The sequence below is a fragment of the Chanos chanos genome, chromosome 14, assembly GCF_902362185.1.
Source record: "Chanos chanos chromosome 14, fChaCha1.1, whole genome shotgun sequence".
Lineage (NCBI taxonomy): Eukaryota > Metazoa > Chordata > Actinopteri > Gonorynchiformes > Chanidae > Chanos > Chanos chanos.
The window spans coordinates 11,998,159-12,142,337 of NC_044508.1; the positions used below are offsets into that span (position 1 = coordinate 11,998,159).

The window sequence follows — 144,179 nt, forward strand, 5'->3', positions numbered from 1 at the left end:
ATTTCAATTTTTCAGCTATTTATTTATCATAAATGCTTGTGTGTTGCATGTCTTCATGATCATATACATTCACTGAAAAGATGAAAGAAACGGCAGGGTCATACCATATATCGACAGAATGTCTTTGAGAGTTAATAACTTTTTTTTGTGAAGTGAGCTATGAGGATAAAAGTGATGCGCCTTTTTGATCCATGAGCTTACAAGCTTTTCACTACAGTTGAGATACGTCTTGTACTGTATTCTGACTCTGGGTAATAAATACACTAGAGTTAAAAGTTGACGAATAACCCCGGTCTCCCATAATTCTCTGAAAAGTGACATGCTTTTAATAATTCTGAAATTGATTGTATTGTTCTCATATGTCTGTTTCAAGAATATCATCTGTCGCTAGGATAACGACTGGCCATTCCTCGATCTCACGGCCGTGTTTGCGAGCTTTTAAAATATCATCTGTCGCAACTCTTGACGACTCTTTTCAGTTTTTTTTCGGGGCGGTAAGAAAGCCGACATTGTCTTCTGCTTTCTGGTTTGAGTGGTTCTGTTACGCACGTGAACCTTGTTAGTTATTCATTTGATATTACCATATTTTGGTGACACATGGGCTACAGTTAATATGTGATAATGAATAGAAACTCGCCCAACTTTTGCCTGCTGTCATTGTCGCTGTTGTGTTTTCAGCCTGCTGTTAATGTGAGATAACCATTCGCACTCGCAGTCATTCAAACACGACAGTGTCATCTCCGTTACCTGTAAAAAAAAAAAGTCTGTGAGGTAACAGTCTGTTTAAGACACCAACCAGCAATTCAGCACCACAGATTCTTTCAGTTAGCACTAACGGCTGATTTAAAACTCTGTTAAAAGTTCTAGCAGAATTTTACATATGAAAATTGGAAAACCAGATATGCTTGTTCCGGCGTCTTTCTGGAAAAGTTCTAGCTCTAGTACAAGAAAAGCTACTGAGAGAGAGAGAGAGAGAGAGAGAGAGAGAGAGAGAGAGACTGGGGCCATAGTAAAGGTCAGTTAAATCCTAGATCACAGAGCTAGAGATATGGCAACGTCAAGTAGGGAAAGCTTCGTGTCTGCATACTATGTCATTAACATTCATTACAGCTGTATAAGCTCTGGTAATTACAAGCGCACAAGCTGGTCGAAAACGTAGTTTACACTGCTGGTAATTTGATTTGCATCTACGCTAATAACTTCTTTTGTGCGTGCTTATGCGGCGTGGCAGAATACAAGTGCAGTTTGGCTGCGGGCTGTACGAGAAAATAGGAGGAAGAGAAAAAATGAAACGTGTGTGGTTGGGGAAGAAACAATACTTCTCTTAAAAAGCAAATTCCCTCTCCACGCATACACACTGAAACAGAATGGTCAGCACTGTCAACATGGTCAAATCTGAGGTGAAACACTATTATTATTCAGACGCAAAACTGCAAATTTTGTGATGCAATAAGAAAAGCTAAAAACGGCCAGTTGTTTTTACAAGCTAATATCCCTCCATAAGAAACACAGGCTACTGTCTTTGACAATAAATAATTTCTACTAATAAGAAGAAGGTAGCTTCGTAAAATGAAGGACGGCGTCAAAACTGTGCGTCTCTTTTTCATGGGCTGTTGTCCTCTACATTAACTAAAGCTCTACAACGACTGAATGCGTATCCATGTGTATTTGTTGGCAGTCACATTTTAGTGAGCCAAACATAAATCTGGAATAAAACCTACGCGTTCCGGTCACAACAATAAAGATTTCTATCATGTACCTCTCACTTTCCGAAAAGTATTAATGAAGTCAAGGTGAAGTGTGGCAGTTTAGCAACACACTAGTCCAGAGAAAGGCGGCTCATTGTCTTACGAGGAAAAAAAAATTTTGTTTGGAGAAACGCGCGGCGGTAATATTTTGCTGTGAGGAAAGCAAGCGAAGGCCATCCGATGATAGCCGCATTGAAATATACTTTGCTTGGTCTTCTACGGCGAGACCCGTAGTCTGCGATGTTGTTGTCTTAGGCATTGCCCTTTGCTGCCGTCCAGCTCCGTTTTCGCTAAAGCAAGGTTATGTGGATCCGAACAAAAAGAACCACATCACCACAGCACGTCGGCGTGAGCTTTGGTATCCATGAGAAAGCTGTCAGTTTTAAACATTGTTAAAGTGAACCATAAAAGCAGAGTTCTTTTATAGTAAAAGAATGGATTGTATGCAATGCAATCCTTCCATACAAATCTTGGGTTATATGGTGAGTCCTACGATTTCGAATGTTACTGGGGAAAGGCAAGGCGTTTATGACTGCACACTCAAATCCTAGGAAACTCATCTCCGGTCAAAAACTGAGAAGTTGTAACTGGGAGGTTTTGGTGGTGGATAACTTTGAGTAAGACTGAAGGTGTGTGTGTGTGTGTGTGTGTGTGTGCTTTCATAGCCCATTATCACACTTTCAGTCAGGGCCTGATTAAGCATGCTTCAGTTGCCAGGCCGATGGTCAAAATAAGTGTAGAAACAAGCTAGTAAGAAGAATACACTCTTTCAATTTGGAAACAGGCAAGAAGAATATCAAACTGTGCACATTTGGCTGCCTGTGGGGATTTTGAAGCATCAGTTCGTGCTGTTACATGATTCTCATACAGACATTAACCAGTCTGCTTGTGGGTTTATGCCGCTTAATTGCTCTGTTTTGTCAAAAACGGAAAAGCTATTATGACTTTATTGTCAAGGGATAATGAATGAGTGGTCTCAGTATGAATTTGACACTTTTTTTTCTCTCTATCACTTCCTGGCAGAATCAGCTCTGAATGATTAAGATCTCACTTATCAGCTCCACACTAACCAGGTAAGGTAAGCCTTAATGTGAAACTATTCTGAACTATATCCTTTTTTCTGTGCGTGTGTGTGTGTAATGTTTGTTTGTAAGTGTTTGAAATGCCTCGGGGGTGTTTTCTGAAACCTGTTTAACACTGACAATACTTGGAAGTGTTTATTTGTACCTTTAGACTCAAGGTCAAATAAGATGGAGAGGAAGAAGCAGAACACAACAATGAAAAGATGCGTTTTATACTTTTATAAATGCACAATAGGCCGTGTTAAAAAGAGCTCAAAAGCAGACAATACAAGGAAAGAGGAAAAAAAGGATGCAACAAATTAAATCGAAACTTTTTAAGAAATGCATTGTGAGCTTAAGGCAAGAGAACACAAATATGTTTTGTGCCTTCGGTGAAAGGAATTTCAGCTATTACCAAGGAGTGATCTTCTGCTCTAAGAAAATTACAGCAGAAGAAGAGGATATTGGTGGGCCATTAGTAAGGCAACCATTACACTGGCTTCTAGAGACTTCAGTGAAGCTGAACATTGTTTTGACTCCTGTGTAAAGGTTCCACTGTCTCCACAACGATCTCATTGTCCTCTCTTTCATCTTATACTCCTTAACCTTGATGCGTATGGGGATCAAAACGATTGACTTCCTTTGTAAACTTTTACCAAAGGCAGGACATTTCAGCAACTCCAGAGATCCTCTGTGAATCTCATTAACTTTGCATGTGAGTTTTTTTCCCCTTTCTAACACAAGACATTTCCGACATCCTTTCTTCAAAAGTACATGCTCATAATTTAGAATGATGATGCCTGTATTGGAGATGATCAGATTTACACCTATCTCTCCTGTAAAACCAAATGACCAATTTAAGCAACACTCTAATGCAACAATAAAAATGGTCATTAGAATGACAAATACTACAAAAAATGATTGATCTCAGTTTCAGAGTTTAGTGGAAACCACTGAAGGTATACTCCATGGCATGTATTTTAAGGCGTGTGGGTATCAAGCTCTGATGTCAACCTTGGAGGCCGCATGGTTTTCTGTGGGCATTCTGCCCTCTGGCATGCTAAAACACCCCACCCCCCCACCCCCTGGCCTCACTGATCCGCCAACTGTGTCGGGGGGGGTTCCTGGCATGCAAAGGTTCCAGTCTTGCAGCTGGCATTGCCAGGAGACAGCGGGCATTACCACACCCACCCACCACCAAGCCTCTGTACCAGTGTCAGATCCATTGTCACTGTACACTGGTGTGGATGTAATGATGTAATGATTCGATTTTTCAGGCCAAAGCCTACATTGCTCTACAGGTTATGGATGACATCCCAACACAGGAAGTTCCTGTGTCCGCTACAGACAGAGTAGCATGTGGGGGGGTTGATGTCTTTCAGTTCACATACAAGGTGTTGCTGGTTTTAGTTACTGCTTACAAGAAATGTAGGATCAAAATCAGGTGTTCTCATAACCAGTTATGTTTGCACAGTGTACAGCGCCAACACATGGGGGTGAACTTTGAGACACTGTGCCCCCACATTATGCATATGAACAAGTTGATAATTATACATGTTTCCATATAACTTATACATATACAAACACAGTAGTTAAATATCTTTGGTTCTGATTAATACTCTGGTTCTGGTTTCAGGGGTATAGATCGATTTTCACAACACCATAATCCACACATAAAGCACACATTTAAAAAGTTTTTTTGTACAAATGCCAAAAGTTCAAATAAAAGCTAACATCAGGCCAAGTGTTCATAGAGTGAAAGGCATAGAGAGTATTTATGTATCGGTGTGTAAGATAACATTAGTCTACAACTAGGTGTCCCTCAGAAATTTGAGGAACTTCAAAACTCAAGCTATAGCTGAAGTAAACTAGCTTAAGTGATCACCATAAACAGTCTTTCATCACGATTATGAATGTCTACATGGTTGAAATCCTTATGGCTGAAAATATGTTTCTGCAGAGCCGACATACCATGTTGAGCACACAGTTCTCCTGGTCAGATCTGTGCTGGCTGGCTAGTTACTTAATAAATTATGTGAGCAGCTAAAAAGCCCACAGCTGAATTGCAAAAAATGCAACAACTAAATGTTACCAATGGCATTTTTGGGTTTGTTCCCTGATATCTTACTCCCTAACTGAAAATGCTGAAAAACTCTTGCTGAAAATACACGTGCGGTGTTGGTAAAGCTGTTGACGTGTAAATCACTGTGCGGCTGTATGAAAAAAAAAAAAAAAACCCTTTGAGATGATCACTGTATTTTATGACATATCATGACACCCTGTTGTGGTTTATTTTCATAACACTACATAGCCTGGTGTGGTTTATTCTGTATAAGGAAGATCTGATAAAAATTGAAACCAAGTTCAGACTTCAGTTTGCATTTTTTTTCCCCCTTTTCTTTTCTTTTTTTTTTTTTTTTTGGTTTCTCAGCTTTTCTGGCATTAATTCCAAAGGTCCTAAAGATAAAAAAAAAGTAGGTGATTTAGGGGGTCACTTCCTCCCTTTTCTCTCTCTCTCCTGGTGGAATGGTCTGTGAGGTCTGTGGTGTATAATCCCTGCAGGTAAAGAGGTGTTGCGCTTGGAGGGGTACTCAACGAAGCGAGGAAGAGAAAACTCCACACAGGAACCAAACCCTGGGCACTGGGTTGTCAAGGTGACCTCACACACACAAACACAAACACGTGCACACACAGACACACATGCTCACACACACACACACACAAACATGCGCACACACACGCGCGCACACACACACGCGCGCACACACACACGCACACACACACACACATACACACACACAATGTCCGCACAAATACACGACAGACACTTCCAGTTTGTCTTTTAGTATTCTAGGAACATTCAGTTCTTATATAATATTAAAGGGAACCAAGGTATTAGTGCTTATTTCGGGCTTTAGTTTCAAGAACGGCCTCTCTGATGGATAAGACACAACATGCTCAACCTCTGTCTCTAAAGGGATTTTGCTGAAGGAGGTTCCTGTCTGTGTCTGTCTCTTTCTCTCTACTTCATTTATGTCTGTTGAAAACAACACTGTAGGAGGAATGGCTGCAGGCTTCACACAGTTTTTTTATCTGCAGGAGGCTAAACACAGAGACAGACATGAATCCGCCAAACTCACAACACAAACAAAAAAAAAATGACTCCCCTCACCCCCTCAGCGTTACGGCCAACATACTCGGGGGGTCGGCTGAGGCCGCGCCACTGAAATCCGCGCTGCTAATAAAAATTTTCTTGTGTTTTCCTCATTATATAATTTCTCTCATCAAATGTCAAAGGATTTACAGCCTTGTTTAGATTTCGACCTGAAGCCCTAGATTACTCTATTCATCTTCCTGCTTGTTTGGTGATAACTGAAAAATGGCAGTGAAACATTAAATGTTGCTCAGGCATTGTTTTAGAGATTTTCTTTGCCTGAGGAAACCCAGGCAGACGCCACAGTGGCTGCACCTCATTCTCCTGCCTGCTTCCTGATCTCCTCAAACAAGATGTGCAGGCGTCATTCCGAAGTGTCTCTAGAATTGTTTTCAGGGTAAACTTTGACCCAAATGAGCATGATTCAGTTGGTCACCGTTGGCTTTAGAGGATAATGGGAGTACGACGGTCTCGATGGACAGAGGAGGTCAAAGGTCATTGTTACCGTGCCCTGAGGAGCAGGACTCCCCCCTACACCCACCCGTCCACAAAACAAACACATTTAGTGTGATACATTGTGAGGCAGAGTCAAATCACTTAACCGTGTCCATCATTTCTGAACAGGCTGCCCCGGCTCCCCAGCGTCCTACATTTCAATCTTCTAGCTGTGGTTTTCCACTATTAAGATTGGGTGTTGTTGATAAAAGGCAGAGACTATACTTATGGGAAGACCACGCTGCTGGTTTTGTTAGCACTGTCATGCTTCGTGATTTGTGTTCTCATGCTTTTTGCCAACAAGACTGAGCAACATTGTTCTGCAAACACAAAAAAAGAAACTCTGCTTCAGTAGCAGACTAAGATGATACAAGATAACACATTCCTGTGTGCATATCAGTCTTGTGTGTGTGTGCGTGTGTGTGTGTGTGTGTGTGCGTGTGTGTTTAGAGTTACTACACTGGCCTAACTCATACCTCTTAATACAAAACAATATCATGTAAGTTTCCTGCACTTTTCATTCTTAGATCTGTATCTGTTGTCCTTGTTCATTGCTACCATGGTTACCCAAACTCAAGTTTGGCAATGATCGTTAAGTCAGCAGATCCTACATTAAAATGAGCATCTCAAAATCAGGCCTCAGATTTTATAATCTCAATGAGAGAAATGTGAGTGGGTTTGTTGTGTGTGTGTGTGTGTGTGTGTGTGTTAAAAGCTAAATGGGTATTAATATCAAATCAGGGGATTGGTAGTGGATGCAGCGTAGCGCGAAATGCCCAATATGTGTGGTGTTGTGTGGGCACTAATGTAGGTTGACCTCTCCAACCCCACCACGTTACATTTGTGGACTCGTGATGAATTATAGAGGAACAGTGGTGGTGGGGGGGGGGAGGGGGGAGGGGGGGGGGGTCAAAGATAGATTCGTACGTTGCGTTGTTTGGAGAGGTCTCCCTCGCCAGTCACCCCGAAAAACACAACGGGAGAGAGCGAAGGATTTTGTGATCAATTATTTATCTCTCTGATCAGAGAGGAACCAAGACAATCTGCAGTCCAGCCTGATTTGGATGACAGAGTTGGATGGATCCCCGTGACTGCCATGTCATTAGTCCAACTCTGGAAGAGGTTCATTTGTAAGCTAACAATATGATGCTAATGACTGTGCTAACCAGTAGGAATAGCATGAATCGCATGTTATATATTTTATTTGGATAGTTGAGCTTTATATCAGAGGAAATTATTTAAATCTTGACCTTTATTAGAATTGACTCCTATAGTATATGGTGATTCTCTTCTTCATTTTGAGTATTTGTGTCTGTGTGTGTATGTGTGTTTCACATGCATTGTGACTTTTTAAAATATATAGTCCTTAACCTCATGATTCTGCAAAGATAAATGAAAATGTGTTTTTTTCTTTGTGTGTGTGTGTTTGTGTGTGTGCGTGTGTGCGCGTGCGCGTGCATGTGTGTGTGTGTGTTTGTATGTGTAAGTCTTTTGTTTGTAAGTTTCTGTGTTATCCTGCCTAACACTGTGTCTTTTGATTCACTTATATTTTATTTTCTCAGAGTGGCTTGATTGGGTTACTTCAAATGAGTATAAAGAGAAGGGAAGAGTAGATAATAACATACATTACACATATCATACTGCTGATGCTTGTACAAATATGATGTGTGTGTGTGTGTGTTTGTGTGTGTTTGTGCGCGTGCATGCGCGTGTGTGAGTGTGTGTGTGTGTGTGTTTGTGTGTGTGAGAGAGTGTGAGTGTGTGTGTGTGTGTGTGTGTGTGTGTGTGTGTGAGTGTGCGTACGCGCATGCGTGTGTTAGCGCGTATGTGCCGCATCTGTGCATGCATCTCTGGCCTTTTGATTTACTGTCATTCTTATTTACTAAGATTCAATCAAAGTCAGATAATGCTGTAGATCAAACATGTCTAGACCTAAATGTATACTCTGGTGTCTCATTTCACCCTTAAACGCGTATAGAGCCCCAAACAGGGCTTATCGCCTGGTCTCATCATGATTGTCTTCCTTTCTGTCAGTCCCTCGGGCTCTGCATGTTAGCACAGGAGGTTACCTCAGACAGGGAAACACCCATTCCCTCTAGTGGAACATGAGAAAGACTGAACCACCATTTCTCACAACCACTTAATAACTAATGATTTTAGATATTGAAATTGATGGAAATCCTTAAGTAACATAAAGTTTTCCCTTTCAGGTGCTCAGATGTCCATTACTCTTCCTGTCAGTATTTGTAGCGAAACTGTGGCTTTGTGGCTTTGTATGTATGCATGTATTTTTTTGTATTTGTATATGTATGGGTAGATACACGTGCATTTATGCTGTGCCTCATTTGTGAGAGATTTCTAGATGAATAACAAGCTAAGTGGTGTCAGAAAGCAGACATTAAAATCCTTGTTTCATCCTTACACAAGTAAAAACAAGCAGCATCCACTCTTGTGGTTTTGTCAAGTGAAGCAATTATCCAATTATTAAAATGTTTGCTACTGCACAGTTGGTTGTGGTGACTTTTCATTTTACACAATATTCACATTCGCAGAGCAACCAACGAGTAAAACCGAACATTTCTGAAACAGAGACAGATTTCTTTTTTGTCACAAGTTTTCAGAAAAACAATGCCAATATACATTGAAATGTTTAAAAGCGTGTCAAGAGCGGGCTCTGATGTTTTAATATGTTTGATCAATGACAGTCTTTTATTGATACCCTCCGGCCACACAACAAAGCTGAGAAGCTGAGCGGAGGAAGTCTTCACTAACACGCTAGAGATGAACCTCAAATATTCGTTTCTCTCTCTCTTTCTCTCTCTCTCCCTCTCTCTCTCTCTCTCTCACACACACACACACACACATAAACACATGCACACAGAAATACATAATATCACAAGAGAGTACAGACTAGTGTCTTGCTGTTATGAATTAATTTTTTTGTTTGGAGTGAAACATTGTAGATCCAGATCCAATTTGTGATTCAGTGACTTATTTTAACTGATCGGGTTGTGTTTCGGTAGCAATGTTAACATGCCAGTGTGTTATTTCTTATCAGCAAGACAGGAGTTCACATTCAATGAAATTGCCATTCACATCTTTTAAGTGAACTGAACCATACAATTTCTGAGTGTGTAGATTTTTTTTGAATAATTTGAATTTAAACTATTGAATTCACTCGTAATTTTCACCCTTCCTTTGACAGTACACACCTTGGCATATTTAAACACAATTTAATAGCTGATTTAATTTCTTTTTTTTCATACATAATTGCAGGTTATGAAGTGAATCATGGCATGTGCGCATGCGCACGCACGCACTCACACACACACACACACACACACAAAGAGAGATTTTATAGGGGAGAAGGAATACTTGCTCAGCCGATTGTGACTGCCAGAACATTGCCCTGTGGGGACGGGTGGAGAAACAAACAACTGGCTGAAAGAAACAGAGAGAAAGAGAAATCCAAGTTCATCTCTTTATTATCCGCTATTGTGAACAAGCATTCTTTCCTTCTATTCTCCCTCTCCCTTGCACTCTGCAAAAAAAAAAAAAAAAAAAAAACTGAATGAAGAAAATACTTTTTAAATCTGTCCCACTGTTCTGTTTTGAAAAAAAGAGGGAAAAAACAGTGCTGAATGCCAGTTCCACCTCCCCTTTTCACAAATTTCTCACTTCTTTGAAACAGTCAGACTAAACTTTCCTCATACTCTCCTTGTTCTCTGTTCTCCTCCTTCTTTTCCTGAAACAGTAAATAGAAACACAAGGACATAGAGAGCGAGGGGAAAGGCAGAAAAAGCAAAGGCCCCCGTGGGAGGATTTGCAGATGAAAATATTTGGCAATCAGGAATGAATCGAAACAGATAATAAATGTTTTGGAATCTGCGTACCCTACGGAACGCGTTCCCCACTCGTTATCTGATGCAACCATCGGGTGGCTCGCCTTTATCGGCGTTACAGCTGCCTTTCAGATGCGTCGCTGACAACAAAGCACAAATGCTTGGCTGCAGTGCCCTCTAGTGGCAGAGCAAGTTCTGTAACATCTGAGGTCAGAGAGGCCCCTTTCGGCTGTAACTCGTAAGAAGTTGTTTCCCGACAACTTCTCATATAGTTTTAACGATGTCTAATAACGCGCGTTTTTAAAAAATTCTTTAAATTTAAATAAGTCTAGAAATTTTCAACAACCAAATAAATTGTTTCTGTAGGTTACTGTCTATTCTGCTGGCTGTGGAATCGTAGTAGTATGAAGAAAGTAATGTAGAAATACTGATATCTAAGAAAAGGGAGATATTAGAAGTGTGCTAAAACGGCTATTTTCTAACTATTAAACAGATTTTTAGTGGCAGTGAGCGCATGCATTCATGAGAGATTAGGTGAAAGAGCGAATGAATCAGTGAGTCAGTGAGTCAGTGAGCATGACTTTAAAGTTCCTAGACTGGGTGTTTGTGGGCAAACAAATCTGACTCGCTGGATACGCGATGCGGGGTGGAGACGTACCGGAGCGGTCTCCCAGGGCTCTCTACATGTCGTGTCTGGATTCGGTGCCTTTGTCCAGTGCCTGCTCTTTTGAGCCTCCTCTCCCTGCTGGGGGACAGAGAAGAGAGGCGATAGGATTATGCCATGACTTGTGTTCTCCGATGATGAACAAGCCCTCGTTAGCGGGTACTTTAATGTGAGCAGAGATAGCGCTCTCATTAGACATAGTAATGACCACTTCAGAGTGTGTAGCTCTTCTAATTGTCCGTTTTGTTCCCTCAGAGGCCCAGAACTTGCATCTTTCTCGTGTTTGCCTACACTCTCTCTCTCTCTCTCTCTCTCTCTCTCTCTCTCTCTCTCTCTCTCTCTCTCTCTCTCTCTCTCTCTCTCTGACTGGCCCTCTGTCTGTCTCTCTCTGAAGTGCAGTCCATTTGCTGGATGACTATTTTGTTTATCTTTTCTCTCCACAGTGGCATGAATCAGTGGTTGATTTAATGCTTAAGCACTTGGATTACAAGGCTGCCCAGTCTTAATTGGACTAATTTGGGACCAGAGCATAACAATCAATCACAAGTTTAAAAAAAAAAAAGAAAAGAAAAGAAAAAACAGACACAAACAAACCAAATTTGATTTGGAATTTGTTGTGACATCGCTTGACTGTGAATCGACTTTGTTCTCATTTTGATAGAATTTTACACATGAAAGTTACTGTGTTTATCTCTCAACCTTTCAATTAACAAGCTCAAAATGTGAAATTTCACATTGGTCTCTGGATACTGAATAATCCCACTCCTCTTCCTTTTTTTGATAGGTGGATATTTTTTTTGGAAGTTACAAAATTCTGTATCATCTTGTAGAAATATAAATCCTGCATTTCACTTTGGTTTTCTCTTCCACTTTTCTCTTCTCTTCCAATGGATGCTCTACTCTAGCACTGTAGGCCACTCTATCAAACTTTTTAATTCTTACTTAGAACTATCTGTTCTGAAGAGGAAGGAAAAACAGAATTATATTTATATAAATAATGTGCGTATGTATAAATTTTGAAAAAAGACTCTTGAGCGAATTTGTCAGGGCCTAGTCTTTCAACAAGGAATAGAATCTTAAGACATGGACAGACACTCACAATGGTTTAAGGTTTTCCTTTTTTTTTTTTCCACGTCTTTTTTTAAACACTCTCTCTCCTTCTCTTGCCAGTCATCTTTGTCACTCTCACAAACACACAGTTTTATGACAAGAGCTCAAAAACTTAAATCAATTTTATACACCCTTTGAAATTCCTTTCGCTATGCCCATTATGCGAATTTGAAAAAGAATGAAAGGCAAATCGGAATTGTAACATCTGTCGCGCTGGGCTTTTTCCGTGCAGCCCCCCCCCCCACCACACCCCCCAAACACACACCCACCCCCCTCCCCCGCTATGCTTTCGTCACACACACAATGAACTATTGATCGATTCTAGTCCATTTAACGTTTCTGAAATAAATCTTTTTCTAAAAAAAATAGAATGAACCCCCCCCCCCCCCTCTCCAGATTTTATAGAGAGAGAGACAGAGAGAGAAAGAAAGGAGAGAGAGTCAGAGGACCCCCAGGCAAACAGACGTGTTAAAGACACAGGGAGAGGACGCAGGCAGCCAAAGCAGCGCCTAAGCCAGTGAGATGATTCATTTAAGCTCCTCTCTCCTCTCCCTAAGCGCTTTGCTCTTTGTGCTTTTGCTGGGGACGAGCCACTGGGACCAGATACAGTTGTGAAGCGCACTGGGACGCAGAACATCAAGTGTAGCAGCCATGCTCAGAACAGAGTTTGATGAGAAGCTAAAGAAACTTGAATGCCATTTTTTTTTTTGTAATAGTAATCCTGTCTAAGGCTCAGTTTCAAACAAATCTCTATGGCTCTGACTACTCTATATTGAACTCAGACAAATGGCCATTGTATATTAAAAAAAAAAAAAGGTTTCTATTGTCAGTATGGCTCTGCTTCTCCTTCCAGTAAGAAAATTTTCACTGTTTTATATAGCACTTTAAATATTTATTTTGTCAGTATTTTGTGACAATGTTACTGTGAGTTTTGGGGCAGTTTGATAGCATCAGGTTTCCATCTTTCCGATATAAATAAATAAATAAATAAATAAATAAATAAATACAAATCAGTGGCTGAGATCCTTAGCATCAGATCCCAGGATCTATTTCCACCAAAAATGGATTCATTTTACAATGTGATTTTGTGTGGCATCAGATGGCTACACAAGCTTGTAACATCAGAGCAATGTTTCTAAAGTGTGATTTGAATGTAGTAATGTATTATAGAAAATATATTAGAGAGAGAGGTTTTAAGGAAAGGCTGCTGAAGTGTGGACAGTCTCTTTGCAAGATTAAGAGGATTTCCTCATGAAGCACAGACAAATGTTACAACACTTTTACCTTTGGATACACTGAGGAGAAATGGACAGGCTAAAACCCTAATGAAACGCAAGCTCTGAAGAAATATTCATTGGTCTTTCAGAGGTTAAGTACGTACTTCAGATAACTTCACTAGACGTGTGGAAAGCCACTGGAAATATTTTACCGTCTAACCAATCTTGAATGGTTAGCCTCAAAATTTGGTCAAACCTCACTCTCATTCCAGTGGTTTTTCAGAGAGGACCAGGAGTACCATCAAAACAGATGGGTCCATCAATTTGTGTTACAGTTAAATTAGGAACATCTTCCTTGAAAATAGCTTAAACCAGACAATCCCGTCCAGTCAGAAAGGCTTGAACTCTAAGTCAGAGATCTCATTGAACATACTTACAGAACTGGGTGAATTTCTGAGCCCCTCGTCTAAAGAAGATCGTGACAAAATAACACATTTGAACAAGCGCAGCACGCTTGAAAACCTCCCGCTAGACACCCCTACCCCAGATACAAGCAAATCCCCCCTAATCCAGTAAAACTGTATTTAAGGGTTGACCATGAGGAAGCTAAGCATTAGAACCTATCATAGCCATCGCCCTGCTGTAGCACACATTGCTTCTTTGGAAAGTGCCAGAGGCCTTGTGGAGAGAAATTCTGGGGGGATCAGTGATCACCCCCCTGATCTCTACCCCCTCTTAAGGCAAGCCGGAAAAAAAATGGAGGTTGGCAGAGGATTATGGGAAGGCAGTAATTGTGGAGAGGTGGCGTAGTCAGAATGCTGTGATTCCACTGGATTAAGTCGAGGAGGGAGGCTAATCTGGGATTGGGAGGGAACACTTCGATGGGGTGAAGTTGTTCTGCAGCCCTTGAACCTATTGGACAAGCTTATATGACAAAGAGAGAGAGAGAGAGAGGGAGTGAGAGAGAGAGAGAGAGAGAGAGAGAGATGTATAATATACAATAATATATCAACTCCTATGACAAATGGCAGAATCTTGGTTTACGCGGCATATGAGTTGTAGCGATTGGAACTTCCAAACTGCTCAGGGCCCAAACCTGCCACCAACTGTGGCTTCTCATTTCACTCTGATCTCTTGCTAATTTCCACCTCTACAACCCTCCGTCGTTCTGGATAACCACTTTAACCAGGTTACAACAACAACAATAGCAAAAGTCAGTATCATCATATAAGCACTGCTATTGAACTGCTTGCCTTAAGAGAGATAGGGAGGGAGAGAGAAAGAGAGAGAGAGAGAGAAGGAGAGAAAGAGAGAGGTGATATGAACGGCCGTATCAGGTTAGCTTCGTCCCCTGCACAGGAGCACGAGTCTACTCGGGTTGTTTGTGGCTCCTTTGTCTCCCGGAGGGGAGGTGACCCCATGTCTGCGGCTTGTATCAGCAACCCAGCATTGTGCTCAAGGGGGGATTTAGCCTCTCAAAGCATCTCCCCTCTGCAGCTTTCCTCCGCAAACACTGCCGAGCGCCGTTTCCCCCCTTTTCTCTTCCGAAGACATTAATCTCTGCTTCTCCCCTTCTACATCTCATGGGCTCACATTGTCAAGCCGGCGCTAATGTCTGCCGCTCGTTCACTATATATACACATATATATGTATTTTTTTTGTGTCACAGAGAATCAGCGGACGGCATTGTTCCTGAATCATTGTAATATCTATTTAGAGTGGCAACAGCACTGACTGCCGATATTCAGTATTCACAGAGCATAAACCAGCCGTGAGACTTAGAAAAGCTGAGGGGGCTTATCCCTATATTCTTAAACTCTGTTCTTTTATGTGGGTCTTAAGCATTAAGGATAGGATTGTGAATAGCAATTGTTCGATTTCTGCAGTGACTGAGCGAGTGTGTATACGTGGGTGGGGGAGCTTTATTCCTTTTCAAAAATCCTCTCCTTTTTTCTCTCTCTCTTTTTTTTTTTTTTTTGCTCTTTCTCACTGTCTCTCCTCTGAGACTGTAAATATTAGCTGCGCTCTTAACTCTTAACGGTGTACGCGGAAGAGTAATGTGCTTTTAAGGATACATTATGTGGAAGATTTTCCACTGCATACAGTGGCGCTGAGAAATAAGAAAAGGCTATTTTATGGAGCCTGAAAACGAATTTGATGCGGTTGAGAAGAAAGAAGAAAAAATGATTTTGAAAAAAAAAAAAAAAAAAACACTGATAGAACTTTGTGGTACCAAGTCATCACCATACAATGAAAGAAAGCTCCCAAGAGGGTTGAGAGAATCGTAATTTTTTTTAAACTGCTAGTGTCCCATTTTTTGTGTCTTATTGCTATGTCTCAAATCCGTGCTTGGTCTTTCTTCAGATAGCATGTAGTGCTAATGCATTTCAAAGGCCTCTTTTCAAAGCACAATGGAACGGCTCTATAGAACTTTAGCTGTATCGCTGAAAAAAGTAGCTAAGCGTGAACAGAGTGGTAGCGCGCTAAGGCTAAGGGCTGCTGGAATGCCATTTTCACTGTTTTCATAACCTCTCTATATCTGATGTATAGGTCTTTTGTGCAAATAAAAGATTTTTATATTTACAATCTGGATGAAGCAAACAGATTTCAACAACTCTTACTATCATGTGATATTTTTCACATTCCATTTTATATCAACAACTTGAAAATGGCATCAAAGTAATCTGGATCTGACATATTCGTAATTTATTATTATTTTATCGTTTTTTGTATCTGCAAACAATGGTTCCTTCTTGTATGTGGAGAGTTGAATATTTAACACTGGCAGATTTGCTTTATATAGATAAAATGGTCATCTCATTTTCAAGTTGTTAACAATTAGAGTATCCACCAGTTTACTTGACTTTCTCCAGTGAACACATGCTGCCCAATGCTCACACACACATTCACACACATACACTGGAGATGATCATACGAGTATGTGTTACAGAGGTCCCTAAATAAAACTCATCGTGAATAAACAGAGACAGCCGTCGCCAGCGGCAACTGTTGTCAATACGCAGCCGTGCTGGGTTCTCTGCCCCGAGGCCTCAGTTAACAGGAAACAAATTGCTCCTTAATAGTCAGGGGAATAAATTGTGACCAGGAGGGTTTGTAATTCAGTCGACCGCCGCCACCCCCCCCCCCTCCCCCACCCATCTCCAGTCATGCGGGCAGAGGCTCTTTAATTGAGAGAGAGTGGATGAAGGTAATGGGACTGTGCAGTGTGGATATTGTGATCAGAAGTGACTCTGAAGTGATCAGGATGGAAATGAATGAGAGCCACTGGCTGTACATGACAGTCACTCTACAAGACTGCGCGCACTCCCTCCGCCTCTCTCTCTCTCTCTCTCTCTCTCTCTTCCTCTCTCTCACTCTTCCTCTCTCTCACTTGTTTAGTGAGGCAGACACATGCTCCTTGTCATTAGTGCTTAAGCCAGGTCTGCAGGTCGACTCAGGCGACATGCTCTCCATGGCCCAGCGGTTCAAAATGAGACCCCTCTTGATCTTGCCCGACTCCTTCCCATGTTCAGTTTTTGACCTATTCTGTTCATCCCTCAACAGCAGACACACATTTTAACCATTACTTTGTTCCTGTCGGTATATCAAAAGGTCATGGCTTTGAAATCACGGTCTGATTCTGATAACCCCACAGACACATAATGGTTGGCAGTCCGCACAATAGAACATTAAGATAGAAAATGCAGGTGAAACAAAGAGTTGATTCCAGCCTGAGAACAGAGATAATGAAAGTGCCCTTGGCCGATAAAAAAAAAACCTGGTTTCCAAAGTCTTTCCAGGCAGGGGTCCTCAAAGGGTCTGAGAAGAAATGCCTGTCTTTGTCTCTCTGCTCTGGGATATTTGCTGAGGCGTTTCATATGCAAAACATTGCATGATATCATTGGACATTCTCATTTGTCCTTGCCATATTTGTTATTAATCTTTGACCCCGGGTTGGCATGAGACAGAGCTGATTTGTATGGGGGGGGGAGCCGACGGGGAGGGTAGTCTCGTGGGGGGCAAGACCACGAAAAGACATTCTGGAAATAATATAATGGTATTACAAGCACCTTGCTAAAAACGTGTCATATAAATTATATTTTTACCAATGGGTATCAGGTATGCCTGATTGATCTTGACAGGCACCGGTCCTCGGTGAAATTCATACCGGCATATGAAAATGAGTAAGTAAGTAAATAAATAAATAAATAAATTGGGGGAGAAAAATCCTTTTTTTTTTTTTTTTCAGGCTTTAAGACTGCAACCCAATTGTGAAGCTCTTCTCTAATGCTCAAGTGGGCTGTTTCATTAGCGTGCGTTTGGCGGGACACAATGACACTGCAGCCGCCAAGGAGTAATACCCTCCTACAGCGACCATTACAAAAGGCATTAAGCACAGATTAAAACCCTATTATGGCGTATTTGCTTTGTCACCAATTTCTCTCTCAGACTCTCAACCCTATATTTGACCTCCTTTGGATTCATTGAAGAGAATGTGTCTTTTGATGGCTCTGTCTAAATGTTTCCTTGAATGAAATGTTCTAGAAAATGTTTCCATACTGTGAGGTCAGTTCATCTAAGGAGGATGTATTGTCATATTCTTTTTCTTTTTTTTTTTCTGAATTCATCAGCCCCCCCCCCCCCATCACCACCACCGCCCACCACCCACCCTCCTGACGTGTGCTCATGAATAATTTGTGAGGAACTTTAGCATTGGACCATTCAGTGCCTTATCACACACACGTTGTGAAAGGTGCTATTAAGTGTATATTTTGTTAGCGCGCCATCAGACAAAACATTTTTGTGTGAAATCATTATTTATACTCAGACAAGGACATCTAAGGACATGGTTAGCTTTGTATGCTCGTGTAATCTTTACTTTTTAGTAATTTCATGATAAAACACAATATCCAAATGTGAATTTCCAGTACAAACATTTCCAGTACAATGCATTGAATATAAATAGTTCACTTCCTTTTTTCTTGTCCTTTTTCCTTTTTTCTTTCTTTCTTTTTTTCTTTCTTTCTTTTTCTTTGATGTGCAAAGCCACGGTAGAATAGATAGAGGAGGAATTTAGTTTTGAAGGTGATTCTGCGTATTGAAGCTCCAACTTTTTTGCATGTTAAATTTATTAGAGCTCAGGTAGCCATACATCATCTATAGGTCCACTTATATTATCCACCCTGATGGTTTGGGGCCTGTCCTTTTTACATCAATAGAGGTACAATGTGCAAAGAGCAGTATAAGAAGTGAAAAATGGACCAATAGCCCTTTGGGCCAGAAAACAAGGTGAATAGAGTACAACTAGCACTAAAGCTAGACTTAAAAGAGGTGGAGTGGGGGGGGGCAGGGGGGGGGGGGGGGGGGGACAAAGCAAGGCCTGGAGACCTTGTTGGCAGAGATGAATTAGAGGACTGGAAATAGCCTTTTCCACCTTTCCTCAGATACAGGCGGTTACCACTCACACACACAGACACACACACATATGCATGCACACACCCAGACACACATACTGTCCACTCTCTGTCTGTCTCTCTCTCTGACTTTTTCTCCACTATCTCTCTTTCTAATTCCAAACATCCACAAAAATGAGAATGCATGAGAGAATGGAAGAGAAAGAAAGAAAGAAAGAAAGAAAGAAAGAAAGAAAAAAAAAAACTGTGGTATGTTCAAAGTGAGGCTCAGACCTCAGCTCACCAGCAAACCGTTTAGATTATCCGACTGCGTGACGCAAGTGAAAATAATATGCTTGACCCTTTTGTGTGTGCACTTTGAGAAGTTTGTTAGGGTGGAGAGCCCGGTAATAATTCACTGTAGCTCATGTATATTAAGTAGAAATTGGCTGGCTTTTATGATGAATTGCCAGGGTAACGCCGAGACACCTTTTTTGCATTTCAATGCGTGAGAGTGTCAGATTCTTATTTCATTACCAGCCGACACATTAGCTGATGGATTTTAATTTGCCCCCCCCCCCCTCCCCACTCCCTCTTTCTTTCCTTTTCACAGCCCAATATCCACTGAGACCAAGTCCGGATGGATAGAGTCTTAGTGAGAAAGAGCGAGGGAATGAGAGAGAGAGAGAGAGAGAGAGAGAGAAAATACCAATCAATGTCAAACACTTTCTACAGCAATTTTGGGGCCATCACTAAACAGGGGGAAAAAAAATCTATGTATGTGCACTTACATACCTTTGTGGTTTTTCCAGCAGACCATGAACGAGTGTAAAATGATATTATATAGATTGCTTGGTGTCTCTTTGCTGAGTGGACAGAAAAATCGAGGTTTAATTCATTTTCCGATAAAAATCTGGATATGGTTAAAACTAAGACATACTGAACAGAAAGATGATATTCTGCAGTTCAGCTAAATTCCCTACAGCGCTCCCTTCTCTCTCTCTCTCTCTCTCTCTCTCTCTCTTTTGTTTCTTTGTCTTATCACAATCTAAAAACAGTATGTGGTAATCTACAAACTCAGCAGTGGAATTTTTCTCAGCTGTTACATTTGAAGGTTGATGACAGAGCCAAAGAAAAGGTGCGACTATACAATTAATAAATGACTCTTGCCTTTCTCATTCCATTTAATTCTGTTTGTAGCAAATCCAGCTAATAATACATTAATGGAGGAAAAGATTAGAGAAGATGAAATGAAGTGCTCAGTAGTGATGGTGATTATACTCTTTGTAGTGCTCAATAGGTGCAGTTTGAATAAAATATGAGGCCAATGTGACACCTGAGTGAGTGAGAGACTCTTACCGACTACAAGATTTTGATAAAGTGAAACAGAAATATATCGTATGGGTCTACAATTTCTTTCACATTTTTATTATTAAAGTAATAACTGAGCAATTGTTTTTCCGTCACCGCAGCCCGGAAATATAATCTAATATGGTGACAGGAAGTATAACCTAATATGGGAAGTCTACTAAAAAACAAGCTGAAATGAAACGTTTGGTATATAGAAAGAATGCATACTACAGAGAATAAACTTCAAGAAGACACAAGCAGAAACCGGACAGAGGAACATGCCATGTAATAGGCAAGAATGTAGCGCGTACACTGTAAGCCTCTGTCTAGTAACTATAATAAATGTAATAAATGTATAATAAGTGATATTAAGTGGCATCTTGCTAATTTGTCCCTTGGCTGCCCTGTAACTGGTATCTAGCCAGACACTCTACAAGCATATATACTGTAGATTATTTAAATGAACAGAGCAATGTTAGATCTGAAGGTAAAAGGATCATCTATTTAAAAGTAACAAGGTCACCCATTTTCAAAAATGGTCAAATAAGAGCTTTTAGTTGATTGGAAACACATTGTTACACTCTCTAACTCTAAGCTGCCCTCTTGTCTGTTTCATATTTACATACATACAGATTTACTTTTATTAAACTACAGTACAGCCATTTGTACATTTTAAGGCCATTTTAAAGTTACCTTATTGAATTGAGGAGAGGCCAGGAGCTTGTGGCTAGCTCTGAGACAATGTGAGAGAAACACATCAAAACTAGCAGCCCTGCAGGACTATGTAAGCATCCCGTGGGGCCCTGTATGGGTTTAAAACCAGTAACCATCTGCATCCTCGTGTGAAGCCCAAATACACAAAGCCATTGTGGGTCCCAACAGATCAATATTCTCTTTAACAAGTGTAAGTACACCACACTCTATTTAGCAACAGTTCTAAAGTTACAGTGAGTTCATTTTTTCCCCCCGTAGCGTCACAAGTGGATTAGCTGGCATGGCTACCGTGTCATTCATCTTAAGCATAAGGCGCTAATTTGCAGGCTGTGGATGAATGGGAGCGATATGACCAGTGCTGGAGTGCATCGTTGGAGCTCATAATTCAACATTAATGACTACTTAAGATGAATTGAAAAGCCAAGCGTGACCCTTAATACAGAGTGAGTGAGGTAACAGGCAGTGAAGGATGGATGAGAGAGAAGACAGATTGTTGCAGTGGCTGAGCTGTTGAACGGAGAAACGGAGAGAGAGAGGGAGCAACAGAGGACAGGCAAAACTCTCTACAGTCCAGGCCAACCCCCCCCCCCCCCCCCCCCGTGTTTTCTGATGTCACATGGCTAATTAGCAGCCTAATTGGACATGCTCTGGCATTTACTTCACGTTTGTGGGGGCCACACGATTCAAAGACAATCTGTGGTGATTGAGAGATTAACCATATCCAGTAGGGGGCGGGGGGCAACACAGGACCTTTGCATAGCCAAGCCAGAGTGCTTAGTTAGGCCAAAGCCACTGGTTTGCATATCATTGGTATAAATGTATGAGGCCATGAACAGAGCATGTTCTGTCTGAACTAACACACGGTCAAGGACCACTGGGAACAACCCATTTTTATCCTAAACCAGCACAACTGCAGGGTTACAATAAATCAACTTGTTTTCTAATTACTAGGTTCTTGGTAAGTTGAATCAGGTTTAAGGGTGGCACAAAAACCAGCAGCCCAGTGAGTTGTGGAGACTGAAAATGGGAGACACGGATTTGAGGGATGATGTCTTTCACCCCCAGGTTAAGAACATATGACTGGTGACTGAATCTGTTGCAATTTGACATTTTACCATTCATTTCTTTATTGCAGAAATTGTGCCTCAGTCTACAAAAGAAACATCAGTAATGATGTAACTGCATAAAACTGAATCCAGCAATTACATTCACTGTAAATAAAATGATTCCATTTACATATATAAGCATTTTGCAAATCCAAATTAGTCTTGTATAATGCGGTGTTTGTGAACATTGCTCTTTGGGATTGGATGATGAAGATGAGTTTAGCATGAGACAGTGCAAGCCGCTCGGCGCTCTCTCCCCTGTCCTGTCCTCTCTTTCCCCCCCCCTCTCCATCAGCTCGAGATGCTCCTCCTTTCTCTCATTCTGTCTCTCATCTCATAGTATGTCATCCCCGGCTGGCCCATTGTCACTGCCTTAACCGTAGGCTAGCATAAAAGTAATTGGAAACTGACGCCAAGCAAAGCTCCAATTAACACAGCCGCCGAAAGTCCCCCATCCTGTGTAATCCGCAATAATGGCTCCATGTTCCATGGGGCGATAGGTCGCTCATGTTCAATGTTCACCTCACGACACTGAACTGTTCAGAGAAAAAAAACTCCCCGTTTGCAATAATTTCCATTGCTCTCCTTTTACTCCTCTCTCTCCCTCTCTCTCTCTCTCTCATTCCCTTGCTTTCTCTCTTTTCATTTCTACATATCGCTTGAAGTCATGGTGTCTGGCTGATGGAGAGCGTGGCATAATTGACTGCCGACAACTTTGCGACAGGGTTCTTAATTATTACCATGGGGCACGGTGACAGTCAGGCCTTGAGTTCAACACCATCGTCCAGAACACTTAAACAGTCACGTCTCCCTACTCTCAGCGTATTCAAATGCATTCTGTTCATCGCTGTCCAACTTCAGCGCTCTTACTGTGAGAGAAACAGAGTCCTCGCTAACATGAAGCCAAGGGTCAAGGAGATGTATTCTAGATCACTGATGGAGGCGGAACGGTGCACATTGTATTTTAATAGGAAGACTTGCTAGGTTGCTGCACTAACAACACCTTAATTGTGTGATCCAAATTTATGAGGCTTCACTAATTTCAGTTTAGGTTCTTTACAGTTTTATGTTCTGACTCTAGACCAAGGGTTTGGCAACGCCTTCCTGCGGAGACACAATTTATTTGTATTTGTGTTGAAGTATATTCTGAGATATTTCGGCTGGCTGAACCATGTGTGTTTGATTAGGGTATGTGAAAAAGTCTAAATACACTGCTATTCTAAGAGGGTATGAAGGACAGTCCTTGTTAAAGACACATACAGGTGGTGAGTAATAACACATTCATTACATGTGTAATAACATGTATAACTTTCCTATACAACCGTTTTGATATTTGCCAGAATAGAAGTAATCATTTCAAAAACTTCCAGCTCTATATTTATCAACACAACCATGCAAGGTTTCATTGTTAATATTGCTACAATTCCACTGCTACAAACTTTAAAAAAAATCATTTTATAAATATTACTATTAGTTCAACGACCACCAGCAATAATAACAGAACAATGGATATGATGACGCGGTGCCCGATGGTGACAGTGATGAAGAAAAGCTAATCTTATTCAGATTTATTCTCTTGCTCTGTGTGATTTAGAGAAGAAGCCCTGTGACAGAGGAAGAGGAGAGCTTTGGGCTGTCATCTTTATCGAGCTTTTTTTCCGCAGGAGGATACGGATGGGGGCGTGAAACAATCGGACAAAATGGCCCTAACATGCTTAGAGCCTCCTCTTTCTTTAATCGAAGCACACACACACTCAGTACAAAGAGAGACAGAATAAACTCGATTCTCCGCCGGTCTCCATAGCCACTGTTCCTCAACCGTCCCCATGCTGAAAATCAGCCGACACACAGGATTTAAACCAGCTCTTTCACTTTTTCCGCTCTCTCTCTTTCTCTTTCTCTCTCTCTTTCTCTGTTTCTCTCCTGTCTCTCTCTCTCTTCCCTGTTTACACCACATTTAGCCCAGTCATACACAAAGCTTGATACGCTAAAAAGTGCTACTTCATATTCTCTATCATCTGTCTGTTTGACTGTGAATTTGTACAACGTGTTTTTGATGGTTCCTGTCTGAGTCAAACATCTACAGGGTCCACCTAAGATGGATCGGGTCACAGAACTGAGAGATAGTTCGTCTGTGTTATTATACTTTACAGACTTTGTACTGAAATATCGAAATGTTTTGGTTTATTTGACATTAAGTAATGGGAATGATATGGTCATATCATATTTTCTTTGCTTGCTATATCTCATCTCCACCACAGCTGCAACAACTTTCCAATGAAAAAAAGGAGCTGAACATTCAAATAATGTAGACTGTCCAACTGTTACATGACCAATGGGACTAAGAAATGCAAGGGGCAAACCTGGGAAACCAGTGGGCATTTAAAGGTGGCCAACAGTGACCTGCCTGCCCTTGCTTTTAGTGTACCATTTAGAGGAAGAGGAGTATTCCTTTTGTCATCTTCCTCCTTATTCTGGAAACGATCAAACGCTCCTCTTCCCCCCTGGCCCACGGAGGCCTGGAACTAAGCCAGGCCTGAGAGGGAGAATAGCTACATTTTCTCTAATATTTCTTTCCATCTCTCTCTTTTTTTCCCTCTTCTTTCTCACCACTTTCCATAGATTAATTTTCCACCAAGCGCTGTCACTGCCCATACAGGGAAAACGAGGGGGAGAGAGAGAGAGAGAGAGAGAGAGGGAAGGAGAGAGGGAGTGAGTATAAAAGGCAGGGAGGGGAGAGATTGGGGCTATGGTGCAAAAGCCTTTTCTCAGTTTCCTTTTTTGCTTTGACAGATCATTTTCCATGCGGGGGTATCAGGGGGTCTGGCTTATAATTGGCATGCAGATTGCTACTGATGGCGTCCCGCTACAGAAGAAAAGAGCTGGCTAGTTAGAATAATGAGGCAGCCTTCCTGATGGATGGCCAGCAGAAGAGGTCATACAAAATGTTTCAGACACAATCCAAACCCCTCCTCCCTCCCATCTCCTACCCCTCACCCCCCCCCCCCACTACCTCCATGTATAGCCTTAACTATTTCTCCTATTTTTTCTCATGTTTTGTTATTCACCCTCTTCCTCTCTTTCCCTGTCGACTGGGACCAAGAGCCCAACGTTTCTTTCTTTCTTTCTTTCTTTCTTTCTTTCTTTCTCCACTCCATCCATTCCTCTATCCTTTACTCTCTTCTTTCCCGTCTTTCTTTTTCCATCATGTAATCTGTTTCTGCAGCCCGTGGGAGAGTGTTATTGAAAGAGGCAGGCAGTGGAAAAGGTGTAACAAACTGTGCAGTGTACACAGGGTGATGGCAATGTCACGCCTCATTAGGAACAGTTCCCCAGACGAGCTGCTGGCTTTTTAATTACAGTACTGGAATTAATTGTTGCCTTTCGATGGTTCTCAGTCCATCGGTTATCCCACAATCCACTTCTTCCACAACACGCCCAACAGATAAAGCTAAAATGCAGAGTGTTCCTGTACTTTCAATACTAGGGATGGGCATTATGAATTATAATTTTTTTTTCTCCTTTAATAAATAAAACCTTTTTCATTTTGTTACTTATAATGAAGCAGCACATGACATATTAACTTTTGTATATATTTTCTCTTTCTAAAGCTGATGGAGAAATTGATCTGGACCAGTAGTGTAGATACAACAAATGAAAGCGAGTGTACTATGGATGGAAGGGTTTTTCAGGTGAGTTTACGTAGGCAGAAATTTCACATCTGTGAACATAAAACATCTTAACTGTTGGCTTTTCTCTTTTTGAAAAGGCACGGCCAAATATGGTCAACATAACTCACTTAAATATTAATACTGTAATTCAGTGTAATTACTGCAACCCAAAATAGCAATTTTTTTTTCTTTTGCTGACAAAACACACATTTATGCACACACACTAAAACCTCAGACTGATTGTATAACCTGTTTGACTATCATCCATTCTGCCTGATGTAGCTTGCCCTTAATAATAATATGGTGTAAAAATCCCTTTAATTTTTGGAAAGAGAGTAAGAGGTTCCAGTTACAACACAGAAAGACTCTGAATCTTCAGATGAAAGAGTTGATAAGTGTCTCTTTGCTGTGCCTTAGGGATTAAGTCTTTAATATGTTGTCTATTCAGTCAATAACATTGGCGTGAGGATTTGGAAGGCCTACCTTTCACACACGGTAAAAGTTCTCAAATCTCTGTGTTAACCGCTCGCTCATTTTTGCGAGTAATTATTTTTTGAATGAAGGGCTTGCTTTTGGAATGCTGACACACCCTGTGATCTCCTCCAGTTTCTCTTGTGCTTAAACAAGAGCTTTTAAAAAAGCGGCTCCTTTTTTGGGCGCGTGGAGTCTCACTATTATACACCCATGCCATTGAACGGCTGTCAGTCTGGGCTGCAGCGTACACTGTAAAAGGATTTCAGATGTTTTCAACAGAAAATGAGTAGAAGTCATGATAGCCCAGTTGCAGGATTTTTTTTTTTTGAAGTGCACACACTGCATACTGAAAGAAAATTGTTTTATGTTTCGAACAAAGTTCATTACACTGAAGTGTTCCTCACAATATAGTCTCAAAAGGTTACACGCGTTTAAAACAAAATGATTACTCAAATGTTAAAGAGTAAACGTGTATCCCTATGGGCGTCTTTTCCTGCGATGGATGCGAGCGAGTGCGGTTATGTCAGAGGTCGTCTGTGGGGTGGTAACAGTGAGGTTCGGTAGTTAAAGCTTCAAACACAAAGACAGCTGTCACTCCCCCTCCTGCCCCCAACCCCCCCCTCCCCCCCGCCCCAAAAAAAACCTGCCTCTCTGCTGATCACCTTTAATCCCTGAAGCTATACAGATAATTAGGCCAGGCCTGCCATCTCTTCTGACAGTCTCTCCCTCCTTTTGATCAACCTCCAGCCAAAGGTACAGTCAACGTAGGAATTAGCATGAGACAGCTACACAGCGTCTGCTCTAATAAGGACTGATGGAAACACTGTTGCTGTGGCTTTCAAACTAAATATACCTCATGTTACAAATCCTTCAGAATGATAATAACTGCTTTTTACTACATCATAACACTTCTTTATGGATGGACCTTGGTTAGTGAGTTATCAGAAAAGCTTTATTACCACTTAATGCTTGTGGCATTTGAGAAGTCCCAGTGATTTGTGTTCTTCTGTCTTGTAAAGGAAATTGTCACTAATAATTTATGTGTTAATGTGCATTAATTACCCCCAAACATTTCGAGCCTGTGAGGTAATTAAAAGCTTGTGGTGAAGATAAGGACATTGTTATAAGGTCTATTGTTGTTTTGGTTTAAGGCCACAGTCTATTAGTTGAGTAGAACAATAATGTTGCCTCCTGACCGAGCAAAAGATGCACGTGAACACGGAATCCAGTGGTTTTTACAAAATAAGGTCTGTTTCGGCAAGTTTGGCTCAGAGGTGGCAGCCGTCCCAGTGGTTCCACCGCGGGCTTAATCTCTCCAGCAACCCCCCCCATCAACGGCAAACAGAAGGTGAACAAATTCACTGTCTCATCCTCATTCTTCCTGGCACGCCAAGGAGCTGTATACAGTACATAGCAGATCAAAGCCTTAATTGAAAAATAATTATAGGCACTTAATCACGCGAGGCGGCGGGCTAATTGAAGCGAAAACAAGGCTGCGAGTGAGGGGCCCTTCCGAATGGCGGCAGAAAGAGGATATTGTGCTAGTGGGAGCCTTTAATAAAACCTCCTCCTCAATCCGCCCATTGTCTCACAGATTAAATTGGAGAGGGGCTATTAGCGGAGTTAATTGGCTCTCTCATTTAGATGGGGCTTCGCTCAATGCATAACGGATGCTAGCCCCCACGGTCCTTGATGTGCATACTCTGTCACGCGTCCTGCCGGTCGCCGATTGGTTAATTGCTTGAGGATTGTCAAAGTTTGCGCCCATCCTTCAAACGGACGGGACGGATCTTGGCCGTGCAGAGGAGAGTCTCACGCCTCCCCGTATGCCAGTGGAGCGGGGCTGTGGTTGGTCTGATCCTCTGAGATGGGGAAAAAAAAACAAAACACAGTCTATAATGAGATAATAAGTTTGAGCATATTTGTCATTGAGAAAGTTTGTAATGGCACTCGTATTCAGCATTGAACTATAATGGTTATTTGAGGCTTGATGTTCCTGCAAGCTGATTAAACATCAGTTTCTGCATTGTTTCTACACAAATCATCCCGTCGTATTGCGAGTATATGTGGTAAATGATGGTGTTCAGGTAAACTGGGGTTAAGCTGATATTAGTCCACAAGGTGACTCCCTCACCTTTTATCAAAGCTTTGCCCCTGCCCAACACAAACAGACCTGATTCAGCAGATCGAAATCATAATTAACCCCTGACAAGTTTCATTTTCTTAGATTACAGCTGGAACGAAAAATTATCAAGGAGGAAAGCCTATTCAGAAGGGAAGTTGTCTTCACTTGCTCTGTATACTGATGTCATTCAGAATTGCATTGTTGTCAAGACAGTCATTCCAAAATTCACTCCTCAAAGGGTTAAATAAAGTCAACCCAGTGACCCTTACATCCTCTGCACAATAACCCTAGAGGTCATTGCATTAAATAAAGCTGTCTGTCACCGAGCTGGGGTCACAGTTATCTTCATGAACCCGAAACCTTTATCCATAAATACCCTCAGAGGTTAAATCCTAACTGTCAGAGCTTCTCCGGGCTCACATGTTCCCTACTCCGATCCAACATTTTATGCAATAATGTCCCTAGCTTTATTCCCAGTTTTGATTTATTTCAGTATTGCTTCTGTAGTGTTTGGATGAGTAAAATGTCAAATGCAGATTCAGATTTAATGTGGGCCTGGGGTTCATCTAAAGGGATTTTGTTTCTACTGACAGACAGCAGAGAGGAGCTGTACTGTGGCATTAAGCAACACCAATAGGGACAAGAGACAAAAATGAAAAAAAAGGGAAAAAAATCTCATTTTTGTCAATTGATGTTGTAAAAAAAATGTGTGTTACACCACGATAAACGCTAAAATAATAAAGACGAACAGAAACCAATAGAGCAGGACAAACAAAAACAAGGCTGAAATCCTTGTCTCAGGACTCTTGATGTGGTATTTTCATACAGTGTAACATGTGCAGAAATCTTTCCCCCATTCTCCTGTGAACAGCTCCCATTTTGCCCAGGTTCCTCTTGCACCAGTGGAGACAACATAAATAAGGCTTGTGTCTGCAGCAGGGGGCCTCTGGCAGTGAAAGCAAAACTGCTTTTATCAAGCTCTCTGCAATTTATTTTTTTCTCTACATTGCTCAGACTGTCAGTTGCCCATTCTGACCAGACTGTGTCCTCTAGTGGCCATTGAGAAACAGCACAGAATGTGTCATTAGCTGGACTGATTTGTGAACAAGAGCCTTTGGTAGGGCTGTGTGGATATCTATAGGTGAAAGGCTGTAAATGCTCCTATTTGTCACCATTTGCAGCTGTGGGCTTTCATCTTTCTCTGCAGCTCAATGTTCCCGGGCCTCTCTATCAGGGATTCTGTTAATGGAAGCCTAGAATAATTGGAGAGGCTGAGAAGATAGGATGAACTTAAAGGCCAAAAAACTTTTAGCTATCCCTCCCTACGGATGGAAACTCTTTCAGACCAGAGTGAAACACGGGCAACAGGGCATATGTGCCTACTGAAAGGGCTTTGTGGTAGGCGTGAAGCATGTTGCCAGGTGAAAAATAGGGAAATGCATGAATCAACGATTAATCTCAGTCTTCTACTGAATGCATGCTGATAAGTGCGTCAAGGTAACCTTACCATGTTGACACTGTTGAGAGATAAGAGGAGAGGAGGTAGCTATTATAGAAACATTACCAGATCCTGCTGGGTAGAACAGCACCTGTTTTTTTTTTAAACATTTTATTTACTGTGGCTGCTGAGTTCTAGGAATTTGATATATCAGCTTTAGTACCACAGCATATCACCCAAATCATATAAATAGAGTCTTTTACTCTAAACAAAACATATATGTGAATGTGTTTAGGCTTCTTTGAGGTGGGGCAGTTAAGAAATGAACAGTAGCAATAATTGCTGTTACAGATGTATGGCATCATGTTCTGTTCTTCATTGTAGTTCTAAGTTCACCATTCTAAAGACACTCTTTATGTTTGATTCCTTTGAATTCTGAATACTGGAATACGCAGTTTCATGGCCTGTATTTCTAGGTTGTGTATTTCTGTAATACAGTGACTAATGTAGTATCGGTCGAAGGCAAATTAGTTTCAGTTTACAATAATGCTATCAGTATTTACATTTGGTGACATTGATAAAAGCAATAACATTTTACTCAGGCTTAGAATTTCAAGAGTGTATCACAATGAAGAGCTGAAGTTAACATCAGGGTCCATTTTGAGGATGGAATTTAATCATACTCAATGTATATGACAGACAGTTAGGTATGGCAGCTGTTGCTGAGTGAGGAAAAAAATCAAACTCCTATCAGATTTTCTCATTTTGTAAGCAGACTACAGATGAAGAGTGGGATTCTTTTGATAGATTCAGTGAACAGCGAACAGTATTACCTGATTGACTGTATTTTATCTTGAAGACTGACTGCATTTAATTGTGAAGAGTATTTATTAAAGACATGGTGAAAGGAGTGACAAAAACTTGGATACTCTTAAGAATATTAATTTGTTGACAGTATTTGCTTACGACCACGCAGCTTCATTCACCACGTATGCATCAACACGGAAAGTCCTGTTTTTAAACGTGACCGTCTTATCTGAGTTTCGATAGCCGTCCAATGTCCCTAACAAGTCTCGTTAATTCAAAATAAATCCCACCCCTTGTTACCGTTACACTAGAGTTCCACCTCAGCTCCTGGTGACCAAAAGTGGGCAAGTTGAAAGTGATGTGGAGGTGTAACTGAAGCCTAGTTCAAACACACCAGACTCGAACAAAGAAAGACAAATAGCTGAGTGGCCGTCTAGCTGATTACAGTGTGAACAGACACAAGTGGGAAAGAAAGCTACAAAGCTACTGTGTTAAGTGTGCGCAAACTTTGGTTAGGAACCACTGAGGAACATTAGTGTAGCATCATGGCAGTGACTATGTGCCAGGTAATGGGATTCGTGTTGGGAGCACTGGGCCTAGCGGGGACCATTGCCGCCACTGCTATGGATATGTGGAGCACAGAGGACCTCTACGGCAACATAGTTACATCCGTCTACACTTACTCAGGCCTTTGGAGGTCTTGTGTAAGGCAAACTTCTGGATTCACAGAGTGCAGACCTTACTTCACCATTCTAGGACTGCCAGGTAGAGTACAGAGGCTACTGTAAATACTTGACTAGACTTTGAAGACTGACGCAATATCATAATGGACTGTTTGAAATAACAGATGTTGTGCTCTAATCAGTTCCATAAATAACTTACAATATTTCAGAATATGAATGCGTGGCCTTTTAAATGAAGCTCAACTGAGTAGCAAAGATATAAGGTTTGTTTGGCGTGAGCTGTTATATGCAAGGTAGACAATGTGCTAACCTGAGCAATCCACTGGAAAATTAATATACGTTAGACAAAACAGACACTTTAGTTAAACCTATCAAAAACAAATTACTTTTGTTTTTGATTTGTTTAATTACTTTGGATTTGTCAGCAAAAATGAAATGTTAATGAAATGAGAGAATAAAGAACCTGATGTCATTTTATGTACGTGTCAAAAACCAAAGAAAACAGCCTGAAATTGTGAATATTTTTGGATTTGTCAGCAGAATGAGATGTTAATGAAATAAGAGAGTAAAGAAGCCGATGTCATTTTATGTGAGTGTCAGTAACCAAAAGAAGACAGCCTCAAATGAGGTCAAGCCACACCCTAATTTTACGGAAGGAAAATTCGGAGTCTTTTACCGAAACTACAAGAGTGACGCATGAAAATTTTGAACAAATATTAGATAACGTTCGCTTCCTACTCATCATAGTGGCACACAATCACTAATCACACGGCATTTCGCATCAGAGCTGACACTGAGAAGTCAAGTGTATAACTGTTGAACAAGAGCTCCAAAATGGCTGCCACAATGTTTCAGCTGATAGGACTTTTGCTAGCAGGCATAGGGCAGTTCATGATAGCCTCTGCCACAGCTCTGAATATGTGGTGCATCGAAGACCGCTCTTTCACGGTCGTAACAAGCGTTTATAGTTATTCTGGACTCTGGTATTCATGTGTTGGGACAACATATGGTACCGAACAGTGTCGGCCATACTTTACTATTTTGGGACTGCCAGGTAGGTTGTGCAAAGATCATGAAAAGATACTGCGTTGGAAATTTGCAAAGAATTTCATTGCTAGAGACGTGTTGTGACTGAAGCGGCCAAAAAAATAAACGTAAACAGTTTGATTTGAGTTACAGCTTGATTTCAGTTGCGTGTTTCTTTTGTTTAAGTACCGCGCTTCTCCTTCCTTTGGGTGTGGTCTTAGATAAGATATGCTATTTGATTGTCATATAAAAAATTTTGACAGTAAAATTAGTGAACCCTTTTGATAAAGTGTACATTTGCTCCTCCGGCTGTTTTTCTCTCCTTTGTGTCATGAAAATGAAATGACTACTTATAGTGCCATTTAAGGCCTTTTAAGTACATCAAATGTGGTCAAATGAAATGTGGTCATATTCTTCAAATAAATACAGAATTATGACCGGTTGATCTAATTTATTTTTGCAAAAACAAGGAAAAAATCTGATTTGAAAGTAAAATGATTGTTGTTCATTCCAGACTTACGCACTAAGTAACCTATTCCCTCAGCCATACACATAGTATTTTCAAAATTTCAAAAGCAATATAATATAATATAATATAATATAATATAATATAATATAATATAATATAATTCTTTAACTTGCTTTAACATTCTCACATTTCTTTTTTGAATTTTGCCAGGTCTGTTCCAGGCTGTGAGAGCACTAATGATTGTGGGTGTCCTTTTTGGGGCAATTGGTGTCTTCATTGCCATATTTGCCCTCAAGTGCCTCAGAATGGGTAACATGGAGGACAGAGTAAAGGCAACCATGACACTGGCAGCTGGGGTCATGTTTATTCTTGCAGGTGTGGTGAACTGTCTTAAGTATGTCTACAAATCTTTGCAGTTACATTGAATTGTTTATTTGTAACCAAATAAATGATGTGTCTCCTCCAGGAATTTGTGCCGTTGCTGGAGTGTCTGTCTTTGCCAATTTGATTGTAACCAACTTTACGCTCACCACGTTCACCTCCTCTGATGCCGGAGTGTTTGCAGGAGGTTATGGTGCAGGAGGTTTTGGTGGTATTGCATCTGCACCTCTTACCCCAAGGTGAGATGTCACCGGTGACCCAACTGGTTGATTCACTCACAGCAATCTGATTTTAGCTAGTGTCAGATGTGCCTGTTGCTCTTAAACATACTGTATCTGCTCTATGTTACAGATACACTTTTGGCTCCGCCCTGTTTGTCGGCTGGGTGGGTGGGGGTGTTCTTGTTGTGGGAGGAATCATGATGTGCATGGCCTGCCGTGGTATGATGCCTGAGAGAGACCGGTAGGTTATGTCTTCGATATTCCACATATTATCACAATTAAACATTGTACATATTGAATGATTTTCCATCTACAGTAGATGGTAAATTCAGAATTGCTTCACTAACTCCAGTGTTTTCTTGTTTCCCATCACTGTGTAGCTATGCTGGCACAGCATATAAATCTGCAACCCACAGTGCCATCTACAGGTCAGAAGCCAAGTCAAGACCAAACTATGACGAGTCCTTCAAAGCCCACAGCATGGAAGGAAGACGCTCTAACCAGAAGTTTGACTACGTGTAATAGAAACCATGAATACACTGAGTGATACGAGGCAGCGCGTCTAGGCAGTTCTATACCTGTGTATCTGTTAAACTGTTAATGCACTAAAAGCACTGCAATAATTAGAAGTAGACAGACCAGTTTCAGAGTACCAGTTTGCAAAGTTCTTTTTCTTGTATTTTTATTATGGAATATGTAAAATTATGTAACATGTCATATCTGTACTACAGCAAAAATGTATTTTTTTTCACAAGGCTTTACTTACAACAATAGTAAATGTAAAACTGAGGGCTACTGTCTGTTACTAATGCTATACACCAATAACACAAACATTAGTTCCCAGCAAAATTCTAATTAACTGTAATTACTGTCTGTTACTTAATTGCATAATCATAACCTGTGCATCATTTCAAGGCCATTTACTATATATATTATATGAATAAAAATGTAATAAAAGTAACTGAATTGATTAAGGAAGACTATGTAAAACATATAATCACTTAAGAAAATATATCAATGCGTTTCTATAGTCAAAGCCACTTGAAAACATAGTTAATTTTCAGTTTCATGAAAAGTTGTAAATATTAAATTCATATTAAATTAGAAAACTGAATCCAGCATCTGAATGTAAAAACTATTGCTGTAATTTAGGAGGATTAAGTGGAAAAGTGCAGGAGTCATTTTAAATGATCTTTATTGCTATTCTAAGAGTTAATTTACATGACTCACGGGTGGTTCAACTATGCAATAAACATATTTTCAACCAACAGAAAGCCCTCACTGTGGTACATTTGGACTTCCTGCACGTCAGTCTTTGTTTGTACATGTATGTGTGTGCACTCTAAGAACTATGTGTTATTTTCCCTACACATGTATTGTGTCAAGGCTACCTTAACAGATTCTGTGTCAGTTCAGAAGTCTTTTAACAGATGCAAGTGTGATGTTACAGTAGAACTATCCAACACATAAAAAGGACTTACGCATTTGCTGTGTTGAAACTGACACAAAAATGTGTTGTCCTTGAGCACACTCAGCAAATGTATTGAACTTCTATACAATTTGTGACATTTTTGACATATCTCTTCTTAGAGTGTGTGTGTGTGTGTGTGTGCATGTGTGTGTGTGTGTGTGTTTCGCTGTGTTTGTGTGAGAGAAGCAGAGATATACAGACAAATGTATCATAAAGACCAAGTTTAGAATAAAGCTAGAGACACAACTCACATATTTCAGAGATATGTTAATGCCACAAACTGTGTGTTAGTGTAAATATGAGTGCATAGTACATGCCTGAGTGCTCATATTTCTGTGTCTGCATCTACACGGCTGCCATACTCTCACCACACTCCTGCTCGGCTGGCAGAGGAACTCCACACACTGGTGCCCGAGGTGCCTCCCACGTCCGAGCTCCCACGAACCCCTGCAGGATGAGGAGTGATCTCCTCTATGGATGACAGCTCCAGATCACTGTCTACATCTGAAAACTGGAAAAAATATTCACATATTTCATATTCAAATACAGTAAGATTCATGCACAAAAATATATTGATATTTAGGTCGTCGTTTTCTGCGATGGACAGGAGATCTGTCCAGGGTGTTTCCCTGCCTTTTGGCCGATGAATGCTGGGATAAGCTCGAGCACCCTCCGCGACCCTAATTAGGATAAGCAGCTTAGATAATGAGTGAGAGTGAGAGAGGTTGTTGTTTTGGTGTTGCTGTTTACCGCTAACTGTTTCACAATTTTGGTGGGTCGAGAAGAAAGACTAGTGGTTGGTGGTGGTAAAACTCCAGTCCCGTCCTGTGGCTTTGTCATTGGAGCACTGAGCTGTCGCTCCAAACTTCTTGTCAAGGACTGAACAACGGAACCTGAAATGGCATGAGTGTAGGGTATCAGCATTCTGCAGTGAATCTCTCTCATTATTTTATTCAAGAATAAAATAAGATAAAGTAAAATGTTTGTTAAAAAAATTCATTACAATAATAAACAACTGCTAATTCATTTGTCCTCTATGTGGCAGTATTGTAAATTGTAATCTTGTAGGAGTTCTTCTGTAAATTTTGTGATACAAGCATTTGCGATGAGACAGTAAACCATCCCATCTCAGGGCCCATCACTAGCTCCCTGATGTACCGTGTGTGCTGAGAGTCTGACGGGGTCTGGAGGACAGCAACCCCTCTGACAGATCACTATCTGACCAGTCCTCCATGGGCTCAGGGACAGGCGTGCTCCCAGCTCCTGACTGGATGACACGTACAGTGGGTGGCGGTTTGCTTCTGGAGCTGTTCATGTAAACACTGTCCTCAACTGACTCCTCCTCAGAGCTGAAGGGAGGAGTGCTGCGAGAGAGAGAAAGAAGGAAAGAAAGAAAGAAAGAAAGAAAGAAAGAAAGAAAGAAAGAAAGAAAGAAAGAAAGAAAGAGGTCACACACATTAGACCCACACTGATAAGCTGAGGGAACATTGACGGATGGCGCTGCACTTGACATGCCATACTACTCAGTCTTATCGTAATAAATGGGACAGATCTAACAATGCTGGCTGAATGGTGAAACAATTTCTATGAGAATATTTGTGCTTCAGCTTGAGTGTGTGTGTGTGTGTGTGTGTGTGTGTGAGACAGGATGTTTAAGATGTATTGTACTGCGGCACCTGTAGCAAGGGTAGCATATACAAAAGTTCAGTAAGAACACTCAAGAACAAGAGGCAAATTCCATTCTTCTCTACCTGTGTATAGAGCCAATTGCATGCCACAATGCAGAGCTCAAACACATACAGTGTGAGTATGAGTGTGTGTGTGTTAGTGTGTGTGTGTGTGTGTGTTAGCAAATACCTTTTCTTCTTTGCCTCTATCCTCTGGATCTGGGCGGGTATTTTAGAACGTGGGGTAGGCTGTGGAGCTTGCTGGCTCTTCACATTTTGGGGCGAGGGTTTTGTGTTACTTTGACTTGACTTTAGGCTCTTCTGTTGCACACCATTCAAGTGCTTTTTCTTTCCTGACCAGAGAGAGCAGGGAGTACATAAAGTAGAAGACTCCACATGACAGAAAGAGAACTACTGAAAGCATGTGAGTACGTGTGTATATGTACATGGTAGAGAGAGAGAGGGGAAAAGGAAAGATAAAGAGAAAAAGAGGTAAGCAAGGAGTGGGAGACTAAAAGAAAACTGGATTCTTCTCTCACGTTGTTTAGCAGGATCAGGTGTATATTTCCTCTGACCCTTCTGTGCACGTTTGACTCTGTGCGTCAGCTCACGTTCTAGACCCTCTCTCAGATCCTGCCAACCTGGCTGCTGTTTCAACCTTTGCTGCCATTGTCTCGACACCAGGGCGCTCAAACTCTTTAAGGTCTGCTTAGAAATACCCTTTGTTCCCTGTCAATGAAACAGTGTAAATCCCAAGAAGTCGAAAATCATTAAGTCCAATGTAGCGTCTCTGCCACCTTTACATATGTAATATTTTACTGGACAATTCACAGGATACTTTTCAATGACTCTGAGACTTAAAAGGATTTGCTTTGTGTGGTCTCTCCTGTTCAGCCACATTACCTTCCTAAGCCCCATCTTCTCCAGTTTCTCCTCCAGCGTGTCCTCCAGTATGGGTCTGAACTGTCTCACCAGAGCTGGATCTCCCCTTGGAGACTCTGGGAGATTTCTAAAGCTCTCCACATTCTCCTCCAGACCTGTATAAGCAGTCAGGAGAGGAGATCAGCCCCTCTCAACCCCATATCAGACCTCCTATCAACCTCACATCAAAGGCTGATGTCAGACTTTTTTTTACCCTTTACTCTTATTGACTAATACTAAATATGGTTTGGCATTGTAACCTATAACCATAAACGTTCCAATACCTGAAGTCAATCGTTTTAAATCTGTTCACATTTTTTTAATAGTTTATGTCATAAATGACATAAACTGAAACATTACAACATAAAACTATGCTTTTGGATAAACTTTGGGGAATAAGCATCCAGGTTCGAGGGAATTAATTCAAATCATTACAACACATTCTCTATCTTTCATCCTCACATCCATGCAGCACATACTCTCAGCTTCGTGCTCCACTTCATCTACATCTTCCTCCTCTTCTTCAGTGGAGACCAGATCATGTGACACAGGTGCTGGTGGATCTATAGTGTGAAAAATCAGCCATCCAGAATACATCTGTGTTGCACTATGAATATTCATATGAATTAAGTGCTACATTTCTTCAAAGTGAATATAATTTGTCACCTGACATTGGCCTTGCAGACAATATCTTGATCTGTAAGAAAGAATTAGTAAATGATATTCAGTGCAATTAGTCCTTATTATTGATCAGCAAGATCATTTCTGTGCAAGTAAAACATTCAGATAATAACAACGAGATTAGACAAGTTATTTCTAACCCTAGATCAAAATGACCAGACTGGTTTTGTCAAAAACAGACCAGTGGCAAACAACATACGGGTAATCTTGCACACCCTTCTTTACACTGGTAAACAGAATGTTCAATTGTTTTTGATGGATCTGGAGATCACAGAATTAAAATATTTGTTCAGTGGTCTTGAAGAATTCAGTCTAGGACCAAAGATGAAATAACCATATCGCAATTTTTATAAAACGCCAACAACTAAAAAACACCAACAGCTTAGTTTAACTGTTTGTCTAATGAGTAGTTCACCTGAGACATGCAGTTAAACTAAGTTTCGAAATGAGCAAACTCTGTAACACACCCTGCAGATAATTACACCATTTTTCATACTATGAGATGAACTGAGCAGTACTCTTGGATAAACATTACAAAAGAAAAGCACAGGATTACCTCCATTCTCTCGTTTAAAACGCGTAGCGGTGAAAGACTTTGGGATAACTTTAAAGCTCTGACTAGAGGATATCAGGCTGTCTGATATGTTCTTATTTAAGAGAAAAATATCACAGTACATAGATAGGTGGGAGGGCCGCCCTTTCTTGCTTTGTGGATCTGATAAAAATGAATATTTTCCAACACATTACATCCCTTTAGTGGCATCCCACTGCCTTCGCCAAAAAGCTCATAGTTTTATTGTGTAGGAGAGAAAAAAACACCCGAACAGGATGTTCCAATATGTCACTTTGATGGATACTACAGACCTTGGCCTACACAAAAATCCAAAATCTACTCAAAATTACTACTTAGTGTTTCATACAAGGCAGCTTGTAAAGGCACATACATTAGAGGCTCTGTGTTCACCTTTTGAGGGACTATACAATAAGAGACGTTAGATATGAAGAAACGTGTCCTCTCACTGAAAGCCTTTTGGAACAACTCTAAATATTGAGTAGGCACAAAGAATCTTATTCTAAACTTCTCAGGTGAAACCGACCCTGACCTTTCAAAATTGTTTTTTATTGGGAAATACAGCCTGCACATGCATGAGTTCAATAAGCAATGAACAGGGGTACTTTTAAGGAAAAAAAAAAGAAGGAAAGAAGGAAAACCCTTTGTCGATGAGGAATGGAAAGCCAAGGGCATGTATGATCAAAATAATATACATTCCTTGGAACAACTTAAGAAAGAATTTAATCTATCTCCCTTTTTCTACAAATCGGGTTTATTTAACTGAGTGTACCACAGTAATGGGGAACCTCTTGAGAGCCTGTAGCGAGGCAACTATATCGAATCACGAACAACCCTGGAACCAGTATGTCACTCTGTTTAATGGACCTGAAAGATAGACCATTTATGTTCCAGGGGTCCAGCTCCATTTTATTCTGTTAGTAGTAACAGAAGTTTGTAGTATTGGAGTATTGAAAAATGATGGTGATGTTTCATGATCTGTGTGGGAGTGATTATAGCGTATAGGTTCTTTCCTATACCTATACCTGAGAAGTTATGAGCGGTCTTTGAATTTAATGTATATATAAGAGGTGGGTGCAACTATTTAAACCTGTTCCTTCAATGCAGGGTGTGTTTAGCTTAACACATTGTAATGTTTCGTTTGTCAGCTTGTGTGTCTTCAGTAATTTTTACTTTTTTCTCTCATTTCTGCTTTACTATCAAGTGACTGATTATCTTAAGAAAAAAAAGGCATTTGCTTTCAGTCAAACATGCTCTTAATAATAATCTGAAACAGTACATTCCATTGGTGTATGTTATATGTTAATCAAATACACTGATTCAAATGAGTAGCTTATTGTAGCAACTTATTATTAATAGTAGTATTAATGTTGGATATTAAATAAAATTTCTACAATATCATTCAGATGACCAGTTAGGTTTCCATTCACTTGTAATTTTAAAGCAGGTTTCCAAAAAAAAGTGTCTGTCTTAACTGTCTCTACCTCTCCTTAATGCTAACTTTTTCAACTTGATTTGAATAAATTTTGTCAGGTTTTAATAAGAGGTCTATGTCATGGGTCTACATCATGTCAGGACATGTTTGAGAAAGTACTACTTCAAAAAAAGAAAAGAAGTTTGAACAAAGGAAGCAAAGCAGGGAAAAGGGAAAAACAATGAATTGGCTACCCTCCATTTCAGCACAGACAGACAAAAAAAAACAGCCTGTTGTCATTACTAGATACAGTAAAACCAATGGAAATTTATAATACATTTGAGTGTGAACTTTGCTTTGGCTCTGTTGAACAAATTTCTCTCGAAATTTTACTTTTCGTGCTATTATAGGTCAAAAGGTTCCTGTTCTATAAACTACTGATTTCCTTTATACTAATTCATACTCAAAAAATGAACCTCTGCAACTCCAATCTTTTCTCTTTCTTTTGAATTTTCTGGGAAAGCACAGGTGCATGTGTATCTAGGTGCTCTTGCCTTTCCCTCCTGTGTGTGGATGAGTCTGTCTTTCTGTCTGATCTGAGTGGACAGAGAGGTGACCTGTCTCTGTAACCTCTGCAGGCTTGGGCTCTCCTCAGACAGAGCCCTCTGAAGTCTCACATTCTCAGTCTGCAGCTGACAAGACCAAAACACACACACACACACACACACACACACGTCATGTACACACAGAAACACGTATATGCATACAAGCAGAAGTAAATACAGACATTCATGTTCACTTTAAGAGTGCTTCTGTTTAAAGTGGGAAATAAATGTTAAAGAACTGGCTCCACACATAGTATCTGACAGTGCTTAATGCACTGTCTTACCTCCTCTTTCTCTTGCTGGTGTCTGTTCTGTGCTTCCTTCAGTCTTTTCTTCCATTCACTCTTCTGAAAGAGGAAGACAAAGAGAAGAGAGAACATATATGAGCAGAGTGAAAGAACAAACGGGGGGGGGAGGTTACGGTGAACTATAAACGCAAATCTGGGTGATTCCCTATCTCAGCTCATGAAGTAATATTCAACTACAGCACATGAAACTTTTGTCAACAGTCTCTCTGTCACCTTCTTTGCCATTCTCTCTTTCAGTTCCCTCTCTTTTTTCCCTCTCTCATCTTCATCCAGTAACATTCCCAGGCTGGAGACTCCCAGATCTCTGCTCTGCAGCTCCAGTATTTTCTGTGGAAGAGTCATCAGGCTGTTACATTCACAAAGAGCACATTCCATACTTTACAAATGTCATTTTCAATCATAAGCATTATGCTACCAATGACATGTAATGTAATTGCAAGTAATGTAATGAATGACTTTCTTGAGTGAATTCCCATTATGTGTGTATAAAAAGCTTTGTTCACTGTTTGAACATTTTAGCCCAGTTTCTCAGATCCAGAGTAAAAATCCAGACCAGGGTTAAAGCAGTTTGATTAGAGATTATCATTCGAAAGTAGGCTTTTCATTTAAGACTAGGTAAAACCTCTGGAGTTCTGCCACCATCTAGTGGTGGTGACAGGACACTACACCATCCCAATCATCAGAGAGGTGGGGCTCACTGCCTCAATGGACGAGCTCTTGTTGGCCATGTCCTTCAGCTCTTGTTGGAGAAGCTGCTTCATTTCCCCCATCTCCTCCTCAATTTTTTTTCTCTCCTCCTCTTTCCATCTCTCCATTTCCAGCCTCTGTAATCCTTCTCTTCTTCGTTGTTCCTCTTGCTCCTGGTGGGTTTCATGTCCATGCGGGACGTAGAGTGAAACAGCAGTGCTGACATTGGTTATGCTGAACAGTTGTAATGAGCGTGAAGACATAAAAATGTTCAACGGACAGAGATAAATAATGAAGAATTGTTGGAGATACCGAAGTGAAATATGAAAACACAAAACATCACTGAAACACAGTGTTTTAGTGTTCTGTGAATGCGAAAACATATCATTTATATTGTACGTTGATTTACATTTATGATGTCTGAAAACAATGAAACAAATATTAATTTATTCTGGCTATGTACTTGCTAATGAGCATGTTCACGGCATATGCCAGTTTTTTCCCAAGTAACTGAAATGCTCTGAAATCATGTTTCATCTGGTATGATGATTTGACTTGTAGTCATAATGCTTTGTTCTTCACAGACACACCTTGTTTTTAGCAACATGTCTTGTTGGGGACTATATAAATCCTATGTATTTCTCACGCAGTCTGGAAACCTCTCCAAGCCCCAGAGGAATTGAAATGATGTATTATAAATAAACCTTGTGCCAGGGAGAGGCGTTATCCAAACAGTGTGTGGATATCTTTATCTCTCAGGCATATCTTCTCTTTATATCCAGCACTTGTTAGAACTTGCGGATGTTTATGTAACACTATCAAAACCAAATATTGGCAGAGATGTTTTGGCATGTTCTTAAAATGATATTTTATGTGTGACATTTTTTTTACCTGCTGTCTCCTAAGTGTTTCTGTCTCTCTCTCTGCCTCTAACATGCTCTGAGTCATTCTGAGTTTCTCCTTCAGCTCCTCAATTACATCCTCCATTTGCTCCACCTGTTTTTTCTTCTGCCGCTCTGTTACCCACCCCAACACACACACACACACACACACACGCACACACGCACACACGCACACACACGCACACACGCACACGCACACATACACACACACACACATACGCACACAGGCACACACATGAAGAAAGCAACATGATCTAGGCATAAGACTACCTCCATTATGTACGGTCTAATTAAAATAAGTCCATGTGTGTTTACAAGTCTAAATGAACATGAATGTACATAAATGGCTACTCCTTCATCACAGTTAATCCGAGGACACATTGTCTTAATACACTTCTGAGTAATTTTCTGACATGTCCTGATTAAAAAGACAGTTAGGTGATTCAAAGGGCTCATGAGAGCTCCAATACCAACCTGCATCTGTAATCTCTGGATGTCTGCGCTGAAGGTGGGCTTGTAAATATGAATAATTCATAAACGATTTCTCACAAAACTGGCACTGAAACGAGAGCCATGTATAAAGTTTCAAAGATTCCTTCTTCAGTTGTACAGAGAACTTAAGTCTGACACTTTCAAATTAGCAGTCAAATCACTTCATAGACAATGCTAGCATGTGAAACATTGCAGTTTAATTAAAACTGACAGTAACAGTGTAATTAAATTTCCTTGACCCTTGTTTCCTGCTCAAACATACTCAGACAGATTCAAATGAGTGAAGCATTAAACAGCCAACAGAGAGCCAGGTTTATAATTCTGCTGGAATTAAGCTGCTATGGGTAGACTAAAAGTATTCTTTCATTCACACAGCAGTCTTAATGGGTGTCTTCTCCTTTTTGATCACTATTCTAAACATGAAATGGCAAAATCAAAATAATAAGTACTTGATACTGCTCAAAATGATCCAATTCCCATGAAAATCAGTGGAAAATGAAAGTGAGCATTTTAGATTATTGGAGATGTATCTGTGTTCCGTCAAGAGATTCACCTTGTGGTAATTGTTTGCACTGGACTGTAAGAGGAGTTGTTGAGTCGCAATTAACTTTTTCCTGCGTCGACACTCCTGTTTGACTGCCTGTAGCTCTGCATCCAGGTGAGCCCGCTCTTCCCTTTCCTTTTCTGCTTGAGACAGCGCCCCCTGCAGACGTTCCTCCAGACTTGCGAGCTGGGCACTCAGGTAGTCTTGGGTGTGGAGAAGGTACTCAGTACAAAGCTGTGACATGTGCAGCAGCTTCAACAGAGGGGGGTCAGCTGGGCCACGACAGTGCGGGCATCGTTCGGCCCCGACGTCACAGAACGTTACGGCTGTGATGAATTCCTGGAGAGTGCCTACGTCCATCTCACGAGCAACACGGTCCACGTCCAGGGCAGCCAGTCGACGCCAATCCACGGGTTCGGTGCGTGTTCGGAAATGGAAGGGCTGCAGTGTGCCTGGGCTCCAGGAAGGAGTGCTGACCAGGGCACTGAGGGACTCACTTGAGAACTGGCCAGGCATGCTATATGATTTAAGGGGAAAAGAAAGGACTGTGTAGGGCTGAGGATGGATAAAGTGCTATTGACAGACAAAGAGATTGAGAGAGTGAGGGCGAGAAAGAAAAAGAGAGAGAAAAAAGAGAGACACAGAGAGAGAGAGAGAGAGAGGGAAAGAGAGAGAGAGGTATTTAAGTTAACCTGATGCAGGTTATCTCCCTAGCAATGACAGTTATCTCCATGGCAATAAACAATCATGTAACTCTTATTCAAATGCAAACACACACATAGACACAAACACGCACATTGCTAAACACAGATAACTATATCATTCCGCTCATACACATAACACATGTTTGACCAAGGATTTAATATTATTCAACATTACACAGTAACCGTTTTCACACTCGGCCTTTTAATTTTGGAACTACTGGACAAGACTCATAAAATGTATCTTGGTTGCAGGCACAAACATATCTGCTCTTGTGGCTTAGGATAAATAACTGATAGCCTGGTGGTTCTAGTATGTCCCTGCTGATTCAGAGGGAAGACTGACAAATACTGATAACATCAGTTTGGTGGGACATTTACATGCAAATTGTATGTTGGCTTACACAAACTTTCCCTTCCTACATGACGACACCCTTGCATAATTTTCCACATTAATATAATTGACGGTGATAGGAACAACATACTTTGTACACAGTGATATGAAAAAAAAAATTTCAAAATACATGCATACCAAAACAAACAAATAAACAAAAAATATTTCAAATGGCATACGTCTTTCATATAAAGAAGGTCAATTATGTCTAGAAAAATTGTTTCAAAGTTAAAAAAAAAAAAAAAAAAGTTGTTTACCTGGGGCCATCGTACCTGGCATGGCTTCATTATGCACCAGATATGTTTCTGTGTGTTTCTAGAAGATGTTCTTTGTGTGTCTGTCACCCTGGAGCTCAAACATCAACCTCAAGTTTACCAGGATACCACGTTCTTATAATCAGACCTCCCACAACATGTCCTCACTGCTCTAAGTTACTGATCATAGGCAAAAAGTAAAAGCAGAGCTAAAGCCAATCTTATTAAGAAATATCTGTATGTGTCTAATACAAAGTTCAGGCACATTAGTTACTTTTTGTAAACTTTGTGCTTTTTCTGTGTAAAAGCTTGGGCCAATCATTCTCATTACAGCCCTCAAGTTGTTGCTATGGATATATTTGGCCAAACCCACTAGACACCAGCCTTCTGGAGGTCTAAGTCCCAGAGAAGGGAGAGACACCATAGCATAATAGCCTACATGATGCAAGCTGTCAATGATAGAGATTTGTTTTGGTCTTATATGCAGAGAGTAACTTAAGGGACAGACAGATTTCGCATTATATTTTTTCACTAAAGAAGAACATCAGTTTATTAGTTTTCCACTGGGAACTACCATCATCTGCTGTAAGCATTGCTAAACAGTTCTGTTTAAGCTATGGTTAAGCTTAATGGTTGTCTCTTTTATATTTGTTTGTTTTAATAAAGCAAAGTTCTAGTATCTGCAATGAGATCGTAGTAACAGGCTATGCAATGAAACTGGAGCTGACCACATTTATTTGTCTCAGTAGTTCTCATATTGGTTTACTTACTGGTTGTTTTCAGGCAGTGTGCATGTGTGTGTGTGTGTACATATTCCTCCCCGGAAGGTTCCTCTCGCTAATGGTACATTAGAGACGTTACAGTATTTAAAATTTAAAAGGACAACATTCGTGATTTCAAGGTAGTTGCATTATTATCGTGTAACCAACTGTGAATGACTTCCGTTAGAAACTGGAACAGAGTCAAAAAATCTTTTCTGTCGTTTCTTTTGGCCACGACCACTTGTTTTGGTTGGATGACTTTTTTAAGGTTCGAGAAGTAAGTTTACATTTGCACGTCTGAACCTTGTCTAGTTTTACTTGTTTGAATCTCTCAAATTCGCGTAAAAACGTGTAATCTACATCTAGCTAACATGGCTAAAGCTGGTTCGAAGTACAGTAATCACTTCAGCATGCAGCATCAGCAAGCTACTTTTCCGGATTGGAGCTACATTAGAAAAAGAAATAAAACAGAAAAAGCCGAAATTATACAAAGCCAACAGTTGTTGACAGAGGTACCTTCCTTTCCTAACCAGAAAGTTCTGGTTTCGTTTACTACAGAAGATTTAAATTGCCTACCTGTCCTCACATGGACTCTTGGAAACGTTGATAAAGAAATGGATTTAGGGCAGTAAAACCCTTTGAGTTGAAAAACTTCGATAACTCGTGAGGAATTACTTCGGCGAGTGATGTCTTTTTACACTCACTAATAGCAGGCGGGTATTAGGGTGGAGCAAACAGCCAAGCACAAAGTGTTACCTTGGAAACTGGCATATGCACTCAACCTATGCAGGCACATTTCTAGCTATAATTATGATGAATAATGACAGTTCTCTTCGCTGCTTCCCTTCAAGCGCGAGCACAATGGCGAGACCACCTTCAGAAGGATAACTTTTTTGATGTTCTAACAGCTTACGTTGCAAGAGTCAGTTTATTTTTACCTGCCTCCTTAGTGACCTGGAGAGATCCAGAGATGACACCAGCGAAACTGCTTAAAAGAATGATAGAAAAGAAGCGTTTAATGGGTATTACCTTTATTTTACAGGATTAACTGGTGCTAGTGGACAATTTCATCACTGTTGCGGCTTTGAGTTCAGCACCCTATGCGTGCAAATCTCTGGGTTTTTTCTTTGTTTTTGTTTTTTTTTGTTTTGTTTTGTTTTTTTAATTCCCACGGTGGATTTGTAAATTAGAAAACGTTATTAGCTCTAACAGTCTTCAAAATCTCAGTCTCTAAATGTAAAACCTAAAATAAATAGAAAGGGAGAAAAACAGAAAAAAGGTAACTGTGTAGACTGCAGTGAGCCCCCCTGTGGCTAGTTGTACAAATAAAAATTTGTTAACGCTAGGCGTGCCTCCTTCAAGTTATTATGTTATCTGTACTCTGTGTTCGTGAATAATTTAACGTTTTTCTGAAAACCACATCACTTTTTCACACAGTATAAACATTTATGTTTGACGTGTGTTCTTGGGCAAATGTAGCGTTCCTGTGAAAGGCCCAAATGCATTTCGTTTGATACCCTTAAACTAACACAAGGGGGTGCATGTACGTAACTGGAGAGACTTGCACATCAATACAATTACTGAAGCCTGAGAGAGGTATCAGCCTTTATTCAAATGCATTTGTCACTGAATCACTGAAATTCACTCTGTAAAACACAGACTTTTATATAATCACAATTTTGACATAGTATGTCCTCTTGTATTGTTGTGTGGTGGTAGAATATCATCAAGAAACAGAGATCAAACAAGAGGTACTTATGCTGTGGAACAAATGTCCAAAAGAAATCCCTCTGCCTTTATTTTCAGTTTTCATTGTCCTTGCTCAAGTCAGTCCTGATGAGTCCCTGGATATTTACAGTCCTCCTGCAAAACACCTTCCACACAGTTTACAAGGTCACTTTGATGGCATGATAGATTTTAGAAATGGCCTCTTTCCAATGTAGCTGCCTCAAGCAACAAGTCTTACAGCAGAGAGATAACACAGAGGTCAGATAGTCACCGAGTTACAAAATAGAAATAGAAATTGGAAAATGGACAAAAATAATTAGCAACAATGACCCAAAACATTAATTAGTATCTGAATGTAAACAAAACACAAAAACATCAGCATTGTGTGCATATCAACGGTTCCGCTACCAAATCGTTGTTGGGTTAGCCCATATTTTCTTCACTGTCTCTGGAATTTTTAAATAAATTTATCTGGGCACATTCTTGCTGCCTGGCTGCCCCATCTATTTCTGTGGAGCAAACCCATCCTTCACTGTCTGTTTAATGAGCTAGCTGCCTTGCCTTCAGCATAAGGGTGAGTGAGACTGCCTTCTTAGCACAGCTCTAATTCACTCTCTCTTATTCAGTCTAACAGTCTCAGTGCTACCCCTCATACAAAAACTACCATCCAGCAAAAAGAGGCTTTGTGGATGTCCTTACTGACTTCTGATGCTGATGCTTGGTGGTGGGTTCACCTGGAAGTTAATAGCATTGTGAAAGTTCTCTTAAGACCTGCCCTCAGGCAATCAATCAATTATGCAAAAACGTTTTTAAAAGTTCAGACTCTGTAAATATTTCCCATCCTCAAAGCTCTGCTTCTCGTAAGGCTGTAATAGATTGGTTTTGGGGAATTTTCCTGGTTCTGAGGGAAATACATCGGTCTAAAAAAATATGTGGCTATTCATGGGCCTGAAAATATGTGACAATTATCTTTGTATTGCTAATTAGTTTCTTATGAAAATATGTGCACAACCACAGAATGGATGGCCAACTGCTGATAAGCAGTGTATATAATTGCCTTAAAATGTTATGTCTTGAGCCTAAATGAAAGCTATTTCCTTACCCAAGTTCATGCAGGCTTCATTAAAAGAAGCCACAAATTGCTAGGATTGCCTGAGATGTGAGATTTGCTAGAGTGAATGAGCACATTGTGGCAATAATGTCCAGAGATTAGCTCATATCAGTTAATAAAGTCCAATGAAATTAACAAGGTAAAGAAGTGTCACTCAGGGTATTTTTAGTAGCATAAGTAAGTTTTATTCTTTGTAAACTGAATCTAGTATCTTATACACAAACTTACTGAAAGTATTTATAAACACGTTGGTAAAAAAAAAGCAAAAAAAAAAAGGAATCATCAGTAGGAGACATGAAGCACTTTTGTACTAGTCACCTCCTTACTATTCAATCAACTCTTGATGAGAAATGACATAAGGAGCAAAAGCAGACTTCTTTACCATATTCCTCTGACTCTTTACTTTTCTGTTCTCTCTTCTGTTATATCTTTTGGGAGAACCCGAATGATATTGCTACCTCTTGTGGGATGCTGTGAAGCAGGCCAAGAGAGATGTTTTCATTAAGAGGTCTTCATAAAAAGTCATACATCAAAGGCCTCGAAAAGAAAAGCTTTGTAGCAGGAAAAGCTTCAAAAGCCATAAAGCTGTCAAAGCAAACAAGTGCTCGGTAGCTACTGAGAAATCGATACATGCCTAAACCCCCTCCTGTTTCCACCCAAGGCACAAGGGAGAAACAGAGTGGAAAAAAAGAAAGAAAGAGAGAAGGAGGTATGCAGAGTCAGAGAGAAATGTTAAGGAGGTGAGGTGTAATGAGGAGATGAAACAAGTGGAAATATTCTCTATGGCAAAATAAAACAAACACGTGAAGGTGTCTCCCCATCCAGCCTGTCCCAGTTAAAGTGGGTAGGTGGAGATTTGCTGAAACAGTTCTTGTTTAAATCTGTTTTGATTGCATACATTAAAGAGATGCAAGAAGGTAAGAGATTACCTCGGTGTTTTTCTCTCTGTTTGGAAGACAGGAAATTGTCTTCTAAGAGGGTTTTTACTGACAATAGAGACATTGAATCTAGTTAAAATTGAGTAGAAAAGGTGAATGAGGTAAATGGTCCATGATGTCATTATACAATAAACACTATGCATTTTAAGGTTAACCAACAATAATGGTGGATGACAGCTGAGAAGGGGTTCAGACTTATAAAAGTACCGTAGTTTAAACAGAGACATATTTAAAAATGCTGAAGCAAATCAACTTTTGTCATGCAGTGCAGGTCATCTTGAAACTGGGGCTGTAGCTTCAGTTGTTCTGTAAAACCTAATTAATGAATTTAGTACATGTTTCTCAGCTACGTTTGATATTGCACAAACATCACATGAGTTCAATTAGAACCATTTATTTGATTCAGTTATTTAGTTCAGGCAAAGAGTTTGCACAACGACAGTCACTCATCATATAGTCAACAATATTCCTGCATTCTCAACATATTCACAGTCCATGGAGTTGTTAAGAATACTTTTCAAAAGTAATACTACTGAGTCAGTCTTATACTGTTACATCATTGCCTGGCATAATAATCTGATTGCCCCTCCCTGAGCTCAAATTTTTGGATCTGTCCACATCACTGGAAAAATGACAGGTATGTCTCGTTCTTCTAAATGAGATGTGAAAGCAGATTTTATCATAGCAGTAGAAAACAAGAAAATAGTATCAAATATTTCCCAAATGCTCTTTCTCTGATAATCAAAATGATATAGTACAATGACTTCTGCTGTTTACCTCTAAGATTACTAAACATATGGAAGCTCCTTGCCCTGCATTGGCTTGGAAGTATGGATATGCATATTAATCATGCTTGTATCTAAGTGTACTAATGAATTTGTAGCAGCACATTTTATAATTTTTTTTACCACCTGTCAAGACAAACTTCTTCTGTTTACAGAGCTACCAGGGTAAATTTTACCTTGATGTTTTCAAATAGAAGTAGTTTACCTTTGCATTTTGCACTGTACATACTGTTATTCCTTACAACCAGTAAATCATAAAGGCCAGTGGAAACTAGCAGAGAAGTATTGATTTGGGGATACGAATGTGTATGTGTGTGTGTGTGTGTGTGTTCTGGGGCTGGGGGGTGAGCTCCCCAGCGGGTTCCAAAGTTTGAGAGACAGTTGGAAACTGATCAATAAATATTGCCCAGCAGCACTCTCTGTGTCTAGAAGGACAGATATTAAAGGGATTTCTCAGCAAAGCTTTGAACATTGTGCCTTATAATGATGACCAATTACATGTCTTCAAAAAAAAGGGCTAAATTTGTGGTTGTGCAGAGAGAGTGCTTGCCGCTGCTATTCTGTTATCACTAGGGGTATATGTGACAATTACAGTTAGTATCACACAATATCATCGCTTGTGTTTGCTGGTTGGTCATTTTGTGTGAAACTCAATGTAATTGCTTTTTGTATTAACCGCTTAAAGTGCCCTTGATCGCACTAGATGGCGATGTGGCGTTTGGATTATTCAGGCATTTAAATAAAATGGAAAAAACCACAAATGACTCAGTACATTAGGCCTCTGGCAGACACTATTGGCAGATTGTTATATGTAATAGCTCTCAACAGATTTAAACACAATGGCACAAGGACCACACACATATACACATTTGATGGACCATGAGAGAGAGAGAAAGAGAGAGAGAGAGAGAGAGAGAGAGAGAGAGAGATTGCTGGCTTTTATGATTGCTGCTATATTACTCACTTTGATTACAGAGTTCTCATTAACAACATTACCCTCTAACATGTAGAGGGATACATATCTATTAAGACATGGAATTAGTACTGAGAGTGTGATGAAATTTATAAGCATTAAAATTATTTAATTTATTAATATTATATTTTAACTGACATCACTACTAACATATCACTAATTGTCTGAGCATCAATAATCAAAGATTAGCCATTTGTGAAAAGACAGCACTGTGTAAGACCTTCACTACAGAATATTCACTACGATAACATGACCTATATGTTTTATAAGAGCACAGTATTCATTTTCCACTAAAGGTCAGGTAAGAAAGTCTTCATGTACATTACTGCTGTCCACCTGGTTAGTAACCGAACCTAAACGGGCTATTTTAAGCAGCGATAAAATGCTGCTGTTTTCATCTGCTGCAATTTCATGCACAGTTGGGTCCAAATCCTTTTCATCTCATCTCTTAGAGCCGTGTATAGTAGCAGCAGTTCTGGGACAGAGAGCAGTCTGCCATTCTGTGGAAAGACCACTGCTGGAGCTCATACTGGTTTGTATTGTCCTGTATTGGTTATTTCAAAGCATGAGAGGTACAGTAGCTGAATATTCTATCTTATTTGCATGTATTTAAGTTTGTATTTTGTGCTGCTCTTGGTTTTGTTTTTTGTTTTTTTAAATCTGATGTCAAAGACAATGACCTCAGGGTAAAAAGAAAATGTGATCACTGGCACATTCAGAATTGCTAAGTGCTTAAACCAGTGATGTAAAGGTGACAGATAGAGAGAAAAACAAAAGTAAACATAACAGATCTTGGTGTAGGTATTTTCCACGTTTCCGGGACATTTGTATGTATAACACGTTTTACACCTGTGGAAATACTGAGTGGTGCAAAAAAAAAAATGCCTTCTTCAGAGGTGTAGAACCTATTCTTTTGTTTGGTGATTTAATGTCACTTAACACACTTCTTTGCGTCTCCTTTTCACAGATACTGTCGACAAATCAAGGCACTAATTCTCACATCAGTAAAACTGTTAAGCAAGGCTCATAAAAATGCATAGAGTTTCTATGCACCTTGTGTCACTGACACACATCTCAGCTATATTAGGTACTCATGTTTTTTTTCCATCTCATGAAAGTTTTAGTGTATTGAGTGTCTTCCAATAATACCACTAACACATTACTAATCAGGCATATGGCAAATGTGAAATGCAGGGGTGTCAGAATCCAGTTCTGGAGGATCAAGGTCCAGCTGCTTTTCTTGTCAGCCATATTTTATGTTCCCTGATTGGCTGGAGAGCACGCGTACCTGTTTTCTAGGTAAAATCAGCAGGAAATGAATAGCTGAAAACAAAAAACGGCCGGACCGTGGTCCTCAAGGACTGGATTTTGACAACATTGACATGATAGTACCCCTTACTGACACAGGCTATTATTTCTAGGAATGCCTTAGTCTCCCAAAAGCAAGCATTCATCAAGTAGCTTAAGATGTAACGTTCTTGCAGGTAATACTTTCCAAATCTAAGCATAACCAAAAGAACAAGAGAACATTTCATCAATAAGACAGCGGTTATGTAATAAGTGTCCTTTGTCTACAACATGTGGATATAAAAGATCCGTGCAAGTTCGCCAATTCCATGTTTGCTAACAGTAGCCTACATTCCGAGTTGAAACGGTTCTGCTCAACGGACAGTATACGAGCCCCTCGTCTTTTACACCGTACACCAATACGATAGGTGGCAGTATGAACCCCATCCTTTGTGCCTTCAACTTCATATTTGGCCCATTGAAGAATAAAACGGCTGTTGCGTGACGCAAAATAACACTGGCCGATAGGAGGGGTAGTGCAGAAGATCCCTGGCAATCTCTGGTCTAAGGAAAGAAAAGTCTTGGGGACATTTAAGACATAACCAATCAGCTTGCTAAATCTATGCCATAAACGGATGGGAGACAGCATCCTGAAATGCCAGCTTCTGGATTGATGCTAGCAGTAGGCGAAACTAACAAGGACGTTGTCTTCTGCTTACAGCGAAAATTATCTGAAGATAACCGATAACGTTAGTGTTGTTCCGAGACTCGTTTTTCGCTATTGACCCACGTTTTCAGTCCTGAATTCTCGGCATGAGATGTAGATAATCAACCGATAAGTTTGATGGGGCTCCTACGGATCATGATGCCGCCCAAGTTTCAGCTCCTAGCTGTTTTGGCATTTGGAGTGGCGATGCTTTTCATTGAGAACCAAATTCAGAAATTGGAGGAGTCTCGGGCAAAGCTAGGTAAGCTTGTTGGAAGTGCAAGGAATTGGTTCTTGTGTGGACTCTCAGCTTTTTTGCATACTGCTTTGTAGCTCGCTAAGCTTGTGAGCACGTCATTTAAGCACGAACGTTAGAAATAACGTTTGATCATTTTAGTTGTCAAACACAGCGTCTCATTAAGATGACTCATAAAGTAACAAGTTATGGATAATGACAGACCTTTTGAGCTCACTGTTTAGCTAACCTGTTCTTTTGAAAGAGCTAACTTGATGTCGGGACATCAGCAAATCTTCGCCTGTCCCTCAGCATGGTAGAGAAGTAATTGCATATTCACTTCGAATCAAGTTGTTAGCGAACCAGTTGAATCGTCTCAACTGGCTCGCTAAAAGGGGCTTCTGTGTTAGTGAATAACACATGTTTACATCTTGCTATTTAGACAAGCTACCCAACTAGCTATAAGCTTCAAGGAATCAGAAGCCCAGGCTAACATTGCATTGACCAGATAGACGCTAGAACCCTTGCTTCAGCGAGGTAATACAATAGCCGACTAAGTCTTAGTATTCCTACGCTCAGTAGTGACATCGGGGAACACATGTTGGCAGTGGACGTATCACGCCATCTATAACCTGTTTTGCTCCAAGGCTTGTTAAGTCGTCTCTATACTTTCAAGAGCTGCTCGCAAGCTTAGATTTTAGTTTTAAAGGAACTGTTTGCTCCAAGGTGATACTAAGCCAGTATTAACAGACCTCACACATAGGCTCGGCTGTTTATTATATACACATTTTTATTCAACTGCACTGATTAGTTTAACATTTTTAATTGTTAGTTTAACGTTTTTAATACCTGAAGGAACCATAACACTGTGACTCTGCAAAAGAAATTTATTTTCATATATATTAAATTCCACATAAATAGTAGTAGTTATGTTTGCAGGAGAGTAAATTAGAAAACTGAGTTTCTCTCAGAGCACACAATGCTTCTGTGTTATTTTTCTTTTTGTGTTCATTTGCATATAGAAAAAAAAAAGCCAACAACCTGTGAAGAACTGACACACCAGCTTGGTGTTATGTCCTTGTTTTCTATTTCTTTCGGGTGAGTTTGCACTCCCTAATTGCACATATACAGTCTAATGGCCTCTGAGAATAAGGGCTCTGGTCACAGGTGCAGCCACACTAGTGCAGAGGCGCAGAAGAAAGTCAGGATTTGCCTCCTGACACTCAGCAAATTGCAGAAGGGACTGGGCCAGTCAGAATACTCATGTGAAATTCACTGAGTGCTTAACAAAGTGGAAGACCTCATTTGAAAGTAGGGATGTCTTTGAGAGGAAGGCAACATTTGCCTCTAAGAATCTAACAATGTGGACCATTCTGCTTTATTGTTTCGCAAGGGAACTGATTCCTTAAACTCCAGAAAGGAGTTTTTCATAATTTTTATTTGAGTGTCAGCTTTTCAGGTGTTGTCTTATTTCTGCTTGTCACACACTAAATTGGACTTGTGAAGTTGGTAGTGAGGTTAATTACAGACACACAATTCCACCTTTTTAGTGGGTTTTTTTTTCTGAATGAACTGTTGATTAACCTCTGTGACAAGCTTGTCAAGTGAAAATACAATTATAAAAAGCTCATTGAGACAAAAAGCCTTCATTAAAAATAACAGTCTGGTGACTCATTTCAAGGTACAAAACACATCAGAGTCTTATTTCTTATCCAAGGTCTCTTTTATAGGGTCTTGGTAGTGATAGGAATAATCAAGTTTATAACGTGTTATGTGGGTTTTAGAAACACTGTAGTGAGAGAGATTTTTTTTAATGCAATAATAAATTAGTGAAATAATCCTAGCCTATTCAATCTCTTTTACTTCAAATGTGGTCTAGCTAATTCCTTTGGCCAGTTTGAAAGCCTTCTCCTAACCTTTTTAAGCACTGAGGCATATTCCTAATTCAAATTTGCATTATGGATGAGATATGAATCGTAAGTTCATTACGAAAGCAGCTAATTAAATTGAATTAAATTGAATTTCCTGTATTGGACCAAAGTTGATTGATGACTTCTGCTCCCTATGACGCCCTTGTGAGTCTTTACTCTGACACATGACTGAAATGCCATGGAAATATTTGTCCATTTCAGGATATGAATTTATAGACTCTCTGCACTATGGGAACTTATTAGGTTCTCACATGATGGAATGAGAAGGATTTCTTGCTTTGCTTCCTATTCCAGGTCGGTTTTGGCTTTGCTTGGCCATAGTTTTAGTGTGGCTGACTTAACTACTTTTTTTTTTTTTGCCATAGATTACATGAACACTCCACCATTTTGAAGGGAGAGTGCTTATGGCTGGCTACCTACATTTCTCTCCTGATTTGTGTTATTTCCAACAACTAGAGTTTGAAAATGGTCCAAATGCTCTCCCGTTGGCAAGGAGATGAAAGAACAGAAGGGGAGAGTGCCATCAATTTAATGCAAATTACTTGCAGTGCCAATCACTCAGGCATGCTGGGTAAACAATATGGCTTTTGGGATGATCAAGAAATGGATTTTTTGATGGGTTTTACTTAAGTTTATCTTCAAGTTTGTATCATTTTTCAAGTGGCTGTGCAGACTTCCTGGACATCCTTAGAACAGTTCTGTTGATGCCACTTGACTGCTGGAAAGTGTAGTAGACTAATGGCTTTTCCTGTGAAATCAGGGCTCTAAGTGCAGTTCACTGAATTTTTATCAACATTTGTTTTTTTTTTTTTCTGTTACAAACTGACAAGTGAAATGGAACAACAAATTGTAATCAACATGTTTTTTCTTTTTTAATTTAAGCCAACTTGGCATCGCTGATTTGCTTGTTCTCTTGTGCTCTTTCCTTCCCTCTCTGTCTGGATACACATATGAAATGCTTTAATAATTGCTTTAGTAATTGGATACCATTTCAATAACGTGCTTTTTCGTGTCTCCTGATAAAAAGATTCATGCCTCCTAAAATACTTAGACGCCATTCTGTTATGTGAAGCTGCTTTCAACCTTACTGAAACCATGGTGAAAGCTGATGACTTATGAAATTCCAATTGATCTGCATTCAGTTGTGACCTTACAAGACACAATTCAGTCCTCTCAAACCAATGCCAAACAATGAACTCCCCACCTTTTCAATATCACCTTAAAAGCAAGTGGCTGCATGAGTTACTGGACCAAACTTTGCGATGTCCTACTTAACGAGTGGCTAATTCCCTTGTCAACAAAGGACTGCCTTGGCTGAATAGGGAGACAAACTCTTTGCTCGGAAGCCCAGTAGGGAGCTGATGGAGAGGTCTGCAAAGAGCTCCCCTTAATGGGGAACCTTGCTCTGACGACTCCTAAATAGAGTGATTTATTCTATGTGCAGTTTCTTACTCACCTCGCAGCTTCGTGCCTACGTTCTGTTGTGTGCTCTGGGAATTTTAAAGCGTAGCTGCACGGGGTACAATTTCACCCTAGGAACACCTAAGTGATGACCGCCCAATAAATAAACTCTTTCCATTTTTTTCCCCCTCTTGTCCACCGCATCTAGAGGAGACACAGAGGAAAAAAGTGTAGTTGATTTCTCCTCCCTAGGTGAGCCGTTTTAACTTTGAATTTAACTCCTCTGAAACAGAACTGTCAGTATTTTTCCTTGATGTCTTTGGCGTTTAATTGGGTGATAGCTTATACAGAGTCTCTGTATGTTTTCTCGCAGTGCCATAAGCAAATGCATCTCAGTGATGGTTGCAGTGTTGTGCATTATTTTCAGTTCCTCTGAGCCAGCCCCGGCCTCACTCCTTTTTCCTTTGGGTCCATTATCTTTAAACGAAGAGCTAAATATTAGAAACACCCAAGTTCATTGGTGCAGGCAAGAACAGATACGCCATCACCTAATCTGAATTCTCAGACCAGTAGACCAGCTTAAAGACAGAGCATCCTCTTTACGCAATGTGTGGAAAGATGACCCTCTACATGCTGATTGTCTGCATCGATGTTTCCCTCATTTTAAATAACAATGCTGGAAGTGAGGTTGAGTGAACATCTTAAAACAGGTTTATTATTGCCTGCCCATTTGCCAACTTGGAGTTAGTGAAGCTTAAGGAATTCTAATAAGTGATACCTCAAAGCTGGGTTTGCACACGTTGCTGAATTTGTCTCTTTTAACTGCACATCAAATGTACGTTCACCGCAAAACTGAACAGCTTTGTAAATGACTACTGTAGACGTATTTCGAAAAAGGATAAAAAGATGCTTATTATATTTTAATGTTAGTTTGATGTTATTCACAATACAGTGAAACTTAACTGAAGGGAGTTCTAATTTGATTACGAGGAAATTTTGATTATGGCTTTTCTAGCTTTGACTATTAAGCTGTTTGAGAGATTTGCAGCTCTCCTGAGTTGTTACATTTTCATACCTGTCAACACTCCCAATTTTCCCAGGTTTCTCCTGCATTTCAAGGCCATCTCCCAGTGCTCTCCCGTTTTGTTGTTTCTCCCGTGAAACTCCCTATTATTATTAATATTCGTTATACAAGGATCCATAGCCTAAGTTTTGTTACCCAAATTGCCAGATCGTCTGTGAAACACAATCCACACACTACATACAATTTCAACCCATCTGTCACCACAATCTGGCAACCCACAACCTGATTCAAGGGGCGTGTGCGCAGCTGCTCTCTGCGCAGGCAGGCGGGCCAGTCGAATGCCGAATGAATTAGCTAGCTAAATTAGCTGTTGTCAAAATGTTAGGGCAGGGCGGCGTTCCACCTAACAAACCCAAATACACCTGCAAATTTAAGCAGCGTTGGACTAAACAATTTCCATTTATATCTGCCAGTCACCAGGATAGTGGCCATGCCTTTTGCAAAGCCTGTAGAGTTGATTTTAATATAGGGCACGGCGGGAAAAATGACACGAGCCAACATATCTGCTCCCAACGGCACAAGCACGCCGTTGAGGCACAGAAGGGTACGCCGGCAATATCGACCCTCATCGCCAAGGGACAGACAGAGGCCGAGGACGTCTTAACGGCGCAAATCAAGATGGCTATGCTGATCGCAAAGAAGAACGTTACGTTTTCATTTTGCGACGACTTCATTGCAAGTGTGGCTGGCATGTTCCCCGATTAGCTAGAAAATGCGCTTCAGGCAGGGCAAAAACAACTCAACTTCTCAAAGTAATTTTATCTGGCCAAAGTTACGACTAGACCCTTTTCACACAAACTGTGTGGTTGCCGAGATTTATTTATTTATTCGCTTATTTATTTACTACCCCCCCATCCCGGCCAAAAAGACCTCCCGTATTTTGAAACCTCAATGTTGACAGGTACGCATTTGTGGGGAGCATAGGAAGCAGGCCTAGTGGATACTATTAACAGAGCTGCGTTTGATGAGTAGAAAGCTTACTATGTTGGACTCACAACTTGTGGCTTTGGCAGCCATGTACCAGCTTACTTTTGTGTTTTCTGTCTTTGTGAAGACAGCACATCCAATTGACATGGCTACTGATGTTCAGTGAAGGTATTTCTTATCTCCAGAGGATAGGATGTGGTTTAACTTCCATGTTTTGGATTATCCCCATTTGATGGAGTATTGATTTAAATGGGTGTACTCTCCTATCTTGTCTAAGGAAAAGTGTTATCATGTGGAAAGAGATGGCATTTCACTAGTTGTTTTTAGAGAACCTCAAAAGAATTTGTGCAATGCAGTCTTGATGTCAAGAAATGGAACTGACTTGCAGGATCTGACATTTCGACCTGTGAGTGGTCACACAGTGAGAATCATACGTTCGTTCACTGATCAAGGACAAATAGAGTTTCCATGGTTCTAAACTTTTGCTATCAACTTTTTGACTCAAATCTAGCCTGCTCATCAGATTTTAAAGAGAAGTTACAGCATTGCCTTCTAATGAAACCCAAATACCCACAGAGGAAATGAATGTGTAAAGATTTAAACAAGGTTTGTTATCCTCTTAGTCTGGGCTAAGATGTGATCCACATCACTGATGTACCAAATCAATGCCCAGGCTTGCAAATCAGTCTCTCTAAATCCTCTGTGATTAATAGGATTAATCTTATACTTGGCAAAGCGCATCTGCTGTGTGCACAATTGATCATTACAGCCTTAACGGGGTGACCTCTCTGTTGTTGCAATAGTTCAGCATCAGTGTTTGAACCAAACAGACTTAAGACACAATACGTGCCAGTTATTTATTTATTTAATTATTTCATCCGATGAGTATACCTTTAAAGGCATGGGAATATTTTTGATTAGATTTTTCTTAATTTTTTTTTTCCCTTTATTATCAGTGCTTCTTTTTAAACAGAAATTGGAGCGATCAGTGGGCATTGAGTTGTGGGTGAGGTCTACATAGAGGAAATTCAGTGTAGACTAATTCCATCCAAACGATTGCTGGCTGAATGTGAACAAAGACAGCAAGCTCGGTTGGCTGCCTCTCCTCGCTTTGTACTGAAATCTACTTTTTTCTTTTTTTTTCTTTTTTGAAATAGTGAGTGGATACTGCCTAGAGACTGCATTTGAAAGTAGGAAGCCCATGGAGTCTAGTGTGGGAACTGTTCAATGCTCTTGCCCAATGTTACCCCTCCTCCACACACACTCTATCCTAATACACACCAACAGTAGCCCGGCTCTTATTATGGAGTGGACCCTCTTTCGATGACGAACAAGGTTTTTTTTTTTTTTGGAGAAGCTTGCATCATTGAAGGAACGAATGAAAAGAGTATTGGGTGATTGACAGCCGCCTCTCTGAGCTCTGTAAGCTCAGTTCTTTTGTAAGTCTGTGTTTTTTTTTGTTTTTTTTTTCCCCCAGTCTTTCTCCAGTGTTATCACAAAAGAAGCAGTGTTGCGGAGAAGTCTACACTTTCTGAAGGGTGGAAATCACTGCAAAACTGCTTCTAATGACATGGTGCAAGACCAAGAATGCTGATTTATTTGGGATGGAATGCAGGGATGCGAACGGTTAAGCATTCAAACGGTTAACTGAAACGTTTACAAAAAGTTACTGACTGATTTGTATTTTTTTTTTTTTTTTTTTTTGAAATCATAAGCTCAGTTTACAATAAATGTTCATTTTCACCACAGATACACCTTATTAGCCTTACAGAATTAGCTCCAACAACACAAGCCCTCAACAGCAGTTTGTGCTTACCTATATCATATGGTCAACATAGAGAAAAATCTTGGTGTACGCACACGCACGGATGCACACACACACACAAACTGCATCCCTCTGTCTAAAAAACTACTCCCTCTATCAATTCATTCTTCCCTTTCATGGGAGATATGGCTGTAGTAGATCATACCCAATGGAGTGTAGTTATGTTTTTGTCTGTTGTTGCTGATTCATTGTCAGACCCGTGCTCTTGGTTTCCAACTCCATGAAGTCTGAACGAAGACTAAACATTACTCCCTTGAATGTTTGTTTAGCTTGTTACCCCCCCCCCCCCCCCCCCCTTGGCAGAGTTTCAGATGGAACAGTGAGGAAGATTGGCAGCATGTGTGTTGTACTGAAAGATGAATAGATTTGTATGTGTGCGTGTCTGTGTGATTTATGCCACCGAGTTGAATTGTACTCCCTCTGTGTTTCTCTATTAATCTTACCATAGTGAGACTACCTTGTATTAATCATGCGGTGCTTTGATAAATGATCTGGTCAGACTGCAAATGTAGTGGTGTGGGTTTGGTGGACCGCATGCTGGCTGCTACCGGGGGCCTCTGCTTCTTTGACACAAGGAGAAATATTGTGGTTTCAGCTCCTTTGGACTGCCCACTTTGGGGGGGAAATACCTACAAGAGTGTTGGGTGTCTCATGTTTAATGGAGATGCTTCGATGGCTGGAGTTATTGATTTTGGAATTGGAAGTTAATTTTAGTTTGGTTTTAATGTTTTAGAGGTTTTTTTTTGTTTTTTTTTGCCAAAGGAAGTTATCATCTATGGTAGACTTTGGTAACCTTGAAGTGAGTTTGGCAAAGATCATGAGACTAACTCTGATCCTTTTGAAAGGAGCTAGGAGACTGTGAAGGCTCATGCTGGGTAGAAATTAATTTTCGTTAATGGCTTGTAATGAGTCATTGTGAGAATGGCATGGCAGACTCTATCAAGTCAATGGCTCAGATCACCCTTCATCTCCATTCTCGTCACGCTCTCATGCCCCAATGTCTTCAGCCACCACCGTGCCCATGCCAGTTTAGTGTTCTGAATGTGTACTCTTTCTCTCTCTCTCTCTCTCTCTAACACACACACACACACACACATACACACACTCAGTACGCAGTAGCCAACCAATTCAGCCACATTAACAGCGATATCCTCAAAACAAACTGACCTTCGTTTTCAGGCATAGACATCAACATTATCCTTTACAGTTTCAACATCGGCCTTCAAGGCAACCGAAACTTTGAGGCTGTAGTCCCAAATGGTCATGTTTCTTTGTGAAGTATCTTTCCAAAATGTTAGGTAGTAGGCCTAAGTCAAGACTGATGCTGTTGTGAAAATGCTGTGAAGATTCGTCTCACCGTTGTGATTTCACTTGGTCAAATCTTTACCTTCAATGGATGATTTATGCTTATGGACCGCAGTCATATCTGATTTACTTTTCATAAACCGCCCTCTCCTTGATTAGTTCCATTCCATACAACCAACTAAAACATCTCAGGTTGTGGTAGCTCGATTTTTATCGCCTCGGATGTTCTGTCCACGTCATCAGTCGGTGTACAGAACGGACTGTTGATTTGGAACTGGGCAGTAGTCACAAGCAGTTTATAATTTAGCCGTCTGTGTTGTGGCGGTATGTCGATACAGTGTGCACAGGGCTGATTACAGAGATAGCGACAGGAGAAGCAGAGATAACATAGATAACATGAGTACCAGCACCCTCTGACATGTGGAAAAACCCACATCGGTTTGCTTTTTTTACCTTCTAACCACAAGGTTATTTATGGACTCTATATTGACTTTGGCTTTCATCTATGCTGTGGTAGATGTCTGAGCCATGTAGGTGAAAGCCTCTGGAAATAGCATATGATAAGAAATGCTGGACAGGTGCTGAATCTCCCACACCTTGAACTTTCATTGTTATTCTTTTATTCTATTCTCAAACTCATATCAGACTTCTTCTTCTTCTTCTTCTTCTTCTTCTTCTTCTTCTTCTTCTTCTTCATTCATTCATTCAATTTCTAAGCTGCTTATCCTAATTAGGGTTGCGGGGGGTGGGTGGGGCTGGTGGTGCTAGAGCCTGTCCCAGAATTCATTGGGTGAAAGGCGCGGAAACACCCTGGACAGGTGGCCAGTCTATCGTAGGGCAATCATTATTGTTATTTGCCCATTTTTTTTAAAAATGTAATGTCTTATTTGAGGAATGCAAAGGCATTGACTTACCTTTGCTTTAAGACCCACACGTACTGATTTTGGTTTCCCTTGTGTGTCTGTCTCTAGTCTGTTTTTCTCAGGGTAAACTGTCTTGCGGGTCTGTTTCCAAATATCCATGACAGTACTAAGAGGAAAAGAAATAGCTTGTCTGAGCAAATAGTCCAAATGATTATTCACAAGTTCAGCATGACTTTGGGTAGAGTTTCAGAAGAGAAAAGGAAAGGAATATGTAATTAGCTTCTTGCGAAGAGCCTTTAGGGCACGTATGGAAGAAGAGATGACACATGGCTCCACTCTTACTAGCCTCCTATTCACACTCTTGCTTTCACACCTCTTTTGAGTTACTGTAACATCTGTGCCAACAGCGTGCTTCCTGATGGAGAGGATAACGGGTTGGGCTTTCTGCTGGGATTATGGCCTCACTGGTAATCCTGTAGCAAATTAACACTTTTAAATGGGAGGGATGAGTCATTCGTGTGTGTTTTTTTTTTTTGTTGTTGTTGTTGTTGTTGTCATTTCAGAAACTGAAATGTGTCAAATGCATGGATGTTACTCTCCATCCACCCATATTGTCTCGCTGATGATCGGTGGTTTGGTGCCTGTTAAATGTTGCTCCACTAGAACCTCATGAATTGTGGTTGATTTTCACCTCATTTTCATGAGGTGGTTGCCAAATAAGTGACTTTTTACTGACCCATTTCAGTAAAACCTTGAAATAAATCATTGTGCTGCACAGGCCTTTTTTTTCTCAAAGAACCCTCAAAATGGTCCAGATCATGATCATGGTCAGACAGCGTTTCACCGACTTCGCCTGACGGAATGACTGATTGAAATGATACAAATATAATCATAGCCTGGTCTTTATAATTGGGAGCATTCTCAGTTGCTTCTAGTTGCTTCTTGGTTGCTCAGGATGACATGTAAGGTCCCTGGTTGCCTTGTGTGAGATGTGAGGATGCATTAGTTATGGGAAACAGGAACTTCAGTTTGAAGTGTGACTCACAGCGAAGACTCTGCCCATCTTGGCCCTTGTTGCTGTGAACAGTTGGCAGGATCTGCCGTGTTATTTTCCAAGAAGAGAAAACCAAAGACTGATATGTTGAGGGGACATAGTGTCTTGACAGGTCTAGAATGTCATTTCCACAAACTGTTCCATGCCAAACATTGCACAGCATTTGAACTATTTGTACAGGCTATTAATGTAAAGAATAGCTAAAGGCATATAAGATTGTCTAGGTTGAACTTTCCTTGGACCCCTCCATCATGTTGTGAAATTCTGTGGATTACAATTCACTCCAATTATAAGAATGTTATTATAAATTTGATGTACAATATTTTGACATACCCCGTTCAGACTCAGCCCACTCACTCGCAACTCAATAACTCATAGGTATCATAGACTTCTGTCTGTCTGTGAACACTGCTAATGCACGATAGCGTTTCAGGTGAGGTCCGCTCAGCTCACAGGGCTTCATGACCTCCCTCGATTTCTCTGTCTGTTCTCGTTTATGTCCAATAAGTGACAGCCTCCCGAGTGATGCTGTTCCTGTTTTTATTTTTGTGTGTTTCCGCCAGCTTGCCAGGGTTATTTTAGCCCGGGGAGTATTTGTGCCAGCACCTGTCGTTTTGTTTCAGGGCTTGAATGCACAAATGGAGAGCTTGTCCTTTGCTGTAGGAGACTGCTGGCTCCACAGCACGAGCGAAAAAAAGGGCCACGGCATCCAAGTCCGACTTTCCCACACTGCCGAAAAAAGACACGGCATAAACTTATTGTTCAGACTAACTCATAACTTCATGCAAACGGTTGCCTAGGTAATGTGTTTGATGCATGTAATTTATCCTTTTACTTACAGTGTATTAGAAAATGGAGAAAAGACTCTGTGTGTCTGTGTTTGGAATAGAAAAAATATTATTATTTGAATATCATCTTCAGTAATCCCTTTTCTAAAGCAGAGGTTTTTTTTATATGGTTGCAGGCTGAAAAGTTAATGTGATTTGAGTCTTTTTTTTTTTTTTTTTAAAATCATAGCCTACTGAATAACGTAAAACATACTCTGTGGGCCAAAACTATGAGGGGAGTCTAGGGGGTAGATTTGAAGGGATGGACTGAAATAGAAACTGCAGCAAATCAAATCAGTGTCTGTGAAGACTGCTGGATGATTTATGAGGATGTGACAGAGCTTCCCTCACCTCTGTATCTCTCTTCTTGCCCTCCCTGTCAGTTTATACTGTGTGAACACACACACACACCCTATACAAAACTTAACCTAGGCTGGCTTATATATGTGAATTAGTGTCATATTTACTCAAATACACACCCACACACACACACACACACCCACACCAGTTTGTTTCTGCTGAGCAGTGGCAAAGTATTGAAGTGTTATAGATGCTGTTTGATCACACACATGCTGTGTGAACACACACTCCTGCGAGGAGATACCTTAATTTAACAACTGGAAGGCTGTGCTTGTATGTGAGATTTAGTGTCAAACTTTACACACACACACACACACACACACACACGGAGCATTGTGGTGTGTGGTGATTTAGCAACAGGCTTCACTAATTAACAGTCATTTCTTAATGTTTACCATGGATGGAGATATGATCTGATAGACATGTCTGGAATGTAATGCTCCTTTTCCTCACTTTGTATGATTGCATATTACACACACACAACCCTATTATACATGCTTGAGTGCCTCTGACAATTGGAAATTGTCATCCGTTGAATTTTTTCAGGTCAGGTGCAGTCACTCAGGGTATTTCATTGTTTTTCATTCAGCATTAAATATCAAGCCAGGACATGATGTGCCATTTGTGATGTTTCACTTATTTATTTGTCCATGTATACAAACAGTAAACTTTTTTTTTTTAAGGGGGGGGGGGGTAAATTTGAAGCTGACTATGTAAAATAAGGAAATAGCTCTACAGTTATTAATATTTGAGAATTTGGACGATTTTAGTTTTATGCTGGATGGGGCTTGAACCATAGATGAATAATTTACTTAAAGGATCTTATAAAGGATGTTGATCAAAGCCAACCCATCCTGCACAGTAGAGTGCAGCTTGCCTCTCTGAGCCGTGTTTCAATGAAACACCATGCGAGTCCCTTAGGATATGGAGATGATGACTGAGTTAGCTTGAAACAGAGGGTGAATTCAGGGCAGCGAAATACAACAAGGTTTATTTTCCTTTATTTAGTAATTCCTTTAATGTAGCAAGCTGATTATATTAAGGATACTGATATTTATTTGTGTCCAATTGCAAAAGTGGCATTTGTTTTGTTAAAGTAACTCTGAGGTTTTGTTTTGTTTCAGTATATATGCGAGCATTACTTTTGTCAAAGCCCATCAACAGTTTCCCTTATTCTGTGTCTTGGAAACAAATCCATAAAGTGTGTGTCTGCGTGTATGTGATGAAGAGAGCGAGTCTATCTGCAGTTTGTTCTCCTTCACAGAGCTCAGAAAACCAGGCAAGGGGAAAGAGGAGGAGAGAAATTAAAAGGGAAGGGGAGAGAGAGAGAGAGAGAGAGAGAGGTTACTGGCGGAAAATCTGCATGGCGTGTGGACTTTATGACATCCTCTCTCTGTCAGTTCAGCTGTTCACTGTCCTCTACCCAAAGTGCCTGTGTCTCAGAGATTTGTCCTGAGATACTCATTTGACACAGACTGTCACTCACGCTCCTTAAGGCATTTTCTGCTTCTATCAGTAATCGACCAGTAACAGGAATTTTCAAGTTGAAGACACTACTTGAACTTCATTTTCTTATTTTATACCTATGTATTTATGTATGTATGTATTTATGTATGTATGTATGTATGTATGATTGTTCTGAAGCTGACTCCTCATTGCACTAATGGAGCTGTGGTATGACATCTAGCATAATGTGCTCTCCACTATCAATTTGTTTAAAATACCTTCACACCTCAGTTCATCTTTCCATCATTCTCTTCCCACTGACCGCACCGAACGTCAGGTGACTCCGTGTGCTGCTGTGACCTTCAGCTCCAATGAAAATGAACTGCAGTTTCAAACCAGGCTGTGACTTTTTTTTCTTTTTTTTTTTTTTTATATATTTGACAAAAATTCAAGTTCAAGTAGTGACTCTATGCAAGACCAAAACCAGCCTTAACATCAACAGTCTATGTTGACATCAGTCAGGATCTGTGCCCATTTCAAGGAATCGCCTAGTTGATCGCCTTTCGTTCGTGCTGATTTATTTATTTGATGTCACTTCCAAAGCAAACCCAATTTTTGTTCTCGCAATTGCTGTTTATCATGTTTTGGTAAACATTTTTAGTGTTTTCTTTTCTTTTTTTTTTTTTTTAATTCATGTCTAGTTCTCCAGGAGACAAAAACCAGCTCAGTTGGAGACCTGGAGGGATGGATGTAGAGGTATAGAAGTATGAGCAGTTTACTCAGAAGAACATTAGTCCTGTGGCAGAGATGGACTACTTTCATCTGGGTGAATTACTTTGTCTTTGATCATGCTGGTAGTAGCTGCCCTGTGCTGTAGCCGCAGTACAATAGAGATGGTACATGACAGGATGCTGATGCTCTCTTCCTGCTAACCACACACACACACACACACACACACACACACACACCCAGTGAGACAGAGCCTGTAGTTATATGTGGAGTTCTCTTTGAAGTCTTCAGTAAGCTTGTTATGTTGCCCTTCCTATACCTGAAGCCCACCAGTCTGAAAAAAGTATGTGTTCTTAATCAACTCCATTTTGCTGTGTGGACAATTAATACTCCCCCAAATGTAACTTTTGTGGAGAAATGATACATTTCTGCCCAAATTGGCTGGACGTGAAACTAATTCCAGTCCAGCAGAACATTGGCATGACCATTGTGAGCAAATGAGCAAAATCTGACACCTCTCCAGTGAGTTGTCTGCAGTATTCAGAAAAACACGGTCCTGACCAGCTAATGTTTCTCTGAATCCAGTCTGCCTGGAATAAACACTGCAGCATCACCCGCCAGTACCGCGCGCGCGTGTTTTTGAGTAGAGCATCCTAAAATCCGTGGCGTTAAATAACGACTGCAATTGTGCTTTGATCTTGAAGTGACTTTTCTCTCATGTTTGTATTTGTCACCCCCTCCTCCCAACTACTGCGTCAACTAAGGTGTCTCATTTGCTTTTCTTCCAGTATTGCGTCTTATGTAAGTCTGTTTATCCTCTACCTCTGTGAGCATCAGCGTGCTTTGTCATTCCTCTGCACATTTAAAATGAACAAAAAAAAAAAAAAAAGCCCTTCTGAGGTCATTAGTGTAGGAGTTTCTTGTGATTATTTTTGGGTCACTAATGAATTAGTCATGGCCAAACCACCGTAAACTACAAGCAGCGAGATGCACTAATCAGGTGGAGGGTCTTAGTCATCTGTAGGCACTACGAGAGGATGTTTTTAGTGAGGGAGTCGGCTGTGAAACAGGAGACTTCTCTGTGACCTTGTCAAGCTGCGTAAAAGAGAGACCCTTGATTTGGAGTGGGTTTTTTTTTTTTTTTTTGGTGAAGCAGTTTTGCTCCTGTATGTCCAGAAATTGGATTGACAGCTGAAGTGAATTGAAAAGTTGTTGCTGGTTATGACCGCTCTAGTAGACAGACCAATGATGCGAGAGTCTTTTAACTCAGTGAAACCGAAAGCCTTATTGGGTTAACGACAAGGAAATAGAGCCTTGTCTGTGTTGGATCTGGGATGAGATGACTACTTCTCACTGAATCAAAGAATAAAGTAGTGAGGAAAAATTGGCCTATGACACACATGACTCAGGAGACTTGGGAGCAAGTAAAATGAATGTCATGGTTGTTAAATGGCTTGACTGGGATAAATCTCCAAAATGCCAACCACTTCAATCAACAGTTTCTGCTGCTGCAAAGACTCACCGTTGACTCACGTATCACTGGACTGCAATCACAAGTTATTAAAAGGAATCCTTTTCATCCTCACTGAGGAAGGGGGGGGGGGGTGCTTTTGGAGACATTTTGTGGATGATGAAGGTCTCTAGTTTCAGTTTACTCTTTGACTTAAATTTAAATCATACATGCTTATTTCGTTAATTATGCAGGATTTTCCGCAGTGGAAAAGCAAATTCCCCCAGCAAGTTTCGTCTGTTGAAAATATAAATAGTTTTTGATGAAGCCAGATCAAACCAAGTCTCCTTTTATATATACGCTGTCTCTGTAGTCTTGGCTACACAAACAACTATAGATGGTTTAAATGACCAAGAGGGACGAACGGGCATTCTTAAAGCAGTTCAACCGTGTAGTGAGAACCTAAATTGAAGAGTTTGCAGCTCTTGTCTGTTTCTAGGTCAGTGTAGCCCTCCATACAGTGTTCCACCTCTAGTAAGGCTGAGAGCTAACACCCCAAGAAAGGAGTTATCAGTAGGCTTTAAAAAACTTTGCCTGATGGGACTTGCCCTGAAGACATTTCTTCTTGTAATGGAATGTCTTCTTTCACCCTTCTGTAACTAATGGTCCTAATGCAGGCAATCCCAGGAGCCTTGGGGGAGTTTTCTTCCTCCGACACTGAACAACAACACTGTGTGAAATCACTGGCAGCTTTGGGTCAGGGTACATTGATGAATCCTCGTGAATCTTGACAACGTCCACTTCTTCATCTACGCTCCGGGCCATGGCGCGAATTCTTCAGACCGAGAGAGATGTGAAGCGTTTCAGTAGACCAGATGCCCTCAGGATTGCATCAAGTTGTCTTTTAAAATGATCAGCAACAGGGAGAAGTTTTGCTGAAAACTCCAAGCAAATATCTGAAATAAGAGCACAACATGGGTTGTATTAGGCAGGTAGGCAATGTGGAGTCTTGGGTAGAAATAGCAGCTGCACTGGAGAGATTACTTGTCTGAACAAATGTCTCTGTCTCCAGTTTTCTGCTCCAGTCTGATGTGTGATGATTAGCTACTGCTTTGCGGCAGCAAACTTGAACTTGATTAGAAGGATTGGACAGCTGTAATTAATGTGATATTGCTGTCATCTAAACCAAGGCTTTCTTTCAGTCTTACATTGGGCCTCGTATAATCTCTCTCTCTCTCTCCAGTGAAGGATGCTAATGATATCATCTTAAAACTCATCTATCAGAGCCAATGGAATGTATCAAACCTCTCAACTAGAAGAATATGATGGGGAAAAGATGAAGTGGTGGACCTTTCACTGAGGGAAAAAAAACTGGAGGATGTACAAGGCAAAAAGAATAGAGGACATGACGTGAAAGAACCTCGACAAAATGAGACAAAACGACATGTAAAGGAACAGGCAGAATTCGTGGAGAGAGTGTGTCATGAAATAATATTTTGAATTAAAACCTGAGTGATTGGCACGCTTGACAAATTTAATCAAGTCAGTCATATTCTCTTGGGTATGGCATGTTTGTTTCAGACTGAAGTCTATTGTGACACAGAGAAACTTTTGACATACAGAATAGCAATTTCCACAAAAATAGTGCAGTGCATGGTTGGGAAGGTAAAATCCTTACTCATGCATAATTCATTAATGGAACTTAAATTGACTTGGAATGCTAAAATGTGGCTTACTGGTGTTGAACAGAATTATGCGAAGTTGATATTATAATCTGTGATGGGAAGGTTTGCATTATGCACCAAGGTTTAAAAATGCATGAACTCTGTGCTGTTTCTTGGCATGGCAATTTAAGGAAGAAGATCTGATATTTTGACTCATTTTCTGGGTTTGGAAGCTTGGACACCTCAGGCATGACAGTGGTATACTGAAGTTTCGATTCATGGCTTACAGAGCCTCCTCAGTGGAAGACCATATATTTCAATATCTTCCTCAAAGTTTTTGTGCCCTGTCTAGCGGGATTTTTTAATTACTTAAATGATAATAGGTGATAAACTATGATAAAACAAATCTTTTGCCCTTCACCAGGCTGCAGGCTATTTTAGCTACATAACGTGTTGTGAATGCCCTTTTCTCCAGTGCAATTCTAAAAAGCTTGTCTCACTGGGAGAAAATAGCAGGCCAATTAACTGTCAGGAGGCCTGGCTTGAGGTAAGCTGATTGGTCAGCATGCAGTCTTGTGGGAGGATTCTACCCTCTGATGTCACTGAGATTAGGGAGATCAGTCACTGATTGCAGTTGGTCTTTTTCTTTGTTTACGAGTCGTGTTCGCCTTTCACTTGTCCAATACTGTGAACAACTGTAACATATGTAATATATATAAAACAAAAATCCCCTTTGCATTATATGTAAAACAAACATTACTGCTAGTGAAAGCAACATAAAACATTGGGGCCAAAATTCAGCATTTCTCCATCCCAAACAGAGACAGTAGAACAGGTTAGTGGCTTTCTAAGACTTTGATTCATCGTTTCTTTCTGGATGACTGAGCTTGGCATTTAGCAGAAAGACACAGATGTGTGTTGTCCGCTCATTTACCGATTTTTCCTCTCTTTGTTTGTTCTGATAGGTGATGTACCCACAGCCCTTGTGCTCAGTGCCGGCAGCTTAATGTTCTATTTCAGTTCCACGAAACACAATTCACCACACCTCCGACAGATTAAATTTTTCATGTGAAGATGTAGCTCTTTATTGTTCTGTGTGTTCAATAATTGAACCTGCTAATTATCTCTAAAAATAAACGGCCCTTTTCTTTACATTTTGTTTTTAAACGCGGCCCGTGCGTCACTGCGTATGTGCGTAGTTAGCGTGTAGAAGCTTCGCCTGACGTGCTCTCTGCCATCTCTTTTGGATGCTGTATTTCTCTTTTATGTAGGTCTCACCAGACGAGATCATTTCCTCAGTGGAGGTACTCTGCCAGGCTGGGGCCACGGCTGACATTATAGCCCGTGTTCATGTGGTTGTAATTTACTCCACTTCCCCCAACAGCGTGGTGAATGGGACAGCGTAGAGGGGCAAGAAGCCCGACACCGGACCATCCCCCGGGATCAAAGCATCGACGGCCGTTCTGTCCTTAACTTACAGCTCCACCGGGCGAAGCGTATCCAGCTTTACCCGTCTCAGTGCTTTTGATGACTTTGTTTTCAGACGTAACCTACAGCGCCTCACGATCGATGATGTAACAGCCCTTTGATTGGATGTCTCGCGGGCTTCGGTGGGACGGCCTATGTAAATTATACATGCAAGAGATGCCGCACAGGCCCACGAGTGCTGAGCCGTACCCTAAGGCAAACTCTGGTATTCAGGTTTTTTTTTTTTTTTTTTTTTTTTTAGATTTATATTTATTCCATTTGAAATGTTGCGTCTCACCAATTGGTTGGGAAAGGCATGTTATTCATAATATACTGTTGACAGTAACATTGAATTTCTTAAGCAAAGAAGGTCTTGATGGAGCCCTGGAGTGGCTTGAACTGGCAGTAGCACATGTTTTCTAAATCTGGGATTCACGGTTCACGAACTGTGATTGTGGCTTGGGGTCCAGGGGAACACAGTTGGCTGTGTTGCCATGGGTGGGTGTGTTTGCAAAGGTTGTTCTCCATCTTATTCCTGGGGGGGCGGTGGGGGGGGGGCGGGGTCACAAAAGGTCAGGTGCCTATGTAGTTGCACTTTCCTCCAAATGTGTGTTACCTTTCTTGGCCCGTGCTAAGCAGCACAATGTGTGAAAAAGATTAAAGAAGACAGAAGAGGAAACTAAGGTGAAGGTGACTCTTAAAAAGAGTTTGTGGGAAATTGGACGTCACAAATTTGGGATGCAAATTGAATTTGTGATTTGTTTTTTTGTTTTTTAAAGCTGCAAAGCCTATTTGTCCACCCTGGATCTGAGCATTTTCTTCGGGATATTTTTTCTGCTCTCAGTTTCTTCCATGAGTTCAAGCTGAGTTTACAGTGCTTGTTTTGAAGGAATAGTATTCGGATAGACAGCACTGCCTTTCCCTGAGCTGTCAAATCTGACTGCACCGTTGAGCTCCTCCCCTCTCCTCCCCTCTCCTCTCCTCTCCTCTCCTCTCCTCTCCTCTCCTCTCCTCTCCTCTCCTCTCCTCTCCTCTCCTCTCCTCTCCTCATGGATTTAGCACTGTTCTTTTTTGGTAGTTACTGAGTGATGTAAGGTCATAAGAAATGTGAAACTAATTTAACAGACGTATGCCATCTCTGAATATGTGTTTAGTGAATAGATAGTTTAATTGAATTCAGGTTGTCAGTAGGAAATATTATCATCCTGGAATATATAATACGTTTCAGATGGTTCATGCTTTTAACTGTCTTTTTTGAGGATGCGATTGAACTAGTGGGTTTAGGGTGGTGACAATGGTCTCGATCTAGCCACTGAGCAAAGTGATTGTCATTCTGTGTTTCAACCTCTAGACATGTTAATGGGAGGTGACCGGTAGCAATGGCTCAATAAACAAACAGAGAAAATGGCACTGCGGGGGAAGGGGAATGCGGGAGAGGAAGTGAAATGCCACATCTCTAATTAGCCCCCTGGGATTCTTCAGCCTGCCAGCCTGAGAAAACCAAAAAAAAAACAAAACACATGTCCTCAATTCTCTCATTGACCACCTCTCCTATCCTTCTTCTCCCATCGATCTTTCAATCACTCCTTTTTTTTTTTTTTTTTTTCCCCTTAGCTGGCTTCCCCATACCCACTCAGCCTTAGAGATCCCAAGTGATCATTTACACTTCCTCAGTGTGCCTTCTTTCACAGTTAGAGCCTTTGCTTAATGCAGTGCACTCAGTGGAATGATGTCTTCATCTTTTTTTTTTTTTTTATTATTTCAATTAAATCAGCTGTAGCTTCAAATGAACTTTTATTTCAAACACTCGCACCAGGTTCGTTTAGCAATCCCCTGAAGAAATAAAAAGTGAACCGGCAGGTTGCTACTCCCATTGGTTTGAAGCTGGCATTTCGTAAGGTAACACGTCCAAGTGGAATCAAGAGTCAACCCTCATTTGAACCTTTTGGACTATGTCTTTGTAAATGCGGTTCAAAATTAATTTTTCATGCAAATGTTCAGTTCCACAGTTATCAGTGTACACCAATGCCCCCTTTTTTTTTTCAATTTGAGTTTTTTTAAATGAGTGTGTGGTTACACTTGGGTTTAATCAGGGTTGTTGTAATTATGAGGGGAGGACGATATCAAGGCTGGGAGAAAAGAGTGGAACACCATGGCTTGGTCTTACAGGGTAAAGCGATTAATTCTCTGAGATTGGGCTTTTGTCTTGTAATTAAAAGGCCATCATTAGGGATTACTGTCAAGGGCTGATGGGCTGGGCTTTGGAGCAGCAGTGCTTTTGACTAGTGTCAGCTGTTTAATATGCTTCTTAGACTGGGTTACGGCACTTTACAAAAGACCTGATGCTGGAGTTTCGTTTACATGTGAGATTGGCCTGTGTTGAATTAAAAGCTGCACGATTGTGCTCTGGTTAGTAAACCACTTCTTAACAAAGGTTGAAGAAACAAGTTCAGACAGGCCCATTATACAGATGAATAGCCTTAGTCGCTAGTGGTTGTTTTTATTGTTATGATTGTGTTCTTATCCTGTATGAAGGACAACTGAAAACAGTTCCTGTGTGCTAAATAGTTCTGGTCATTTGCTATACTTAGCATCAGAAATACAGTTGTAATAATTTGTGAGTTTAAATGTATTAATAGTGGACAGATTCCTCTTTATCTTTATTATGAGTTGAAATGGTGAAGTTTGTCAGATTTGATGTGTCTCAGGAATAATCTTTCTAGATTAATACTTTGGCCTCCTAACATCCCCCTCCTCTCTCTCAGTCTCTCTCTCTCTCTCTCTCTCTCTCTCTCTCTCTCTCTCTCTCACACTCACTCACTGAGAATTAGGCCAAGCTGTTGTCAGCGCATTGAAGGCCCTTGGAGACTATGACTGGTCTCCTGATTCAGCAGTCTGTGTGTCTTAGGCAGCCCAGGAGAACAATCCCTTGCCTAGGCCTGTGTGCAGGAGGACTGCTTTAGTTCAGCAAGCTGTCACAGAACACCGAATAAGCCTAGGTGTTCAGAGAATAGTGTCCTCAGAAGAATTCAGTTCCTATATTTCCATTTCTAACATTTTTCACGGTTTATATCGGGTTTTTGGCACTTTTTCTGATTGGAATCAGGTGTCGAATGTAGATTCTATCCTAGTTTATTCTCAGTGTGCGATATTCACTTCTCAAGTTCTTTTCTTTGAAGAGGAGATGTGTTTGTGATATCTTCTCCTTGCAAAACATTGTGTTAAAGCTTGAACTCTGCATTTTGCAAATGTTCATTAGCACAGGTTAAGAGATGAAATATTTAATTCTAGCTGCAGCAATAAGTATAACCTTCTATTTGTAACTTTTACCGGAATTATATGTATATATATAAAAAATTCCCCTCTCGCCTCTGTGGGCAGTCTTCCTTACCCTCCAAGCTCGGCTCCTTTACAAGAGGCCTGGGAGCTTGAGGGTCCTATGCAGTATCTTAGCTGTTCCTAGGACTGCGGTCTTCTGGTCAGAGATCTCGGATGTTTTTCCTGGGATCTGCTGGAGCCACTCTCCCAGTTTGGGGGTCACAGCTCCGAGTGTTCTCTTCTTTCAGCCCTTGGTATTTCTTGAGCTTCTCGTGTTCCTTCTTCCTGATGTTGCTGACGTATATATACCGTATATATAAACACAAACAATTCTTTAACTTGTCAAGAATATTTCCACTGTCCTATATACTCAGTGAGGGATACTACTGAACTTTACACCAGTTGATTTGGTTTTTATCCCCACAAGAAATTCCATTACTTCACCTTCCAACCCCACCAACTGATTTCTCTCAGCAGCTTATCAGCCGGGTGCTAATTGCCCAGATTGTGACGATGACACTGTTTAATGAGACATAACCATCTGACATGCCTGGTGGGGCTGCAGACAACAACCTACCATTACAAGGTCATCCTTCATTTCAAACGAAGACGATTCTGATCTGCAACCCGTACCTTTTCCCACAGTTCATATCGATCCTTTTTCTTCTTTTCTTTCTCCGTTATTTCAGCTGAGTGTTAAATTAAAAGTGCCGTCTTCAAGAGCGCTGTCAGAATGAGAGAGTACTAAATCATTTCGCGAGTGTTTGGAAACTGACTATCACTATTTTAGAGAGGACCTTTTTGAAAAGGTAATGGATCTATCCTCTTAAGAGGTTTTATGGTCAGGGTACGTGAATAAGTTGTCGTATACCAAATCTCCTGCCCTCATATACAAGTCTTCTGGCCTCATCAGGCAACGTTACCAGTGGAGTCTCAGTCGGCTTTTTTTTTTTTTTTTTAATCAGGTTTAAATCAGTTGCTTTAACAGGCTCTTGGAAATTCTATTATTAGCTTCACAGAGATGGGTTTTATGAAACACTGATATCATCAGTGATTCTCACATTTGGTCTCTTCCTTTTATCTTCTTTCCTATACACCGGTAACCCCACCATTTTTAGAGGTGAACAGCTGAGAGAACCACTTGCCTTCACAGGCGCTGATGTCTATGCCCAGATCCGTCAGCTACTGTCCGTGTCTTCCGAGCGAATCTTTTTCTGCAGCTTTCCCGCTGAGTGGCAGATTGGGGCAGTGCACTCTTCACCTGTTCTGGCAGTGGCGTTGTCGTGGTAGCCATGTACCCAGAGCTACCGCAGACAGGGAGAGGTGACATTTAGTGAAAGTGACAAGGCCAAGCGGGTATCCCACCACTGTTGATGACAGCAAAAAGACTTTAAGACCATAGAACTGCTTTAGCTGTTCTTTAACAGTCAGGCTTAAAACACGCCAAAAGAAAGAACATTAAAGCTACAGAGCAGTATAGTATTCTGTCAGAGATGTCATATTAGGCTTTTTTCTCTCTCTCTTTTTTTTTTTAAAACATGTATCTTGCTTTTAGATGCTTTTACCGTTTTTTTTTCCCGTTTTTTCTTTACCTTTTTTTTAAAAAAATAGATAATTGAGTTGTATAGAGGCCACATTAATGCAAGGAACAATAAGATGGTTACTAAGCCTCCGCTGGGCTTCCTCTCATCTTCCTGCAGAAGATGTTTTGAGGAAGTAGGAAAAAAACCCCCCAAAAAACTAGGCCATAGCACAATGTGCAGAAAGGTTTAGTCCCCTCCGTCTTTCTCTCTCTCTCTCTCTCTCTCTCTCTCTCTCTCCCTCTCCCTTTCTCTTTTGCTCCCTCTTTCTCACTTGCCTCTGTTTCTCCATTCTCAGTCCTCCGCAGTCTTGACTGCTGTGATTCCATTATGCGTTGCTGTGTGTTTTCTCCCCTGCAATACTACAAGAAGCATAACACACTCTAATTGGGAACATGCATTAGAGAGAGTTTGTCTTGTCTGTTAATTTGACAGGGTTGGGCCTGGCAAGGACAAGTAAGAAGGGTTGCCCTAAGCACTGTGGAAACACCGGGGGCAATGAGATCAGCTTTCATCAAAGCGCATATCTCTTTAATTGGGACAGGAGGATTTCTTGGAGTCGACCCTGGGCTAGATTAGGAGGAGGGTGAGAAGAGAAAGCTCTTAAAGACTGCTTTAAGGCATCCCACTGGACCAATCACAGTTTGACATGAAACAGCGATGATCCTAATTTGGCAATGATGCTCCATTTTGAACAGCGTGTGGCCAATCAGCAGCTGGGAAAAGATGAAACAATGATGAGAGGTGGTGTAGATGAATAAATGTCAAATTTTTAGACGATATTTTGAGTTCTGATTTTTTTTTTTTTTTTTTTTTTTTAGAAATGCGCAAGATATTTGTTTCATGTTTTCACCCACCCCCCCCCCCCTCCCCAAGGACACCGAAATTTCACAGGCAGTTTAAAATGGAGGGAATACGCTGTTCTTTCTAGCTGCTGACACTAATTGCTCTGAGGGGCTTAGCTTGAGGATGTCACTAAAGCAGGTGTGTCGATGACAGCAGAGAGGCAGAGCAGGTGGTGTCTCTGTTTGGATTCGGCTTCACACCTCCTCTAGGGTCTTTCATCCTTCAGACAGACCTTCATTCTGTCTAGTCCTCAACCCCACCGGAGCCTGTCCGTTTTAGAGGAGACCTGAATTTTGCTCCTCTCTTTTGCTTGCGGAACGCTGAAGTGTGACTGTATGTGTTTAAAACTGTTTTCCAGTTGTTTATCTCCTATTCTCTGTATTACTCCCACACAAGCACTCCTCTTTGCGTCTGAAATGCTTTATCAGTTGCTTGCTTTGTACAGCGTTAAGAAGTAAAAGAATAAGTCAGGCTGACGCTTTGTATTCAAAGAGCAATGCCTTAAAATTTTGCAGAGGATGTGCTCTGCTCTGTAGAATAAAATGGGAAGTGTTTACTGTTTTGTCATGTAAATATCAGGGGAGCACCGTGAAATGAAAACGCTTTTCAGTTCAGTCATAGGACAGATTTTTTCCTTTTCTGCCTGTTGAATAAATAAACACTTGACATTCAAGCTTGGAGGATCGACATCAAAAGAGAGAAAACAAGTTCAACATCAGTTCAGCCATTCAAAGTGTCTCCTTTTCACTAAGGTTCTGCAGCCTCACCTTGAGATATCCCCTTTAACTCTGTTTAACTCCTGGTAATATCTCCACAACTTGGCAGTGGACAAAATGAGGGAACAATTCAATTCCGGATACTTTTCCGTAATATATGCGCAACATGTTTTTCTCTCAGTTACAGCAACCACTTGGTTTAATACTCCTCTAAACAGGAGAAATGACTTTGAGCTCCAGGTTAGTTGAGATGGAAGGGCTTAGAGAACTTTTGTGTGTGTGGATGCTAAGACATGGTTGTATTGGCTCTTTAAACTTATGTTCCCAACCTCTTTGAAAAGTGGCAAGAATATGATATCTGTGTAAAACCATGTTGTGTCAAGAGCATTAGTGCACGTTATTTTTCGTTTCATAGGTTTGGCTCATGCTAGCAATCCCAGCCACCTGCCAAAGGTAAGTTTTAGGTGCAGGCTGTAGTCTACCTCACTGTAATGAGTCACATTTTAGAGGTGTTGTCCTCTCAGTGTAAAACTGCTAGCTGTTTGACCTTCATGCTTTGTCTTTCCTCCTCATGTTGTCTGCCTTGTTTGTCTCCTTAAATCATACACCGCAAATGGGCGCTGAGACCTATTATGCTTGTCATGGTCGATCTTTATCGGCTGCACTTAGGGAAATCGCTTTAAGACGAAGGCCATAACGGAATAAAGGAATGGTTGAACGCTCAAGAAGTGTGCCTCTGTATCCGGCAAAACTATGTTTTATGACCATTATCAAGATTTTTGTAGGTCTTTTTCATCATCCTGTGATAGGGAATAAGTGATGGGACTAAATGGCCACATTGTGCTTTTTATCGAGATCATGACTGCAGTAGAGGCCATGGGAAGTTCCAGGGTAGAAGTCAAGGGGTGAAGCCGAACTGAGATTGGAGGAAGATCGCAGTTTTGTCTGCCATTTCTCAAGCTGAGATGGAGATTCGGATTTATGCGGAGATTAAGCTAGGGCTAGTATGCTAGCTGAAACACGGCCTCAGGACATTAGCGTAGTTAGATTGTTAAGGGCGCAGGGTAAAGGGTCGGCTGATATTCAGGGAATGAGTATTGTCATTTTCACTGGCATGTATTGAAACTTCTGCCCTTGTACTGTATTGTTACATTAGGACGGTTAAATCTTTCTGGACAGTTTCCTCTCATAGAAAATAAGGTTACTATGCTAGTACTTTGATTAATCACAGTTACCTGCATGCATAAATTCATGGATGTGCAATGTTTCTCTCGGTTAATTCTTGTTTTCGGTTGACGACAGTGAAACGCAAGCATCTCGAATAAACAGAGCTAATTGGCTGATTGATCATATTTCGCTACGTGATCTGTAAAGCTGTGGGAAGTATGATAGATTTTTTTATTTTCAAAAAAGACAGGAGATTAACGGCATTTATTAGAACAGAGACAACAACATGAGATGTAATAAATTTCTCTGTTTAATCAGGGGAGAGGGGAGGCTGACACTCTGCGCTATTAGAGGGAAAAGACAGGCGGTCTTGGCGGTGTCAGGTGTGGTGAGATAATGCAGCGCTCTCCTGCCCTCGTCCTCGGCGCCCCTCTCAGCCGCGCTGTCGGTGATGACAGACAGGTGATAAATCTGCATGTATCTAATTAAATCAACAGACGTGATTAGGATCGATCAATCAGGCTGGAGCCGTGGATGCCTCCGTTTTATCCCCCCCCACCCCTCCCAGCATCCCTCACTGCGCACAAACAGGCTCGGATCGCTGTTCCGCTAAAGGTTGTGGATCCATCATTCATCGATCGCTGCCCAGCTTTGCGCCGGTTAGGGTACGGTCGTGTTTATACACAGCAGCCTTGTTTTATGTCCTTTTGATTTTTCTGAAAGAGTCAACAACTCACAGTCTCAAACTTCTGGTTACTTTTTATTGGCAATGTGAGGGGGGAAAAAAAATCAAACATTTGCTAAAGGCTTTATTGCTGTTCTTATTGGTGCTATAAATTCTCGGTAATACAGATGCATAGGTTCTATACTGCACGTTCTATACTATTAAAAATATGTCATTTATATTTCAGCGGTGTGAAGTAGTGTGTATTAAGGCAAATCAGGCAATGAATACTGAGCAGGTCACTCAATCTACTCTACAAACATTATGAAGCACATGTGGATCACAAAGTTAAACCGTATAGAATTCTGGCTGTTGGCTAAATACGGTATGAATTTGAGAAAAGCTTATAGTTCTGACATAATCCTTCATCACACAGCCCCCACACCAGTTTTCCAACCTCTAGTCTGTAATTACATCATCTCCTCCCCACCACCTATGAACAGATCAATAAGTGTAATTTCATGGAAATTCTGCTGCATGCTTCCATAACTCGTCCTTTTGTTTACAATGAATGGTTTCCATTCAAGACTGATTGCCCAGTGATCAGAAGGCAGAAACTGTTTAATCCTCCTTGAACATGCAGCTGTGGTTTATGTTGTTATTGATTCCACAGTGGAGATTACAATTTAAGTCACAATAATCAGCCACATCTCTTGCTAGTATTGTGCTTTATAAATTACATGATTAGTATTCTTTTACCTTAACAGTTACAGTAAGCAGTCTTCTTCAAACTGCAAGCAATATAGTTATATGTCTTGAAAATGAGTGGGCCCATATAATTAGGACCAAGAGAGGTTTCCTTTATTATGTGACCTTTAATTAAGCTGACTAGACTTAAAATGTAAATATGGTTCATAGTTGTTAATGTGAACCTCGTGTGACGTTTGTTATAAATTTATCTGAGAATCTCATTAGCAGGCTAAGGAGGTCCCTTTGCAGACATGCTCTTCTATTGGAATTAAGAGGTATTGGAAAGGTCAAGTCACAGACTAATCGCTAATTTGAGTGAAAATCACAGAAAAGAACCTAGAGGAGTTTGGAAAGGTCTAATTTGTCATTCTGCAGCAATAAGGGAGCGATTGGTCAGGGTTTAGCTTTACCGCAATACCTCTCCCTACCGCCATGTCTGTGCTTTTGAAATGAAATGTTTGAACAGCAAAAAATGGAAAATTGTACACAGAAACCAGCAGGATTTCTAGTGGCTGTCTTCTGTCTACTTCTTAGGTTTCCGTCATAACCGCGTGGTATGGCGTACAGAGGAGGGATGGATTTCCACTTGTGACCACAGAATGCTTATTCCAAGCAGAGGCAATTCTTCAAGGTGCTTGAATTACCTGAATTGAACCTCACAGTGCTGCAGCAGTCTATTGCAGACACATGAAAGGCAGTCGCCTGTAATTATTATTATTTTTTTTTACAAGCCTGCTCTTGTTGGATTATTTGATGCCGCTGAAACGGAGATCAGGAAGTATTTGGGGCTTCTGGAAGGTTAGGCTACATGCTGACTTTAAAATTGGTAACGATGCATCGTTTGAGTGCATTCATTATTTTTACTGATGAATAATTTGCGCTATTGAAATGAGTTCAGACCAAGCAGAAGCAGGGTGCATCCTCCTTAAGCCCTGACTGTCATAGATCATTAAACCAACCATCCTGTCCAAAACCCCAACTTTTCTCTCTCTCTGCATTAAATGCATTGGTCATCCATTTACTGCAGAGGACCATGTGTCATGTAATGCTGTTCTGTGTTAGTGATTGTGTTAGTGACCTTATTGGGAAAAGTTTTGTATAGAGATGATGATGTTGGGAAGGTACTTCATAGAGACTGGACTAAAGAACAGTGGCTACTTCGCATAATGTTTGTTTTTCCATTTTCAGCCAATGACTAGAGATATCCCTACCAGTGGATTTGGTCACCTTCTCCATTCATATTAGTCATCTATTCTTTATGCATGTGTAAATAAATGGGCAACTGAACAATTTCAGTTCAGTTTATCCTGTTTCCAAATGACCCAAACACAATCAGAGACATTCCCCATCTTATGTAAAGATGTTGGTAGTGAATAGAAGGTGTTAGGGGCTTGGGACATGACAATGTACACTGTAACAAGCCACGCGCCCTGAAGTGAGAGTCAGCGTTACATGTCGAGGAGTGGGAGTATAAATTAGTTACGCTAACTACAGTTACGTGCTCTAGTTCTGTCCCAAACGCCAAAAAGGCTCCTTCACAGATTAGGTTTTTGTAGTGGTTTTCAGATTGTAATATATATAAAAAAAATTCTCCTGCTGTCTGCAACAGCATAGCATAGTTATTAATAATTGTGCGGCGAATCCTTTGTTAAACCTAAACTGAAGTGCATGATCTTATTAGATGCATAGTGTGTGGACTCATAAATTGTCTCTGGAACATTTTGCCAGTTCTCTAGAAGGTTCATTTGAAAATAGAAGCTGTAGTAATTTTATTATAGATAACTGTCATGGCTAGACACATAAACCTCTGTGTGTTTGTTAGGTTGGTGCAGTGGCCTAGTTCATGTTCTGATGCACTTCCAAAAAACTGTGGAGATGAGACTTGTGTTTCAGAATGCCCTCTCAATGACTCAGATTTTTCAACCCGAGAACCGTAACACAAAAAGCTAAATTTGCACATATTGTGTTTTTAGTGAAAGAAGAAACTTCTGCAATATGTGTGTGCTTTTACCACAGGCAGAAGTTTGGCAAATGTTTTAGCCCCAAGGACAAACATAGGATACGGCTGTTTATTTTTAAAGCAAGTCTCCTCGCTCTTTAATCCAGCGAAAGCCTCAGTCTGGACTTGCATTACCCCACCAGAAGCCTCGCCCCTTTCCAGTAAATTCTTCTCTTACCATGGGAACAGTAAATTGGGTAATCTATTCAGATGATCACAAATTAGAGAGAGAGACAAGTGGGGGATGGGCTACGGTGCCAGAAAACTGCTACGACAAACCGTCATGGAAACGAAACAGACAGTTCATGGTTGGGAGTTCTTCCTAAGATGCTGTCAATCACAAAAGGCCTCAACAGCAGGGAGCTGGGTTTTCTGTTTAGCAAGAAGATTCAGAGGCTATAATTAGCTCCCATTAGACTATGGTGTTGAAGGAGGAAGAAAAGGACACAAAGCTTCACATGTAATTAAGCCTTCTCTCCTCAATATCATCATCAGAGGCTTAATCACCTGGAAATGTGTTTGTATGGCGGCAAGACACAGGTTGTTTGGATAATTAAGCCAAGCTAGTGCAGTCGTGCATGCTGGCTGGAGGAGCGCTGCCTCCTCTCCTCTTCTTCGACCACATTTTATTTTAAAGTGGAGAGTGGGCAGTCTCTCATCAATGCCGGGAAACGGAGAGGAAGATGAAAAAAGTTCAGATGGCGCAAGAGGTGTCAGCATTGGTTATGCAAAGGTATGAGATTTCACCTAAGGGCTATAGTGAGTAACTTTGAAGAGGTATGAAACGAGCCATGCCTATGGATTTTGGGTTTCAGAGGATCGCTGGCAGAAACTTTGTCGCTGAGCATTGGAGTTTGTTTTTTTATCAAAGTTGAGGTTAAGGTGATGCTCGGACATCAAGATGCGTGCTTTGAACAGATAGCCGTAGATCTTCTCTGTGCTCTTAGCAGAGGAAGGGAAGGAGGGTATTAAGTATTTACCGACAAACAAAGAGATCAACAGAGAAACGGTATTGAGTAGAGAGAGCATTTATGCCATCATTTGTGTACAAACAAGTTCAGAGAGCCGTGGTCTGAGATGAAACAGTTGGACCGGTGCCATTCTTTACTCAGGGAGAAATATTGTAATGAGAGCTCTCAGCCATCTTCAGAGAACAAACATGACTGCTGTGTCTTCAAGCAACATCGAGTTTCTTCTCTCGCCTTAAACTGAAGGAGAAGATCTTGTTTTCAGAGGAAAAAAAACAACCTTATGCGAGAGCTGACGGAATCTTGAGCTTAATTAGAATGAATGTATGCTTCTGCTCATGGCTTTCTTCAATCTTTAATTGGAACTAGGTATAAAAGAGAGAATGTTCACACTGTCTAATGCCAGATTGCACTGTTTCCAGAACTGTAGTTCTATAATTTAAGATGCTTCACAGAACTCTGGGTCAGAGTCCTGTGTGTTAGAGAGGTACTTTTTTTTTAAAAAGGAACCAAGGAGAGGCATACTGCAGAAGCTTGTTAGACCTTGATCAGTATTATATGGTCGGTCATTTTATGCACTGGTGGGCGTCCACTGTATAAGACAGATGAGTTAATTAAGGAGCCGAAGTCTTGCGTAATTGCTATATTAAAAAGGTGTGAGACGCAAGCCGTGTGTTTCATGTGGAGAAATCTTGGAGAGAGGCCCACATTAGCCTTTGTGTTCTTAAAGTGCCCCTGCTATGTAGGCCTACATTTCTTTATTATACCCTTATTGTGCTTTTTAGGGAACCAGATTTAGCAAGCAGACTACAGGCTTTCCACTGTCAGAGATCTTAAATAGCAAGATTCAGTTGTTCTCCAAATGCATCCCATTGTTATTATTCTGTTTAGACTTTTCAGTGTGAAGCCTCTGATCATTTGCGTGCATCTTCCTCTGTCACTAAAATTCTGTGATGTCTGCCATTTCAAATGATATGCCGAGAGTTACCGCGCCGTAGAGCAGAAATGAGTTGGCTTTCATGGAGGATTTGTGTTTTCTTAAAGCGGCCTCCTTAAGATGTCTGGTGTTTATCTCTGGGGGGGAACCCCCCCCCCCCCCCAAAAAAAAAAACCACATGACTGATCTGCTGTTACAGAGGTATCAGATGATGTGAAAAAGGGAAATCATTCTGTATGGAAACCCACTATAACTCAAGATGCTCTGATTTGCTCTGATGGAGTGCTAGAAAAAAAGGAAGTGAAAACTCTTGACCCGCTGGCCTGGAGTGATACATGTTATTAAACAGAACATTTGTGCAGATACACAAAGTATATGTTTTTCTCCACCCAAGCTGAGAGTTTAATGTCATTTAATGTAACCCACAGTAGGTCCACAAAATCCACTCAAATCCTGACTGAAGCTCTCAGCAATGTTGAGGTTATTGGAGTGGATGTTCTGCTCTTTCAGATATCTGTCATATAGGCCTAGCCTACTCTATAAAGCCTCTGAAATGTGCATTGAAATTAATTTCCAGTAGATTTTTAATGCATTTATAATGTATTCTGATTTTGGCATCAAACAGGTTTTTTTTTTATCTCAGATGTAAAATCGCTTTCCACTGCTTGCTGTCAGATTAAACAGGGCGGGTAGCAATTACATGAATTTTAATGAGGGCAGTCTGATTGACGACTAGTGTCTGAAGTGTGTGCTACAGATCCTAATTGTGCTTGTTCATGACAACACACTGGCATTCTGGTTTGACACTGACAAAATGTCTACTCAGAGCTCTAGTCAGAGTGTCCAGGACAACCAAAAAGACACAAGATTATGACAGAGATGTCGCAAGGAGCAAAAAATAGCTAGGCAAAGACTACTCATGTAAAGTAGCAGTTAAGGGTCAATATGTCAATTACCTGTGGCCATCATCTAAAATCAGCAAATCTTATTAGGTAAGTCGTTCGAAACAGCACTAATAGGATTTTAGGAACAACTTATGAGCAGTGTTAAAAATCTGGGATGTGAGATTTAACACAATTCTTACAGTCCAAATATTAAAAAAAAACACCCTCAAGCAGGATATAATGTAATTGTCTCAAATGATGTACTTGTCTCACACACACACACACACACACACACACACACACACACACACACACACACATTTACCCAACCTTTTATTCCAGATCATGTTTTCAGTCTAATCCCAAGGGTTGAATCTGTATGAGATGGTGAAATGTAGTGACCTGTCGTTAGGCTGTAATTCCAGCCCAAATCCCAGTAGAGGAATGAGCTCATGCTAGCCTTAACGGTCCACATCATCAGAAAAGTAGTAGTAGTTGTTAGGGGGAAGGAGGTCCCAAATCTTTTTTTCTCTGCTGTAACAGTTTTCTGACAACTTAATACCTTTGCAAAAACGATATTAGGCCTCACTGTCAGAGAACATAAAGAGGCGAACTGTAGGCTTCTCTAGAACGCAGCAGCAGAGAAGGTGCTAACACTGCCTGTGTTTTATATCCTCCTGGTCTTTTTCCATTACTGGTGCATTTCATCGAGTCTGTATTCTCTGAGTGTGGTTTCATTAAATCAACACGTGGAGGAAAGGGGCCGCAGGCAAGCCTTTAGTGTACCTTCAGCTGACCAGGATTTATAGCTAATTCTCTCTCTCTTTCTCTCTCTCTCTCTCTCTCTCTCTACCTCTCTACTCTCTCGTGCTCTTTCTCTACTCCTTCAAACAATCTGTATGCTCCTTCTGTTGTGAAGTGAGACCTTGTGTGCAGTTAGAAACCCTACAAGGACAGCAGCACAAACCGGGTCTGAAGGCAACATGACTTTGTCCTTCCTTTTGTTCATTCATGAATTATGTAAGAGGTGATACAAGTGTTGAGACTTTGTGAATGTTAAACTGGCATGGAACATGGCTGAGACGTGGAACAACCGTGTGTCAGACATTAAACATATATCTAAGGGTTACGCACACATTTATAGCCTTCATATGATTTTTATAATGCCTCTCTTTCTTTTATAACCTTCTCTCTCTCATTCTTCGTTCTCTTTGTCTCTTTCCTCTGGCAGAGCGCACCATCGCTAGGCACGAAGTGCGGGAGGTGGAGCAGAGACACACGCAGGATGGAGCGAGGGACTCTTCGGCGTTGGCGGAGGAAGAAGACTTGGTCATTATTTACAACCGCGTGCCCAAGACTGCCAGCACCTCCTTCACCAACATCGCCTACGACTTGTGCAGCAAGAACCGTTTCCACGTGCTGCATATTAACACCACCAAGAACAACCCGGTCATGTCTCTACAGGACCAGGTGAGAGAGAGAGAGAAAGGATAAACAAGGCCATGTTCTTTTGTTTCTGTGTTATTCAGCCAGCTCAGACGAGAGAGAGACAGGTCGTAGCAGTGGTTCGGTTTTCTCAGTTGGCTCATTTTCTTTGATTGCTGTGATAACCTTGCTTGTCTGCTCAGGCTTGAACTTTAGACAGCTGTGTCTAATGCTCAAATGCCGATCAGAACCGTGATTACCTTAATGCGATGTCGCTGATTAGGACTCAAAGAAAAATGAAGTATTGTTGGAGTGTGGAATTGAGGGAGGAGAGTTTACCATTTTGATCTAGAGAATTTCACAGTATACTCATTCATTCCATGTGCTCTAGAACAAATTGCAGAAATAAAAAGAAAGAGAAGAAAAAAAAAAACTTTTCTTGGACCCGATTAAAGAGATGAGACGGAAAACAAGAAATGGAATAATTAATTGTTAATTAATGGTTTTTGTTCAGATTTGTGACTGAATGAATGATAACTGCGTCAAATCACTTATGATAAACCCTCAGTTCGGGGCTATTTAGTTTTACTTGTTGTGAATATAAATCCTAAGCCAGAAAAGCTTTAAGTTTATCTTAACTGAAATTAATATAAAGCTTTGTTGAGGTTGTTTGTCCTCCTTCCATTGTTCAGATCAGTTTCTCAGACTTTTTAATGGCTTAATTTCGAGAGAGTGGAGTGGAGTGACCATTCATTAGTGGTTGTAATTCATTAGGTTGTAATTAGCTCAGCACAGATGAAACAAACCAGACGAGCTAAACTCTTAGGCACGGCGCTGGGCTTAACCTGTACTAACAGACAAATTACAGCTGAAAATCAAATGGTTCTACTCGCGACTGGAATGAAGGCGGGAGTGATTTCTACTGTTAATCAACTTGATTTCCCGTGACAGTCTTAAAATCAAATGACCGTGTTGTAAATGAAGTGACCGCGTCTTAAAATCAAGTGACGCGGGTGGATTCGGCCTGTGTCTCCATCACGCCGTTTCTAACAAGCTACGTCACCTCTGACACAAACTGCATTATTCATCAGCTGCCGTGTGCACTCACGCGGCAGCCTTTCGCTTTGGTCAGAGAGAGGCGTTCTTTTTCTTTTCTCGGTATGCCATAACTTTTAACGACTAAAGGCCACCAAGCAGAAATGTTCCAGCAGGTGTCTGTGACATGCTGAGCAGAGGAATGGCATTTTTATTTCACAAATGAGTAGTGAAGAGAAATATTCGTAAATGTTGCTGGTTTGACTTGCAGGGGAGATGGATGGCATGAGAGAGATGCCAGTTTAGTCCGGAATATATATATTTTTTTCTCTATTTCTTTGCCAGTTGCATGTGGTATGGCTGACTACCCTGACTGGAATGGCTGGCATTGTCTCTCAATGACACAGCTGGTGTGTTAGGCTCAGTGTGTGTGTGTGTGTGTGTGTGTGTTTTCCCTCCCCTCTTCCCATTTGTATTCATGTCACTGCCACACGCTACAAAAAAAAAAAACCTCCTAGCAGAGAGAGTGGTATTTTGGGATGCCTTTGCCAAGGTAATATTCAAGCCACCTTTTTCCAGACAGCTTGTTTTTTTTTTTTTCTTCCGTTGTGCAGACAGTGCAACCTCTTTGTTCCCTAAGGAATAACACCAGTGTGTTTTTGTAGACTGATATTTTGGTGAAATGTCACAGATCATTTTGTCTTGCAGCAATGTGTTTTTTTAACTGAAGAATTCGGGTTGTTTTTCTTTGAGTCTGTTTGAAGTGCACTTGGAATCGGCGCTTGCTCAGGTCAACCAAGCCAATCAAAATCGGGGGAATATGACCCTGTGTGTTTGTTGTTGTTTATCCAGGTGCGGTTTGTGAGGAATGTAACTTCGTGGAGAGAGATGAAACCTGGGTTTTACCACGGCCATGTGGCCTTCCTGGACTTTTCCAAGTAAGTGTCAGAACGAAATCTCACAGTGTTAAGTAACATGTTCTCTCCTTTATTTCACAGCAGATGCCGAATGAGCAAACCTTTTTGCAGAGCATTTTTCACATGTACAGAAAAACATCATCTTGATTCCCCTGCATTCTCAGATCATAGACTGGTACGCAGGGATGTAGAAGGGTTTTTTTTGTTTGTTTTTCTTTGTGGCTTTGCTGACATCTTGTGGCTATCAGGAGAATTGCAAGCTGCATTTTTTTTTTCCACATGTGCTAGTCTGCATCATCATTTGTGAACACAAGCATTTTCAAAGTACTTCTTCAGCTAAACAGAAAAGATTTGATAAGTAACAGGATCCTTGGTATAGTCTAAGTTCTTCACAGTCGTAGCAGTTTTTGTATGATGTTAATGTTGCTTTACTCCTCTGTGCTGTGGCAGGTTTGGAGTGAAGGGAAAGCCTGTCTATGTTAATGTGGTGCGTGACCCTATCGAGAGACTGGTTTCCTATTATTACTTCCTGCGGTTTGGTGATGACTATCGGCCAGGCTTGAGACGAAGGAAGCAAGGGGACAAAAAGGTTATGATCCTTTCTTCTGTGATGCATGTCACCCTGGTTTTTCCTTTTTTCTTCTTTTACTCCTTCATGGATCTTGTGCTCTGTTTCCTGAGAATGGTTGTAAATGTTTTAATTTTGTTTTGGACGGTCCTTTAAGCAAAGGGAGAAAATGTTGCAAAAGGGAGAGCAGACATGTCAGTAAAGACCTGATGATTTTATATATTTAGAGAATGTGTATATGGAAAAACTTTATGGTTTTAACTTTTTCTGTCTTTCTTTCTTTCTTTCTTTCTTTCTTCAACTGTGGTATCACAGGTGATTTTTTTGCGCGTGTCATATCTTAGCTTTTTGTTACAGGACATGTTATGCGTTTTGACATTTGATTGGTTTGTAAACATGCCCCCATATGAGCTTCTGATTGTTCATGATTCTGACGTTTGATTAGCCTGTGTGTATGTCTTCAGCTCTAAACTCTTGGTTTGTGTGTGTATGTTTCAGACATTTGATTAGTGTGTGTGAGTGTGTGTGTGTTCAGTTCTAAGCTCTTGGTTTGTGTGTGTGCTTCAGACATTTGATTAGTGTGTGTGTGTGTGAGTGTGTGTGTGTGTGTGTGTTCAGCTCTAAGCTCTTGGTTTGTGTGTGTGTTTCAGACGTTTGATTAGCGTGTGTGTGCGTGTGTGTTCAGCTCTAAGCTCTTGGTTTGTGTGTGTGTGTTTCAGACGTTTGATTAGCGTGTGTGTGTCTGTGTGTGCGTGTGCGTTCAGCTCTAAGCTCTTGGTTTGTGTGTGTGTGTGTTTCAGACGTTTGATGAGTGCATATCATCGGGAGGTTCTGACTGTGCTCCTGAGAAGCTCTGGCTTCAGATCCCGTTCTTCTGTGGTCATTACTCAGAGTGCTGGTGGGTACCATGGCAACCCCGCATCAAATGCCACCGTCTCAGCCATAAGAGCTTTTACCGTTAATTTAAACAACCAAGCTGCTATACTTTATTGTGCGCGCTGGCTGTTCTGGCCTATGTATGTTAGAACTCTGATAATTCAATATATGACAATGATTGAGCCTGAAGCGGTTGCAGTAAATGACTTCAGCCATGTAAGTATTCTGAGGGCTGGGAAATGATACCTGCAGAAGCTGGATTTGACTGCATTAAATCCTGTGTGTGTGTGTGTGTGTGTTTGTGTATAGGAACGTGGGCAGCCGCTGGGCACTGGAACAGGCCAAGTATAATCTGGTGAATGAGTACCTGCTGGTGGGAGTGACGGAGGAACTAGAGGATTTTATAATGATGCTGGAGGCAGCACTGCCACGCTTTTTCAGAGGAGCAACCGAACTTTACCGCACAGGTCGAGGCTTTGTTTTTCTTTGTTTTCCTTTGTTTTCTTGAGATCTCGACTTTATGCGTGCCATCGTCACGAAATAATGAAACTTTGTTTTGCCTCGTTAATGACCATAATTAATTCGTTAGCACGGGAGATCTCGAATTAATTATGTCGCTATCTCGGGAAAACAAAGTTTCGTTATTTTGTGATAATGACGTTGATCTCGAGAAAACAAAGAAAAAATGACATCTTATCATGAGAAAATGGAATTAAATGTAAATGGCATCTTGGCATCTTAGGGTTTCCATAGTTACCAGCAGCCATGGTTCTGGTGCAGCATGTGATTGGTCTAGGGCAACCCTAGAGGGCTAAAATACCATGGCTAAAGGCGAAGTGAACCCGGATCGCTTTGTATTCACAATACAAAGGTTAAGCGAACCGCAACGCGGACTCGAAGAGAACCGAACTGAGACCGCCTCGGTTCGTTTCACAGGAGTCTGAGTTCGTTTAAAGTGTTCACATATGCGCAAAAAAATGCTGACTCATCGCTCCGAGTTTGTTTCGAGGGCTGAAAGGGACCAAGTATAAATAAACACCCTTAAACCGAACTTCATTTTTGCATGTCATTGCTGAGTCTCCCTTTTAAAATCCACACATCTTTAAATAACACCGTGTGTTTGCGTGTCTCTTTAACGTTAACAGGGAAGAAATCCCACCTGAGGAAGACAAGTGAGAAGAAACCCCCCACTAAAGAATCCATCGCTAAACTGCAGCAGTCAGAGATCTGGAAGATGGAGAATGAATTTTATGAGTTTGCACTGGAGCAATTTCAGTTTGTTCGTGCACACGGAGTGAGGGAAAAAGACGGGGAGCTGTACCTGCTGGCGCAGAACTTCTTTTATGAGAAAATATATCCGAAAATGAACTAGAACTTTCTCCTGAAACAGATTCACCCAAAATGGACTGAAACAGACAAACATGAACTTTCCTGAAGGCTACAGCAGATCAGTGGTCTTTGTCTTACCAGCTGGCCATGTTTTATAAGCAGAACAAAATGAAGGAGAGGACGAGATGTTGCGGAGGTAGTGGAACTTTACAGGGGCCCAGATGAAGACTCAGTTTCCCAGAAATCACTTGATTGTTCTTTCCTTCCACTACTTCCTCCTGACCAGTAGAGGAGGGTCCAGGAAGAAGATCCAGAATGCTTTGAGACTGGTTGGTGTGAGGGCTGTGTTTGTCTCTGGTTTTAACTACATAAAAGCTTTAATACAGCCTGTGGGGAAACTTTTTTTTTGTTTTTGTTTTTTTAAATAGATGTTCTCCATCTCTGTGCTGTAGTTTCCTGTCTCATCTGGTCAAATCCAGCAAGATGGAGATCCAGTCATGGCTCAAAGAGGTTTAAAATAGACCCTCTTTCCTTTCTTTCACTGTGGTTTCAGGAGCAAGTCATCTCCAGAAAGTGAAAATGACTCAAACTTATGAAACTGTTCAGAGTTCTGTGAATTGTAGACAACTTTTTAAATCAAGTTCTATTGTTTGAGGGTAATTTTTCACCCATTTTAAAGAAACAAACCAACAAACAGTAACAACAACAACAACAACAGCAACAAAAATGTGCTGTTTGTGTCATATATCATTTTTGAGAGAGAAGCTGCGTCTGAGTTGAGAGAATTCACTGAGTGTCACTTTTGCGTATTTCTTTTGCCTGTAAGAGAGGATTATTTTGACTAGACTAAAATGGGAAATGCTACATGCTTGAGATGTTTGATAGACAAATAGCACCTTGATGTGATAAATAACTTTTTTTCGTTTGTTTTTAAAAATTTTTTCTTTTGTGTTTAGGATTTTTTTTTCTTGTTAGAGTACAATGCAGAGCATTTACACTTTAGGAGAGGTACCAGAAGGTGAACAAAGGATGGACAAATAGAATTCAAATCTGTATATATTGTATTTACACGTACATATTTTATGTATTTGGACCAAATGGTTGTATGAAAAAAAAAAAACGGTAGAATTACACCTTTAGGTCTTTAGGTGTGTGAACACTGAAATAAAAAAAAAAAGCTTATTTGTATCATGTTTTGTGGGAGAAGAGATGGATATCAAAAAATGTATTTTATTTTTTCCCCCCCATATTTCTTACATTTGTTTCTGTGACAACGTTAGACTCATCGCACACAAAATTCACACTGTTACTTTTCGGAAGGAGGATATATTTTTCTGTCCATATCTTAAATAACAGTATGCACGGGACCATCTACCGCACAACCAGTGTAAAATACAGAGACTTTATTCAGCTCACCACAGCAATGATATAACCAACATCCAGGTGTCTTAACTGAATTACCACCGTTGTACAATTCGGAAGTTAGTTTCCAATGTAGAGGTGATGCATAGCAGAAATCTGCTCTGAAGCAAAGGCACCGCTGTTGCTTCAGTCACATCTTGATGTTAACATTAAAAGTTAGTGTGAGTAAAATCAGTAACGTTACCAAAGGTCGCATAGTTACCTACCGTAGTTACTGGCTGAATCAATGATTTTCTCAAGCTTTTCTGTTTTAGCCAACACTACAGCTTGTAGTAAGGACTATATTCACTTCTTTAGCAAAGTTGGGAGAGTGAGAAAGCTGTGAAACACAGGGTTTGTATGTGTGAATGTGCCAATGGTAACAGGGCTACATCCTCACAGAAGACTCCCACTCAAAGCAAACATTAGCTTCACTATCAATAGTGCCTTCATAAAACCATGATTAAACTCCCAGAACCTTTCCATTCCCTAAATGAACTCAGCTGTTTCTCTTTTTTTTTTCTCCCCTCAATATTTCTTTTAAAGTGCAAGAATATGTTCTGTTTTCATTCATTTCTTGTTCCACTTGGTCTCTTAAGGAATTTGAAATAAATCCAAAAAATGTAACAGTCTGTTGGCTGCTTCGTTGTTTGGGAACATTGAAAAAAAGTCCCGCATAGTGGTTGCTGCTGAAACAGAAAACTCAGAGTAGGGCAGTCATATCTTTCTTTCTTTGAAAACTCGTTAGAAAAAGTTTGTTGACCCTGTTGGTACCGAGCCAGTTATTGTCTGTCGGAGTTTACTGGGCGTTAGCAGCAGGCTATTTCTCTGTGTTCACTGCTCTAATTTCACACACGAATGCCTTCAGTATTCTCTATCGCTCTCAGTTAAACCGCATTTCCTTTAGCTTTTCACCAGTGGCCTTTTAAATACCAGCTTTTGTGGCTTTTGAATGGAAGTACAAGCCTTAAATAAAACACATCCTGCTAAGTCTTTACGACGGAAGCAACAACGCCAAGGAGAAACAGGCTTAGAGTGTTTGGCCTTGCTTTAAGAGATGCTCTAAAGGAAAGAGGAGTAATTCAAAAATCACTCAGTGATTTTCAGCATCACTCTGACACCCTCCTCAGTGCATAAATTTAATATGGTGACATATATTCCCGTTGGCATGAGCAGTAAACATAGACAGGCTTTTTAAAGTTACCTCTGCCACTAAATTACTCTTAATTTCAGCAACCAGAGGACTGTCTGTAAATTTGACAGACTGTAAAACGAGGGATTGTAGAAATGACTGGCTCAGTGTAATCAGGTCTATTTACTATATGTCGTCTTATTTTTGACCCCTTAAGAAGGTATGGCGTATAAAATGACCTGTAACGCTACCGTTCGGGTACTCCAAACGACGGACCCCTGTCCGGTTAAATATCAGAATAACTACAGACAGCGTTTCAGTATTTAATGGAAGAGGCGAGGTTCCAGGGAAATCAACAAGGCAAAACCAGGCTCTAATGATGAAATCCATGCCTCAGTGGAGTGGGATTACCCTGAGGACTGGAGAGAGGAGCAAGGGACCATAACAGCAGGAGAGACTTTTTTTTTTTTTTTTTGCTGGAACACCAATCGTGTCCAAGCACGGTTCCCCCCTGCACGGAGGACGGCCCACGGTCCCCAGCCAATCTGACGCGCTGTGTCTGCATCCGGAAGGAGAATGCGCCTGTCTCAGAAAATAGAACTCAATTAACTTTTTTTTTTTTTGCTACAGGCATATTGCAGCTTTTGTTTCATTAACTAGATGAATGCAGGCTGATAATTACAATTCTCAATTAAAAAAAAAAGCTCTAAACTCTCTATTGATTGTGACTGATGAGCTTGAAGGTTAATTGGGAGCAGAAATTTACAGACCTGCATTCTCCATCTCTCATCATCTCTGCTGATGTTTGTATTTTAGTTTTCAATGTTAAATGACATTTCTTTTGAGAAGAGAAATGGGAGTGTTTTTGAGTCTGGACGACAGAGCTTTTTTTTGTTGTATAATTATTATTATTACAGAAATAAGTGGACTTAGATTTGTTACCACTCTGAACAATCATATTTCAATAGGTCGTTGAAAAATAAAACAAATACTATGAACTCTGTAAAACAGACTGGCTTTCTGTTCCCTTGCTTTCGACGAGTCCCTGTAGATAACCACCGGGGGGCGCAGTTTGACCTAAAAATCGCTCCATAAACAAATCTTGGCGGCAACTGTTGAACGAGCTCCATTAATGTACCTGTACTAAGCCAAATGGAACAAGCCAATGGGGGCATTGCCATTAAGAATACAGATTGCCCTATTAGACCACACTGGCTTCTATTCCTTGTGGTTGCGATGAATAAGGCTTTTTTCGAGGCAATTTGTGACTTGCTCTCAGTGCACTTGCATAATGACACTGCGCTATTTAATGTGCTGTGCACAAATGGCACACTCGCTGTGTTACCTTTTGTTGGACACAGGGTGAGCCTCTCTGAAAAACCTTTCCGCTGGACTCTTCAGCTTTTCTCAGGAAAACCATATCTGCAACCAGCCATGTAGACAACATGCCAATGAAGACGCTTCAACCTTGCCAACGCTTTAATTGGGATATTTAAACTACCACATGTGAAGTTCGGTAGGAGCAAACATATAGTTGGATTGTCGGTACCGGCTGTTTTTGCTCGAAGTCCTTTTCCTTTTCGTTCGCAAGATGACAAGATTTACTCAAAATAACTGTTTCTAGCTTGGTTTGAAAGGCCATTTTCTTACCATCACCAATTATGTGGTAACAGTTAATGTGTACTGAAATAGCCTTTAAAGAGAAGAAAATAACGACTTCATTTAACTAATGACCACTGACTGGGCTTGACAACCATAACACACACACACACACACACACTCTCTCTCTCTCTCTCTCTCTCTCTCTCCCCCTCTCTGGGCAGCCTGTAAAAGAGTTGTTCTCTGGAGTATGACTGGCTGCGGAATGATTAAACTTGTGCTCCATAAAGCAAACAGAGCAGACCAAAAACCGCTGAACACCTCAAACACATGCGCAGAAGGGGCAGGACCTCGGAGCCCATTTGGCCAACGGGAGTCATTAGGTGTAGAGTGGCGTGTGCTACACGCTGGTGTGCCCTATGGAAATTTGGTGATCCAAATCAGAAAGTGGAAGAAGAAACAACAGTTAAAACACAAGGACAAGCCAAGGAAAACTTGCATGTTATTTCCACTCCAACAGCCACACAGACTCCATGACCAAGGGTAAGAGACAAAAATAACTCATAGAAGAGAAGGCCATTACTAGCTGTAATGAGTAGTAAAAGCCCAGGCAGAAGGGCATGGTTTGACTTTACCAAAGGCTACAAATAATAAATGACAAGGAAAATAATTGACACTATCTAATGATACAACAGTATCAAAAGTTACACTACATGTGTATGAATACAGTGCCTTCATTCGATGCGCCTTTGGTCTGAATGACTGGTCCAATGTGGTTGCTGTTTTTTTTTTCTTTTTTTGAAGGTTGTGTAAAATGTCTAGAGGTCAAGCTCTTTCTATATTCTACTCCAGTATGTCAGGGGATGACTAAAAATAATAAACAAAGACTCAAAATGTTTGAAAGAAATGCTTTGATTGTTACTGTGGCTATCATCTTGATCACTGAAACCATGACCAACCACAACACAGGCCTGGACACCACTGATCTAACCCAGAACAACTGACTCTATGAGACGCTTAATTACATCCCTGTATTACAGTGTGACCTTGGGAAAAGGCATGTCTCTCTCTCTCTCTCTCTCGCTTTTATTCTCCCTCTCACGCTTCCTATCTCTTACACAGCATTCAGCAATTGGGCAATGTCTGAGAGTGTGGGAGAAAAAGAAAGAGAGAGAGAGAAAAAGAGAGAGAGAGAGAGAGATGCAATCACCAATTCAATCGCAGCCATTGTTGCAGCTTTGCTGATGAGCTTTGCAGAGCAGATAATGGAGTAAATTATTTACCCTCCCCTTGCTAACCCCAACACCCTCCACTCCCCTCCCTACACCTCCCCTCCCTCATGGGCTTATTGAAGATTGTGTTGTCATTGTGCTGTGTTAGTCTGCTATGGTCACAGGTTGAGAGCCCGATTCACTCTTAGCCTTTCACAGGACTAATTTCTCCCATTCCAGCTTTTTTTTTTTTTCAAGTGCTTACGCCTCTCTCTCTGACACACACAAACACAAACTAACCCAACACACATCTCCTTCTCTTTGGTATAGTCAGAGTTCATGTCCTTGACATCTTCACAGAAAGCTCTTTCAGAGACAACTTATAAACTACATTTACTACCAACGCAGTGTATCAGCGCAGAGAGCAGAAAATATATTTTGTGCTTTTGAATTTTACCAAACACATGCAAGCAACCAAGGACTTTTTTTTTTCCAAATAGGAGGAAACTAAAATGCGATCTTTGGTGTGGTCAAAAAAAAAGGACTCATTTATTCCTTGTCCATCTCCATTTGTCTATACATACAGAGTAAGCATCACAGAAAAGAAAAGAGATTGACACAGTCCACTGAGTGTGTAAAAGGGAGGCAGAATCACTTAGAATAGACTTCTTTTTATTATAGCCTTCATCATGACAATTTACATCCAGACTTTTTTTTTTCATTAAGTCGATAAATAAGGATTATTTTGCACGGTGATGGTCAATTGAAAATACGCTCATACCCATCATTTTATTTTAGTGTCACTGAAGGTCCACACAGACTGAAATACAGTAAATAAACCGATTATGAATCACTGAATGCGCATAATGATGAGGAGATGGGCTTTAAAGGTCACTAAAGGTCATCCCGAGATCCAGACGTACTTCTAAAACCAACATCCTGCTACCCACGCCACAACACGTTTCCCCAAGACACCACAGGAAGTTATAATGCACTCCTGTCTGGTTTCCCAGCTTACCCCTACAGGAGAGAAGTAAATAACTTCCATGTGAACCATCTTCTCTATCCCTCAGCACTCCTTTTCATTGCTTTTTTTAGTTGGTTAGAACGTCACATATTATTTCCCATTCTAATCATTTATTTTAGTCTACCCCTTTATTGCTGTCCAAGGGAAAATATTTGAGCTAACTGAGAGTCTGGATATTTCCCATAAGCTGTAAGTGTATTTATTTATTTATTTGTTTGTTTACTTTTCAACTCATCATGAGTGCTGACCTGTGCAGGATGATGGATAATTAGCTGCAATTTTAACCTCTCTCTCTCTCTCTCTCTCTCTCTCTCTCTCTCTCTCTCTCTCTCCTTTTTGACAAAAACAATCTCAACAGGAGAAAAGCTCCAGTGTTTCTTTTAGAGTTCTTTATCATCTTAGAAATCCACCTGACAGTAATTATCAAATTTAATCCCCCACTCGCGCGTTTTTTTTTTTTTTGTCTGAGTTGAGAATGAACAACAGGGCAATTTGTTTCACTCAGAAATGCTACACAAACAAATCTGACTAACCAAGTGGTATGAGCACTTAGTAAACACGCAATTAAAGATTATAATATGGGGTATTACGCTGTGTGGTGCAACGCACACAAAAGTAATACGAACGGCTCTGAGGTTTTAATCAGAAGCATCCTGCTGGTCATATAAAAACAGTGGCTCAGTCTTTGGTATTTTGAAATCTTAATCCAGAACGTTCCAGAATTTCAAACAGAGGAGCCATTTTGTCAGGGAGAGGATTCTAATTATATCTCATCAGTGTACAGGGAAAGCAATTATGAATACACTAGCCTGAGGTTCTGCTGGTACTGATTATAAAAGTGTATATGCTTGTGTGGTGGTTTTGAATATACATTTTGCATACTTATATTGTCTAAATAAAGAATCCGCATTTTGTAAAAGCTGAACATCAGCGGAATATCGTAAGCATTACATGTCAAAATATTTAAAGGCTGTTTACAAAGACATTAGAGGTATCACTTCCTCTCTCGGCCACTAGGTTATGCTGCCTTCCTGTTTAACTGGCCAAGCGTTTTTCCCTGATTCGTTTTGAGTTGGAAGGAACCACAGGAAACTTCACAGTGGTGTACTATATTCTTTCCTCTCTAATTAGTGTCTTTAACACACTCTTTACACACAAAATATCACTGCTCTGACTGTGACAGAGTGCATGGATTGCGACTTGTGTATTTTATTGTTTTCTTATTCCTTCCAATGTGTTTGTCCAGTGTTGCATCTAAGTGGGTTTTACTCCAAATATGGTCATCCAAATGTGTTACAGAGAAATGAAATTTACATATTTTTTGGAGCCACGGGGAGAGAAAATGGTGACATAAGGTATGTTAGCCTTGAGCAATATGGCAACTTGCTTCGGTCTCTCTCTCTCTCTCTCTCTCTCTCTCTCTCTCTCTCCTCACCTCTCTTCACAGTTCTTCTTGCCTGTGCTGTCACTAGGAGGCTTTGGGTTCTGTCATTCCGGAGCTCTGAGTGTAAGTTCCAAAACTCGGGTCACACACTTCTACAGGCTGCTCCCCTGACAACTGGCAACAAAGGAGCCATTGAGGCGAGGCTGCTTGCGGGCACTTTGATGGCTAATCTGCATTCGTTTGTAGAGCGAAACCGGAGCCACGGTAAAGGAAACAGGTGCAACTAATTACAATACCCCACAGTACTGCCTCGCTCGCTCACTCTCTCTTTCACGATCCCTCTTCCTTTTTATATTTCACTCTCTCTTTCATGCCATGCCTTTTGCAGAGGCCGAATTCCTCGATGCAAAGGGATATTGTGAGCACATGTCGGGATAACACAGAGGGTGCAGTCTCTAACACCCCCCCCCCCCAACTTCAAAGCTGTGAGTTGAAAACCTGCCATGAAAACAGCAGTTGTGGTGGTAGGTTTTTATAGTGCATTTATAACGCACCATATAGTACAGCTGTGTGTGTTAAGGAGTCCAAATTTAACCTGTGGACAGATGCAACTGTGGCCCTTTTTATGTAAGAGATTTGTACTGCCTTGAGATGTGAGAGGATAGTAGTTCCACAGATTTTAATGAACTCCATCTAAACTGCAACTCGTAAATAACTGAGCATGACTCCCAGCTCACTCACGACTCGTTATCTTCTATACAACATCTCTTGTAAACCTGCCCTTTGAAACAACTTTCATACTCTTTTCATCTTTTATCTGAGCTACAATACAGGGGTTTCCATTACAGTTACACGTTGCACTATTATCATCTAAACTGGACCATTTCTAAACTGTACCATTCTGACTCATAGCTGTACAGGTCATCACCCATCAGTGATCATTTTCACTCCTATAGAATGTGTTTGAATGTATAAAGCATCACGTGTACCATTGTCCTCTATAGTCATGACTGAAAGCAGCAAGACCTGCAGGTGAGTCCATGTCAGCCCCAGCTGCAGAAAGCTGAGATCCTTTGGATTTGGAATTCTGGTTGCGAGCGTAAAATGAAGGAGTGTGACTTACAGTGACCGACAAAGCCTTGGGTGTCAGGTTTAGTCTCCTCGGCTGTCACCCTGCTTTTTTAACGATGGGTTCCTGTCACGGGAAAGCCGGTATTGATGGCATTTGCCTCTGAGCCACCATGAAAAGGAAAACTCTAAACTTGGTGTATCATTTACTGGAATCTCAACAGGAACAAAAATCAGAATCGCCTCAAGCATACAGAGGGGTGAAGTTCACCGACATGTGCCTTAGATCAGGCATGGTTTATTCAGAGGATGTTTGCATGCCTTGAAAAAAAAAGCTCCAAAAACCTCCAAAAAAAAACAAAACAAAAAAAAAACCCTAACAAAAAAAAAAAAAAAAAAAAAGATGAAATCCAACCTGGGCCTGGTAGTTCAATTTCATCTTCTTTAACAGGAAAGTTTAGAGAGTGAAAAGATTTTAAAAAGAATAAGTCTCTACACTGGTGTCTCTATATCATTAAGAATTCCTGTACTGCTGAGAGGCAATGGACATAAATTCACTTTCTGATTTATGATCCGGCCTTTTACTTCAAATCGTCCCTTGCTCTCTCCTGCCTCTCTGACAACAGGAATTTGATGTGAACGCAAGTGGCCAAATCCATACAGATAAATCAAGCAAAAAATAAGCTGCTCACAAGCATAATGCATTATGGCTAAAAGATTATCTGGCAACCTCTGCTGTACCTCAAAATCACTTACAGATTTTCAAAAACAAGGCTATGAGCCGACCTTAGAGTTTGGCGGAGGGACTAGGGGATTTCCATTTTAGTCAATTCATTTTTTGTGCCCATGTAACAAACGCAGTCAAATAGGCCTGTGCTGAACCATTGCATGAAATGCTTATTTCACACAAATGAACTCATTTAAATGCAGTGCTGAGAATAAATAACAGGCAGCAATGCAGCACTTAGCGTACTCCATTAACCAACCACGCGTCATAACAAACCTTTCTTGGCTCATCTAGTGGCCTCAGGGGAGGAAGGTGAGAACCGGAGCTGTCCCCATGTGCTCCCGGCTCTAGTGCCATTTCTGTTTCTTACTCCCTAATAGCTCGAGGTTAATATAGAAACAATCAATAAATCTGCCTTCGCACCAGGACGTAGGAACAACTTTAACCTCAAGAGTAGCAAAGGGCATTCCTGTAGGTGATCATATGAGAAGAAGAATGTTTGATTCAAAAGATGCAGGAACCAGAGGAGCTGGCTCAGGACCATCACAGACAGGCTGGCTGAGGTTAACTTCACTGGTGCAAGGCCAGCTGATATGGTTTACATTTCCAGTTGGGGCAGATTAAGCATTAAAGACAAGAATGTAAGGTTTTGGAAACAGGTCTGTAGATTTGCTGAGGTACAAAGTCTGGCAGTGGAGGTTTGCTCAGGGTGAGATTAAGGTCACCGTCGGTTCCTGGCCAGCTCTATACAACAGGAAAACCCTCACCTGCTCCTTATTTCAGTCTCTCAGTGACGGATAACAGTTGCTCGCATGCAGACGGTGAATGGAGGCACGAAAAGACGGAAAAACTACCAAAAGCTCCATCAGCTCCTTCAAAGTGACTTTACACGGCTTGAATGTCATTAAGAAAGATTGTCTGTTAAAAATGCCTCGCATAAATAACTCAGTTCTGTATTTAAATTGACTTATATTCATTTATTTGAGGCATAGTTGAGGACAGGTAAACTTGGACAGAACTGTTTGGCATAGCATAGAATATGAGAATAATGGAACCAGAGCAATGTGTTCCCAAAGCATAGGAGGGCTTTTATTCTTGTGCTGTTCTTCACAAAGAATATTTACTGATTGGTCATGGGGGAGTTCCCTTGGAATTAGAGGTAAGAGGACAGGAGAACTTGAATGACATTCTCTGGTCTAATTTACCTTCTATGCATCTGCCCTTGCTCTCTTTCACTAAGTGTGCGCATGATTCTAAAGCATTGGCGTAGGCTGCAGACATGTTGGACAACGGGCCTCTATGGTCAGAAACAAACTTCCATCTATTTACTAACCTGCCTTGGCAATTTAATTGACTCTGGTCCAAATCCAAGGCGGATTTTGATGATAGAAGGTTAAAAAAAAGAGTGAAATAGGCTATATGGGTTTGTCATTATGGTCAGGTTTGTTGTTTTGAGTTACAGAGCAAATCCACCTTCTTAATTATGCACTTGTATTGACCACTTTCCAAATGAGTGTGTTAATGAACTGATGGTAGGTTTACATACTTACCAGTCCTCTCTATCCTTTGATTGTCAACTATTTTTTATGGCAAGTTGTATGTGTATTCATATCATACTGCCTGTTATTTGATGGTTTTGAGTGCCTCGCTAATGAGTAAATCAGGGGGAGACAATCGTCTTTCATTTGTCTGCTGAGACATCTCTTCTCAAATGAGACACTGTCAGAAGAGAGAATCAATTCAGTGTATTTACTTTCAGAGTTCTCAAGTATTTCATTCAAATGTGTCTGTGTGTGTGTGTGTGTGTGTGTGTGAAAACAACGGTTTTAAAGGTTTTAACAGATAATTTCTCAATGGCTATCATTAAAAACAAGAATGAATATGCTTGAAGTATTTGGTGTGATATGTGAAATGATAAATACCTATGAGAGAGAGACTCAAACAATGTGCAATTTTCTCTCCTTTTCTAACTTAATCTATAAAAACTAGAGAACACTATGGGAGAAAGGAAGGGAGAGAGAGAGAGAGAGAGAGAGAGAGAGAGAGAGAGAGAGAGAGAGAGAGAAAGAAACTAAAACCTTTATTGCTTTGGTATGAATTTGGTCTGGGTGATTTCATGGCCACATCTGCAACTAATACAGGCTTGGGCGGGATTTGTAAATAGAGTACACTGAGGAGTTTGTTCCACTAATACATTCTAAACACCAGCAGGCCCCGTGGCCTTTGAGGTTAGAGTTTCATTCCGCATGGAGCTGGACAGCGCTTTGACGTTACACCTTACCCTGTGGCTCAGCGTTTTGAAATTAATCATTCTTCAACGAAACACCAGTGTCCTTGTTCTGTCGACGGACATCTTTGATTTCGGGGAATAAACCGGCGACGTGTTCCGAGGCTCCGCCGCTGTTTTTTGGTGGTTTTTCTTTTTGTTTTTTCGTTTTTGTTTTTTTTTTTAAACTGAAGGAAAAAGAATCTGACAGGGACATAAATTCTTCCTTTTTTCGAAGCTGAATCTCTGAGCATTGCTCCATTCCCCCCCCCCCCCCCCCTAAGGATCCTGCTCAAATGTGGACAGCATAAGCATTAATCAAAGTGGCGCAGCCGGGAGACGAACAAGGAAACTCACTCCACCAGCCGCCAAGGCAACAAGACAGCCACCAGTGCCCCTTGCACCCATCTTAATGAAAGCTTTATCTTGTTTAACAAGCCAAGAAAAAAAAAAAACACACACACACACACACACCCCACCAGAGTCAATAAGGGTTTTTTTTTTTCAGTCCCTAGAAAAGCTCCAATGGCTTGAGAAACTTGATGGGAACAGTCAGCCCCGGCATTGAGAAAAATAGTCCTTTTCTCTTTTTTTTTTCCCCCCCTTGTCTCTTATCTATATCTACTAAAGTCTAGCCCCTGTTGTCTTCCTGATGGTGTGGTCAAGAGAAAAGGTTAAAGGTCATTTTCCCATGATGTTTCACTCAGAGTGCGCTTGAGAGATATGTGCTAAGATGTAAAAGGAGGGACATTGAAATTGGCATGTTGTCATCGCGTCTGAGTCTGATCCCAATTTGCCTTTCTCCAGCTGCTCCATCAGCGAAGAATGATCAAAAAGGGATATGTCCTCCAACATTCCTTCTCTCCTAAGGATGAGTATCTCTCTTGAGTTGTACTGCAATGACTTCCTGTGAGCCAAACCTAGAACAAAAGCCCCTCTTCTCCTCTCTGTCTCTCTCTCTCTCTCTCTCTTTCCCTCCCAATCTACTAACAGAGGTCTGAAGTACTACACATTTGGAATATTATCCAGGTTCTCATGCATCATCTTGGTATATATAGAAACAGAATCATTTAATTGTCAGAGTGGAAACACTGAAGCCCTGAAATGATTAAGTCCTCTTGTCTGTTCTTTGAGCGAGATTACAGTGCCTCGCATTATAATTTAACCACCACAACGCAAGCGAAACAACTTACTCAAAACATCGTCCTGTTGACAAATTTTTCCATTTTTTCAAGATCATTTTCTGGGGTATGATGCATTACACTGGTCAGAGCTGAATGCCAAGATGCTAACATTTACATTGTTGGCTAGAGGTTATTCTTAGGGGGCCTAGGAGTGGGAGCGATCCTCACTCATTGGGGTGGGGACAGGGTCCCGTTGAAATAATTTTCTCCTGGGCCCAGGCATCACGCATGCCGGCCCTGTGTATAACAACTTTTTTGTGGAGGAAAGCATGCTACCCCCTGAGCATTGGCACACTACTTTGTGTGTGTGTGTGTGTGTGTGTGTGTATGTGTGTGTGGTCTGGACCAATCATGACTTTTGTCAGTACCAAAGAACAGTTCTTCCATTTGTTTATAAATCAACTAAAATTAGAACTCTCTGAAGTACTTTAAACAATAACACTGAGATATAATTGGATGCACAATTTATCTCGTTCATTGTGTCTGATAACAGAAGTGCTATCGGGAGTTAATATTTATATTTATACGAGATTTATATGCTAGCACGCTAACACTGTTTGACGCATAAATAAAATGGGTTTGTGGTCAAAACACAACCAGTTGTACTTTAATGCCATTATCTGTTAAATGTACACTCAATATTGTATTTATGATTCATCTCTCTGATCAGCACATCATGATGTGATTAGCTTGATGATTTTGGTTCGAAATCCTTGTTCAAATCTCAGCCTCACACATCTAGGGTGTTGTCAACAAAAGGTGGTGATGTTAGCATGTTGCTAATGTGGCTATCACAGCTGGTGGAATGCATCAAAGCCACATATACAGAGAGCATCCATGATAAGCCTTGAAGGAAAGCCTTTTTTCCTAGTGATTTATTTTCATAGCGTAGGCAGTAGAAATGGTTAGAATGAATTAGAACAATACCTTCTTTGTCTCCCGTGCGGACACGTATATCGGTGATTTGCATGTGAGGAAAATGGCAGTTGTAAAGACGGTCTCTTTCTGGAGAAAAATGGTGACGAGATAGAAGACCTAACCGTGTAATTTCCTTGACCAAGGCAAAGAGCATGTGATTTACACTGAAGAGCGTCCATGTCCATTTTTTTCTTTTTTCTCTTTGAGAATTTTTTGGAGAGTGAGTTATTTACTTTTTGTAAAGAAGAAGGGTATAGGAAAGGGGGCGAAACAATAAAAATATACAGAACAACAAAAGAAAATGTAAAAAAAAAAAAAAAAAAAAGATGAACCTGATAATTAAGGAGTAGGAGAGGACAAAGAAATTAGTAAAAATGAGAGAAACTTAAGGAATATTAATGAGAAAACAGCAAAATAAATTAAAGAACAACATTGTTTTCATGCTGCAAATCTTCCAGACTTTCATGAATTGACTGATGCGAAATGAAAAAAAAAACACCAAAAAAAAAAAACCCCAAACCAAAACAAAAAAACTTTTGAACAACAGATGGGAGTCTTTGAACAGTCTCTGTCACCCTTATTAAGTGCAGGAAAGCAGAGAGACTTTGTCTGTGAAGATTTCAATGCTGACTGCACAGACCTGTAGGGCTCGCCAATGTGTTTTTAATTAAAAAAGAGCCATACACAGTATAATAGTCCTCCAATGAAAGATACACCACTGTGCTTAGGATTCTTCCTCTATTAGCACTAATGAAGCTTTTAGGGCCTTTAACAGAGCTGATAAAGCTAACATTTTTTTTTTTTTCAATTAAGGTTGCTTGTAGTCATAATCATAATGGACATAATCTGCTCTGTTAAGAAAAGATTCACTACATGGGTAGTCTCAAAAGGAGAAAGAAATTATTTTAGTCGGTGGGTAATGCTCGACAGCCTCTCATCAGCAGCAGAAAGGTTCTTGAACTAGCAACAAATGGAATGTATCATCTACTGTTTTGCATATTAAACAAACAAACAAATTAACGGCGAAACAGGACTATACAGTGACTGATTATAAAACGCGAAATAAATCACAAGCTCCAAAGATTTATCCGTTTTGTCGGAAAAACAGGGACATATAGGGTCCATTGTACAATAATCCAGATTAGGCTGCACTAGCCTTTGCCAGACTAATGCAACAGATAAGATCCCCCATTTCCTGCCGCCAAAAGCTTTCCCTCAACGTAAGCCATTATAAAAAGGCACTTACAGTCCTATTTTGAGTCCCTCGTCCTATTAGATACATAATGTCCTATTTATATCCATTATCCAATTGTACTCAGGAAAAGGGACTCAGTAGAAAGCTTGGAGGTAATTATCATAATTTTGAACTCATGTATTACAACTTATGGTTCTGTCTTCTTCTGTAATTAGGTGTTTAAATTATTTTAGTGCTACAATATCACATGGAGTTTAGAGCAAATGATGTTGAAGATTTCTAAACTATGCTGTAAATTTTAACACAGCTGTTTTATGGACCCCTGAACCTCAATCTTAGACTCTTCCATTGTTATGACAGAACACTAAAGAGACCCTTGCTATAACTTTGAATGTTTTATGTAAGGTACTATGTATTATGGACCGGTATGATATTTGTGTCATATTTGTAGGCAGACAGAAACAACCGGGTTTAGACTGGAGATGCGGATGCCTGCAAGCACAGCAGCTGTGTTAATATCATTTCACACTGGAGCACGGAGCAGTTTCCTTATTTGATATCAATCTGCAGCCCCCATTAATTAATTGCACATTAATCAGTGTGTGTATCATATGCAGAGTAATTAAAAATGCAAATTAGACATCAGCCAAATATCAAAACATGTTGGGCTAGTAGATGACAAATGATTTAGCTTCCCCATCCCCTTTTTAACAAGTGTTGCCTTGGTAACCCTCATTCAGTGGCAGCATTTAGGAAGTTTCAGATGCTGTTACTGATTTTTTAATATTCAGAGCTTTTGGTGCCAAACCAGAACCGACCGCATAATACTGTACGTCTTAGCGTTATACCATGGGATGATTGTAATTTTTAAACATCTCCCAGCACACTCAGATAATAAGAAGAGAAAATAGCCAGAAGGTTCTAGATGTTTCTGTTTTGGATCAGCTCAGTCTCCTTGGTAAACGGTGAGGGGTAGCAGAGCTTTGTAGCGGCAAATGGAATAGCAGATTGAAAGATTTGAGCGCCTTGCTGTGATGCTTAGGTGAACATCGTTAGACCTACAGCAAACCCCAGACATACAGAAAAATCTCTGAAAAGACGTTTCATCCCCCCCACCCAACCCCAATTTCCACCCCACCTACCTACCCCTGACCGACCAAACAGCCGGGGACAGAACCCCGTGTCCAAGGAGATTGCTTTTGGAATGCCTCTGCTCGGTCCGAGTGTGAGAGAGAGCACTTATCTCTGGGTAATTACCCTCCACTCACAATGAATAAAATGAAAGATAGCCCAATGATCTGAGGTCTGGCAAACTGAAGATAAGAAAAAGAGAGAGATCAGATATGACGGGCTCAGACAGTTCTATCTGCAAATATGATGTATTAGGGCCGGCAATATTCGGCCAGATCGGAGGCCTGACAAGACCATACCTGGGCTGTCATGATATAGTTCAAGTTTAATTATGCACTTATTATCACCTAGTGAACTGTCAGCAAAACTCTGCGCTGGTTTGTATGTTTAATGAGGAGTGTTATAGGACTTGTTTATTTAAGCTTATTTAACGGCAGTCGCCTTGTGTTTGTGTGGGCGGTGCAACAGACTGTGTTTTCCTGTACTGCACAGGAACCTGTGTAAATTGTAGACCTAATTTAATCAAACTGCAGTTGAACTATTATAAGTGGCAATTAAATGTATGACATTTTTCTATTACATGAAGACGTGAAGCCAGCACCCATTTCCCATCACAAGCTCTAATATAACTAACGATAAGCCAAGTTTGACATGGTTTATGATAATCATTTGGTTTAGGAATAAAGGTTTCAGGGGTCATTTTTGACTGAATGGGAGCAACAATGGGATGGTTACGCTTTTGGCATCAGATTGAATTTCTGCTGATGGTTTTGTCGTGGTCTTTCGGACTTGCCTCCCCATCACACAGAGACTTTTAAAACTTGTGGGTGTATGGAAGAGGTGCGTGAGAGCTATTCAAACAGGAGAGTATGCAGATGATCGTTCATATGGCCTCAATTCTTGCTCGTACAGCTGAGCAAATTTGATCATGTTTCTAGATCAATTTTCCATTCCAGGGGCAATTTTCACTCTGTTCCCGCTCAAGGGACAATTCTTGCTATGAACCCACTTTGAAAAGTACATCTGAAATCCATATCTTCCAGGCTCTGGACAGGGATTATTTCTGCATAAGGATAAGGAGGGCTTTAGAGTGCCTGGATGAATATTTTTATTGGTGCTCTTCAAATATTTAATAGCTTTTTATTCTGCTAAAAATCTTAAGATTCTTTGGGTTTTACCATATAGGGCTTGTACATACCAGTTTGATCACCCTCCGCAGTTAGTAATTGATGTAATGTAATTCAAGACAACTATAGACTGATAGATCTTATATATTTTGAACACCCAAACCTGATTTGGGATTCTTCTTCCATACCCCTGTAAACTGCAGATACCAAAAGACTGTATGAACTTAGCACTAATTCAAAAATCCCAAAGATTTTGTCCTAGTCTTTGACACTCGCAAAACACACACACACACACACACACACACACACACACACAGTTGGCATTAACATGTTAACTATGTCCACAGTAATGTATGATAAAAAAGAATGAAAATGTATAATCTCCTGTAACTGTGATCTAACATGGACAGTGCTGAATGGGTTTGGTATGTTACTCTGAAACATGGGGGATCTGTTTCCCACAGATCAGGGTTTGGCTTTGCAGCTCTTCTAATGGAGATGATCTCCAGTACATCAGGGATGGCAACTTCCTCCATTTGCAGATGGGGCAGGGAGAGGTGGGGCTCTCTCTCTCTCTCTCTCTATTTCTCTCTCTCTCTCTCTCGCTCTCTCTCTCTCTTCCTCTCTCCCTCTCTCTCTTTGCTGTATCTGTCTGTCTCTCTCTCTCTCACTCTCCGCAGGAACTTCCCGCAAACAGAGCGCACCCACTTTTTAAACCCCATTTGTCTTGTTAATGTGGCCCACTGATTACCTGATTGCACTGGGGTTGACTGTGGAGAAATCTGATTGCGTCAAATTATACGGAGCAAAACTTTTGATTGGGGGAAGCGATCCGGGATGCTCGTCACCTTCCATTTGCCCTGGCTTGGGGAAAAATTTGGTCTCATTGATTTCAAATCAGCAAAAGTGGCACACGTAATTGTAATCAGCCTCTGCCTCTTTTTTTTTTTTTCTTTTTTTTTTTTTTTGTTCTGAGTGGTCTATTTTAAAACCCCAACTTCCTTGCTGTGCAAACTTTCAAGGCTTTAATGACGTGACAATGGCATAATGCTGCTTCATTAATTGCCTGCCCTTTCCCAAAAGGACTTAGTACCATTTTAACTCTTTCCTCTGATGAGCACATGCGAATGTTTCCTCCAAAGAGGGTCCTTACATTGTACAATGAAGTCTCATTAGGGGTCAATCTGAGACAAATTCATTGCATAGTTCATACAGGGGCCAATCAATCAGGCCTATTTGAATGGAGCAAAAAAAAAGCCCTCTAAAATCAGCTTGTAATAATATCTGCATTAAATGTGTTTCACGCTTAAAGACCAACATAGACATTAGAAATTTTGTATGTAAGATTTTCAAGCTGTATTAAAAAAAAAAAAAAAGCTTTTTCGACTCCTCAGTGCATTGTCCTGACAAAATACCACCAGGCACAATTAATCAGGCATTTGCGAGGTTTGGTTTTTATGAGAGTACTTTGTGATAGGAAAAGTGTGGCCCTGGTCATTAGTGTCCTTTTTTCCCCTCACAGTGATCACAATGAATGTAACCAGCAAAATGACCTTCACTAAAAACATAGCGGTGTTCTGTGATACTGAGTCTTTTCAGCCACAGTAAAGCATTCACGCTCCAGTATTTTGAAATAATGTATGCCTTCAATGTTTGTTGGCATTGAGGGAGGAAATTACTGACGTTGATACTGACAGTATAACGTCCTTCATATCCCTTCACAGATTTCCCACTCAAACTGACCCTGGCAATTTAAAGTATGTAAATCTATTAGTTATAGTTGGGGTTTTACATTTTTCTCTCATTGGGTAACTCTCATTGCCATGTTTCTTTGTTAACCTCTTTCAGATTTTCTTGGTTGCTAATTTCCTTGGGACGTAAACGTCCTCAAGGTTTTAGAAAAAAAAAAAATACTGTTTATTGAGGAGCATTAATGGAGGCATTGATTTTCTTTGGTGATAAGGTATAAATGAACGAATAAAATTGCTGTCAAAAAAAAAAAAAGAACAGAGTGCGTATTGAAAAAGTTCTCTCTCTCTCTCTCTCTCTCTCTCTTTCTGTCTTTGTGAGATATGCATTATGACTCTGACATTCGAGCGCAGGCAAAGACATGTGCCTTGTGGAAATCTATATCAGCCGGTAGTCCTGTTTAGTTCATTAATTAACTTTCGATTGATCAGACATGCTGCTCATTCAAGTCACTGTGATTTTTTCTCTCTCTCTCTTTTTTTTTGGCCATTTTGTTTCGTTTTGCTTGTTTTGTGCTCTGCACTCGCTGCATTCAGCTTTTTTTTTTTTTATGACGTTATAAAAGTGCAGTATTTCTAGGTCATGTCATGATACAGGCACAAACACAGACATCAGTCCACGTTAATGCTAATCTATTTTCACTTAGTATTGATTATAACATTTGTTCATCTTTTCTTGACAAAGAAAAACAACCGTTACAATTGCAAACATGAGTTAAAAAGAATTTCAGTTCATTTTTAATGAACGTTTAATGAGGTCACAGGTCAAAATGACATTAAAAGCTCCTTTACATGATCTTACATGGCAGAAGAGGACGGATTTGTTGGGAAGACAGCGACTTGAATTTTTCATAGGGCATGATATCCAGATAACGTTGGACCAGAGCTTCTTTGTGAAAAATGTAAGAAGATGAAGACTCATCTTATTGAGGTTCTAACAAAATTTTGATGACAAAAATGACTGAGTCATGGTTCAAGGTTTTTTTTTTTTGTTTTTTTTTGAGATCCCATCTATGCTCCTATCTCCCAGCCACCTGCACCAACCTCTAATAAAACCATCATTAATGAATGAAAGTTGGAAAATGAGGGAAAGAAATTAATGCAGATGTCCAAATAGGAGTGGGAATCATTCATTCCATCATGATTAGCCTCAGACTGTAAAGGCAACTTTCCCAGGACCCGGGAACTCTGACGCTTTCCACCCAAGCGCTCCGGATTGTCATCAGAAATTGATTTTCACTCTGAAAGACAAATTGAATCGCATATGAAATACAACAGAAAGAACAAGAAAGCGTCTGTCTCAACAATTTTTTTTCTCATTCCCTCTCTCTTCCCCCACCATCCTCTGTTCATTCGCAACCCGCCAGCACTCTCCCCAGCTACGCCCCCCCCCTCCCCCCCTCCCCCCCCATCTTGTATCTGGAGTGATCTGGAGTGTTCAAACTTAAATTAAGATCTGCACTGAGATACACTGTTAAAACTGGTTCCCATAGCTACCCTTCACACACTGTTGTGATTGCATTATAATCCGATGGTAATCAAATCTAAATGAACCAGGGATGATAAGGGTGCTATTTTCGTGTGTGTGTGTGTGTGTGTGTGTGTGTGTTTCTTCCTTTACTCAGCCGTGATTTTTATTACCTTCCAGTCAGTTTCAGCTCTCACGTGTGCCTTTTATAACTTTCAGCCATTGATTTGGACAAATATACTTTTAATGAGTCCCTTGAGAAGAAAACAGGCTTGCTGGAAGAGTACTGAAGTTTAACCAAGGGCCTGTTCACCACTGCCATTACTCACTGTCTTAAATAAACTCTCTAAGAGTATTACTTGTATGTTACACAAAAAATCTCAAACATTCAAATTCAAAAATACTGGGATGGGATATAAATCGGACCAGTTTAGCTGAGAGTCCAATTTTATTTATTTATTTTTTTCCCAATTCATTCTGTTAACTTATTGAAACAATTGAATTATCCTTACATCAGTTTAGGTGCAGCAAATGAGTCGTATGATTTATTTGATCTGTGATGAAAATAGGAAGCACATTACATTATTTAAAATTCAAAATTTAAAACTGGATAAGCGTTGGACACGTGAGGGGCTACTTTGACTGCTGTTAGACATTTACTCCAGTTGTAGGCAGTGGATAGTATCGGTTTCGAACTCTCGTCCCTGGCCTTGATTGAGCAGCTTCGTAACCTGAGCTCTTTGTGTGGTGAGCCCATTGTTTCCTCTCAATTCACTTGTCTAAACTATTCATCTCACCAGCCTCTGTCTTGTCTCATTTCTCTCTTCCTCCGAGGGATGAACTGTTCCAAAACAGATCTGAAAGGGAGAGGGAGGAAAAGAGGAAAAGATAAAACAGTCTTTTTTTTTCATTCTTTCGCAGATAGCTTTAAATTTTGAAGTCGTGGCATTTTAAGTAACTTATGAGTGGAATTGTTCCTTTTGGTATCCAATGAGTTGGAATCCAAAAACCAAATTTCAAGGGAAATATCTGGAGGAGCATTTTTTTTTGAATGCCTGTAAATCCTAAAATCTTTTTATCCACAAGTATATATCATCGGTGAAGCTTTTTTTTTTTTTTTCTGTGAAACCGTTGTGGTTTACATACACCCATTGGATGGCTCAGATTGAAATATACTGCTTACTTTTATGATAACAGGTTGTGGGTGAGAGGGAAAGGTGTAAAACGAGCTATAACCAGTATATCCAGAGAAAAGAAAGAAAGAAAGAAAGAAAGAAAGAAAGAAAGAAAGAAAGAAAGAAAGAAAGAAACTTAGAAGAACATGCCCTTAAGCAGTCTCAGGACAGACAAGGCCGGTGTGTTTGTGAGAGATGTTCAGTGCCCCTCATCCCACACACACACACACACACACACACTCACACACACACACACATACATGCATAGCACATGGCGCCTCTAAACTGCACAATAGCCTCCTTTCATGCTGCAGTCGTTTAATCTGCACTAAAGAACCAGGCGAATCTGACTTTCTCATCTTTTCCTCCGTTTGAGGTGCACTGTGACAGGAAGAATGGTAATTAGATGGATGAATGCGGATGACAGCTGAAGATGATCGCCATAGAAACGTGGAATCCTGTAGTTTCCCATAGAATTTTCTGGCAATCTGAGCAGCTGTTTGACAAATCAGTGACTCTTGAGCCATACAGTAAACTGAAACTGTCCATGTAATTTAGCTATTTGATCCATTTAAGGCAGGCATATAAGTACCTGTCTTTTAGCATCTCTAACAGGTTAACAACTGCGGGGGGAAAAAAAACAGCGGTAGCTTCGATTCTATAAAAATCTAACAAACTCCTCGGCATTAACCTAACGTTCAAGGAGGTGCTTCTTATCCACAGTCATTTCTGTTGGATACCAGTGGGTAATCCACCGAATAGATCAAGCCCAAAAGGTGTGTCACTGTAAATATATTTGAAATATAAAGGCAGTCCTTGAATGAAGTAGTGCTGGAACTTGGGTGAAATATGCTCCCAATTACAGCAATGGGTGTAAGAGCCTAATAAAGTGAGTGTCCCTACAAGACGCAGCACAGCGTAATGGAGCTGTGCTAATTTACTTTGACTGATGAATTTTCGCCTCCCGTCGCGCTGTGTTGAATAATTATGAAATTTATCACAAGACACAGTGACTCATTAAGGATTAGTGAGTATTCATTATAGTGATGTTGCTCTGAAGGAGGTGCATGGTCTGATCAGCATAATTATGGGCCCAACAGAGAGGGCCTGTGTGTGTGTGTGTGTGTGTGTTTGTGTTTGTGTGTATGTGTGGGTGGGTGTGTGCCTGTGTTTTGCTGTAAAGGTTAAAGGTAATACCGCGGTCTTACCTTGCGGTTTCTTTTGAGGTGAAGAGAGGTAAAACGGCTCTCTTTTCAAAAAAAAAAGAAAAAAAAGAAAAGAAACTAACTCGCAGATCGCAGGCCTCTGCTAAAATTCTTCTACGGTGATAACATAGTTTTGGGTTTCTCTCCCTGAAAACAAACCAAACCAAGTAAAAACAAAACAGAATAAAATAAAAACAGAAAAATAAGAAGATTCTTGTCCATATTCAGGAAGACTTTTCCGGGTAAGTTATATACAGAATAATCAATCCCACTCTACCAATCAACTGTATTGTAATTTGCTTGATTTTGTGGCTGTACCACGGGAATGTATAAAAAGATGCACACGCTGTTCTCTGGCAGTAGTCTTGTTCTAATCATATCCCCAAAATCCAGTCCTAGTGAAATTCTGCAAGTCAATAACCCTTCTTGTTATTTACTAGGTTTAAATGAGAATCTACCTTCTCAAAGATGCTACACTAAGGAGACTGCCCAACACATAAGAATCCGATCCCATGTGTGTGTCTACTGCACAAACATTTGATCAATTAAAGCAAAAAAAAAAAAATTGTTTGTTTACTCTGTGCCACTATTAGGGATCAATGACCATCCTGAAGTCGGTTTCCTTCAACATGATGCGATAATGGTTATAGACTAATCAGACAAATTAGTCAACTGTGCTTTGAATGCCCAATTATCCCAATGGCACGCATGAGAACACTGTTTTATCACTGTTTACGAAATGTAATTACAAACAAGGCCTGCAAAATGTACGAGCATCAAGGCTAACATATTACGATTTCTAATCACCATTTAAAGACTCGCTACATTTAACAAAAAAGGATGCAGAATTGAATTTTATATGCAATTCCCTTCATTTTCCCCCCTGCCATTTCTCCTTCACAATCTATTCATTTCTGTCTGTTTTTGAAGTCTGTGGAGCTATTTATTAAGGAGGTATTGATCAGTATTTAATTAAACTCACTTATTTGTTCTTGGCTGACAAAAGATTGATCAAGCGGGATCAATATCTGCATATTAAAGAAACAATCCTGACTTTGAGCTCAGAAAATGTGTGAAACAGCCAATTCTTCTTAAAATATGCCAATCAATATTTCCCTGAGTCATCCATACCAACTAAAACTAACAACCATGTTGTGCTGTGTTGGAAACAAAACAAGACTCGAGGTACACTCGAAGTGCATTATAGAAAATATCAAACTTTTTGATAAGCCTCTTGCTGAGCCTTAATTATCAGTCTTTGGAGTATTTGACCATTTTTGAGTTTCAGACTATTCGCCTATTCATTCTGGGCTTATTCAGCTTGTTTGTGTAAGAGTTTAGTATTGTGATGTTACCATTTTAAAAGGTGTCACGCTCTTTGACATTATGTGACAACACGTCTTCCAGAAAAAGAGAGAACGGAATATTCACAGGCTCTTCATCAACAGAAATATAAGAACGGTTGACTAGGACTGAAGACATTAATCTTTCCACAGCTCATTAAAACATCGTAGATCATACAGTGTAACTTACCACCACTCCTTAGTTCTTTAAGAAAGTTAGAACTGTTGTGTGACTCTGCCGTCACATCTTTATAAATATTTATCCATCAGTATCTTGACAGAAAGTCCAAGTAAATAGTTTAATAAACAGTTAAGGTTTGCAGTTTTTCATAATCCTCCTTGTGCTTGACTCATGAACATTATCGGCCTTTTCAAATCATGATGACTGTGCTATTGATTGAAATATAATTGCGCTTTAATGGATCCCGCTACATACATTTTTAAAAGGTATGATATTCCCTGGCTTTTGAAGGAATGGATGGCATTGTCATAAGGTATATTGCGTGTGCTGAGTGTAGACTGATATGGATCTATGGTGACTGAGACCTGGGATTGCGAATGGAAGGCCCCCTAACCTTTCAGGCCCATCACAGGTTGATAGAAAGCCACTCTGCCATAGAACAATTTAATAACAGAATACAGAGCAGAGTACACTCCTGTTTCTGAAGTGAACCACCACACTGAATGTGTGTCTTTTTCAGCTCTCTCCCATAGCATTCCCCTGAGGGTACAAACTTCATTACCGTCTCTCACTCTCTCTCTCTCTCTCTCTCTCTCTCCCTTTCTCTGTCTCTCACTCTCTCTCTCTCTCTCTTTCTCACTCACTGGATCCTGTGGGGTTATCAATACTACGAGCTTTGGCTTTTTCCTTCTTTCTTTCGCTCAGCTGTTTAGACATTTAAATGGTGCAACACTATATTGTTGATGTCTCTTTCATCTGTGCTGTTTGTAATCATAACGTTGCTGTGTGAGACTCACTGTAGGACATCAGAAGTCAACAGGCAGAGGGTGGAGGAGGAGGGTGGGGTATTTCCATAGGGATCCCCTTTTCCCCTTTCCTCTTTCTTTATTGTGTGTCTTATCATATTGTGGTGGTGGTGGTGGGGGGGGGGGGGGGGGGGGGGGGGGGGGGGGGGGGGCTAGGACGAGAAAGAAATAAGTCATTTAGTTTCTTGCCCATTCATGGGGAGCTCATTAAAAGCAGGCAGAGGAACAAACAAAGCGTTTCCTCTGGGGCCACCATTCAAAGTGAATTTCATAATTTCCCTCTAGTTTTAATAGTTGAGATAATTAATTATTCCTTCGTGGGAAAAAACACAGTATTTGTGCCATCTCTGCTTTTATTGTTTTAAGGGCAGGAGAATGGATTGGAACTCTGGGTGGAATTGGGTTGTCTTTACTGAGGGGAAATCTGAATTCACATTGCAATCAACTAGAAGCTGCTACAATTAAACCATTAGTATCAGCTATAGGAGACTCTTTAAACATTGTATGTCTTACTAATGACGCCAGGGCCAACACATAATTACACTGTCTTTGTCTTGTAAAGACTGTCTGCCCACTGAAAATTGAAAGTCGCACAACTTTTGATTTCTTGTTATTTTGTCCCCAGCTTGTGTCCAAGGACATATATGCAGAGCAGTTGTTTTGATTTTTCATGAGCTCGTCTTTTCACCTGAGCTCAAAAAAGTGACCCCGAAGACCCTAAAAAGATAATACTTTATGGTTGTATGATTATTACTTCTGCTGCTTGACCATCAAAGAATTCCAAGTGTGTGTGTGTGTGTTTGTGTGTGTGTGTGTGTGTGTGTGTGAGAGAGAGAGAGAGAGAGAGAGAGAGGGCGAGATAGACTAAATATACACATTCGCATTTGGAAATCTTGAAGTATACATATGACAGATACAAAGAATAAAGGATTTTCAAATGGCCAATGGCCAATACAGGTCATTTCCTTGATTGTTTTAGTTATGTCGTGACTGCCAGATGCAAAAAGAGACAATCCATTACTAGTTGTTACTATATGTCATCTGCTCCCTACGTCTCAACGTCTGTAAGGCGACAGCTATCGTTTAAATTTGGATGGGCGCCTGCAATTGTTCGAATCTCCAGACGATGGAGCCACTACGCCGATATTGTCAGTGGCTCGCAGCATGTACTTCTTTAAAAAGTCATCATTTAACGATCAAAAGAGCATACGTGAACTGTACGAGTATAAGGGACACAAACAGATATTTAGTTTCAAAAACACAAATTTTAGTGAAAATACTGACAGATAATGGCCAATAGCTGAAATCACCCATACATAATTTACAAAGCGAGTTTAACGCAGAACGTTTGCACAGTATAGTGACAAACTACAAAATAATTTTCATATTTGGCAATTGCAAGGGTCTAAAGTTAGGAATTAGTAGCCAATCTATACTGGTAGAAAGCAAATGTGTAAGATAAAATTGTACAATTCAGGAGAGACATTTTTGCACCAATTTTGTTTCGTGAAACTTATGATTCATATGCATGGGTAAGGGCGTGTCGCTGGCAAAGCTCTAGGGACGAAGCCCTATATAATAAGAGTCAACCTCTTGAAGTCTACTCAGCCGCATTTTTTTCTCCTTTACTCAGACCGTCTAAGTCAATTTCACATTCCTCTGATTGGGTGGATTTGTTATTCCGCTTGAATGGACCGCGTCGAGATTGGCTGCGGAGCGATTTACGTCATCCACCGAGAGGAGGTTTACTTGGGATTTTTATACTGTCAGTGACACATGTAGAGCAAGTGGCGACAAGGGACGAAACGATATCACTCGGAGAACTCTAGAGGGAGGCTCACGTTATTTTAGTGTTCCGGTCAGTGTTTTAAAAACAGGTATTTATACATGGAAATTACCAAGAGTGTGCCGCCGAATCTCTTTTCTAGGGAGTGTGTCTGACCGTTGCGAAAGACCAAGAACAACAAAAACGGGACGGCTCCAGTGGAAATATAATCTGAAAACTCCATTTGCCTCACTCCGTCACTGTACAACAGGCACACAGAAATATTCCGAAGGACTAGAGCTCTGCGATTTCAGTTCGGACTGAGGCACGCATCCATGAGTGTCGTTCAGTAACCGATAGCTAAGTTTTCCGGACTGTACGTAGGCCATTAATAATTTTTCTATATTTTGATAACAGTTTTACTCATCTGCGAGCAACCTGTGCGACTGGACGATCCAACCATTATATTTAAAAGAATAAAAAGGTGAGTGCGAGCTTACGATGTTTGACACATCGAAACGTAAACTTAAGCGTGACTACATTTGTTGAAAGGATGAAACGGACACATTGTGATTTGTAGCTGTAAATAAGAACCACTATGTTATTATGTTAAGTTAGACACATTTCATTATATAACCGTGTCTCTTATAGTTCAAAGGTGTCAACAAATTAACCTTAAATCGCATTTGTTTTGAACCAGGATAGTGAAATTTGGTGGTAAATTAATAGCAGAAATCGATTAGTGGGGCATGTTGAGAGTGTAGTTGGCTTCCAACGTGCAGTGAATGGTGTTGTCAAGCGTTATGTGTAGGCGCTACGTGGTTTCTCATATGCAACAATCAAGTATTGCGATTGGAACATTTCCAAATCGAGTTTGGCGATAAAAGAGTAACGTCTTTTCAATAGGATATGCCCTTTAGTTTTACCATCCATTAGCAGTGGTTGCATCTGTTAGAATACAGAACCGGAGCTGAGCTGCCATCGGCCGCTGCTCTGTTTTATATTTCCCCGACTCCATCTCAGTGCTTAAATTGCCTGTCCGTGTAATTACTTGAGTTAGCCCATTTAAGTAAAAGCTCCCCCTCCCTTTCAAATGTCCTCTTTCCCCTACTCGGAATGAAACTTGACGATGGTCCGATCTTATTTATCTCGGGAGTCACTTTCGGGCCGGGCTTTTTGATTCATCTCCTTTTAGATTTAATCAGCTCTAAGGTATTGCTTGTCCCTAAGAGCCTCCGCTAATGGGGTTACTGAATCCTTCTCTCAGTGCAGCGTTTTTCTCTCCCCCTCCTCTCTCCTCTAATTACCTTTCAACAAAGATTTGGCTTAGCCCGCCATGAAGTCTGCCTGACGAAATTGGAAAGGATTAAAAATTAAAATATATTAGTCGAATAGCGAAACAGAAATGCGTGCGTCGAATACAAATAGATCAACACACACACACACACACACTCTCTCTCTCTCTCTCGCACACACACACACACACACACACACAAACAGCCAACCCTAAGTGCAAGCACATGCAAAATGAATGTGCCTGATTGCGATAGCTATCAAATGGAAAAGCACGGTGACATCCAGAGGCATTACTGTACATTAACAGATAGCTTCATTCTGATGGCCTATTAATTAGACATACCAGCGTTATTTCCATGAGGGACAACAAACCATAAAACAAGCCATTGATTTTACGCATTTTCATGACCACTGTTTCAGATTTGTTGAGGGGAAAAACATTTTCAAATATCTTTTGGAAAATGAGTCGTAGAAATGGCCGTAGTTTCATATTTGTGAATCATTCATACAACTTGAACTGTGTCCTAATTACCAACTCCACTACCACTTTTAGTAACTAGCAGAATTCTTTCCCTGTTCCAGACAGAAAACATTGACCGTCGCGAAGAGCAGCGTGGGGGGAGTAATGTGCTATTTAAAAGCGATTCGGACAGCTCAACAAAAGCCAGCGCCTCTTTAATTGTTCCAGGGAATCAAGTGTTATCAGTGAACACGCTTTCATCACGCAGGGGACTAAGAAACCGGCCCTAACGTTTAGATTAGCTGATCAAGGACAGATAAGCGTACCAAACGATGCACAGATACGGACTTAACGGGCGTAAACAGTTTCAGCAACCTCTAAAAGCAATCTTTCGCGCAACTTTAAATCCATAAACACACTCTAAACTGAAAGTTCTCTGAAAGTTGGGTGGATGATCGATCAGAGATCCCACCGAGGATCGGACTCAAAAGACATGTAATGAATTGAAAGTAGACTGACATTAAACTAAACTGTCTACGATCCACTGGAGAGGGGCTTTCGTTGCTTTAAACTGTTGGTTTGGTTTTCATTTAGGCGATCGAATAGCCCACACTGAGTAATCCAACACTGTCTTAATTTGCTTATCACATCGCTGCTGGTCCATTAAAAGTTTTTTTTTTTTTCGAACACACAAGGTATAAATGTACTTTTTTTAGCAGCGCAGAAGACTTGACGATATGTTCACACTGAAACTGAACACCCTAAATGTAATACAAAAATACATTTTGTTCTGTTTCCAGAAATATGAGTTTCCAATAAGAGAGGTCAGGTTTTTAACTGGAACTTTTATGAGATTGCAGTGGCAACTTGTTACAAATCTGCCCAAAGTCTGTACTCATATGAAGTGATGTGAAATATATGTGAAATTTTGGAAAGTACTTAGCGTACAGCGACAATTGCAGAAGTTTTGAAAAAGTTTTCAGAAGCCATGACATCTAACCTCAACATCTTTCTCTTCTCCTCTCTCCATCTTCTCTCTCTCTCTTTCTCTCTCTCTCACTCTCTCCATCTCCCTCCGTCTCTTTCTCCCTCTCTCAGGAAAAATGGTAAACCCAGGGGGAAGTGCACAGCCGCCACCGGTAGGCGCAGGGTCGTTGTCGTGGAAGCGCTGTGCAGGCTGCGGGGGAAAGATTGCTGATCGTTTCCTCCTTTATGCCATGGACAGCTACTGGCACAGCCGCTGCCTCAAGTGCTCCTGCTGCCAGGCCCAGCTCGGCGAGATTGGCACATCCTGCTACACCAAAAGTGGTATGATCCTCTGCAGAAATGACTATATCAGGTGAGCACAGATGCCCATCTCCCTCTCTCTCCCTCCCTCTCGCCCTCTCTCTCTCTCTCTCTCTCTCTGTCCTTGTCCCTTTCTTTTTTCTCGCTGGTCTCTCTGTGAGTGCGTGTGTTTACGCGTGCATGTATTTAATGTCTTTTGAGCACAAAGACATTCGCTGTTAGCCATGAGGTAAATCTCTTTGGACAGGGTATTCGTGTATGAGTGTGTTACAGTGGCAATTTTCAGATTACCCACGGTGTCGTGCGAGAGATTCACTTCGAATACGTATTCTGTACGTGTTATTTTACACTCAGGATGTCTTTGTTAGCATTTGAAGTAGCATCCCCCGTATACACTTTATAAGAATTTCAGAGCTCGTACATCTGGGTGTTTTAGATTGGCCGCATGAAATCAGCCAGAGGACGTGACTTTGAAGAGAAGTGTCATGTGGAAAGGATAAAGGAACGTTAGTGGGGGAAGTTACAGGCTGTTTAATACCTTACAGAGTAGAGTGTATTTTCCATTAAGAACACGTGTCTCAAACTTGACCAGTGTCCGTTTTCTAGCCTAGTATTCTCCCCCTGGTTCCTTTTTAAAGAGAGGTCAGGGCACAGACATGTTGACAGAGTGTAAGACAAACGAGATTCTTTCTCCCAGAACATCTGCGCGTCTGTTTGTCGTACCATTTCTCAGCATCGGAACGAAAGGAGCAAGAGAGAGAGAGAGAGAGAGAGAGGGCGCTGAGTCTGAGTTTGTGTTTGCTTTATGAGATGCTAGGGAACTATTGGACAGAGTGGAGTTGACCTTCGGCTCTGGAGGAATTTTAAAGGCGTTTTGGTCCTGTTTGGTGTACCTCTGCCCCAGAAAGAGACAATTTAATTAGCAAAAAGGAGCTTTTTAAATATTTATATGAAGGTGTCTGACACTTAAGCGGGACTGTGTGATGGCACAGTTGTTCTGTTAATGCGAGATAGTGTGATTTGACAGTCTGGTTATTTGACCTTAGAAAGGGCAAGCAAAGAGCTTTTTCAAAAGTGTGGAATGAGTTCATGAAGGGTTTTTTTTTTGTCTTTCCCATAAAAGTTATTAAATCATCCTCGTAATCATTTTGAGTTATAAACGACAGAATCTGCCGGCTGCCGAATTATGTTTGAACATAAACTCTTCATGAACAGGACTTGAATTTTGCTGAAGTAAAAACGTGTGAAAAAAAAATATTGGTATTTTATTTACATTTAAGCAACATAAAGGGGGTGTGATCCACTCACTCTAATCCATTGTGTTATGACAGATGATGTTTGAAGTTCGTTATTGAATGGGTTTTAGTGAGTGAGTGTGTGTGTTTTGAACTTTTTTTTCTTTTTTAATCATTTGAGGAATGTTTACTTTGGCTCAAGGGGAACATTAGCCAATTCGGGGAAGTGCTGAATGACTCAGTAATGGTGTCTTAAAAACAGGTGTCACCAACAACAGAATACCTGAAAGGAATCTGTCCCTGAAGAGTATGTGAACTTTTTTTTTTTTTCCCCCCACTATAACAGATTGTCAAAAAGAAATCAGGTCTGTAGGACACTTCAATGCTTAATGAGAGTACAACCCAAATTAAACAGGAGTGAGGAAGAAAGAGTAGATACACCTCTCCACTCGTAATGAGCTCAGCGACGGAGAGAGAGAGAGAGAGAGAGAGAATCGAGCTAAAACATTGCTCATACAAGCCCTGTGATCAGATGAAGAGATAAGAGGATGTGAAAAAGAAAAAGAGAGAGAGAGAGAGAAAGAAAGAAAGAAAGAAAGAAGAAGGAAGAAAAACATCTGACAGTGAGTCCACACAATTAAAAGCTTTCATTAGAGCCCCCCTCTTATTTTCCTTTAGTCCTGATGGGTTTTATCTAATGAGATCTCGTCCCTGGCCTTCGGATCCGCTCCCAATGACGTGTCCAAAATGAATGAGAGCCACATTGCAAACAAAACATTTAATTAACCAAATTGGCTTTTGAGAGAGAGTGGGGTGGGTGGGGGAGGATGGGGGGGATTACTTTGAAGGCCAGTTGCCACTGGGGGGGTTTTAAAGGGGCCGGCTTTGTTTTTTTTTTTGTTTTGTTTTGTTTTTTCCTTTTTCTTTTTGTAATGGATTATCAAATTACCTTAGCGGTGTAAATAATCGAGTTACGTTTCCTGACTTATACGAGACAGTTTATGCAGAACCCCCCCCCCCAAAGAAAAACACACACACCGACCGGGTCAAACTTGTCGGGGTATTTGAAACCCATTTACGGCTAATGGCAGATGTGAGAAACGACCTACAGCGATACCAGTCTCATATCCATCAAGCATGGTAATGCTAAAAACTCTCCACCGTGGAGCCCTTCTTTACACAGGGCACAGATTGAGATTTCCGCAGGCTTTGGTCTCACCGAGAGGAGGGATGCCATAGCTTTTTCACAGTCATGTTGTCTTTAAGCCAGGCAGTTTTATTTGGGTGGGCTGTGAGGATATGGAGAGGCAAAGAGAGAGAGTGCAATTTAATTTAGGTTGTGAGCAATCATGTGGTTGTGAGGTTGGGGGGGGGGGGGGCAGAGTTGGGAGTGTGTGTGTGTGAGTGTGGTGGGGGGGTGGGGGGGGGTGGGGTGAAAGCTGTCCCTTTTAATTGAATAGGCCCAGGTAATTAAATGGCACTTTTCCAATAGTACGTGGTGGGGTAAATCTAATAGTTGCTTATTTAATATCACTTTGAAGTCTGCCCACTCGAGCGCTATGACAGCACATGAGTGTGTGAACTATTAGGCTGGGAAAAAACGTGATCTCCGAAATTAATTAAATCGCAAGCAATTTAGGGGAAACGTTTATCTTGATTTGTCATAACAGAATTAATTCAAGGCCTTCAATCCACTCGGGGCCTGATATGTTACTCTGAATTAACCAAGTGCAATTTGGCAGCTTTCGGGTTTTTTTCTCCTCTTGTCCCCCCCCCCCCCCCCCCCCCCCCCTCCTTTTCCATCTCTCTTTTCTTCCCCTCTTCTCCACCAACCCCCTTCTCTTCCTCTAATGCAGCCCTTGCATTATCCCAACCCTGCTTAAGTATCAATATGGTCTAGTGCTTTTAAGGTGCTTTGGTTGTTGATGTGGAGAGGCATTTTTTTAATGGACTGTGTTGCAGAAATGATTTTAGTACTACCTCGTTTCACTTTGCTGCAGAGTTTCCACTGAAAAGCCTTTGGCTTTTGCCAGACAACAGTAGACAACTCTTCTGCTAATATGCATGTGTATATATATGTATAATGTATATATATATAATGTCACCTAAACACCTAAACATTGCCTATCAAGTAAAGACGGCTCCAAATTCCCTTTTAAGGAATGAATGACATGCATTTAAATTGCCCGCAGTTTGGAGCAGACCACCCTTCCAACCTGTTAGAAATATTTATAAATCAACTGCTGTATGACAGTTGATGACAAAGTTGTTTTTGAAGATTCTGTGCCCGATAATGAAGCTGAGTTGGTTGAGAAATTAAAAGAGAAACAGAGAGAGAGAGTGAAAGAAAGAAAGAAAGAAAGAAAGAAAGAAAGAAAGAAAGAAAGAAAGAAGTGGCTAAACCACAGATTTTGGAGAAGAGAAAAAAAAAAAACAGCGTCGCCAACGTGATTTATTTAGCCTGCCGAGGGATTTCTCTGTCCACTGTCCCAGTCCAAACCCGAAAGCCAGGTGGAGAAACAGACCATTAGAGAGCAGAAGGAGACTGATCACAATTTAATTGAGAGTTTAAAGCCTTCAGGTCTGTAAATCAAATACTATGAGGCTCCACTCTCTGGCCAGATAATTAACCCGCTACATACGAAGCCAGCGCAGCGAAGAGACAAGAGGACAAAGTGGTAGAGCGTCTCTATGACTTTTCAACGCTCCAAAAGACACACCGCACAGGAGAAATGAAATTTGTGACTGACAGGAAACCTGGTTCTTTAACAATCTGTAATTGTCAGTAGACAAATATGGGAAAAAATGTCAGGAGTGTAGGGATTTTTTTATAAATTGTTTGTTGTGATAAATGAAGTCTTCACAAGATGAACACCATGCAATTGAAGTCACTTTGTCATCTTCCAGAAAAAAGGATGAATGGATATCACGTCCCAGGTGACAAAAAACCATAGGCTATAGATGGGCCTTTTTTTTTGAGACGTGAGCAATTTCTGCTAAGGCATTGAAAAACACGTGTTTGTCACAGGTTTACAACTAATTACTTCTGAAATTGAGTTTTGATTGAGCCTTTCCAATCAATGCCACAGACAAAAAAAAAAAAAACGGGGGGGGGTGGGGGTGTTTCTCTGGCTTCCTGAGCCAAGCTGTTTTAGAAGCCACCTTTTAAAGCTCAGATTCCCTGTGTAGCACTGTCAATAAACGTTAGGAGTATCTTCACAGGCTCTGTTCAATAAAGAGAGGACAGCTGTTAGAACACGCCGAAAGCAGTATGTTGTCTCAGGATATGAGTCGTCTGTCTGTGGAGGTGTACGAGAGAGATAGCGGCATTCACACAATGCAAATGCATTGCCTCTGGTTATCAGGGCTCGAATTAGAGCGCTATTTCTTCTGCTCAGCAAATTTTATGAAGAGGAAGAGAGACCTTCTTTGATGTTTCAGGTTAACGCAGACCGCAATTAATCGCCACTGTAGTTACATATTTCTTTCGGTTTATCATTTGCCTTTAGTTTTTTAAGCAGCCCCCCCCTCCCCATCCTGTCTCGGCCCCACTCCATCTCTCTATCTTTCACCTCGTTCCTGTCCTTCTTTGTTCCCCATCTCCCCCTCCATCCTTCTTTTCCATCCCTCTCTCTCTCTCTCTCACCCTTCCTTTTTCTCCCTCCTTCTGTCCTTCCCTCCCTCTCCCTCTCTCACTCCCTCTCTCCAGAGCATGTCAGAAGCTGTGGTCTTATTTGATTGCATAGGAAAAGTGCAGTGATAGAGCAAACACCCAGTGAGATATGATGACAAATGGCTCCAGATCCCAGTAAATTACTTTCTGCTCAAATCGAAATTTCATTCAGTTTGTTGCTCGGCGAGATGAAGTAATCTAAATTGTGGACTCAGAAGGCAGATAGAAGGGAGCAGGAGCAAGCATTTCATTACTGAGAGAGAGAGAGAGAGAGAGAGAGAGAGAAGGTTAGAGACGAAAGAGATGAGCTGAAGCAAATCTAAAGTGTTGACACCATGATTGAAAAGGTTAACCCATGCACATTATATATCAACCCGGGTAGCTGAGGGTTTCTAATGGAAACTCGCCTCTGACAGAGCGTTTGTCTGAGTCCTAATGGTAAAAGCACTATGTCTCCGCCTAGATGTACAATCAAATCCTCTTAGGTACTGATTGCTTATGTTCCAGGTTATTATTAGGTAGCAGAAAAATGGGCACCTAAGGTTATACTTTGTTCCGCTGTTCAAATTTTCTGAGAGGACAGGATGCAGGATTTTTCATTTGGTGTTCTGGTATTACTATGATTTTTTTTTATGATTTTCCAATATCAGAAATATTAAAGATGTAATTCTTTTTGCCTCTCTCTCTCTCTCTCTCTCTCTCTCGTATGTGTGTGTGTCTCACGTGCGTGTGTTTGTGTGTGTGGGTGTATGTTGTGAACTGTTGCTACAGGCAATGGAAATTATTTAAGCAAAACTATTTTTTTTTTTTTTGTCCATGGTGTAAACACTCTCACAAAGAAACAAGCCCTCAGTGCATAAAATAATAATAATAATAATTATTAGGGCAAAACTTTGCTTTACTAGGATATAAAACATGTGCTGCAGTGTTTCAGTTGTACTGTGTCTCTGTGCTGATCAAATCAAATACTCATCCTCATAAACAACAAGCACTATACTTTTGTCTTAGGCATCAAAAAAGAAATCTAAACAATTCATCTTAACAGAGACTAAAATAATTTTAGTCAAATAAAATGGGACAGTTTTATGGAATCATTCTGTAAAACAAATAAACTACCACCAAATACATGTATTTCATAACGCTGTAGACACTTGGAGCCTTGTAGATGTTGATTTTCCTGTGTTTGATGCAGCTGTCTTATCCTTTTTGACTCTTGGTTTTACTAAAACTAACACCTGCTACTCTCTGCTGTGTTGTTGTGCTCTTGTACCTGTTGTAAGACTGATTCTAACATTTGCAGCTGACAAAGCGGCATTCGTCTCCGTTATGACCTGAACAATTTTTTTTTGCTATGTATTAGACTCTTATCAGCATGATGAACACTTATCAGCATGTTGTAACTATATGAAAAATGTGTTTTCAGGTCCTAAGTTGTAGATGCTAATGCTTTTCCCAGTCTGCTTCAGTGTTGATGCTAATGTTTATCCCTGTCTCTCATTCTGTCTCTTTTTAGATTATTTGGAAACAGTGGGGCGTGTAGCGCATGTGGACAGTCCATCCCAGCCAGCGAACTGGTCATGAGGGCACAGGGCAATGTGTACCACCTCAAGGTATTACACCCTCATTTGACCTTTGACTTTTTACTTTCAATAATAGCATCACTATTGATAATGTTACCGGCCACAGTAACATTGATAGTGTGAGAACTGAAGAGTGTCTAACTTCGACAACTTTATATGAACAGTTTGAGACAGATTTAGAACAACTCTGTGACATCTGCCCGTTTAATTAAATGCACATTACACGTCAGTAACAAAATTCCTGTAATGGATTAATTAAACCAATACAATTAAATCATTCTTCTGATTATCTTATTGTTAGATTTGTTTTTTAGAATAATTCTTACAATATTAGTGATACATCTGCTGGTAGTAATCAGGAGGGCGCCAGGATGTAGCCTTGCAGAGTCTTGGGTTAAGAAGTGTCTTGTGTTGTGTCCTGCAGTGTTTCACATGTTCCACCTGCCGGAACCGACTCGTGCCCGGAGACAGGTTCCACTACATCAACGGCAGCCTGTTCTGCGAACACGACAGACCCACGGCTCTCATCAACGGCCATTTGAGTTCACTCCAGACAAACCCGCTACTGCCGGACCAGAAGGTACGAACAAATGTCTTTCTCTTCTGTAGCTGTCTGTCAGGCGTTGTATAAAGATATCCCTTATGCTCTTGTATTTACACGATGCTATTACACTGCGTTTAGTGCAGGAAATATAAACCCTGTCTCATTTACATATGTTCAACATGTGCGGTGACAACAAATGGCAGGAAACGGAGGCACAGGGGGTGCGGCGTGAGAACGTGTACCCTTGCAGAAATTACGCGTAATTAAATATGTAAAAAAAAAAAACCCCTCCATTTTTTAAGATAGTTATTAATATGTGACCTTACTGTCTCTCTCACAATCTCAAGAACTGGCAACATTTAGGTCTCTGTGGCCCTCGGTTCTCATCATTTCAGCAATTTGAGGAGGCCTATTTCAGTGTCGTTAAACAAAGGTGACTTGTTATGTGGTTAAAAACAAAATTTGAACCTTTAAAGAGGGAGAAAAAAATACCTCTTTGGAATGAGTCTTGTAGGTCAAAAGACAAGCACAATTCAGCATGACCACGACCTAATCTGTCGTAATTAACGTCAACTCCTGAAATGAGTGGAGTTCTAGCGTCAGCTGGTTATTGGTTAAGAGACACAGGGAGGGGGGGGGGGGGGGGGGGGGGCGTCTCTGCGTCATTCTCCTGGCGTCATATTTCATACTGATTAGGTATTGATGGCATTGATTCATTTACGTTTTACCGCAGAACCCGTAATAGATATTAAACCTTATTGACCAAAGATGAATTTTAATTTCGTTCAGGCAATGGCTTTTTCCGCCGTTTCTCGAGGCACATATTCCAGAGTTTTCTATCTTGATAAGTGGCAGTCAGAGAAATTGCCTTGTGGTCTAAGACCACACCTGTTACTCTGTTGCATTACATAAATGTTATCATGTAATTGTGTTTGGATTTTAAAAACGCGGAAATCGGCGATACATTTTTGGCACAGAGCCTGGGAGTTTTCCACGACAGAAGCTGCAATACCGTACTGGCTCCTTTTCTCATGTATTTTAGTGCGTAATATTTTGTTCAATTTTTCAATTTCCAAGCTTAAACCATCCCAGACCAACCCACCAAAACCCCAATATGTTGTGGTTACATCCTTAACTTAGTTCAAGGCCCTTTTGGGAGAGTCTGTCGTGAGTCTTAGTTCGGCACCCACAGGTGTGAAGGTAAAGACTTTGACTCTCTGCGACTCGCGTAGTTTGAGGTAGCTGCCTTCCTGAGTCTGTGAGGTGTTCTTGTGAATGTTTAGCTGTCTAGTTCCGTTCGAGTGTGTTTCACCTTGAGTGCGATATCTTATGGAGAGGAAGAGGAAGGTAGGCGAGGAAGAGCGGAGGTCCATTAAGCTCTCCTGCTCCGTCAGAAGCCATTTAAGGGCTCGTCACTCTAACAAATCAGCACTAAGAGTGCCTCGTGTTTCAAATTGAAAGCCGTTGCATTATGTAGCTTAATTTTAACTGTCTGGTTAAGAACCCCTCTCCTCTCCCCTCCTCTCTCCTTCCTCCTGTTTTCTACTTTCCTCTTCTCTCCTCTTGCACCATGACTGGTGCAGTAAATATGAGGCTTCATTGTTTATTTATGTGGCAACATCAATTGTAGTGAAAACAACTGCATTATTAATGCTAAAATGCAATCTGAATATTGGCCTTGCTGCTTTAATTATAATGGAAACGGAGTTCTTAAATACACACTGATGCCTCTCTCAATATAACCCCCATCCAGAGGAAAAACAATTCCTCTTCTAATAGTAATGGCTATTTACTCAGTGTGTTACCTATATGTGGTTTTATTAGTGTTGTTGTTATTGTCATTATTACTGTTATTATTTCTAGGTGCAGTGGTTTCTGACTTAATAGTGAGGTGTTGTTTTCACCTCTAATGGAAAATGATAATAATAATAATCGAATTGTCTAGGTTCTATTCCTCCTTCCCTACTCTGGGTCTTAACTAGTAATTGATTCGCCGTGATAGCCTTGGTCAGTCTGAACAGCCACAGCGCAAAAGGAATACTAAATTTGTTGGGGGGGGGGGCAGGGATGGTATAAGAATGACCGAAGACTTTGCACTTAGCCAGAGATTAGACAATTTGTTTTTCTAGACGATTGTTTTCGTTATATACAATTTTGCTGTGACATAATTGGTATTGTCTGTTCTTCGTGGTATTTGATGCTTATTTATTAAGTAGGCAGCCTGACTTCCCTCACTGATCCCTTTGTTCAGGACAGACAATTTACCCCTCTCACGCTTAGACACAGCCCAGGAGAATGAAACCCTCTCAGGCTTCTGTCACTTTAATTAACCCCAAAAGTGGAAGGTTTGCAATTACTAATAGACTGAAACCCTCTCAGTAATTTGAGGAAAGAGGGGAAAAGTAAATTGCACCACCAGAATATTAAAAACAAAAAAAGGGCCGGGCAAGAGAGAGAGAGAGAGAGAGAGAAAGAGAGAGGGGGAGAGAAAGAGAAAGAAGTTGAGTCTGACTTTTTGCGAAAGCCAAAACAACGTTGGCTTCCACAACGATATAATCTCCGTTCCTCTCCAGTTCTCAGCTTCACAGAAACACAACACCCTAGAGAATACTTGTGTAGAAACATTTTTTTTTTCAAAATGAGACAAAAACACAAACTTTATCAAATTTACTTCAAAGTTAATGTTAAGGAAAAAAGGAAACAGATGGCTCCCACATCCTCGCAGATCAATAAAGGAGCCAAGGACTTAAGAATTGTTGGCAGTAGTTGATGCTGTCTTCATTAGACGGAGGGCATGTTAGTGACCATTTTAGAGGGTTTCTAGTTGTTTTTTTTTTTTTTTTAGCTGTACTACTTCTTTGAGGGTGTGGGCAGAACTGAGTCTATATTCTGTCTGAGCCGTCATTTCATAGTTTTTGATTCAGCTACTCCTTTCTTGCAAAGTTTTACACGTAGGTGGTCCACGTATGTTCTTTGTTAGAAGCAGAGTAATTATTTGTCTTATTTGGTGGGGTGGACTGGTATATTATTTGCTGTCTGTCTAACCATATTCTCCTCTTGCTTTGTGTGTGTCTTGCAGGTCTGTTAGGAGTGAGAACTGCCCTGAGCAGAATGCGTGCCTTCATTTCAACCCTATGTCATCGTCACCGAACTCTTGGGCCGCTGCCCTAACCCCACCCCCCAGCTCTGCAGTCCTCAAACTGTTTCCTCCCCAGGCCCGTGCCACAGCCCAACCGACGACCCCGTATCCCCAAAATTCTTTCCAACACCCTTTCAGTTCCCCCCCCGCCCCCCCGCCCTCCAAACAGACCCCTGTCACAGGTGGAAAACCCCCATGCAAATGCACCTCAGACGATAAAGTCAGGACTCCTTGAACTTAGACTTACAGGAGACTTCCAGATCCTGAAGGACTCAATAAAAGAGAGTGAGAATGAAAAAGGAAAGAAAGACCAAGTGGAGGACTTTTCAGGTAAATGGAAAGAAAGGGAAAGTGAAGGAGGAGGAAAAAAAAAAAGACAGATGAAGCTAACCGACTGAAAAGATTTTGAATCTGCATTTGTTTGATATTTAGCGAGGGAACTGACTGCTTTTTTTTTTTTTTGAATTTTTATTTTTTTCTTTGTCGTTTCCTTATCTATTCTCCTTTTTCTTCACAAACATGGTAACTTCTCTTTCTATATTTTAAATGTTGTAAAGGGACTGTGTTTCTTTTTTGGGGTGATATACAATTCAGAAAGGCCGGGTTGAAACAAGTATCTGTGACCTTTTTTTTTGTGGAAATCGAATCATGAACACTCTTGGTGTATTTGTAAAACTATCATGTATGTATGCATGTAAATGTTTTTGTCCCAACGTGGCTACCATACATCCAACTTCAGTCAACACAGCTTACCCTTATTCCCGTGCCCTCAAAACCATGGCAACAACAACGAAAAAAAAGGAAAAAAACAGCTCATAGTTGGCATCTTATAAATACTGAATGAGAGAGAAATTTATTTGTGATATTTTCAGAGACATTTGCTCCAGTATGGTGTATTTAATTAATAAAAAATACCAAGATGAAAAAAAGAAAACAAAACATTGTTTGCTTTTCTCAATCCTGAAGAAATGTTCTTGACCATCTATGGTATCTGAGGTACTTAGGAGGAAATCCAGCTTTTTGCTTTGAGCCAGTTCTGGAAATCCTGATAAGTTTGTTTGTACTTAGAATTCGGCCCTTAATGAGACATGTATTCTATATGTTATACGCCTACCACTAATATGGAGATAAATCCATTGTGTGACATGGTCACTCCCTAACATTGGCCAAGAGTGACCTCATGTGAACTTATTTATGGCGTCTGAAAAGAACACTTGATCCTGTTTTCAAATTGTTGACCCCGATAACTGTGTATGTGCATATTAATTCCACGTTGTCCCCTCTACGTAGGTGCAAATTATTGTAGTGCACCTACATATTTTGCAGCTCTCGCTTTTACTAGTTTAATATGTAAGTGAAGTGTTAAGCTAACACAGAAGTCACATGAATTCCATGTAGCTATACACAGCCCAATGGATAGCAGGTAGGGACAAATAATGTAAAAGAGGACAGGATAAGAACACAAAGCAATATGGTCATTTATGTTATCGCACCATCTGACTGCTTCTCTAAGACTGCCTCATGAGGGAAGGTCTCATTAGCCAAAGTATGCTTTTTTCATTGACCTCCGCGAATGGAGCGCCATACCCTGCTTATTCGTCTAACCCGCCATTGTCCACGATCCATCTCTCTCTGCTCTAATTATGAATGCAGATGATGGGTGGCTAATTGAAAATGGATAAACATGTATCCAACGTTTCTTCTTTTCAAATGAACATGCTATTCATCCCCTTAATGCTCTGCAGGAACGGAGGGGGGGAAAAAAAAGTCCCTTTGAAGATTCAATTACAGCAGAGAGAGAGAGAGGGAGAGAGAGAGGGAAAGGTGGCTTCTTTTTTTTTTTTTTTCTTTTTTTCCCCTTGCTGCAAATTGAATGGACTATTTGCAGAACAAATCGCCGTTTGAAGCTGTTGCTGAACTTAATGGTTATGATAAAAGAGGCCTGTTTTACATACACAGAATGCCGGGCTCAGTGCAGATACAGTGATTAGGCTGGTGGATTTGGACGGAATTGTAATCGGGCATGGCTATGATCATACAGGCCTGCACGTATTTAAAAAAAACAAAAAAAACAACAACAACAACAAACAAAAAGACAATACAGTCAAATACTGCTGTAGGTTGATGGCCGTCATGTATCTAAACGCCATGTGTCGTAGACAATCTCCGTCGCATGAACACAGTGTCGTATGAGGTTACACATTACACCGCCACTGATGCTAACTCAGTAGCTTTCTTCGCATTTTTGTGTCATTTAAAATTTAGACCAAGGTCATGACTGAGTGCGGCTTCACAGCTCTTTCATGATTCTTTGAAAACTTTGTGGGCATACTGTGGAGCAGCTGAAATATTTGTGGAGTTAAGTCGATGAAAGAAAAGCATCGGTGCTGTTTGGTCAAATGGAGTCCAGGAAAAACACTGAAGGTCCAGCGTGTGTAGACGTTTGTTCCATGTATTGTCTATGCGTTTTTTCGTATACCAGCAGGACGTGAAATACAGTGTCAGTGCCGGTGAGGAGGTCTGTCATGTTAGACTGCATGAGGAATTCATATTTATATCCGTCAGTGGTTTAACTCAGAGTCCAGACTTAGTCATGCTTGTAAAAGTCCAGACGCTTCTTTCCTCTCCTAACTGAAGTGAGAAGGATATGCTTTCAGACTGCCACTGTTAAAAGGGCATTTCAGTGACACGGAGAGAAAATTCATCAGTGTTATTAACAATGCAAGCAAATAATGATAACCGGAATTCATGGATTTGGCTCGACAGTTCTTTAATTAGCTAATTAGTGGTCCTCCGGAAAGCGCTAAGGCCCACCCAACCTTCCACTCTAAAGATTGTCCTTTGAACTAGACCGTTTCTCCCATGTGTGTGGAGCTTAATGGATGCATTGATCCTAAAAATACTTTTATGAGTAACAGGTGGGATTGTAGTCAAGCAACAGCTGAAGCTTGCATTGAAAAGCAGTTTTAATAATGTCAGCAGCTATAATGACTGTGATGGAGATGATAGGCACAATAAAATATTTTTCATAATGTTGAATAAAAAGAATGAAAGGAAAAGAAATGTGGAGGGTTGAACAGAAAAAAAACATTTTGTCTAATTACCACAGAGTGAAAAATCATATCTGTCGTATTAATAGAGTTTAAAGTTACATTTGTTTGACAAGTTTAAGGAAAGAAAAGGGCACTTGTCTCCTATACTTACTGTTAAAGCAATTAGAGCATAAATGTTAATTAACGGAAAGAGATGTAATTTCGTGTTGCGACTTTTTGACAAATGATTAAGAGTTTTATTTAATTTTACACATTTTTGAATGATAGTTCATTTTCAATAAAATGTGTGAATTTGATCCGCTTTTGTGCAGAACAACTTCACACTAGATGTCTCCTCCTTTTCCAAATCTATACCCTAATATACACGCAGGCCTATTCAACAATGACAAAATCCCAAAGCACACCCACAATAAACAACAGATTTCTCAAAATGTCATTTATGCACTAATAATCCATATGTCAGATTTGGCTCTGATGTTCCACACACAAGTTCAAGCTAATGGATCTAAGCCACAACAATGGGGAGTGCTCAAATGGCATTTCTGCTCTAGGGAAAACTCTAAACTTGAGCTGCTCTGAGTTTCCGTAATGGTGACATGTTGATATGAGTCTAGTAGGGGGGAGCTGAAGGATAAAGATGTTGTTTTCAATGTCTGTAAGTCAGTACAAGTCACTCAGTTGTGTACTGCTATAACAGGATTGATATTACAGGTATGGAGAAATAATAATGTAATTGGTGAAAGCAATACATCGAGTTGAGCTGTTTCTGTATCTTGAAAAGGAGACAGATATAATCACACAGACCTGGGAAAACATAACCCAGTCCAGGTGGGTGAGTGTGGAGAGAGAGAGGGAGAGAGAGAGAGAGAGAGTGTGTGTTTGAGAGAGTGCAACAGCTGTGGAATTGTTCGGTCAAGTTGGGACCTGTTCCTTTGTGATACTTCTTCCAGCCATAGCTTACTACAGTCTTAAGAGACAGGTTCGACATTTATTTATTTATTTATTAACCTGCTTACTTAAGATGGTATTTTAACCTTAAAACCAGAGATGGAAATTTGATGCATCCTACTGGATTTGAAGGCTGAAATTTTTAGATGTTAACATTAATATCACCATAACTTGATACAATAAGAGAAATAAGACCGTGATTTGAAGCAGCCAAACAATGTTAGCCAAAGAACTCTTGTTGTTGACGGTTAAGGATATTAATGGGAAGATAAAAACTCACTGATCACAGCTAGGGGAAAGAATTAGATCCCCATCTATGGAGCTGTTTTAAGACAAGAACAACATCGTGAAAAAATAAAAATATGTGAAGCTTTCCAAGGAGATGGACAGCAAATACGCTCGCATACAAGCGCGCGCACACACACACACACACACACATGCGCGTGCGCTCACATGCACACACGCACACACACACAAGAACACACTCACCAGATAGGGAGGTTTAACATTTTAGGCTATGAGATACATAGTTTTGCAAATCTCTTACTAAAACATTTCTTTCATAGACTACCTTACATAGACACTCTGTATTAGAGACTTATTACCAACTTTTTATTCAACCTTATTTCATTTCACTCAGTACATTAATACATTTATAAGGGTCACAGTTACCCCCCCCACTCCCCCCCCCCAATTTGCTCAATCCAGATTGCACATTTGCATAAAGACCTTAATGATAACACCATTCAGTTTTTGTTGGATTTATTTTCCTAATGCACTTGCAATTTTTGCTTGAGATAATTACTTTAATTATTAATGTGGCAGATGCTCATTTAGTTTTCCAGTTATTTGACTTTTTTGTCATATGAGTGAAGAGGTGACATATTAAAATGTAAAAAAAAAAGAAGAAAAAAAACATGCTGCAAATGATGCCTTCTTAACTCTGCCGTTAAATAATATTATATTTCAGTTTTATATTTCAGTTCTGTCAGTGTCATAATCAGTGTGGAATGTTGCACAAATTCTGCAGCAGTTCAACAACGCACTTCTGCTTCTACACACATCTGACTGATGGGCTCCTCTCAGAAAAGACTCAGAAAACTAAAAACTTAAGTGTTTATTAGAGGTAAAGGAGAAGCACTAAAGAAGTGTGTGTAATAATCCATGGATCAGTTATCATTTTTAATAAGAAAAGTATACGTCCCTGATAGTGTCTTTAGCTGTGGCTCACAGTTTAGCTCGTAGAAACTGACGAACAGAAGGTTATAAAAAACGTATGAACATTCATGAGAACCATATGTTTGCTTATGACAGGTAACAATGGATTATAATCACATATTTTAAGAGCAGTGTCGCCAAGCTCCCGGATATTATCGGTTCCGTTCGACTTCACTGTTGTTTAACAGTTAGTGTTCTTATGGTTTTTCAACAGGAAAATGTTTGTGAGTGTGCTGTGCATTCATGAAGCTGAAGCTAAAAAGTCGCTTTTAAAGAAAGAGCCCTTGTAGAGAGTCCATGAAAAGCAAAAAGTACACACACACACACACACACACACACACACACACATATATATATATATATATATATATATATATATAAACTGTTAGTCATAAGGACGGCTGAGATCCAAGTTTCTCATTACTCTAAGAGCATCAGAGTGCTTAGAGAGAGCTGTGTTAAGACAGCTTGTATCGCTCTAAAATGCCTCTCTTTTCCCCCAGTCAGGCCACAGACTGGGCTCTCTGCGAATGGTACATGCATTTACCATTACGACATGCACAGCACAACTAGACTTTGCACTGTCATTAATACACATAGTGCACCAGCTGGATAAAATGCTATGGTGTGTCCTCTTAAGTTTAAAAAAAAAAAAGAGAGAGAGAGAGAAAATTTCTCTGGTGAATGTAACCTCCTCTATTTTAGCCCATAGTTATATTATAGATATAAATTATTAACCGCATAGGTTCAATAATTTAAAATAATTGAAAATTGTCTTCTTCTTTGCCCTTCATGTTTTAAAACACGTAACCCCTTGCATTCCGGCAATGTTTAATTTGCAAAATAAGGTCAACACCAAGCAAGGACACAATCCGGAACATTCTATCTTGTGTCCATCTGAGCCCCCTGGTGAAACTGAGAAGGGCCTTTAGCTGTCCATTACGGTGTGAAATCGGGTTAGTAATTGTTCTGCTCTGACAGTCTTAGGAGACATCTGCAAACAACTTAAAATAGTGCCTCAGTTGAAGCACTCAGTTACTTAGCAAGGTGCTCAGTAACACGAAGGGGGACATGCAAATATTGGTAAGGCAATTAAGGGCACTCTTGTTTGGCCCAAAGTAGAGAAGAAACCCAATCCCACCCCATTACAGGAGGTTTGCGCTGTGAACGCCATAGCAAAACGCTCGGGAGAGGCACGGCTTTTGGCGGCTAAAAGGGTTAGCTCCTGACGATGGCCAGCTCACTTTACGCACACTCCTGTCCCTCCGCCGTGTAAATGCACTTGTAATGTGATGAGATTGAGAAAGCACCTACCCATCTCTTTCCTTCTCTCTTTTATCCTCCTCTTTCTTTTCTTTTTCTCCCCTGGGGGCACACAATGGACCAGTGGAAAGAGGGCGTTTACGGGATACGGCGGGGTTTTTTTTTTCTTTTTTCTTTTTGGTGAAACAAAAAGAGGAAGACTCAACCCCCATTAGTAACACTACTCCTCTATATTCTCTGTCTTTGCTCACCTGTTCACAATAGGAACTGAGCAAGCAGCCATATCAGGGGAAGTGCAAAAGCATTTAAAAAGAAGGTTAATGGTGTCAATGGAAAATTACAGAAATGCACATTTTATATCAGATACTATGTAGGCTACAGGATGTAACCTGTATATAGTTCTGTGACTGCAGTGAGAATATTGACTGAAATGCTGTATAGCTTTTAATAGCCCTAATATTTAGTGAACCTTAAATTTATTCCAGAATATTAGCAAGTGTTCATAGACATATGCGTTAGTCTACACATGCACGCACGGACGCGCGCACACACACACACACACACACACACACCCTCTCTCTCTCTCTTTCAAAATTTATGTCTGAGTGGGGAAATCACATGTCTAAGGATTACAATCAAATATTCATCATGTTAGAGGCCCTTAACATCAAAAACAGTCACATACACTGCATCTTTCAATTGCACTTTCAAAGGAACAATATCTTCACCTACTCTTTTCAACATTTAAGGGGGGCATTGATCAAGAAAGCCATATCCAATCCATACCTGCCGTGCACACTGGTACATATCGTTGTGTATTTTCTCAGACCGGGCTCTTGAAAGGCATTTCGAAGCATTTCCGTCTACTCTGGACTATTCAGTGAGGGAATGTAGTAACAATAATAATGCATTAAGCGAGTAGCATGGGCGACACCACTTAGTGCCTGCTCTTAAGTGCTGGGCCAAGCCGTTCAATCTCTGAAAGCAAGGAGAACTGGGGACTGGCTCCTATGGAGAAACCAAACAAAACAGCTGGACCTGGAACAGAAAAGGCTTCATAATGTCAATGGAGTGGCAATAAAAGTGACTCAAAACAAGTATGGGCATTTGGCAAGTTTCCCAAAGATTTAAAAAAAAAAACAAAAAAACCCAAAACAAAAACCATAAGCTGTAATTCTGATGAATACTGAAATTAGTGTAACAATGTTAAATATTCACGAATGCAAGAAACACTAGTAATGAGACTAGATTTGTTTAAAGTATTTTCTTCTGTTTCATCAGCTAAACACTCTGAGTTATGACAGTTTGAACGATTTATTTCTAAAATATACACCGCAGTTAAACACACAAACAAGCGCGTCGGACGTACGGTTATTTTTTACTAAATGTTTTTAAAACACATATCTTTATCAAACATATAATTACTCAAACCTTGGTGTAATTAAGTGAGTGATTCTTTGCTCTTGATGAAGCAAGAATGAAGTTTGTGAAGGGCATGTTTGGTCATGCCCCTGATACCAAGCCAGAAAGTGCCAGCCTGAGATGCACTGACTAAAGATCTCACCAGCCGTTCTGGCAACACACAGAATTTACTTTGGAAAACTTTGTCAGCGGGTGCTTACTGGGTATACAGGATTTTTCCAGAACACTCCAGAACATTTGGGACTTTGCCCATTCGTATAAGAACGAAACACTGACTGATTCATCTGCATTGCTTCGTATAGAATGTTACTGATACTGACACTGTTTTTTTTTTATGTGAATGTACTGAAAATAACATTTTTATGCTATTTCTAATAACCTTGCAAACATAATGTTTGCAAGGAAGATTTGGTAGAAATGAGATGACAACAGCTTAAAATCAAATTGCACAGCATTTCCAAGAGCAGACCGAATTACTGAGAGGATCAGGACAAACACTGTTGGATGCCCAAGAAATAGGCGGATTGTTCTACGGCTTTTGGGGAGATTTGGAAAGGGCCATGACTCCAGGGCAGAGAGCTGAACCCACCATTAGAGCGCCGAAAGGTCACCAAATGCTTCCATTAATCTACCCAACTTGTGTCAAGGCCTAATTAAGAATTCTGCCAGCCTTCATATCTCTCTCTCTCTCTCTCTCTCTCTCTCTCTCTCTCTCCCGCTCTCTCTGTGGTTCATGAGGATTTGTGCACACAATGATTAAATTTTACAGAGTTTAGGGCATGTGCCAGTCAATCACTCTTCTTTGCAAATTAATAATCATGCATCCTCAAATTTATATTTCTAGTTAAAAAGTAGTCTACATACCCAGCATAGTAAATTGAGGTTGGATGCCATCAACCAAATAATTCAAATATTTCATGTTCAATTTTTTGCCCACACACATATAAAGTAATTAATAAATTCATGGTAAATTGTGTATTCTACAAATATTGAGTCATGAATGGTTTCAAAATGACATAAGTTATACTGTCTACACATGCCACTTTTTCTTGTCATCTCTTCACTGCCTTGGCGTCCTATATGAATAAAGACCCTTAAGACTGAAACAGGTCTGACTGAAATATGCCTGGGCAGGTTTTTTCCAGAAACCAAAAAAGAACATTAGAACACAGTTTTAGCAAGAAAGAAACAGAGAACTTTATGAGCGCTTTAATGCCTTCAATGGAAAAAAAAAAGACATTAAAAGCCCAACTAATGCATTGGTGTGTTTTACAAGATATCATTTTAGCCTATCTTTCCTTACAGCAAAAAAGAAAGAAAGGATGAAAAAATAAAAGGGAAAAGAAAAGTAATCTCATTACCTATTAATAAAGCATTTGAAATGCGTACCCCTGGCTCTTCTCTTGCAAACCGTCGGAGTGAACGTGTTGGCGATGATTAATACTGTGCATTGTTAAATATATCTATTAATGATTTTTTTTCCCCTCCTAAGAACCTTTGAAGTTGGGACCATTAAAATGTAGTAAATCACAGAGTTGCCAGTTGTCATCGTAGAGAGTCAGCATAAGCCTTTCTCTTATCTCTGCAATTACATAAAGGGGTGAGGCATCTGCTTAAAATCCATCTTTCCATTCTCAACTCCCCCCTACACACACACACACACACATGCGCGCGCGCACACACACACACACACACACACACACACACACACACACACACACACACACACACTCAAGACCCAGTACACACATTACACATTCCCAGTGTGTGTGTATGTGTGTGTGTGTGCGCGTCTCTCCCTCTCTCTCTTTTCTGCCCACAAGCAATATTCATTTCTCTTTGGATAGCAGAACTTGACCCTGCCTGGATTCCTTCACCTATAACGGGTTTTCCCAGCGTTTAATGATAGTGAGGTTCAAGTCAGAGATACCCTCAGCACTATGGGATTCTGCTCAAACAACTCAAACAAGATTTTTTTTTTGCTTTACAGATCCTGGGAGAGAATCTGACACATAAGTTCTGACACAGTTAAATGTACTAGACACAGGTTTGCAGTAGTGACACTCGTGCTGTATTCTTTTTGCCTTGTGTCTTGTGATTATGAATCAAAGTATGGGGTGAACTGGGCATTTTGATCTTGTCTTCCAGCCAAGTCTAGCTCTGTAGATTAGAGAACACTGACCAAGACCCTGATGTGAGAGCTTCTAAACAAGGGTCTTTGAAGTGAAGAGATGAAATACACTGTGAACTTTACAGGACACTAAAACACATTTCTATTCATTTAATAAGCATAGCACTTTATCTTGACTGCCTAAGGTTCCTTACTTAAACAGGAATAAAATACATCTGTAATATCAGGACATGGCTGCGGGTGCTCTAAAGTATCTCTACTCCCATACTGACAAAACATGTATGAACTGTGCTTTTTTTTTTTAAGTGCCAAGTTAGTGTATTATTTGTGTGAACTTCTGTGTGAACTTTTGTGGGAAGCTACAAATACACTTTCTGTTTTATAACATGGATTCACTAGTTTGAATTAGCACACACATTTAATTCTTCATGATTCAGTCCCAGTTTGATCGATGGAGGCTGAGTGAGCACTTAAGGTGGAATCTTCCATTACCGAGAAAAAACAGCCATTCGACCACAAACCCCAGACTGGCTTTTCATCTTCCTCTCATCCTCTGACCTTTACTTATAATTAAAGAGTCAGCTTGAAATGCTCTAAACAGACCCCAAAGAGCTGCCACCACTGCCCCCAGAGCTTTGTTTATTTATTTATTTGTCTGACTGCCTATTCATATGTTTGAATTGCACGTGTTCACCCTCGTATGACTGTAGCTTTTTTTTCTCATAGGTTACTCTCTCAAAAATGTACATTCTCCTCAGAGATTCAAAGATTTGAAGTCAAAGTAGACAGGCTATGCTGTTGGGGGTCAGCGTGATTGCATTTTTGCGGAGCTTACATGTTCGCTCCCCCCTTAATGAATGCATAAGTCATAAATAGATGCATGGCTCTAATTAACCTGTGAGCATTAGAGGTGCTGGCATTGGAAGGGGAGGTGGAATTAGTGCCCTGATCAGGACAGAGCCTCCCCGCCTGGGTTCTTCTGATGATGGAGGCCTGGGTGGAGGGTTGAGGATTGGCGGCCTTTGAGCAGATGCTCCTTCTGGTCTCCGCAGGCAGCAGTCTCAGTGTCCACCTTCTGTTTCCTAATCTATTAAGCCATGTCATGTTGAGTCTCTCCTGCTGGAGGTCTGCAGGGACAGGATTTCATGCAGTCTCATACCAGAGAGATATCTTAGACAAGTTTTAATCCATACGAAAGGAAAAGGAAAGGAGAGGAAAGGAAAAGGAAAGGAAACTCAGGTCTCACAACTACAAAACTGATTTAGGGATGTCACTGTTTGCAATTCAACAGTTCAAACTTTTGAATGTTCATCATGAGAATTTTAGGGATGTTTTATAATAATAATTCTTTGTGAACTTCTCTTGGTGACTGTCATCTTTTAGTTTCCCACTGGTCACTGTTTCTAGGACAGAGTCATAGTGCCCTTTAAGTCCTTTAGCTCTCTCTCGTTTTCGTTTTTAGACCCGACATGAAAACTAAACTCACGTCGCATTGTCCTTTGGGGGATGAGGACGGTAAGTGGTGTGGGTCTTCCCAGCACTGGGCTCAGGCCTGAAACGGGCTCATGCTCTGTCTGCTCTCATGTTAATCCAGAAGACCCAGTCCAGGACAAAAAGCAGAACCAAAGAGCTTAATCAAACACACCACTCATTATTGTGGCGAGAGCTGCAAATGCTCAGTCAGCATTTCATTCCCAGTTCATCCAGTCCTGCTGAACTGGACTGGAATTTTAAATAATTTACACATGATTTTTAAGACTTTTCCATGACTTTTGGTTGGTCCATAAATTTATGTTGAGTTCATTTCCTTTTGCTGAATAACTGAATTGAAAAGAACGCCGTAATTCATATCGTCTTCACTGCCATCCTGAACTTCTTCTAAGAAATTTAGTTTGTTTGTTTGTTTGTTTTTGTTTTTTGTTAAGGGCTTTGTAATACAGATACAAATGAACATGACTGTTTACATTGTAAGGTATTACATTAGAGTCATACATGAGGCATTTCTGCTATTAGCTGCTGTCATATGATGGGTAGTGGCATTGAAGGTCATCTTGTGCTGAAGGTCACCTTTCCAGATGACATTATGAAGTGGTTTCCCATTTAATCTGATCAAAAACAACACATAGCCTACCGCCTGACCAGACCACTGGGCAACCACTTTATTTATAGTATCCCAACCCAAATGACCAGTTGGTTTAATTTGATAGAGGCCAATAGGATTACACATACGAACAAATTACCTAAATGGGGGCCTCTCAACCACGCAAATCTT

The 144,179-nt window shown here is 40.6% G+C and overlaps 4 protein-coding genes across 4 annotated transcripts; 3 read left to right on the forward strand and 1 right to left on the reverse strand.

Annotated features, from left to right (window-relative positions):
• The first annotated feature begins 30,914 nt into the window (after positions 1 to 30,914).
• LOC115828087 (claudin-18-like) lies at positions 30,915 to 33,671 on the forward strand. Its single transcript, XM_030791998.1, has 5 exons — positions 30,915 to 31,134; positions 32,758 to 32,922; positions 33,014 to 33,167; positions 33,280 to 33,390; positions 33,530 to 33,671. The coding sequence occupies exons 1-5, from the start codon at positions 30,915 to 30,917 to the stop codon at positions 33,669 to 33,671; spliced, it is 792 nt and encodes a 263-aa protein (XP_030647858.1).
• A 1,313-nt stretch (positions 33,672 to 34,984) lies between these two features.
• On the reverse strand, positions 34,985 to 48,993 carry dzip1l (DAZ interacting zinc finger protein 1-like). The gene is made up of 16 exons (XM_030791071.1): positions 48,890 to 48,993; positions 43,422 to 43,929; positions 42,851 to 42,935; positions 42,366 to 42,490; positions 41,486 to 41,647; positions 41,001 to 41,114; positions 40,764 to 40,826; positions 40,429 to 40,566; positions 37,875 to 37,905; positions 37,688 to 37,771; positions 37,191 to 37,324; positions 36,827 to 37,016; positions 36,478 to 36,640; positions 35,779 to 35,984; positions 35,371 to 35,513; positions 34,985 to 35,131 (listed from the first exon to the last, which is right to left on the reverse strand). The coding sequence occupies exons 1-16, from the start codon at positions 48,991 to 48,993 to the stop codon at positions 34,985 to 34,987; spliced, it is 2,397 nt and encodes a 798-aa protein (XP_030646931.1).
• A 3,907-nt stretch (positions 48,994 to 52,900) lies between these two features.
• Positions 52,901 to 92,261, forward strand: hs2st1b (heparan sulfate 2-O-sulfotransferase 1b). The gene is made up of 7 exons (XM_030791537.1): positions 52,901 to 53,312; positions 86,679 to 86,917; positions 88,760 to 88,845; positions 89,275 to 89,413; positions 90,193 to 90,290; positions 90,578 to 90,735; positions 91,414 to 92,261. Exons 1-7 carry the CDS (start codon positions 53,189 to 53,191, stop codon positions 91,638 to 91,640), a joined length of 1,071 nt encoding a protein of 356 aa, XP_030647397.1. The 5' UTR covers positions 52,901 to 53,188; the 3' UTR covers positions 91,641 to 92,261.
• Positions 92,262 to 121,517: 29,256 nt separating this feature from the next.
• Positions 121,518 to 131,959, forward strand: lmo4b (LIM domain only 4b). The gene is made up of 4 exons (XM_030791657.1): positions 121,518 to 121,753; positions 128,123 to 128,219; positions 128,614 to 128,769; positions 131,813 to 131,959. The coding sequence occupies exons 1-4, from the start codon at positions 121,518 to 121,520 to the stop codon at positions 131,819 to 131,821; spliced, it is 498 nt and encodes a 165-aa protein (XP_030647517.1). The 3' UTR covers positions 131,822 to 131,959.
• Positions 131,960 to 144,179: the final 12,220 nt, after the last annotated feature.

What these genes read in the sequence shown, in the direction of transcription:
- LOC115828087 (XM_030791998.1), top strand. Translation starts at nt 30,915, where the DNA reads ATGGCAGTGACTATGTGCCAGGTAATGGGATTCGTGTTGGGAGCACTG. An exon ending in TCTGCACCTCTTACCCCAAG is followed by an intron (nt 33,168 to 33,279) that starts GTGAGATGTCAC and finishes TCTATGTTACAG; the next exon opens with ATACACTTTTGGCTCCGCCC. An exon ending in ATGATGCCTGAGAGAGACCG is followed by an intron (nt 33,391 to 33,529) that starts GTAGGTTATGTC and finishes ATCACTGTGTAG; the next exon opens with CTATGCTGGCACAGCATATA.
- dzip1l (XM_030791071.1), bottom strand. Translation starts at nt 48,993, where the DNA reads ATGTATCGATTTCTCAGTAGCTACCGAGCACTTGTTTGCTTTGACAGC. An exon ending in GTGCAAACAATTACCACAAG is followed by an intron (nt 42,936 to 43,421) that starts GTGAATCTCTTG and finishes CTCTCGTTTCAG; the next exon opens with TGCCAGTTTTGTGAGAAATC. An exon ending in AAACACTTAGGAGACAGCAG is followed by an intron (nt 41,648 to 42,365) that starts GTAAAAAAAATG and finishes GAAACCCACCAG; the next exon opens with GAGCAAGAGGAACAACGAAG.
- hs2st1b (XM_030791537.1), top strand. Translation starts at nt 53,189, where the DNA reads ATGGGGCTCCTACGGATCATGATGCCGCCCAAGTTTCAGCTCCTAGCT. An exon ending in GGTCATTACTCAGAGTGCTG is followed by an intron (nt 90,291 to 90,577) that starts GTGGGTACCATG and finishes GTTTGTGTATAG; the next exon opens with GAACGTGGGCAGCCGCTGGG. An exon ending in AACCGAACTTTACCGCACAG is followed by an intron (nt 90,736 to 91,413) that starts GTCGAGGCTTTG and finishes TAACGTTAACAG; the next exon opens with GGAAGAAATCCCACCTGAGG.
- lmo4b (XM_030791657.1), top strand. Translation starts at nt 121,518, where the DNA reads ATGGTAAACCCAGGGGGAAGTGCACAGCCGCCACCGGTAGGCGCAGGG. An exon ending in TGCAGAAATGACTATATCAG is followed by an intron (nt 121,754 to 128,122) that starts GTGAGCACAGAT and finishes GTCTCTTTTTAG; the next exon opens with ATTATTTGGAAACAGTGGGG. An exon ending in GCAATGTGTACCACCTCAAG is followed by an intron (nt 128,220 to 128,613) that starts GTATTACACCCT and finishes TGTGTCCTGCAG; the next exon opens with TGTTTCACATGTTCCACCTG.